Here is a 144,179-nt window from a genome sequence, read left to right on the forward strand (position 1 = left end):
CTCTGTTTGTTTAGGATAGCAGCTGCCATATTAGCTTGGTGTGACATCACTTCCTGTCTGAGTCGCTCCCTGCTCACTCACAGCTCTGGGGTCAGATTACACCAGGGAGCGGAGGAGGGAGGAGGAAAAGGGAGGAGGAGAGGGAGAGAGTAGCAAACTGAGCATGCTTAAGCCCTAGCCCTGGTGGTTTAAGATGAAAACAGGAAGTCTGATACAGAAGCCCATGAGTACACAATAGAAGGGAAGAAGTGCTGTGTTTCTTTTGACAGAAGACTCAGAGCAGCATTACTTTGAGGGTTTACTGGTGTATTTATATAGACCTTTCTGATAAAGCTTACTTAGTTTTAGCCTTTCCTTCTCCTTTAAAGATATCTAATCTATCAGTCTGTACCACTGATTCAGGGAGAGAATTGTTTGCTTCTTACTGGCATATTTTAAATCAATCACCACCTGGTGAGAAAAGGCGCAAGAGCACTCGGGATTGCAATTTAAAGTGTATAGGGGGTCAGTATTAAGCATTTTGTCCCATATAGATACAAAGCCTTTTAAATAACCCCATGTGCTATTTACAGTTGCCACCTGTTCAGTTTTGACTGGAGCAGGTTGATTTTTCTTAGGGCTGTTTGAACTGCCTGTAAGGGTTTCAGCGTTGTTAAACTCAAACAATAATCTGGCCAATAACCACCTCTGATGTCAAAACCGTACCCACGTGAGGCACAAATAAACCCCTAAATGTCATAACCCCACCCCATATGTCACCACTCCACCCCTGATGCCATCATCCTCCCTTGTTCGGTTTTTGCGGAAGTCGAAGGTGGCAACCCTAGTACACAACAGGGTACAGAGCCCTGACCTGAACCCCTGTAGGATAAATTGGAACACCAAACTGAGAGCCAGCCCTGATCCCCCAACATCGGTGTCCAACCTCCTCATAATTGGCCCAAGCTCCTCATAATTGACACTGTTACACATAATTCAACTTGAACACAGAATCAGTTTTGTAAAATAAAAATGTATTCACACCTTTAACATTTATTAATAATTATTTAACATTTATGGCTGTGTATTACCTTCAAACAATGTGTAAAGTTTTGTACTATTTGTGTGTATTTGGGGGGAAAATACTGATATACTTAAATAAAAAAAGGTATAATTACAGTTGCGTTGTTAGCATAATTATATGCATTCCTTCCTATCTGATCCCCATTGGAAGCAGCACTCCTGTCCTGCTTTATGGCAGCTGAGATTCTAGCTATCTGTATAACAGAACATTCTGTCCCAGTGGCTGCACAGATCCTATCTGATCCCCATTGGAAGCAGCAGTCCTGCCCTGCTTTATGGCAACTGAGATTCTAGATATCTGTATAACAGAGCATTCTGTTTTGGTTCACTGGTCTGAATGCTCTGTTATAAAGATAGCTAGAATCTCAGCCATAAAGCAGGGCAGGACTGCTATTTTGTGAGAGATCTACTTTTTTGCATCACTGCTGGATATTTTTATGTTATCAAGCTGAATTTATAGTGTAACGGAAAACCCCACCGCATTAGATATCCATAAAAACAAAACAGAAATATTAGGAAATACATATTTCAGACGATGGTATCCCTTTACTAAAGAGAAATATGATGTTCTGACCACGATTCATAATTCTATGTGTCTTGATCAGCTAGGGAAATAAATGCAAGGTTTGGGATTCAATATGAATGACAAATGAATCACCAGGGGGAATCGGATCTGCTTTGTGACTTGAATTTCAGGATACAGGAACTGCAAATTAAAAAGAAAAGATTGGGTTAAGAATAGTAAAATGGCTGGATGTTACATGGACTTGGCCAGAGACTTATCATAACGTTGCTACTCAATACCCACCAAAACTGTATGACAGCAGAAAGCCGGTCACTTGTACCGATTTATCACTGATGAACCTGAGGAACATGTTGGGACCAGTGGAGGTGGCCGACAGAGAGAAGAGGGGTCCGCAGAATGTGTTCAGGAGGGGATTCTTACTGGAATTCCCATCATATACAGACAGGTAATCATATTTGCATGTGGAGCTAAATTCTGTATAGAAGCTGGTCATGCTCAGTGAGACCTAGAAGTAAGAAGGAGTAGTAGAAGTCAGTCTGAGCAGAGGCTGCTGCTTTTACATTGTGTGACCAAGGAGAGATCTGAAGTAACTGGTTGAGAGGTGCTCTTATGAGCATTTTTGCACTATTGTGTTATTTGCTTATATTTCATAATATTAACACTAATTATAATGTGAATTAATATCTTGAGTGAATGGTTAAAGCCTTTGTAACTAAGTAGGATGTATCTCCTGATGTTTCTCTGCTCATTTCAATCTCTCCTGTCACCACAAAACTAGCCCCTACTGGGATCTTGCCCTCCCTCTCCCAACAGCCCTGCCAACTTGTGGCTGATGATCGGATGATTACATTTACATGCATGTTTGATGCAAAGAGAATTCACGGATATATGGCGTGAGTGTGTAACTCCTTACCTTATGGGAAGGCGGAGCAGTGATGATGTAAGAACAGTTGCTATTAGGAGGGTAGGCGTTGGGGTATCCAGGGGAAGTGATGCGCCTTGATGGGGTGAAATAAGTTCCGCCACATTTCACTGGTAGAAATAAAAAGGGAGAACATTAGTGTGACCCCTCGATTATGACCTTCTCACATATAAGGGATATACGACTGACCAGTAACAGAAATCATAGCGTGCAACTTGCAAATATATAAAACCACAATCACCCCCAGGAGCCCATTCCCAAAATAGAGTTTTGGGGAGTGTGCTTCTTACAGAGTTTTACGTTGCAACCAATAGGAAGGGATCATAGGAATCAATGGATGGGACATCAGGAAAAAACCTGGTGGGCCCCACTCAGGCCCGGACTGACAATCTGTGGGTTCTGGCAAATGCCAGAGGGGCTGCTGCAAGTTGCCATAGACAGTCACTATTTATTGGGCTGGTGTGGGGCTGTTTGGGCCTCTAAGGCCTTCCAGGCCTAGCCCCTCTGACCAAGACCCATTCCCTGGCATCCCCGTAGGAAACTGTGGGCGCTCATCATGCTCCCCCTGACCTCCCCCTGATCACGGCTGCAAAAGGGCAACAGTGAAATGGTACACGCGGCGGGGGAGGAGGGTTGAACCCTCTGGACTAGTCTAGACTGGGGTGGGGGCCCTGAGTTTGGCAGCCCCAGTGGGCACCGGACTCGCCCCATTCCGACCTTGAGTTTGCTCTTTGGTAGTACAGAGTAATATCACTGCCGCATAGTTAATTTTGGTATAGTGACCCTTTAAGAAGCCACCGGCTTATACACTATCCCCTCAGTATAATATGTAATTTAATACAATATCGGCACTGTATGCCAACCCACCTGTACTGTACGAGGCCTTGAAACCAGTTGCTTCTATGTTATTGCCACTGACAAACTCCACTAGCATCAGGCTCGATGAGGCGATCAGAGCAGGAACAGGTTCAGACCCACAAGTTCTGTCTAGCAGTAGTAGGGAATTTCTGCTGCGCCCATCATAAACTCTTACGTAGTCAGAGGTACAGTTTGGGGAAGATTGGAGATCAAAGGCATCAAACTTCAGGGTTACCTGCAGGTGCAACATTGTTTTCAGTTGGTCTTTATTTGTTATATTGTTCTTAATCATTTGCCTGACAATATTGCCTCTTGGAAATGGCCGGGTCACTGACACTGGCAACCAAAAAACTGTTGCCCTTTGAGGCTGTGGTTTGTTTCCTGGTTACATCTGTTTCGGTCCCTCTTCTGTTCATTTCCCAGTCTCTCATTCAGACCATTGCCTGGTTGCTGGGGCTCAGTTATACCCTAGAAACCAGATGGCTGCCGAAAATTCAAACTGGAGAACTGCTCCACCTTAGAATATGACTATAATGCATTTACACTAAACTAACATTTAATGGGGAACTGACACTTTTAAATGTTCAACTGATACCCAAGTAGGGTCTTTTAGAGTCCCTGACATATGTTTTGTCTACAATAAAAGACCATGATTTAGGCTGAACCAAGACAGGAATATAAGATAACAAATATATGGAGTAATAGATTAATTACCAAATCGTACGGCGTCTGGATGACCCACACACAATTGACATTATTGGGGTAAGTGGATGGATAATTGGTTGAGTTGATCGTTCCACTGGCATCATTGAGGAAAGAACTACAGACATCTGAAAGGGAAAATAACTATTAGTAATCATCAGATTGGTCCATAAAATATCTCTGTCCAATAAAACAGACAAAACCCACATGGCTGGACCACGTGTGACCTGACAGATACACGGATGGGTATAAGTCATAAGCAGAGAACATGTTCCAGCCCTTGGTTTAGTGCTTACCACATTTATAAAGTCGATTTATCTTAATAATATCCAAGCTGGTCATTGAGTTTCCCTGTCCCATTGTTACATTGGGATTAGGCTTGGCCACGATAGTGTTTTCTCCACTTGTGTTACTGAAAGCCCACCTGCAATAAAGGCAAGAAGTAAATCATATAGACACCAGGCTGGAGGAGGTATTGTATTATCTTTAATATTATCTTTAAAGGGTTTGTTCACCTTAGTATGATGTAGAGAGGGATATTCTGAGACAATTTGCAGTTGAGTTAATTTTTTTTATTATTTTTGTTTTTTTAAATTATTTAGCTTTTTATTCAGCAGCTCTCCTATTTGCAAATTCAGCAATCTGGTTGCTAGCGTCCAAATGACCCTAGCGACCATGAATTGATTTGAATCAGAGACTGGAATATGAATAGGAGAGGGACTGAATAGAAAGAAGAGTAATAAAAAGTATCAATAACAATTAATGTGTAGCTTTACAGAGCATTTGTTTTTAGATGATGTCCTATTTGAAAGCTGGAAAGAGTCAGAAGAAAAAAAGTTAATAATTCTAAAACTATTTAAAATAAACAATGAAGACCAATTGAACAGATGCTTAGAATTGGCCTTCCAGTGACAAACTAAACGTTAACTTAAAGGTGAACCACCCCTTTAATATATATTCATATATGGATGGCACCCCAAGAAAGTATCACTAGTAACACTGGGCAAAATTACCCATGAGCAGTTACCCATGGCAACCCATTAAATTGTTGCATTCTACCTGCACCTGCCTGATTGGTTGTTATGGGTTACTGCCAACAGCAAATGTGCCCAGTGTTGATAAATGAGACCTATTATCTATTATGTCCTGTAGCCCTTCTATAATCTTATATATATATGTGTATGAATAATTCAAATACTCACGGTGGGTAGTGCATGACAGATTGGTAGTCGTATGGTGTGCCAAGGTTGTTGGTATCCATTTTGTTAAAGTTGACAATGTCACCTATAATAAATATCACCTTTTATATAAAATCAGCAACCTCCATCAGTGGTGTAACTAGATATTACTGGGCCCTACAGCAAATAATTTTTCAGGCCCACAAAATGTCTAGAGGTTGATCTGTTTTACCAATATTTATTTAACTTCTATATGAATTAAAGCCTCATGGTGCCCCTATACCTTCTGGGCTTCCCCCGCAGCTACAGGGTCTGCTTCCTCTGTAGTTACACCCCTGACCTCCATATATCAAGCTATACAAACTATACAACCCTCACTTGCCCATGGTTTTTATCACATTATTTGTATCACGCCCAGAGCCACCACCAGTCATGCCATCACCCTATTTGGGGAGAGTTGGGCCTATGCACATATTATAACACACAGCGGCATAACTAGATGCTACGGGGCCCCACAGCAGATTCAATTTAGGGCCCCAAAATATTGAGAATCTGGCCTAACCTACCAAGATACTGTATATTAAAATTGCTCATTAATTAGGGCCTCACTGGGGCCCCCTACACTCCTGGCCCCCCTGCAACCACAGGGTCTGCTTCCTCTGTAGTTACGCCCCTGATAACACAGTCCAACATATGTGTTTGTTTTCATTCATTTAACTGGTACTAGACCAGCAAAAGCTGCCTACTGATTGGTTGCTATAAATTACTGGATGAACTCTGGCCAACATTTCTTTCAAAGAGTCACTGTACCTTCTTTTATTAAATTTTATAAGGGTTTCCTTTGCTGCTTGATTGTCCCTGATTGTACAAAGTCCATTGGCCATAATTCTTCTTATAGCCTTTCATAGATATTCCCATGTACTAATTATCATACCACAGGAACAACCCCCTATGTCTATACCAAGAAATACCATAAAACTATGGCAGTGTATGTATTCCCCTGTCCTAAGCACAACTCAACTGGAACATTATAGAACATGGTGGCCCTTTAGTTTCTGGTGGAGATGTCACACCATACCTGGTGAGATGTACTGATACTTGATGTTAACATGGTCATCCCGGTCGCTCCTGGAGTGTTCATGGACAAAGCCCAGGGCATGGTTGAGTTCGTGCATGGTCGTTCCTTCGGAGGTACAGTAACCTTTCTGTACAGACACCATTTGGCCACCTCCTTGCCGGCCCATGAAGGACCAACAGCTGGAATCCAAACATAGGAAATGGGGTAAATAAACTGATCTTCAAAGCAATTTCACACCAGTATATACCATAGTAAGCATTCTAATTGGATAAAGAGGGCATTCTAAATCTCTGATTGGCTGCAGGTTGATCTACCACTGTGAGCATTTAATGCAGCGGCTAAAAGTTGGTTTAAAACTCTAAGCATTCTAATGCTCAAGTTGGCTACAAGCTGGTCTAAAACGAAATGCTTTCTAATGCTCCGGTTAGCTAAAGGTTGATGATCTACCACTGCTGGTTATCAGCATTCTCATTGGTCAATTCTCTTGCATCAGTAATTACATTTTTGGTTGCAGTAATCCTACTGGTGAATTGTCTTGTATCTATAACTCCATTTTTGATCAACATCTGTAAAGAACGAAGAATGCATTAAGCCTATCCAGGTGGTCACCCAGAGCCCATAGGAACTTATTCCTTGGTGTCGGTGAAGGGGAAGCGAGGCTTGGCAGAACTTGAATGTGTCGGGGCTGATCCCAAGGCCCACCAGCCATTAAATCTGCCCCTGGGTAACTAGTTTATAGAAGGTTTAGATCACCTTTAAAGCAACACTAAACCCATCCTTAAAGAAGTTCCACTGCACCACCTAGTTCTCTATAGAGGTTGATAAAAACCAGAATGTTCACCAATAGGAAACATAAACTTAATTATAGATGCAAGCGAATTCACCAATGAGAATCCCCAGCACTTTTTTAGGTATCTTACTGCTTTCTTACATACAGAGTCTAATGTGTCATTTTGGCTTCATGATATTACCCTGGAATCCGACATGGGGATAGAGGACAGATTTGTTCAGTGTTCGTTTGGTCACTGTTGTCTATAAACAACAAGACAATGTTGCCCTCTTCTCACAGACTTACCCGTCGGCAGATGTTATAGAGACATAATCATCTTCAGTCGTGTAAGGGATGAACTGCACGCAGGTCAAGGTGGAGTACACTTGCATAGCTGACGTGATTGTGTTGACTTCATCTTTACCTGTAGGAAGAAAATGGAAAAACAAGAACTGACTCTTTTGTACCACCCAGCTCTCCTAAGTACCAATACAAAGGTATATCTAGTGTTAAGTAGCCAGTGCTACAATGAAAAGTTTATGTCCTCTTTAAAGTAAATGTGCAGAAACGCCTACCCCATGCCACGCCATCCCTGCAGTGACCTGAACTACTAGGGTCTACTGAATCTACTAGGGCCCACCAGAGAACCTGACACCCAGGACCTATTCTCGATTTTGGTAGTGTCAGATAGAAGAGGTTTTTTATAGGCCCATGGTGAAAACATGAATGGGCTAATGGGAATACTCCTAGGCTGGGACCCACCAAGAGATCCTCTGGTAGGTCTTCAACCCTGGTCCCAAGGGAACCCTACTCAGGAGATTTAAGATTGGAAAGGTCTCCTGAATATTGAAGTGACACCATTGTCATTGTCCTGTTGGCAATAAAAAACAGGCTTCTGCATTACCTTTTAGTACGGCTGTCATCTGAAATTTTGGGGCTCCATCAGGGCCAGAACTAGGGGAAGGCAGAAAAGGCTCATTCCTAGGGTATAATGGCGTGTGTGGGGGTGTGTACTAGGCACATACTTCTGCCTACCCCTAGTCCAGACCCTTGTCCCTAGCAGTCCTAGATATATTTCATTACCCAAATGAACCCCCTGGGTAGATTAGCCGGCCAGCTAAGTAGAACTGTACCAGTCAGGTCCCTTATGTCCGAGACATTGATTGTGAACATTTGCATTTCTGTGGCCCCCTCTGCTATAGTTTCCCTGACTGGACATTACCCCCCAGTAGGGATGTCGCGGACTGTTCGCCCGCGAACTAATTCGTGCGAACATCGGCTGTTCGCGTCCGCCGAATGTTCACGAACGTCGCGCGACGTTCGCCAATTTGGGTTCACCTTAGCTGGCGCTTATTTTTGACCTCTCACCCCAAACCAGCAGATACATGGCAGCCAATCAGGAAGCTCTCCCTCCTGGACCACCCCCACACCCCCTGGACCACTCCCCTTCCATATATAAACTGAAGCCCTGCAGCGTTTTTTCATTCTGCCTGTGTGTGCTTGGAAGAGCTAGTGTAGGGAGAGAGCTGTTTAGTGATTTGAGGGACAGTTGATAGTAACTTTGCTGGCTAGTAATCTACTTGATACTGCTCTGTATTGTAGGGACAGAACTCTGCAGGGATTTGAGGGACAGTGAGTTTAGGTTAGTTAGCTTTGCTGGCTAGTAATCTACCTTCTACTGCAGTGCTCTGTATGTAGCTGCTGTGGGCACTGCTTCTGATCTCATCTGCTGACTGCTGTAATAACCCAATAGTCCTTGTAAGGACTGCTTTTATTTTCTTTTTTCTTTTTTTTACTTTGCTACTGTAAGAGCCCAGTGCTATTAGTCTAGCTGTGTTGGGGAGTGGGACTGGTGTGCTGCTCCTCCTAGTAGTTCACCACTACCAGCACCAACCAGAGTCAAAATTGTTACAAAGTATCTTATTTGCACCTGTTAGCTGTTCTGAGCTCTCTGCCAAAAGCTAATTAAGTTAGAAACTGTTTTTTTTCTGGCTGTTCAGTGCAGAGAAAAGAGGGACTGGTGTGCTGCTCCTCCTAGTAGTTCACCACTACCAGCACCAACCAGAGTCAAAATTGTTACAAAGTATCTTATTTGCACCTGTTAGCTGTTCTGAGCTCTCTGCCAAAAGCCAATTAAGTTAGAAACTGGTTTTTTTCTGGCTGTTCAGTGCAGAGAAAAGAGGGACTTTCCAGTACAAAAGAGGGACAGGGGGTTGAGTGGTCAAAAGAGGGACAGTTGGGAGGTATGCAAGTGCCACCTAGCTGTGTGAGCTTTTTCACATTCTGTCTAAATAACAATAATAATTCCGTGTCCGTAAACATCACCTGAGTGATGTTTTTACAGCAGCAATAATATATTCTGTATCCACTACTGTATACGTTGCCCTTGCAGGCATTGTTTGCCCAGTCTTTAACCAAGTGCCACCTAGCTGTGTGAGCTTTTTCACATTCCGTGTCCAGAAACATCACCTGAGTGACGTAGTGTGATTTCTGCCCTTTACAGCACAAAACGCAGCGCTGTGTCAACAATGTATTTTTCAGATACATTTTTGCCCTTGATCCCCCTCTGGCATGCCACTGTCCAGGTCGTTGCACCCTTTAAACAACTTTAAAATCATTTTTCTGGCCAGAAATGTCTTTTCTAGCTTTTAAAATTCGCCTTCCCATTGAAGTCTATGGGGTTTGCGACGTTCGCGAACCGTTCGCATTTTTGGACGCAAGTTCGCGAATATGTTCGCGAACATTTTTTCCGCCGTTCGCTACATCCCTACCCCCCAGCCAAAAACTGGAAGTTCTGCCTTTAGTATGGGTCTGTACTCAACCTTATCTACATTGTGCTCAGAATTGATCCACTTTGACAATAGCACTGGGGGATACGAAGGGAAAAAACTTACTGTACTGTTCATCCAGTGTGTACGGCACATACACTGTCCCGTTTGTTTTCTGCCATAAGCAATCTGTGCAGCTGATGGCGCTGCGTGAGACCCCAACAGCGATGTCCCCATAAATCCGCCGCATTCTGCTTCCTGATTCAAAAACAAACATATGATGGCACATGACTCCCTGGTTCCTTCCAGTAAAAAGGTAACAGTCCTATTCTGCTTTATCTTTTAGAGCAAAACATTGAGTCACATATATTTTTACTGCCAGGGTTGCCACAAGATACCAACCAGTTTGCAACCCTAATGGCAATGGCTGACCATGTGAGATTTCCTTTAGGTCAAAGACACGTGAAAGGCAAAGACAATGCTCTTCAATGAAAAGGTGTTTTGGGTGATTAAATGCCCAATTGCCATTGCCCTAATTATATCAATACAGATAAGGTTTATAACCACAGTTAACAAGGTTCTATTATCCAGAATGCTGGGCACTTGAGGTTTTATCCAGAATGCTGGGGACTTGGGGTTTTATCCAGAATACTGGGAACCTGGGGTTTATCCACAATGCTGGGGACCTGGGGTTTTATCCAGAATGCTGGGGACTTGGGGTTTTATCCAGAATACTGGGAACCTGGGGTTTATCCACAATGCTGGGGACCTGGGGTTTTATCCAGAATGCTGGGGACTTGGGGTTTTATCCAGAATGCTGGGAACCTGGGGTTTATCCACAATGCTGGGGACCTGGGGTTTTATCTTGAATGCTGGGAACCTGGGGGTTTATCCACAATGCTGGGGACCTGGGGTTTATCCACAATGCTGGGGACCTGGGGTTTATCCACAATGCTGGGGACCTGGGGTTTTATCTTGAATGCTGGGAACCTGGGGGTTTATCCACAATGCTGGGGACCTGGGGTTTAATTCTGAATGCTGGGGACTTTGGGTTTTATCCAGAATGCTGGAAACCTGGGGGTTTCTCCACAATGCTGGGGGCCTGGGGTTTATCCAGAATGCTGTGGACTTGGGGTTTTATCCACAATGCCGGGTACTTGGGGTTTTATCCACAATGCTGGGAACCTGGGGTTTATCCACAATGCTGGGGACCTGGGGTTTTATCCAGAATGCTGGGGACTTGGGGTTTTATCCAGAATGCTGGGAACCTGGTGTTTATCCACAATGCTGGGGACCTGGGGTTTTATCTTGAATGCTGGGAACCTGGGGGTTTGTCCACAATGCTGGGGACCTGGGGTTTATCCACAATGCTGGGGACCTGGGGTTTTATCCTGAATGCTGGGAACCTGGGGGTTTATCCACAATGCTGGGGACCTGGGGTTTAATTCTGAATGCTGGGAACCTGGGGGTTTCTCCACAATGCTGCGGGCCTGGGGTTTATCCAGAATGCTGGGGACTTGGGGTTTTATCTAGAATGCTGGGAACCTGGGGTTTATCCACAATGCTGTGGACCTGGGGTTTATTCACAATGTTGGGGACCTGAGATTTTATGCAGAATGCTGGGAAGCTGTGGTTTTCCAGATAAGGTATTTTTTTTTTTTAGTTTTCTTTTCTGGATTTATGCAGCTTGGTTCCCATCAAATACAATGTACTGTCTTATTATTACAGAGAAAAGGGAAAACAAAGAAAAAGTCAAAAATGAAGAATTGTTTGCTTAAATAGAACTCTATGGGAGATGACCTTCTTGTTTCTGTTCTGACTCTTGCAACAATGTAGTTCCCTTTACCTGTTGTTGCCCCATCAGATATTTGTGATCCCCTAAACCACAGTTTACCTTGGTTGGCTTTTGTGATCCTGCTGAAGATATCGCCCTGGCCAAAGAGATCCTTCTGTTCTGTGGTGGGAGGGAAAAATTCTGTTTTAATTTGAACACAATTATGAGCAACGGCTGGGATTTATTATTATAATTATTGTTGTTATTATTATTGTTATTATTATTGTTTTCATTATTATTCTTTTAATTTTAGTATGCTATATGAATACATACAGATATAATACTATTACAAAGAATGCATATATTCTGTCTTACGTACAAACAAAATAACTTAAATATAAAACAAAATATGCTCAATAAACCTAAACTTTCTTTAAAAATAAAATTAAAAGGGGGGCGGCAGAACTAACTAAAATGTGTACTCAACTTAAACCCCTGTTGATGCCTGAATGCTCTACTGCGGTCGACAAATCTCCCTGAAATGCCTTTCCACCAGCAAGAATGCGAAACGCTGGCGGATGGCATACAAAATATATATTCAGAATGGTGGGGACCAGGGGTTTTATCCAGAAATGCTAAGAACCTGGGATTTTATCAATGAATGATGGGTTTTCCATATAAGGGATTTTTCTATTATGTTCTGGATGTATGCACCTTTGTTCCCTTCAAATACAAGGTACTGTCTTGTTATTACAGAGAAAAAGGAAAAGTCAAAAATGAAGAATAGTTTGCTTAAAGGGATACTGTCATGGGAAACAAATTTTTTTTCAAAATGAATCAGTTAATAGTGCTGCTTCAGCAGAATTCTGCACTGAAATCCATTTCTCAAAAGAGCAAACAGATTTTTTTATATTCAATTTTGAAATCTGACATGGGGCTAGACATATTGTCAATTTCCCTGCTGCCCCAAGTCATGTGACTTGTGCTCTGATAAACTTCAATCACTCTTTACTGCTGTACTGCAAGTTAGGGTAGGGACACACTGGGCGATTTGGGGAGATTTAGTCGCCTGGCGACTAATCGCAGCGACTTTTCTTCCCGAATGTCTCCCCTCACTCTGCGCCTGGATAAAATGAAAAGTCGCCGGCGCTAATCACACACGGCGATTCGTTTTCCAAAATCGCCCGAAGTTGCCTCACGAGGAAACTTCGGGCGACTTCGGAAAACGAATCGCCGCGTGTGATTAGCGCAGGCGATTTTTCATTTTAGCCAGGCGCAGAGCGAGGGGAGGCATTCGGGGAAGATTGGTCGTGGAAAGTCGCAGCGATTAGTCGCCAGGCGACTAAATCTCCCCAAATCGCCCAGTGTGTCCCTACCCTTAGAGTGATATCACCCCCTCCCTTTTCCCCCCCAGCAGCCAAACAAAAGAACAACGGGAAGGTAACAAGATAACAGCTCCCTAACACAAGATAACAGCTGCCTGGTAGATCTAAGAACAACACTCAATAGTAAAAACCCATGTCTCACTGAGACACATTCAGTTACATTGAGAAGGAAAAACAGCAGCCTGCCAGAAAGCATTTCTTTCCTAAAGTGCAGGCACAAGTCACATGACCAGGGGCAGCTGGGAAATTGACAAAATGTCTAGCCCCATGTCAGATTTCAAAATTGAATATAAAAAAATCTGTTTGCTCTTTTGAGAAATGGATTTCAGTGCAGAATTCTGCTGGAGTAGCACTATTAACTGATGCGTTTTGAAAAAAACTTGTTTTCCCATGACAGTATCCCTTTAAATAGAACTCTATAGATAGAGACAGACTTCCTGCTTCTGTTCTCTTGTTCTGACTTTTGCAACGTAGATGCAATAAGCCCCGTTTAGGTGTTGTTGCCCTATCAACTTTCATTCTTTTTTTACAGATATAAAAGACACACGCCTACATACAACCAACTATTAATTTACATTCCCTTGATCCCCTGACTCACTGCCCCAAAGAGGGCGGGAGAAAAAAACAAATTCTGTTTTACTATCAACACAATTGTGAACCATGACTGAGATTTAAAGCTCAGTTGTGCCATAGGCAAACAATGTCATATAGACAAAATACAAATACACTTTGTCTAAACTGCAGATAAGTTACAAGTGGCCTTTGGGTTTATATAGTGAATAAAGTACCCCCTCTTGTAATCATGGAACTCCGAGGTAACTTCTAATATCCTCATATTTTGCAACAGGGGGTGCTTTATTTATTATAATACACAAGTTTCAGTGAGTCATGTGACAGAAATGACATCACTAAGCTTCGATTATAACCGATGACATCACTAAGCACCATTTATAAGGATATAATTTACAGGATATTCATGGCTCTTGTGTATTAAATATGTGTTCAGAGTGATCATATCCAATGTTCTGTCAATGTAGCGTGTGTGAAGTCCAAGCTATATCAAAACATTTCTGTTTACTGATATATAATTATTGAAAGCACTTACCATTATTATTATTGTCTGACAAGATGTCCTGAAATCAGATAAGCAGCTTTAAATATTCTGAGAATCGCCAGTAAGCATTGTATCAGTATAAGGCAAAGGGAGTAGTAAGAAGCAAGGCATGGGTATGAGGCAAAGGGAATAGGAAGAAGCAAAACATGGGTATGAGGCAAAGGGAATAGTAAGAAGCAAAACATGGGTATGAGGCAAAGGGAATAGTAAGAAGCAAATCATGGGTATGAGGCAAAGGGAATAGTAAGAAGCAAAACATGGGTATGAGGCAAAGGGAATAGTAAGAAGCAAATCATGGGTATGAGGCAAAGGGAATAGTAAGAAGCAAAACATGGGTATGAGGCAAAGGGAATAGGAAGAAGCAAAACATGGGTATGAGGCAAAGGGAATAGTAAGAAGCAAATCATGGGTATAAGGCAAAGGGAATAGTAAGAAGCACAGCATGGGTATGAGGCAAAGGGAATAGTAAGAAGCAAAACATGGGTATGAGGCAAAGGGAATAGTAAGAAGCAAGGCATGGGTATGAGGCAAAGGGAATAGGAAGAAGCAAATCATGGGTATGAGGCAAAGGGAATAGGAAGAAGCAAATCATGGGTATGAGGCAAAGGGAATAGTAAGAAACGAAACATGGGTATGGGGCAAAGAGAATAGTAAGAAGCAATGCATGGGTATGAGGCAAAGGGAATAGTAAGAAGCAAGGCATGGGTATGAGGCAAAGAGAATAGTAAGAAGCAAGGCATGGGTATGAGGCAAAGGGAATAGTAAGAAGCAAGGCATGGGTATGAGGCATAGAGAATAGTAAGAAGCAAATCATGGGTATGAGGCAAAGGGAATAGTAAGAAGCGAAATATGGGTATGAGGCAAAGGGAATAGTAAGAAGCAAATCATGGGTATGAGGCAAAGGGAATAGTAAGAAGCAAGGCATGGGTATGAGGCAAAGGGAATAGTAAGAAGCGAAATATGGGTATGAGGCAAAGGTAATAGTAAGAAGCAAATCATGGGTATGAGGCAAAGGGAATAGTAAGAAGCAAATCATGGGTATGAGGCAAAGGGAATAGTAAGAAGCAAGGCATGGGTATGAGGCAAAGGGAATAGTAAGAAGCAAATCATGGGTATGAGGCAAGGGGAATAGTAAGAAGTGAAATATGGGTATGAGGCAAAGGGAATAGTAAGAAGCAAATCATGGGTATGAGGCAAAGGGAATAGTAAGAAGCGAAATATGGGTATGAGGCAAAGGGAATAGGAAGAAGCAAATCATGGGTGTGAGGCAAAGGGAATAGTAAGAAGTAAATCATGGGTATGAGGCAAAGGGAATAGTAAGAAGCAAGGAATGGGTATGAGGCAAAGGGAATAGTAAGAAGCAAGGAATGGGTATGAGGCAAAGGGAATAGTAAGAAGCAAGGAATGGGTATGAGGCAAAGGGAATAGTAAGAAGCGAAATATGGGTATGAGGCAAAGGGAATAGGAAGAAGCAAATCATGGGTGTGAGGCAAAGGGAATAGTAAGAAGTAAATCATGGGTATGAGGCAAAGGGAATAGTAAGAAGCAAGGAATGGGTATGAGACAGTGGAGATGAACCAATAGTAGAGTTCAGCAAAACGTTCATTTCACTTACCTGAAGAGGGGCACTAAGTACTTGGCTGACAAGACATGAAAAAAGTATAATACAAGTGGAGGAATCCATGTTGAATCATATGAGTAGAGAATTCTACTGTACATCTCGTACTGTAATTCCCCAGTTCTTATATTTACAGCCCAGCAGCAGTGATTTGAGAAGAGAGGCAGCCGATTGGCCACCAAATGACACCGTGCAAAAATCTGCCCTGTTGTCTATAATCAGACACATGATAATTAATTTCAGCCTCTTTGGCTGAACTGATCTCTCCTGTTTGGTTGGACATTCCTCATCAGTAGTTAGATTAATAATCCTTTGTTCTGGGCCTTTATGTAATGCTTTCTGTTAATCCTTCCAAACCCTTTCCCACCATCCCCTGAAGAAAATTCCACAATCTGGCCAAGCAGATAAAGCGAGGGAAATACCATAAAATTATTACCAGCACTTTACTTCTTAAACTATGTTCAACCCCCCAATTATGTCTATTTGATTTATGAAATCATAAGGTTGAACCAAAATATTACAAAGCTGGAGGGTGGTTCAACGAGGGTGGAGACTGGAACGTCCATCTACCCAATAACCAATATAATTAGTGATGAGGGAAATTTTTCGCCAAGTTTGGCATCTAAAACGACGCCCATAGACTCCAATAGGTGAATAAAAATGGAATTCTGTTTTTCAGAATTGTTTGCTTTGATAAATCAACATTCCCAAGGAACCATAATGCTAATGGGAGACTTTAATTTAGTCATTAACCCTATTATAGATGAAAAGGCCCTCTACTACAAATGCTGCTGCCAAAATAGTTGAATGACTTTTTTTTCAATGAAACCCATTTAACTGATGCTTGGCGCTATCAACACCCAGCTGAATTAGAATACACTTTCTATTCGACACCCCATAATTCCTACTCTAGAATAGATCTTTTTATAGTCCCCCAGCATATTCTTCCGTTAGTTACTAGAACACAAATCTGCCCTATTTCCATGTGGAAATGATACTAAGCTTCACCCCTACCTAGGGTTGCCACCTTTTAAAAAAAATTACCGGCCATGGTGGGGGGCGGAAAAGAAAGGGCTGGGGCTTGATGCAAAAAGGGGTGGGGCCTATGAGGGCACCACAAAAGGGGCGGAGCCATTGGGAGTCGCGTCACAAAGGGGGTGGCAACCCTACCCCTACCTCGTATACAACTACCTGCCAAATATGGCGCTTGAATGAATCACTTTTGGTAGACTCTACGATTTAATCTAGTATAGTGGATGCCCTAGAAGAAATTTGGGTTTATAACTTGGACACAGGTCTCCCTATGTCTACAATATGGGCGGCACATAAGGCCAGTGTCGGACTGGCCCACTGGGTTACCAGGAAAAGTCCCGGTGGGCCCAGGTGTCAGTGGTCCCTCATGCTGCTAAACAGTTTGCCTATTCCATGGTCATTCCCTATTTCTATGAGAAAAAGAGGTTAAAAAGATGGAATAATGGATAATAGTATGTAAAGAAAAGAAACTAGGAGAATAGAGGTTGAGTGAGGAAAAGAAGAATAATAGTACTGAGAGTGGGCCCCTAGTCTAAGATTTTTGGGTTGGCCCCTGGTGTTCCAGTCCGACACTGCATAAGACTACTCTTAGGGGAGAAATTATAAAACTAGCAACCAATAAGCAAAAACAGTCTCTAGAAAATGTAAAAAAAACTGGATCGAGAAATTGGCAACCTAGAGAGACTGCATAGATGTCTGCCCACTCCACAAATTCTCACCCGTTTGATGGAAGTCAGGCATAAACTCCAGGGACAGCAACGTTTCTGTTGGGCATCAAGCTATTTAGTAACCATCTGGCATTCATATTTATATCATTTCAGATTAGTGCCTAATAACACATGAGAAAAGAGATGCTGTAAAGCACAAGCTGTGAGGTGATTTGGGGAGTTTTGTAAAACAATTTGGAGAAGAAAGAGATATTTACCCAATTTTAATTTGTTAGAATGTTTTTTTTTCTATTGAATATTGTCTTCTGGGGTCAACTTACCCTTAAGGGCTTTTTTACTTTTGGAATTTAAAATATGGTTATTTCTGGAGCAGCTCTTTGAAAATTTGCTGTTGGATGTATACAAGAATCCCTGTGCTATATGTACTTTAATTTAATTGACATTTTCAGGGGACAAAGGGCTTTCCGTATTGGTTGTTCAATATGTACTAATATTACATAAGTAAAAGTTTTTCTGCATTTTTTGTATCATTGTTGGCAACATTTTAAAAGCAAATTCCACCCTCAACCAATAGATTTTTGGCACTGTGCCATGGAGGATTCAGGCCACCTATGTATCACCTCTTGCCCCAATATCACTAAAATTGGGCTTTATATAATGACATGTACATCTCACACAGTCATGGGCTGGTTTTAAGGCATAAATGGCAATTCATTTTAGCAGACCCTGTAACCACAGAGTGGCCCTGTGTGATCATTTATCCCTCTGCAACATACCTCCTGCCTGCACCCATAGAGAGGGGTGGTGGTGCCTCGAAAATTATTTTGCATATAAGGATGGGGGAGTTATACAACCAAAACATTGTTTCTGTTAGTACAGTATATTGCTACAATTTGGTTAAGTAGGTTAGATATTTCCAATATAGGCATGAACAATATCTAGTCTGTTGGTAGTTGCAGATTGGGCATCCATGAATCACATCTCTTTTAAATTGTGGGCAGCGTTGGACTGGGGGCCCACCAGGGCTGCTGCCTCAGGGGCCCATACACCCCCCGGGCCCCCCATCCCAGACGCAAAGCTTCCTCCAGCCCCCTTGTCCGAGCCGCAACCCTGTTTCAGCCTCCTGCATCTACCTTTGTCCTCTGGCGGGCATGCTGGGGCCCAGGGAGGGAGGTCAGAAGCAGTTGAAAAAGCTTTACACAGGGAACTGGTCTGGGACCCCACAAGGGCCCAGTCCGACCCTGATTGTGGGCCGAGGATTCTCGCAATGTCACATCTCTATCTCCAGCCATGTCAGTAAGAGGAAATGGAACTGGGTGCAAAAGGGTGTGGAACCTGGTGTTAAAGTGTGTAAACAGGTGTAAGTGGACTAATGGGATTGTCTGGAACTGGGTGTGAAAAGAATTGAATGGATTAGTGTCTGTGTAATGTGATGAGACCAAATGTGTGACAATGTTTGACAGGAGATTGTGGTGTTTTGTGATACCGTCTGTCCCTAATCAATGTGTGCCCAGTCCTCATATGGTTGAACTGGCCAAATCAAAGCTTTTCAAAAGCAAATGACTATGTTTTTTCCCCACTCAGTGCAGCATTTTCCCCCCACAATTCTAATTTCACTCTGGCCATGAGCTACGCTGGACCGATGGGACTCCAGGAGACCTCCGATGCCCGGGCCCACTGCCTGCCTGGGATCTGCAGGGCTGGAGGAGTGGTTTGCTGGTGGCCAGAAGTTTGCAGTGCCGAGCGGTGGTGGCAAGAGGAGGTGCAAAGTCTGGGGGTTGCAATGGGGGTGTGGGTCCTCTGTGGCTGGGGTGGTGGGCCCTTGAGGTGACAGCCCCTGGTATGTTCCAAGTAGTCCAGTACAATTGGTCAATGATGTATAATTATGCATGAATCAGGCACAATAAGAGAGTTATATAACAAATAAACCTTAGGATGTACCATGTCACATTAAAACCCTGGCATCAAGGAGCTCATTGCTCAAATGTATCTGTTAGAAGGGCTGTCATTTTCCCAGTTACATGGCAGAAATGGTGGCAATCTGCTATGTGTCTTTGCACTTTGCACTCTAACTTAAACACAGATGTATATTAAGGTGTCCCAAATTAATACAGAGCTGTCTATGTTTGGCAGTGGTGTATTCACAATTGTTGGCACTGTGTTCTTTACCCACAACACAGCATTTCCCCCAGATTACCTTAATTATTGGAGTGCAATAAGTAAACAATCCATGGTGGAAGCCCAGGGTCTGACTGACACACTGGGATTCCAGGAAAAATCCAGGGCCCTGCCACCTGCCTCAAGCCATCACTGCTCCTGCTCCACGGCCATATTTAACTTTTAACAGAGAAGTAAGTGATCCAGCAGATCAGGAGCGGCAGTGGCTAAGTGTGAAGCGGGTAGCTTGGGTGGCTTGGTGGTCGGCCCTTGAATCAGATACCCTGTGAGCCCCAGGTACCCTAGTCTCACTTGCCCCACCCCAGTTACAATTTCTCTAGCTCAGCTCAATACAAACACTTTTTTTTTAAAAAAAATACACTTTTCTGCATTTTTCTAAAAGGACTAACTACAAGAGCTTTGATATCTGATAAACAGCAGATGTTTACACAGTCCCCCTTAATGACACTCTCTCTGGGTTAATCCTGAGGATTTAGGCTAGGGCCACACGGAGTCCAAAATCCGCTAGCTAAAATCTGTGGACTATTATCGGCCCAACCGTGGGCAGTAGTCTTCTCACGTATCTGCACTTTGAAATATTGAATCAGAAGCAGTGCGAACAGACTTTGGTGGAATCACAAATGCAGAAAAGAGAGGAGACTACTGCCTGCGGTAGGGTTGATATCAGCCAGTGGATTTTGGCCAGTGGATTTCGGCCCCTGTGTGGCCCTAGCCTACCTCGGTCATTATGCAAACGGGTTACACTAAGTCAGTACATTTATACATTTAAAATAAACATTGTTAATTGTGGTTTGTTTGGCTTCCTTCCCTAATGAGGGATTGAATGAAAGTCAAATACACGCTATTGACTCATGTATTATAAGGGATAATGTACCCCTTACTGTTAATAATAAGGATATTAGAAGTCGCTGAGGGGTTCTGTGACCATATAAAGGCACAAGCAGGGCTGATCCTATCAAATGTGGGGCCCAATTGGGACCATGTTGGCGGGGCCCCTAGACAAAGTGTTGCTGGCTACTGACACACCAAGTATTTAGGAAAATAAGGGTATACAGGCACAAAATAGAAAGGAAAGGGGCAGACAAGGTAAGAGAGTGAGAGGGATGAAATAGGGGCACATAATAGGGGCACACAGGGTAAGAGAGAGAGAGGGAGGAAATAGGAGAGTGGACTGGGCCAATAAGTTTGGGGCAAGCTGGGCCGATTCAGCTTGGGAGCAGGCTTGGTTGGATTGGGGGCAGGCAGGGCCTATCAAGGTTGGAGGAAAGCTGGGCCTATGAGAGTTGGGGGCAGGCTAGACCTATGGAGTTGGGGGATAGGCTGGCTTATCAGAGTTGGGGGTGGGCTGGACCTATGGATTTGGGGATGGGCTGGACTCTCAAAGTTGGGGGCAGGCCAGGCAGCATCATGTGCTGAGGGAAATATTATCTGTGCTGCCCTGTGGTGCGGGGCCCCCAGAGGTGCGGGGCCCTATTGGGCCCAATTGGTCCAATAGGCCTAAGGCCAGCCCTGGGCACAAGGCTGCAGGCTGAGTTATACAGGGAACTCTGAGTATCACTCATGTATTATAAGGAGACAAAAAGGAACACCATGAGCCCCAATAGTGTAATATGTTTTTACAAGGAGTAATGGTAGAGTAAACAAGTTAATACTCACAAACCAGGGTTACCGATAGGCAACCACTGTATAGGCAGGTGGGGAGGATATTAGAAGTCACTAAATGGTTCTGTGACCATATAAAAACACAAGGCTGCAGGCTGAGTTATACAGGGAACTCTGAGTATCACTCATGTATTATAAGGGATAATGTACCCCCTACTGTAAATGATAAGGATATTAGAAGTCATTGAGGGGTTGTTCTGTGACCATATAAAGGCACAAGGCTGCAGGCTGAGTTATACAGGGAACTCTCAGTATCACTCATGTATTATAAGGGATAGTGTACCCCCTACTGTAAATGATAAGGATATTAGAAGTCACTGAGGGGTTGTTCTGTGACCATATAAAGGCACAAGGCTGCAGGCTGAGTTATACAGGGAACTCTGAGTATCACTCATGTATTATAAGGGATAATGTACCCCCTACTGTAAATGATAAGGATATTAGAAGTCACTGAGGGGTTGTTCTGTGACCATATAAAGGCACAAGGCTGCAGGCTGAGTTATACAGGGAACTCTTGAGTATCACTCATGTATTATAAGGGATAATGTACCCCCTACTGTAAATGATAAGGATATTAGAAGTCACTGAGGGGTTGTTCTGTGACCATATAAAGGCACAAGGCTGCAGGCTGAGTTATACAGGGAACTCTTGAGTATCACTCATGTATTATAAGGGATAATGTACCCCCTACTGTAAATGATAAGGATATTAGAAGTCACTGAGGGGTTGTTCTGTGACCATATAAAGGCACAAGACTGCAGGCTGAGTTATACAGGGAACTCTGAGTATCACTCATGTATTATAAGGGATAATGTACCCCCTACTGTAAATGATAAGGATATTAGAAGTCATTGAGGGGTTGTTCTGTGACCATATAAAGGCACAAGGCTGCAGGCTGAGTTATACAGGGAACTCTCAGTATCACTCATGTATTATAAGGGATAGTGTACCCCCTACTGTAAATGATAAGGATATTAGAAGTCACTGAGAGGTTGTTCTGTGACCATATAAAGGCACAAGGCTGCAGGCTGAGTTATACAGGGAACTCTGAGTGTCACTCATGTATTATAAGGGATAATGTATCCCCCACCATCCATTTCCATAAATGCATTTTGCAACCCTGCCAGGCCCAATGGGAAATTCCCAGAATTGGATTAAGGAACATCACTAGTTTCAAGCTAAAATGTGTAATGGTCCAATTCCATATGTGGCTGTTTTTCCAAGGGGGCCTGGAGCTGCACTTCTATGCACCCAACTGGAAATTCCACCCATTCAAGATTACATGTCATGCAAGCTAGCTGCAGCCGGATCCTTCCAATGTTGCTGAACAGCAAGAGAGAATGCAGATTTGTCCAGTTCTTTCTCTAGCCCCGAGTTTTTATTAAAGCAGATTTAATAAATAGATTCCGTTTTTCGTATGTGTGGAAAGTGTAGTGTCTGAATGGTTTACTCTCGGCTCCCAAATCTTGTATATTTCAGCTGTAGAGCCAACAAGTTAATCACGTTTAAAGGAAATGTAGAATTCATATTGAACAAAGTATTCACTTGGGAAAAATTTACAATATTATATATGATATATAATAAAACTTAGGCAACTGGCAGTTATTGTAGAAAATTAGAACTTTCAGAGCAGAAAGACAAAGTCAGATTGGTCATGGAAGGCTCAGAAATCGAAGGCATTCTACCAGTGCTGGGCCAGGAATGTATAGGCAACCTTGCCGGTCACAACGCCCAATAGGCGCCCGCACACACACGTCAAAAAGGACACACTCGCTGGCCAGAGCGGCTATTCCACAGCGACAGTTCCTTCCCAGAGACTATTATCCACTGTTACTATAGGCACCATCTCTCCCTACTATACCTGCTATCCCACAGTCACACTCCCTTCCCAGAGTCTATTATCCACTGTTACTATAGGCACCATCTCTCCCAACTATACCTGCTATCCCACAGTCACACTCCCTTCCCAGAGACTATTATCCACTGTTACTATAGACACCATCTCTCCCTACTATACCTGCTATCCCACAGTCACACTCTCTTCCCAGAGACTATTATCCACTGTTACTATAGGCACCATCTCTCCCTACTATACCTGCTATCCCACAGTCACACTCCCTTCCCAGAGACTATTATCCACTGTTACTATAGGCACCATCTCTCCCTACTATACCTGCTATCCCACAGTCACACTCCCTTCCCAGAGTCTATTATCCACTGTTACTATAGGCACCATCTCTCCCAACTATACCTGTTATCCCACAGTCACACTCCCTTCCCAGAGACTATTATCCACTGTTACTATAGGCACCATCTCTCCCTACTATACCTGCTATCCCACAGTCACACTCCCTTCCCAGAGACTATTATCCACTGTTACTATAGGCACCATCTCTCCCAACTATACCTGCTATCCCACAGTCACACTCCCTTCCCAGAGACTATTATCCACTGTTACTATAGACACCATCTCTCCCTACTATACCTGCTATCCCACAGTCACACTCCCTCCCCAGAGACTATTATCCACTGTTACTATAGGCACCATCTCTCCCTACTATACCTGCTATCCCACAGTCACACTCCCTTCCCAGAGACTATTATCCACTGTTACTATAGACACCATCTCTCCCTACTATACCTGCTATCCCACAGTCCCTTCCCAGAAACTATTATCCACTGTTACTATAGGCACCATCTCTCCCTACTATACCTGCTATCCCACAGTCCCTTCCCAGAGACTATTATCCACTGTTACTATAGGCACCATCTCTCCCTACTATACCTGCTATCCCACAGTCACACTCCCTTCCCAGAGACTATTATCCACTGTTACTATAGGCACCATCTCTCCCTACTATACCTGCTATCCCACAGTCACACTCCCTTCCCAGAGACTATTATCCACTGTTACTATAGACACCATCTCTCCCTACTATACCTGCTATCCCACAGTCCCTTCCCAGAAACTATTATCCACTGTTACTATAGGCACCATCTCTCCCTACTATACCTGCTATCCCACAGTCCCTTCCCAGAGACTATTATCCACTGTTACTATAGGCACCATCTCTCCCTACTATACCTGCTATCCCACAGTCACACTCCCTTCCCAGAGACTATTATCCACTGTTACTATAGGCACCATCTCTCCCTACTATACCTGCTATCCCACAGTCACACTCCCTTCCCAGAGACTATTATCCACTGTTACTATAGGCACCATCTCTCCCTACTATACCTGCTATCCCACAGTCACACTCCCTTCCCAGAGACTATTATCCACTGTTACTATAGGCACCATCTCTCCCTACTATACCTGCTATCCCACAGTCACACTCCCTTCCCAGAGACTATTATCCACTGTTACTATAGGCACCATCTCTCCCTACTATACCTGTTATCCCACAGTCACACTCCCTTCCCAGAGACTATTATCCACTGTTACTATAGGCACCATCTCTCCCTACTATACCTGCTATCCCACAGTCACACTCCCTTCCCAGAGACTATTATCCCACTGATACTATAGGCACCATTGTCACACAACACAAATATTACATGATCATTGTCTTAATTTTTTCAACAATACCTTTAGTAAATGTATAATTAACAGGTGATGAAAAGCAAATGACAGAGGACAAAATCCAGAAATAATCTGAAATGTGTATAAGTGAGGTGCGGCTTCTGCTGGAAGGGAGATCTTTGATTGGCGGAACAGTTTTACTTTGTGATAGACAACAGGTTTCCATTATATTGCCATATGATTAGCTGAACTAATTTCGCTTTTACTTCAAGATAAATATAAAGGGTTTTCACTGGCTCCTTAAACTCATGTTCAGTTGGAGGATATTACTAGACCATTAGCACATAGACACTGAGACTTTGCCATGGAGACTGCATTGTATCTGATTCTTCTTTTCTGTTTGCTGGGACCATCTCTAACTCTACCACTGTTGGTGAGTATATTCAGCAGAACTAGAGCCCAGTTCTAATATTACTATTTGATACCTGTTATTTGAGACCTTTATTATACAGAGACCCTTAAATAGCATTTTCATTATTTTATTTCTAAATATATATAGATTAATGTTTATGTGTTTATTTTAGGACACCTCACTGAAAGCTAATATCAAAGGTAAGTGTCAGCTTGTTCTCTTGTTACTATTGTAGCTCTTTTTCAATCAATAATTGGGAAACTGAAAACGATGAATGAATTCTTATCTTGTACTTTTTATAAAGCACCAACATAAAGGGCAGCACAGTAAAAGGTTACAATAAATTCAGAATCTAATACTCGGGGGGACTTTGTGTTAAGTAATCAGGAAAAAAGTGTGAGATGAGGGGTCTGAGCATTGCATGAAGGTGTGGGCCGTAACTGATGTAAAATAAATGATATAATCTAGGGTGTCTAACCTGTGACCCACCACCTGTGAACCAAAACATCCAGGCATCACCCAACAACTTTCATATATAGACTAATAAATGCTGCCAGCTATGAAATAATATATTATATCCTATATGGTTTTCTGCATATTTACCCTCCAAAGGTCCACTGACATGCTGGGGACTAAGGTGCAAATAACTTCTTGTCCTAAAACTAGCCTTCTTCTCTGCTGGTTGATGCACCATACAGTATGAGATGTACTATGTGCTCCTAGAAAACTAGGTCCTACTAATAACTTTTTAAACAAGAACGTTTGTGATACTTGCTTGGTTTGATACTCAATAAACACCACATATTCATATCATAATTGTGCAGCAAAGTAGCATCTATAATAATAGAAATAATGACCTCTGGGAAGGGAGTGTGACTGTGGGATAGCAGGTATAGTAGGGACAGATAGTGCCTATAGTAACAGTGGATAATAGTCTCTGGGAAGGGAGTGTGACTGTGGGATAGCAGGTATAGTAGGGAGAGATGGTGCCTATAGTAACAGTGGGATAATAGTCTCTGGGAAGGGAGTGTGACTGTGGGATAGCAGGTATAGTAGGGAGAGATGGTGTCTATAGTAACAGTGGATAATAGTCTCTGGGAAGGGAGTGTGACTGTGGGATAGCAGGTATAGTAGGGAGAGATGGTGCCTATAGTAACAGTGGATAATAGTCTCTGGGAAGGGAGTGTGACTGTGGGATAGCAGGTATAGTAGGGAGAGATGGTGTCTATAGTAACAGTGGATAATAGTCTCTGGGAAGGGAGTGTGACTGTGGGATAGCAGGTATAGTAGGGAGAGATAGTTAGATCAGGTGTAGGTAAAAGGCCCTCTTTTTGTCCTTATTGTGTTAGGTTCCTCCAACAGAGTATAGGAGCCGCCACTTCTCCTTATCTTCATAAATCAAAATCACCACTCTGGAGAACCAGTATCATCAGTCAAGTGATTCTTTATTTGGTAGCACTACATGTTTCGGATCTATCTGATCCTTCCTCAGGTGCCAGTGTTCACAGTAGGGAGAGATGTTGTCTATAGTAACAGTGGATAATAGTCTCTGGGAAGGGAGTGTGACTGTGGGATAGCAGGTATAGTAGGGAGAGATGGTGCCTATAGTAACAGTGGATAATAGTCTCTGGGAAGGGAGTGTGACTGTGGGATAGCAGGTATAGTAGGGAGAGATGGTGTCTATAGTAACAGTGGATAATAGTCTCTGGGAAGGGAGTGTGACTGTGGGATAGCAGGTATAGTAGGGAGAGATGGTGCCTATAGTAACAGTGGGATAATAGTCTCTGGGAAGGGAGTGTGACTGTGGGATAACAGGTATAGTAGGGAGAGATGGTGCCTATAGTAACAGTGGGATAATAGTCTCTGGGAAGGGAGTGTGACTGTGGGATAGCAGGTATAGTAGGGAGAGATGGGGCCTATAGTAACAGTGAGATAATAGTCTCTGGGAAGGGAGTGTGACTGTGGGATAGCAGGTATAGTAGGGAGAGATGGTGCCTATAGTAACAGTGAGATAATAGTCTCTGGGAAGGGAGTGTGACTGTGGGATAGCAGGTATAGTAGGGAGAGATGGTGCCTATAGTAACAGTGGGATAATAGTCTCTGGGAAGGGAGTGTGACTGTGGGATAGCAGGTATAGTAGGGAGAGATGGTGTCTATAGTAACAGTGGATAATAGTCTCTGGGAAGGGAGTGTGACTGTGGGATAGCAGGTATAGTAGGGAGAGATGGGGCCTATAGTAACAGTGGATAATAGTCTCTGGGAAGGGAGTGTGACTGTGGGATAGCAGGTATAGTAGGGAGAGATGGGGCCTATAGTAACAGTGGGATAATAGTCTCTGGGAAGGGAGTGTGACTGTGGGATAACAGGTATAGTAGGGAGAGATGGGGCCTATAGAAGCAGTGGGATAATAGTCTTTGGGAAGGGAGTGTGACTGTGGGATAGCAGCACACCTACTTAAAAATATCACTTAGTTCATTATTATATGGCTGGGAAATTAATTGTTTTCCCCCAACAATGTCCTTATGTACATTAAATTTACTTCTCCTCACAGATGACGAACACCCTGGGGACAATAATATCTTCAGTAACATTATGAAAGCCAATCAAGGTAAATATTGTCCTGTTATTCAGAAGTGAATTGAATTATTGTAGAATGACTTGTGCCTATCAGAGTGCTCTCTGGCTCCAGGGGTAGGGTTGCTGGCTTATATCATGCCAGAAGTTAATTGTAAGTTGAATACACCTTTATATGTTTCAAAATACCAATAAAGACGTAAATTCTACTAATAAACTGAACCTGCCACAGGTTGAGCAGTTTTTGGGACCTTAACCCCAATGTGTTTTTGTGTTGCTAGGGAGCAGGAGATTGCGCAAACAAGGAGACATCGCCATTAAAACCAGACGCAATGCTATCGACTGCCCAGAATGTTTGTGGCCCAAATCCAGTGATGGGATTGTGTATGTGCCTTACACTGTGTCTTCTCAATACAGTGAGTATCTTCCTCTGTGATATTTAAATCAAACGTAGTTTGTACTAAATCATGTCTGACAACACTGTGTGACCCAATACAGAGCTGTTTATTATAATATAATTACATTCTGAATATTATATGTTCCAGTCATTTTTTCCTAAAAGTAAATAGACTTCCTGACATGTGACTTCCGCCACTTCCTGTTTCTAATACTAAGCAAAATAATGCAGTTGCCAGTAACTCACCAGGGCCAGAGACGGTATTCCAAAGACATACCTACCAACTGACCCATTTTTCTCGGGACAGTCCCAATTTTTTTTTTTGAATTTACAGGTTAATTGTGTAATAAAGTTGTTCATAATACAGACATGTTGATCTCGTAATTTATACAAGTAAAACACTTGTGGGTACTATTTATAAAACCCGTTAACCAGAGAAAGAGCAAAAGAAAAATTCAAGAAAATAAGAACAAAAAGGAAATTAAATAAGATAGAATCAAGGTAGTACATGGTCTATGCGTTAACTGGTTAGCACTGTAGTCAGGACTTATCTAGTATCAACAATTTTTTTAATAATGAGATAAAATAAATCTTGAGGTATGGTCTCATATTTCTTGTATAGGGTGCCAGGGATCCCATATCTGGGCACATTTCGTTTTAGCTTCTGGCGAACCAATTTTGACAGCTAAAAAGATACAAAGTTTCTAAAACTTAATTAAACAGAGCATCCAGAATATGTGGCAGCTGCCCTTAGATACTTTAGTAACAATTTAAGATTTAGATACTTTAGTGACAATTTAAGATAAGCAAAGACACAAGTGTAAGAATTTAAGATAAAGCAGGTCTCTTGGGACAACTGTGACTTGAAGCTTAAAGGGCAATTCACCTTCATTAGCAAAACTGTAATAACAAATAAAACCTAAACCTCCCAGAAATGGGTTTAAACTTTCCATAGCTTGCCAAAATTCTGTAAAATGGATGTGGTATTTAGGGGGTGTGCCAATAAGATGTGCGTGCTCAAACATAGTCGCCGCACTGTGAACATCAAATCTTTTTGGCCCTTTTTCTATTATCCAAATGTTGGGAGATATGCAAATATGCCAGTGAAGTAACAATCGATAAATTACTCATTGCGACTGTTTCTTAAATGTTCCCCCTGTGTCACTTTCATTCTTACTGCTCCAACCCGCTCTCCAGCACCTCCCCATGGACCCGACATGCAATTTTCCTTGCTCCGACATGCCTGTTCCCTGCCCCCAAAATGCCCCATTTCCAGTCCCCATGGCGTCACCACTACCCTCCCTTGACACTGGCTGTCATGTTTGGGGGTAAAAAGTGGTAACTCTATTTATGCCATTTTTTCACCCCAATACTGACATTTGGGTTGGGGCGTGATGTTATACAAGGGCTGCATTATGAAGTATCAGGGCGGGAAGGGTGGAAGTGGTCGGAAGGTTGGCATAAAAATGGGGGGTCTGGGCGCAGAAATGGGTGGTCTAGGTGGGAGAAATGGGCAGGTCTGCAGCTAAGAAAGGGGTAAGGAAAGGGAGGAATTTATAGTTTTAACAGCAATTATATAGTCGGTATATTTGTAATGCTAATGCCAGAAATAGCTGGTGATTTATCGGCTGGAGGTGGGTGGGGATTTGTCTGGACAAGCCATTTTGAAGATAACAGTCCGTGTAAAAAACTGTCTGTCCAGATCAACATGAGACAGGTTGCAACTCTGTACAGGTTGGTCAGGACCCATCGGATCTCGGACTGCATCTGTTCGGTCCCGCAATTCAACTGCCAGTTATGATCCAATAGTTGGGTCTTAGGGCCATTGATTGGATCGGCCCGATATCGCTGGGCGTATCGGGGAGAGATCCTTTTGTTTGACGAAAACGCCAAATGAGCGGATCTCGATGTGTATGGCCACCTTTAGAGTAATATTCCTCCATGCTGCAACTGTTCTCAGAGGAACCCAAGCAGATTATTAAAACACCTCAAGGCAATTACTGCACCATTTTTATTGTTTTAACCTAAAGCAGTGACACTAAGGGGAAGTTTTCACTCCCTGGTAAATCCGTCAATAGAGTCCAAGGCAAACTGGTACCATTGTCCCTCCCATCCAGCAATCATCTCCTATTTGGAAATATGGAAACTGCACTACCCTATAGTGCCATTAACCAAGTATCACCCTCAGCAGAAGTCCCTGTTTCTATGCAACACTTTGGCTACAACTGGGAAGCGTGGGAAGTGTGATTTGTTTGCTGGGGTTCTACTTGAGAAATGGTGGTAATGAAATTGCCCATGTGTTGATTGCAGGAACTATATCCCAGTGGCTTAATGTGACCTTGATATAAGTTGGGGGCAAGCAGGCCTGTAGGCATTAGGAGCTGAGAGAGGGAAAAAGTGCAAATTCAGAGTAACTGACACAATTTCCATTCCAAAAACATTACAAGCATAACTGCAAAAAGTTTTGTCTAGTTCAACATTATCTTTTGCCTTAGGTGACGATGAAGTCAGTGTGATAACTAAAGCCATGGAGGAATATAATGGCCTGACCTGTCTCCAGTTCACCCCTCGTACCAACGAAGATAATTATGTTTCCATTCAGTCTCTGGACGGGTAGGTATATTCATCTTTAAGTCACACCAGCAACTACAATTTAATCTCAATAAAGTGGAATTGGAATTGAATTTACATTATTACCAATTTTCATGCTTTGTACATATACCCCAAAGTGTCGGACAAAGGGCTGTCACGTCTGCTTGGACGTCCTTAAGGAGCTTGGAATTCCCAACAAACAGACGTGTATCCTGCTGAAACATCTGAAAAATGTTAAAAAGTACTAATTTCTTTTGTCTTCTTTTTACTCCAGTTGTTGGTCCTTTATTGGCCTTTATGGGGGATCTCAGGCGGTGTCATTGATGAAAGGGTTCTGCGTGTATAATGGAGCGGTCCAACATGAACTGACCCACGCCTTGGGATTTTACCATGAGCAGTGCCGTAGTGACCGAGATGACTATGTCACCATAATGTATCAGTACATATCACCAGGTACGTTGTGCTGTTGGGTGCTACCTGTGGCAGTCATAGTATCCTCACTTTATGGTTTTGGAAATAAGTACAGTACTTAGTGAGCAGTTGTATTTTCTCTTTGTTGTCCCTGTATTGATGTGGTCCTCTTCTAACAGGTCTTTATTGACCTGCATGTATGATCAGATCATTGACCCAGCTCATTGGTGGCCAAATGGAACAAAAATCCACTTGTTGGACAACCTTTCCATGTATATCTGCATTTAGTAATGTTTTTTTTAAAGAAGCTTGCACTATGTGAATTTTTGCTCTTTTATTCAGAGGATAAAGTAAACTTTGACAAAGCTGACACAAACAACCTGGGTGTAGTGTATGACTACTCATCTATAATGCACTATGGAAGGTAAGTTCTCCCAGTGTGGGACATTTATGAACATTCTTTATCTCACCAGAATCCCAGTGTAATCCTCCCTGTGTTCTCCTAGTAATGCATTCAGTAACACATCTGGAGAGAACACCATTGTGCCCCACCCTAATCCCAACGTCACCCTTGGCCAGAGCTATGGACTCAGCAACTTGGATGTCCTTAAGATAAACCGACTCTATGGCTGTGGTAAGGATGTTTGTCTGTAACTAGATTGTAAGCTCAGCAATACAAGGATGGGGATGGATAACATTTTGAGGAAGCAGTAAAACAACCTTCCTCAATCCCTTTGTTTCTTTTTTCAGATGTATGCAGCACATTGCTCTCTGCTTCCAATGGGACTTTGACATCAGTTAATTACCCCTCTAACTACCAAAATAATGCAAATTGTGTTTGGCTCATCAGGACTCCTTCTGACCAGGTAAAACATTTGTACAACCTGCTTGTCTAGAACAAAGGCCCATTGAATCACAGTCCCAAAAGTCCTACATGTATGCCTTCTTTAAGGGGTTTTGGCCATTATATTCTCTGTACTTCACTGTTTTCTGTAATGGTCTTTTTCTTGTGGCTCCTCAGCTGTTACAGAACTATAGCTTCCAGCATTAGCTGTTGTTGGGATGCAGATATTTGTAGTCTGGTGAGATACATGTTGAAGACCAGTGGCCTACCAAATCTTAATTTGTTGATGTTTCAAAATGTGTTTATCAGCAATAGGTGATCTCTGCCCTAACTAACTTGTCTTATGTACATATGCAGGTAACCTTGAAATTTGATGCCTTTAAAGTCCAGCAGTCTACAGGTTGCATTAAAGATTACATTAGAGTGTATGATGGAGCCACCAGATCTGCACCAATGATTTTGGATAAAACATGCGGAACAGGACGGGTCCCTGTAATGATTGCTTCCACTAATCACATGCTGGTGGAATTCGTCACTGATAATGCAATCACTGCCACTGGCTTCAAAGCTTCCTACAGCACAGGTTGGTTATTCTGAAGTTAGGTAGAGGGATTACAGACTCTATACTCAACAGCGCCCCCCATATTTATTGGTTATGTTAGTTATGTACCCAATAATCAACTCAGGTATGGGTGGGCAGGTGGAAGGAGGCTGGGGGAAGGGAGGATTATTACAAAATGATAATGTCATACAAAGAAGTCAGCGTGTAACCCTTGGGCAGCCTGTAGGTTCTTAAAGTCACTTGGAGGGCCAGATCTTACACATGGGCCTTCAACTCAACCCATGGCCCAAAGTCACTGTGATAGAATAATTTTTTTTTACTACACTAATATTGGTTCAATAAAATGTTACTAATAATACTTATTCCTACATTTTTTTCAGTTAAATGTGGAGGTACCTTTTACACCCCATCAAGAAACATTACCACTCCGAATTACCCCAACAGCTACCCCCCAAACTTGGACTGCCAGTTCCTCATTACTGCCCCACCATTCTACAAGGTAAGAAAAGATACAGAATCCAAATGTTCCGCAATATCTCATTCTTATTTATGTGCCCCCAGTTGGTTATTACCCTGTAAATGTTTTGGGATATAATGTGTGTCAATGAGGGTATGTTCTCTGAATGAGCTCCCCCATTCATACATTTTAATAGATTTCCTGTGTTTCTTCTACTTTCTGCTTTCACTTTGGATCTTGGTTGAAATGTTCAGAAGAAAAAAAGAAGGGGTCAGTGCTGCCATTAGTTGTGTAGGGCTTTCAAGCAGAACCCACCTTCAGGGTTAAATTGAAAGTAGAAAAGTAAAAACTATAAATGTCCACCCTGTCCTACTTTTTCCATCTTGTTATACTGTCAAAATGTTGCCACGCTTGGCTTGTAGTCACAATCTTGTCCTGCTTTTACCCTCTTCCCCAACTGTTTCTTTTTTGCCTCCTGTCTCCATCTTGCCTTGTTGTGCTCTATTGTTCTCTTGTTATCTACAACTTCTGTGGGGCTCTACTATGGGTCAAGGAATTCACTTATACTTGCACCCTTCTGGCAAAGGTATAACTACAGTTAAAAGTTGCAACTAAACCTCGATCCCTGGGAACTGATAGTGCCTTAAAAGAATCTCACACGTAGCAATTGAGGAATATCAAGAGAAATTAAAATTACGAAGCTGGCAGAGATGGGGCATTGGTGTTGGACAGAATGTTGGAGCAATGCCCATGGTCTTCTAGATACACGACTAAGTGAGGACATTGCCAATAAGTAGAGCGATGATGCAATTTCCCAACAGAAGAAGTTCCCAGTAGATGTAGAACCTCAAGATGTTCATTCTTAGTGTTGCCTTCCGGAAGTATGTGTTTTTTCTTAAGTATACAAAACCCCTAAACTATATCTACTTATGGTCATGTTTCCATTTCTCTTCCAGGTGGCATTAAACATTAGTGACTTCTTCTTGGAGATGAGCTCCACCTGCAAATACGATTACCTAGAAATATACAATGGAGATTCAATGAATGCCCCCAAAATGGGCAGCAGTAAATACTGTGGCTATCAAATATTCAATGTTATGGTCTCTGATGGCCGTTCCATGCTCCTCAGATTCTACAGTGATGATGCAGTGCAGATGTACGGGTTCAAAGCTTCATACACCTTCGGTGAGTAACCTCAAGCTATATCATTCTTTCACAACTATAGTCTTCAGAATATTTTTAGTTATGGGTCTCAAGCTCTTTGGTGCCAAACCTCTTTTTGTTGCACAACATTTTGTCAGCCCCCTAATGAGGTTTAAACAAATCCCATTTTGGTCACCAAAGTTACAAACCAGTTTGGCTTGAAGTAGTCTTTAGGAGAGCAAATAAGATTTCCTCCAAAAAATACCCCTAATTGAACTTAAGACTGCCCCACACTCACTGCTTTGTGCCCCATTAGATGATAGGAGTTCAGAAACTTATGGTTTGGGTACACTTCGTATGGTATAGAATGCAGTATTCCTAAAATTATTTTCTCTAAACATATAAAAATAATGAAGGTTTTCTGGGTACAATAGCCTTGTAAGTTTTATAGAACTTCAAATGGACACATAAACTTCACCTTTATCAATATATTTTTCTGCTTCCTTTTATAGTTCCTTCTGTTTAAAGAGCTAAGAAGAAATGGGAGTCCATTCTCTGTAGTCAAGATTCCCAAGTGCCATGGAGTCAAACATTAAAATCAACAAAATATATAACAATGTTGACTGAAGAAGTTACACAGTCCAATATTATAATGAGCATGAACTATTGTCATAAATTATTATCCTTTATTTATAAAGTGTGTAACACATACACATACACACACCACTTTACAGAGATTATTTATCTTTATCATCAGTTGCTGCCCCCAAAAGAAAGAAGCCTGTTTTAAAAATAATCACAATATAACATCTCAATGTTCTTCCGCTGTTTGTGCATTTGTATAATAAAACTTTTAGTCACCAAACTGTCTTAATTCAATATGTATGTGTGTATAATGCCATTAGTTCTGTGACTGTACAACAAGACTGATCTTTTGGTCTCAGTATGCCCGAGCTCAAAGGATTCATTTAGATCCAAATCCAGCAAAGAGTGCTTAGGATTCCACAAAATCCCATATAACACACAGGGTGTTTTGTTGCTACAACTTTTTGCCAGGAAAATTCTCAGCATCACAACATCAAGAATTGTGGTGGAACCCTGTCCATTACTGTGTCAGTTCAATATATAATGCCCCAGAACACATGGCAGGATAAATACAGTGCCAATTCCATATATAATGCCCCAGAACACATGGCAGGATAAATACAGTGCCAATTCCATATATAATACCCCAGAACACAAGGAAGAATAAATACAGTGCCAATTCCATATATAATACCCCAGAACACATGGCAGGATAAATACAGTGCCAATTCCATATATTATGCCCCCAGAACACACGGCAGGATAAATACAGTGCCAATTCCATATATAATACCCCAGAACACAAGGAAGAATAAATACAGTGCCAATTCCATATATAATACCCCAGAACACATGGCAGTATAAATACAGTGCCAATTCCATATATAATACCCCAGAACACATGGCAGGATAAATACAGTGCCAATTCCATATATAATACCCCAGAACACATGGCAGGATAAATACAGTGCCAATTCCATATATAATGCCCCCAGAAAACACGGCAGGATAAATACAGTGCCAATTCCATATATAATACCCCAGAACACAAGGAAGAATAAATACAGTGCCAATTCCATATATGATACCCCAGAACACATGGTAGTGTGAATAGTATGTTTGTTTCATGTTTATTACCCCAGAACACAAGGCATGATAAAAGCAGTTCCAACCTCATGTAGAGGGAACTTCACTAAAGATGGCTGAGAGGGCTAATTCTCTTTGAGCCTTCATTAAAATCCATCCATGCATGCATTCAGAAGACTTTTTTCATCTGAGCTAACTCCATATTGGTAAAAAGAAAGAAAAGTACCCCGCATTTACCAAGTCTTTACTTCGAACTGGTCACTTACAAATTATTGTGATTGTACTTTATTGTAATACCAAGTGAAAATACCTAACAAGTTAGTAGTCTCTGTATAACATCCCACCAATGACCGCAACTTTATTGGTTAATAGTCTGTTGGGTTCAATACTTTAAATTGTTACTAAAGTGCAGTGCAATTAATAGAAATTCATTCAACTCCAATTCATTATAACTCCAATTAAGAAGAACTTAATAATAAGTAATTATTAAATACACCACTTAATTCGTCTCTATATAAAGTGCAACCCGTTATCACAACTTAATTAGTTATTAAATTATTTAGCTTCAATTAACTAAAGTGCAGTGCAATAAATAGAAAATTCATTTAGCTACCAATTAATTAAAAAAATTCATACTTTTGTTTATAAATTGATCAGCCAGAATTAATTGTGACCACTTTTAACATGGATAAATGAATTAAACACTGCACTCATAATTCATGATATAATAGAGAGGAAAATGAAATAATAAGAGGTGGAGTTGTCCTGTTGTCTACTGCCTCAACAAAAAAAGAAGAGGTTATATTGAATTAATTAGCACCTAATCACTCTAGACGCCACCCCAAAACTCTCAAATCTAGACTAATACGTTATTAAACTGCTGTAGATCCAAATTAGACCTTTTCGCATTACTTGGATTAAAACCAAATAAAAATTGGAACTTTCACCGACGCACATTTCGCAAAAACGCTTTATCAAGACGAATGTTCCATATTTTGTATTGACCCTCCCAGTGAAGTCATTTACTACCTAGTTTGGCACCAGCAGGCACCTCCAATGCTGACACTGACTCTGAAATGAGCTTTATTACCATCTAGAAGGGTTGACCAAACATGGCTCACCCACAAGGTATGAGATTCTATTGCAAGCAATATGCAATGCTATGGACAAAAGTTATTGCTATAGCTTTGGTTATGGTTCCCGAAGTAAACATAGAGGGGGAAATATGATTGTGCAAAACTGAACTTTGGAGGGTTTGAAGGAAAGGGGCTCCAACAATTTGGAGGCTGGAGATGAAAGGGCAGCCCCGTTGCAGGCAACACAAACACATTTTCATGATCTTTCACAAAATTATAGCAAAGGACCCTGTACCCCAAATATACACACAGTCTGATGCCTGCAGGTGAATTGATATTGGGGCATTTGCAATAATATAATATGGCCTAAAGTGAAGCTAAGAGCTGGTAAAGTAAACTCACTAACAGCTTTGTCATGTAAATGTGCCTAAACCCTTAAAGGGATACTGTCATGGGAAAAAAACATTTTTTTCAAAATGAATCGTTTAATAGTGCTGCTCCAGCAGAATCCATTTCTCAAAAGAGCAATCAGATATTTTTATATTCAATTTTGAAATCTGACATGGGGCTAGACATTTTGTCAATTTCCCAGCTGCCCCAAGTCATGTGACTTGTGCTCTGATAAACTTCAATCACTCTTTACTGCTGTACTGCAAGTTGGAGTGGTATCACCCACTGCCTTTTCCCCCCCAGCAGCCAAACAAAAGAACAATGGGAAGGTAACCAGATAACAGCTGCCTGGTAGATCTAAGAACAACACTCAATAGTAAAAACCCATGTCCCACTGAGACACATTCAGTTACATTGAGAAGGAAAAACAGCAGCCTGCCAGAAAGCATTTCTCTCCTAAAGTGCAGGCACAAGTCACATGACCAGGGGCAGCTGGGAATTTATTGGGTAGTACACAGACATTTGTGCGAGTCTCTTCTTACAGGAGCAGGTATAGTCTCTGTGTACCCTACTCGGGCAGGGGTGTCATGGGGCAGACAAATGTGAATCCATTCAGGGGACTTGGACAGACATAATGGCCCATTTTGTGCCACAAAAAAGACCTGGGTAGGTTGCACCAGGCATTTTATATGCATTGGTGTGTCTAAGTAGTTTGGGGTTCGATGATTTCTGATGGTGTGAGGTTATAGAGGCAGGGGTGTAACAATTGTAAGTTTTGTAAAGCGGCATAGGCACACAGTAATGTTATTAATATAATATCCCAACTGCTAAATATTTATGATGTATTAATAATAGTAATACAATTTTTGTTTTTAATGTACTTTTTTGGGGGACCTATGTTTTTTTCCTATCCCATGCTTTGATACAAACATGGATTTCCACTCTCTTTGCTGAGGGTCTGCTGAACCTTGAACACACTCTACATTTTGGTGAGTTATTGTCCTCCTTTAAAGGAGAACTAAAGCCTAACTAAAGAAGTAGTTAGAAATGTTGTACATGATGTTTTGTGCTTCTGTACCAGCCCAAGGCAACCACAGCCCTTTAGCAGTAAAGATCTGTGTCTCCAAAGATGCCCCAGTAGCTCCCCATCTTCTTTTCTGCTGATTCACTGCACATGCTCTGTGCTGCTGTCACTTACTGAGCTTAGGGACCCACTCACAATATACAGTACAGTACAGTCGGATTGCTTCGGCTTTCCGAAGTCGCCCTAAGTTTCCTCATGAGGAAACTTCGGAAAAGCGTTCCAAGTCCCATCCTGCCGGCGATTCACATTCTAGCCGGCGGGAAGGCAGTTCGGGGAGATCTGTCGCCCGAAAAAGAAGCGATTTGTTGCTGGGCAACTAATCTCACGAAATAGCAGCGTGTGCCCTTACCCTTAGGGTTTAGTTCTCCTTTAATTAACTGTGAAATACATATTATTGTATAGGGATGTGACAATCTATAGATTTCAGATGCAGATTTCCAAAAAGGTTTCTCTTTTATGACAATTTTTTTTTGTTAAATAGCCGCTGGAGAGCTAAGAAAATAATTTTATTGTCATTTGTCACAAAAGGGCACAAACATGACGTTGCTTCTATAACTGCCAAGGTCTTAAGTCCTCTGTTTATTTGGCTACGGAAACCTGTAGTGATTTCTGCTGAAAAAGAGAATTTCCACGACATCTGAGCTCAGTCGATCTCTTCCAATATATCTGTGTTTCGGTTTCCTTCCAAATGTGACACCTGCAACCAAAGAGAATGCCAGCGAGTGAGAAGCAAATCCATATTGTACAGGTATGGGATCTGTTATCCAGAATGCATGGGACCTGGCATTTTCCAGATAAGGGATCTTTCCTTAAGTCATAGCTTTCTGGATAAGGGCCCCATGCCTGTACTTTTTTGTTTGTTTCCTTTGGGGTTTAAGCTGGTAAAGCCCACTATTTTTCATCTTAAATATAGGTCCAGCAAGAGGGCAGGAAAACATCAGCAGAGGAAGGGATTCCTTTATTATAAGGGCAATTAACTTCTAGAATCACAAGGGTCCAAATTCCCCTAGCAACCATACACTGATGTGAATAAGAGACTGAAATATGAATAGGAGAGGACTGGATAGAAAGATGAGTGATAAAAAGTAACAATTACGGGCAGATTTATCAAGGAAATTATTAGGTGCAAGTCAGTTGCAACTCAAAAAGGGAGCCCTAGAAGTAATTCCTCCTCCAGGCAGTTATTAATGTACGGCTTCCTTGCTCCTTTTTGCACAATGTCATAACTAAAGTCTAATAACCCCATGGGCAAAATTTGCTCTAGAGCCCTAATTTCCACTGGATCCACCACCAGCACCATTGTTAGGATAACTGGGCTTTAATGGATTCTATCTACAATAGGGATGCACCGAATTCAGGATATGGTTCGGGATTTGGCCTTTTTTTTAGCAAGATTCGGCCGAAACCTTCTGCCCAGCCGAACCCAATCCGAATCCTAATTTGCTTAAACTAGTCCTGCGCCAGCTCCAACAGACTCAGACCAGCCCCTTAACACTGTCATTTTATATATTTATACTCTTATTTTATTTGTCATATATTAAAAAAGGGGTCAAACCCCTTTAAAATATTATATTTTTACAGGTTCCCAGTGTGCACTTAGCTTTTTCTAAGAGTATTTTTGTACGCAGTTTTGCTTAGTAGCACCTGGGTCATATCTGTATAGGAGTGCTGAAATCTTTTTGAGTAATAAATAAAGATTATTTTTATTTTATAAGCCCAGTGAGTGCGAATCCTTTTGGACATGTATGGAGAATCGTTGATGTTTCTGCGCCCAGGCAATACATTTGGTATATATTCAAAGTTCACAAAGTATTTATATATATAGTGCCGTAAATAGCCATATTAAGGGGCAGATTTATTAAGGGTCGAATTGAAAATTCGAATTTTCACTTTTTTTTATGGTCAAACTGTCAAATTCGAGTAGAGAATTATCCAAACTCGATTAGATTTTTGAGATTTGTCATACTCTGGCCCTTTAAGAATTCAAATTCGACTTTTCACCACCTAAAACCAGTTGAATTCACGTATAAGTCAATGGGAGAAGTCCAGTGACCAATTTGGAGATGTTTGTAGCCTTCGGAGAAAAAACTCGTCGTGTCAAATTCGATTCAAGTTTTCGAGTCGGTAAAATTCGTCCGAGTTTTAGATATTCATTTATTTTTTATCTAATACCCCCCAGTTGAATTTCAAATATATTTGAATTTAAGGGAGTTAAAAAAGAAAAAGCTCACATGAATTCGAAAATTCGACCTTTGATAAATGTGCCTCTAAATGTACCGTGTGTAAGGTATCGATACAGCGCTTACCTCATTATCAATGCAACGAAACTGCCAGTTCCAAGCCACGTTGTACAGAAAGGGCCGCAGATCAAAGCGGTTATCATCTGGGCTATAGCTCTCAGCGTGATAAGAGGGCGTGAGGGTGGTCATTTTGTGCCGATTGATAGAATACGTCCTGAAGAAATGCTTGACTTTATCCGACACCTTTTGAGGCAAAAGTAAAATTATTTTCTGCAAGAATGGGTTTCTGGTTGTACCCGCTACATTAATAAAAGGGACACTGTCCCTTCGTGCTATTAAGAGGGCAGATGAGAAAAGGAGGGATCAGTTACCTGTTTTGGGGTGCATCTGTTTTTCCACATGAGCAGAAGTTTGCAGAACATGCTGTAGGGTCCGGCTTTCAGAACTTTTCTGAGTTTCCCATAAACAGAGAGCTCGGCGTAGGTCATCCCCATGTCATCCTGAAGACATTTATATATATATAATAATAATAATATACGGTATATAATAATAGTAAGGGGTGGTTCACCGTTAACTTTTAGTATGTTATACAATGGCTAATTCTAAGCAACTTGTCCATTGGTCTTCATTTTTTCTTTCTTATAGTTTTTGAATGATTTGTCTTCTTCTTTTGACTCTGTGCAGCTTTTAAATGGGGGTCACTGACCCCATTTAAAAGCAAAAGCTCCGTAAGGCTACAAATCTATTGTTATTGCTACTTTGTATTACTTGTGTTTCTATTCAGGCCTCTCCTATTCTTATTCCAGTCTCTTATTCAAATCAATGCGTGGTTGCTAGGGTCATTTGGACCCTAGAAACCGTAGTGCTGAAATTGCAAACAGGAGAGCTGCTGAATAAAAAGATGAATAACTCAAAAACCTTGATAACCAATAGCAAATTGTCTCAGAATATCAGTCTCTACATCATACAAAAGGTTAATTTAAAGGTGAACAACCCCTTTAAGCAGAATGCCAGCCTGAATCCCAAAATCCCATCTAGAATTACTCTAATGGGGCAGATCCAGACTGATATTCAAAATAGGATCTGGCATTACAGGTACACAGATGCCCAAACATCCCCGCCCCCACATTCCCAATAAATAGTAACCGTCTATAGCATCTCACAGCAGCCCCTCTTGCATTTGCCACAACCTACAGATGTGAATGCAAGTTTATGGGGCGCAGTTTTGGGTGCATCAGAAAAAATGTTTTCCCCTTCCCACCCCTAATTTGCATATGCAATTTAGGGTTCGGTATTCGGCCGAATCTTTCACGAAGAATCCGGGGGTTCGGCCGAATCCATAAAAGTGGATTCGGTGCATCCCTAGAATTAAAATATATTTTTTATATATTTAAGAGAGTGCAAATTGGCCATCGAAGAGTGATTGGCACGTCGGCTGTAGTGATAACGAGAGCCAATGAGATGATTAAGTCAACCCCACCATATTAAACCAAGATCTACAGAAGACTCATCTAATGCATTCAGTTAAATGGAAATGCTTATGACGCAATGCATTATGGGACGAACGATTTTCACCTCGTCAGTCTGAGACACTTTCCCATCAGTGAGGGGCTCCAGTTCAGCCGTAGGGGGAGCGGACATTATTCTGTAAATGAAATATACAAACATTCATAGAATATAAATCGCCTCCCTTTATTTAAATAATTATAAAATAGAAAAGTCAAAGGATAAGTCACCCTTTAAAATAAGTGAATGTAAAATTGATGAGGGTGTTATTCTAAGCACTTTTGCAATGTACATTCATTGTTTATTTTTCTTTAATTCCAAGATATTAAGAGATACATGTACTGTTAATAGGAATGAATTTTGTTACAACAGCGCCACCTGCTGGTTATTTTCTGACCAGTCTGACCACCAAGTAGTCAAGGAATTTGTCAGGAGAAAGAAAGAGGCTGCTCTGATGTTCTTCTGCTTAGGAAAAACATTAGCAACCTTTCTCAAATCTTTCCTAAGCAGAAGAACATCAGAGCAGCCTCTTTCTTTCTCCTGACAACTTCCTTGACTACTTGGTGGTCAGACTGGTCAGAAACTGACCAGCAGGTGGCGCTGTTGTAACAAAATTCATTCATATTAACAGTACATGTATCCCTTAATATCTTGGAAAATAAACAATGAATGTACATTGCAAAAGGGCTTAGAATAACACCCTCATCAATTTTACATTCACTTATTTTAAAGATTTACTTATCCTTTAAGAAAAGGAGCAATTTACCCTTGCAGTGCGTGTAACCGGAATTTGTCGATAGAATACTGGATGAAACCTCTCAGGTCAGTCTTACTGATTCCACCAATCGGATTGAGGTCTGCACTGGAGCAGTCGTACTTGGTCAGATAGCCACGGAGACTTGGAAAGAGGAAACAAGCTGCTCACTAGCCGAGCCACAACAGACACCATCCTGCCGCATTCCATCTGCTGACTCAATATTTTGCAGTCGATGAAATGAGCGGTTGCCATACTGCTGATCTAGCAAAAGGGAAATCCTGCCCAACCTAAAGTATTTCGCAACACTTACAGGAAGTCAAAAGTGACCAATATATGTGCCCCTTATATTTAACAACAGGGATGTCTAAAGTAAGTGCAATATAATATAAATAATGCATCCCGCTATTTTTATACAGAATCTAAATAGAGAACCTATTCTGATAATCTATACTTTAGCAATCTGTGCAATAAAACCTGCTGCAATCTGAAAATGAAACTTTCATTGAAAAGAACCCAAAGTCCAAAAACCTTTCATCCACATTAGCAGATCCAAGTACCAGCAGCCCACCTTCCAAGCCCCGTGCCCAGAGGCTTAACTGTGCAAACAAGTACGCAATAACCATACGGATCCGAGCCTGTAAAAGAGGGAAAATAGATCAGAAGTAGGTTTTTGACAGAATCTTAGTTAGATTCTGCTATAGTTCCAGGGGTACCCAGGGCACAAATAAGCACTCACCCCAAATCTCCCCCTAACTGACCTTCAGGCTGGGCCCCCTTAGCTCATAACAAGGTTACAGATATATAGAAACATTGGGGTAACAGTCACCCTGCTATAGTTCCAGGGGTACCCCGTGTACAAATAAGCACTCACCCCAAATCTCCCCCTAACTGACCCTCAGACTGGGCCCCCTTAGCTCATAACAAGGTTACAGATATATAGAAACATTGGGGTAACAGTCACTCTATAGTTCCAGGGGTACCCAGGGCACAAATAAGCACTCACCCCAAATCTCCCCCTAACTGACCTTCAGACTGGGCCCCCTTAGCTCATAACAAGGTTACAGATATATAGAAACATTGGGGTAACAGTCACCCTGCTATAGTTCCAGGGGAACCCAGGGCACAAATAAACACTCACCCCAAATCTCCCCCTAACTGACCTTCAGACTGGGCCCCCTTAGCTCATAACAAGGTTACAGATATATAGAAACATTGGGGTAACAGTCACCCTGCTATAGTTCCAGGGGTACCCAGGGCACAAATAAGCACTCACCCCAAATCTCCCCCTAACTGACCCTCAGACTGGGCCCCCTTAGCTCATAACAAGGTTACAGATATATAGAAACATTGGGGTGTCACCCTGCTATAGTTCCAGGGGTACCCAGGACACTAATAAGCCCTCACCCTAACTGTTCCCCAAAATACTAAGTGTGGCACTAATCTGCACTTGAGTATACCTGCACATTCTGTAGTGCTAAATTCTCTCTTCCGCTTCCTCCGTGGGCTCGGAACTTTGGAACTTTTCCAGTCACCACCTGAAATATGCTCATGATCGCTTTCACTGCCCCATCTATTTTAGGAGTCAAATGATAGCTAAAGATATGGAGGAAAGAAAGAGACAGTTAGCAAAGGGGACACTGTCCCTCTGTTTGGGGATCCCCAATCCTGACCCTCAGCTGCCATGTACCTGCCTATTTGCTGTGCCAGATACTTGGCTCTGTCGTGTGTGTCTTGGGAGGAGTTTTCACTGGCCATGTAGCAAGTGGTTAATATACGTCTGCACAAATCCTGGGGGCTTGTCGGCAGGTAAGTGTCATCTTGAACTATGCCCCGAACTTCTGTTAAGACGTCACCGTCTATAATAGTAAATATGGTTATTTATTAGAGAGAGAAAATGCCATAGTGCTGCTAGAAATGTGCTTATCCTTACAGATATAAGGGTGTAAGCTCCTATGCTCAGTGTCGGACTGGCCCACCGGGATACCAGGAAAACTCCCGGTTGGCCCGGGTGTCAGTCTTGATTCTAACCAATTGCCCTATTTTGGTCATTCCCTACTTCTTTATGGGAAAAAAAGGCTTAATAATGGAAGAATAGAGTATAGTAAGTAGGTATAAAAGAGAAGGAAAAATCTGTAGGCCCATGGTCTAAGGTTTTCTGGTGGGCCTCTAGCATCCCAGTCCAACACTGCCTATACTGAAAGTACTTACTGTCTGCGGCCACTGCCCTGCACACCAGGGTACACATGGAGTACACAACGCACGCTACTGCTGAACTATCAACCCCACCGCTGAGAGGAAGGAGGAATCCGGACTGAAAAACAGACACACAGATGGGTTCCTTGGCTCTATAATGTGGACTGATAAAAAAATACTTTATTTTATCTTACCTGCTTGCTGCGTCGTAAATAGTCCCAAAGCCAGCACGCCGGTCCTAGGCTAAAATAAGCAATATTTATCAAAGTCCGATTTTATCACAATATATTCTGCTACAAACTCCGTTCAAATCCGCTCTTTTTTAACGCTTATTTATTATTACATTTTCCCGAAAATTTGCATTGCGTGGAAGAATCATATTGTCACGATTTTTTTCAAATTTTTCACCCGAAAACTCAAATTCTTATGCTTTTTTGCCTGAAAATTTTGGGGTATTGCACGAAACCCAGCGCACATCAAAACATCATTGGGACTTCTCCCATTGACTTATATGCAACCTCAACACGTCAGATTTTCTAATTTAGACTTTTCCATCCTTGGGGTTTAATAAATTCAGAAAAATGTGTGATTTTTTTAAAAGTCCGATTTTATTAAAAAAAAAAAAAAAATCACAATTTTTTTTGGGGGATTTTTGCATTCGGACTTAAGTAAATAACCCCCTAGATGTTAAAAAGGTTGTTCATCTTTAAATTAACTTTTAGTATGAGAGTGATATTGTGAGACAATTTGCAATTGGTTGTCATTTTTTATTATTTGTGGTTTTGGAGTTATTTAGCTCTTTATTCAGCAGCAATTTCAGTAATCTGGTTGCTAGGGTCCACATTCCCCTAGCAACCATGCACTTCTTTGAATAAGAGACTGGAATATGAATAGGAGAGGCCTGAATAGAAAAATAAGTAATAAAAAAAGTAGCAATAACAATACATGTGTAGCCTTACAGAGCATTTGTTTTTTAGATGGGGTCAGTGACCCCCATTTGAAAGCTGGAAAGAGTCACAAGAAGGCAAATAATTCAAAAACTATAAACTATGATGCATGCTGGGATTGATATAACTGTGGCCCTATACTGCAGGCATGTGATGGGGAGAAGCAATTTAGCATATGGGCCTTATCCTGAGATTATCTCTCTCTTCTCTCACTCATACAGAATTTGAACAAGATTTCAGTATTAAATTCCAGTTAAAATACCTTATCTCCTCCTCTGGGGTGTGGTATTTCCACTGAATGGGATCACTAGTGGGCAAATCTAAATCATCAAACGATGACAGGGAGAAATCCACGCGCACTCTGTGGAACGGTCTCACTCGGCTTGCCTATGAAAAATACAAAAAATCATCATTAACCAGCATTCAAGTCAATGGAGGGGCAATTCCAAGCATTTTGGCAATGGCACACAGGGAAGGTCATTTATTAACACTGGGCAAATTTGCCCATGGGCAGTAACCCATGGCAACCAATAAAAATTGCTGCATTCATTGTTTTTCTTACAGATGGCTTTAAAAAGCTAATCACTGATTGGGTGCAATAGGTAACTGCCCATGGGCAAATTTGCCCAGTGTTGATAAATGAGCCCCAGGGTGTTTTTCTATTGTAAGTTTGGGGAGGGGTAAAACACTGGGAATAGTCCTGTGTTAGTTATGTGTGGGTGCCTAACCCGCCCGAGACCGACTGCCATTTATAGACCCGCCCCGTCCCGCCAATGACGTCGCAAAAGGGGCGGGGCAATTAGGTGCGCGTCTATAAAAAAGGAAGCCGGCAGTGCAAGCCGCAAAAAGGGGTGCAAGGTCGGTCCGAACCTGCGGGTATAGGGCTGGCCCGCACATCACTATCCTGTGTAACGTTGCCCTTTGAGGATGGATAGGACTGGACACATGGGTAAATATCATTGGGGGTGGTAGGTCGACTGTATGGGAATAAAGAAAATTATCCCTATTCCACACATATGCTGCCCATCTGATGCATACCATAAAGGACACCCAAAGCAGGAACAGGTGATGCAGCTGTAGGGATCCCAGTCATTGCTGGGGCCCAGAGAAAGGCCGTACAGTGCCCTAGTGAAATATGGGTTGCTAATGGTGGCCCTGCTTTCTCCCAAGCTGTCCCTGAGGCTCCATATTCTTAAAGGAGAAGGAAAGGCTAAAATTAAGTAAGCTTTATCAGAAAGATCTATATAAATACACCAGTAAACCCTCAAAGTAATGCTGCTCTGAGTCCTCTGTCAAAACAAACACAGCATTTCTTTCCTTCTATTGTGTACTCATGGGCTTCTGTATCAGACTTCCTGTTTTCATCTTAAACCTCCTTGCCCCGGGCTTGAGCATGCTCAGTTTGCTCCTCTCCCCCTCCCTCCTCCCCTCCCTACTGTAATCTGAGCCCAGAGCTATGAGTGAGCAGGGAGAGACTCAGGCAGGAAGTGAGGTCACACTAAACTAATATGGGAGCTGCTATCCTAAACAAACAGAGAGAGCTTCCAAAGCTGTTTACACAGGTATGGTAAAGCATTCTGCAGATAGCTTGCACTATTGCAGCTTATCTATTGGACATAATCTGTCTCAGTAGCTTTCCTTCTTCTTTAAGGAGTCCTTGCCTGTAAGTGATAACACCTTGTATGCAAAGATCAGCCCTGAGCGTGCCCAGTAAGCACCCACAGCATCCCAGATTGGACTGAGCATGTGCAGAGCCTGCAACACCAGGGAGAGAGCCAATCAAGATCCAGATACATCTCGGGTCCAGTTGCAGCACTTGTACAGCAATCCCTATGTAAAAGGTAAATAATGTGTGTGTCCTGTAACAGCACCGTATGGATAGAAGTGAGGGGCATCCAGAAGTGAGGTACATCCAGAATCTTAAATTAATCAACCTTTTCGGTGTACACCTCTAAAGACTTATGGGTAAATTGAATGGCACCGGAATACACAGCTCTGTATTCTATTATTATACATTATAATAATATATATATATAATTCTGAAGGTCCTTACCGAAATGCACCGTGATGAAATCTGAGCTCGATAACTCCGGACATCTTCCAAATCCAGCGTTGCCGTTAGAACTTCCTATGGGAAGATTAACATATACAGGATTAGTTTGAACAGTGCAAAGAGCCCGTCCTCAAAGCAAATCACATAAGATATTATCCAGAGTATTCTACCTCTCCCGGCTGGAAGCCCCAAAAGCTATCAGAATTGAACCTCCTATAACACAGGTATGTGTACGTTTGTTATTATATAAAAGTTTGCCTTAAGCCAATGACCCTACCACGTCTGTTAGTGAAAACTGGGAACCCTGGGCCACAATATCACCATTGACGGACACCATCGCGCAGCCATCGAAGTACAGTCTGTCGCCGTCACATCCTTTCATGTTGGAGAGGAGATAAATTCCACCGTTCTGGAACACAGATGTGAACACATTTTGTATAGGCAGCTTAAATGTATTGGATTAATTCTGCACTCAAAAAAAAAAAAAAGAAAATGTTATTACAGTACAATTTAAAACATATACGCCCCAAAGTCTAAGGCCTTATATATTCTTCAGTCTGCCATCAGGTGACTCTCAGCTGTACTTGTGCCTTTAGCTCCTCCTCCTAAACCTGTCAGTTTGCCATCAGGTGACTCTCAGTTGTACCTGTGCCGTTAGCTCCTCCTCCTAAACCTGTCAGTTTACCATCAGGTGACTCTCAGCTGTACTTCTGCCTTTAGCTCCTCCTCCTAAACCTGTCAGTCTGCCATCAGGTGACTCTCAGCTGTACTTCTGCCTTTAGCTCCTCCTCCTAAACCTGTCAGTCTGCCATCAGGTGACTCTCAGTTGTACCTGTGCCGTTAGCTCCTCCTCCTAAACCTGTCAGTTTACCATCAGGTGACTCTCAGCTGTACTTCTGCCTTTAGCTCCTCCTCCTAAACCTGTCAGTCTGCCATCAGGTGACTCTCAGCTGTACCTGTGCTTTTAGCTCCTCCTACTAAACCTGTCAGTCTGCTATCAGCTGAGTCTCAGCTATACGTGTACCTTGTAAGAGAATGGATTCCCTGCCTCCTTTAAAGGCCAATATTGGAGAACAAATTCTTTATCACCTACAATTTTAGCTAATTTCTCAACTCTTCATTGATGAATGCAGCACCACATGAGTTATATCCATCAGGTGTCCTTTTAAAGGGGAAGTAACCTGCAAGGGGGCAGCCTCTGGGAGATCGAGTTGAGTAGCTGGGAAGGGGCAGAACAATAGTAAAACTGTCTGTTACAGTACAAGATCGGCTCTGTCTAAAGGACTCCAAGATGCAGATACATTAGGTCCTCAGACTCTCCTTAAAGGAACAGTTCAGTGTGAAAATAAAAACTGGGTAAATAGATAGGCTGTGCAAAATAAAAAATGTTTCTAATATAGTAAGTTAGCCAAAAATTTAATGTATAAAGGCTGGAGTGACTGGATGTGTAACATAATAGCCAGAACACTACTTCCTGCTTTTCAGCTCTCTAACTCTGAGTTAGTCAGTGACTATAAGGGGGGGCCACGTGGTCCATATCTGTTCAGTGAGTTTGCAATTGATCCTCAGCATTCAGCTCAGATTCAAACAGAATGACCCATGTGCCCCCCTCAAGCCTCTGATCGGTTACTGGCTGGTAACCAATCAGTGGAAACCAAGAGAGCTGCAAAAAAGGAAGTAGTGTTCTGGCTATTATGTTACACATCCAGTCACTCCAGTCTTTATACATTACATGTATATATATTAGAAAGATTTTTTATTTTACACAGTCTATTTACCCAGTTTTTATTTTTACACTGAACAATTCCTTTAAGTCGTTTACTGCCATTATAACAATTCACAGGTGGGTACACAGGTGACGTACCTTTGCTGTTGTAGACTTGATTAGATCTACCCGTAGGTAAGCCTTCCTCAGTTCATGGTGACTGGCTGAGCCATTGGTAATTATCTCCACTCCATCCAGCCCCATGTCGATGTGGGGGCTGTGATAAGGAGAAAACAATAGGGCTTCAGAGAAAATGACAGTTAGGAGCAATACAGCATCACTAGCCTCAAAACAAAGGGCCTCATTTATCAAAACCCAACAAAAACCAATGAAGGAACCAGGAAGCAGCTTTCTACGTTACCTACAAATCAAGTTACCTATTTGGTGCCCACAGTTCTTCACAGATTTCAGTGCCCAAGCAGGTGTCCTTGGTTGCTAATACCGCATCACCAAATGGTACGGTAACCTACATTAGGGGCAAGAAGAGTCATAGAGTAGACACTCGGAAATATTGCCATGGATTATAATAAAAACTGATATGGCACCGAATCCCAATCAAGAATATCATCAAGATAGCAGGTACACTAGAGCAGTGATCCCCAACCAGAAGCTCATCAGTTGCTCTTCAACCCCTTGGATGTTGTTCCCAGTGGCCTCAAATCAATAGCTTATTTTTTAATTCCAGGCTTGGAGGCAAGTTCTGGTTGCTTAAAAACCAGGTGCACAGCCAAACAGAGCCTCAATGTAGGTTGACAAACCCCATAGGGGCTGCCAAATGGCCAATCACAGACCTTATGTATATGGCACCCCAAGAAAATTTTTCATGCTTGTGTTGCTCCCCAACTCTTACTTCTGAATGTTGCTCACGGGTTTAAAAGGTTGGGGATCCCTGCTGTAGAGCCACCAGTTATATAATCCAAGCTCTACCCAAACCTAAGTAACATAATGACTTACCTGCCCAGTTATTGATTGAATTGTCCTTGGAAGGAAAAAGTCCTCCACCTCTCTTAAGAAAAAGGGAAAAAGATTAGCATGACATTCCCTTTACCAAATAATCATAATAAAACTGAGAATTCTAATTGTTTCAAAGGTAATGTTCCTTTATACAAGCAGATTCATGCAAGCTCCTCTTGCTGCCAGGGAGGGGGGATTTCTCTCAAGCTACAGAGAAAGTAGACTCCACCTCTCGGGCCCCCCTACAACCGTGGGGGTCTTCTTCCTCTATAGTTACACAACTGCTTACCGTATTCTACTCCATGGTGTGAACCAGCGCAGTTCCCGGTAGTTCCCTTCATTGGCCATAACCATTTTTGGCCGTATAAGAAGTATTTTCCTTAAAAGAAAGTGAAATTGTTACCGAATGGCTGCCCCCATGGCTACACAGCAGCTTGTTTGTATAAACTATAGTAGTACTTATCTGTGATCTACTGTGTATCCTGTGCTTGAATGTCCGCCCCCATGGCTACACAGCAGCTTGTTTATATAAACTATAATAGTACTTATCTGTTATCTACTGTGTATCCTGTGCTTGAATGGCCGCCCCCATGGCTACACAGCAGCTTGTTTATATAAACTATAGTAGTACTTATCTGTTATCTACTGTGTATCCTGTGCTTGAATGGCCGCCCCCATGGCTACATAGCAGATTGTTTATATAAACTATAGTAGTAGTTATCTGTTATCTACTGTGTATCCTGTGCTTGAATGGCTGCCCCCATGGCTACACAGCAGCTTGTTTATATAAACTATAGTAGTACTTATCTGTTATCTACTGTGTATCCTGTGCTTGAATGGCTGCCCCCATGGCTACACGGCAGCATGTTTAGATAAACTATAGTAGTAATTCTGATACAAACACATCAGTTTTACCAGTACAGGGCAACAGTACATAATATTGTCCTTCCTTTAAAACACTTTCATTCTTTGGTGTTACTGTTCCTTTAACCTGCAGCGGGCTGAAAAAAAACTAACCACTGATTGGTTGCTATGGGCTACTGCCCAGAGGCAAATTTGCCCACTGTTTATAAATGTGCCCCAGTATGTTCTTTATGTATCACTTACCTGTTGAGAAATATCACCCGACAATTATAGCGGACATTTTTGTGCATCACGGGCCTGCAAATAAAAGGAAATTAGGAAAAACATATATTTTTTTTAAATTATAGATTTCTTTGTAGACCCACTAGTGAATATCAGGATAGAAACACCCAGTAGTCTACAATGCAAACACTATAGAAACTACGTCTTTCAGGCCCCACCCACTTATCCAACATTTAATCAACACTAACAGTTAATTTAAAGGTGAACAACCCCTTTAATGAAACCCAATAGGCTGGTTTTGCTTCCAATAAGGATTAATTATATCTTAGTTGGGATCAAGTACAAGCGACTGTTTTATTATTACAGAGAAAAGTGAATCATTATTAATATATGAATTATTTGGATAAAATGGAGTCTATAAGAGACGGCCTTCCCGTAATTTGGAGCTTTCTGGATAACAGGTTTCCATATAATGGACCTGTGCAGAGAAAAAGGAAATCATGTTTACATTTTGGACTATTTGGATAAAATGGAGTCTACAAGGGACAAGCTTTCTATAATTGTGAGCTTTCTGTATAATGGATTCCATATAAAATTCCAGATTAGAAAAAAGTGTATTGAGCAGAAATGAGAAAAAGAGGAGACTCACATGCCCACGTCGCATACGATATCGGTTGTTTCGGGAGATTCCAGCAGCTTGGCCAGAACTTGGAATGAATGAAGTATGGTGTCAGACTCATAGAAGTGATCGGAGCAGCCATAACCACTGAAGAAAAAGAAAAAATTCCCATTAATGATATCGTATTAATAGCTCAGGGTGTAAGTACCTTTATATCAGTTCCTAGCGTTCATTACACAGAACCAACCTGTGTATAAGGATAATGCACTATATTTATATTTTTATATAAGGGGTAAATTATTGTTCTAGTACGATGTAGACAGATATTCTGAGACAAATTACAATTGGTCATTATTTATGGTTTTTTTAATGGTTGCTAGGGTCCAATTTACCCTAGAAACCTTGCACTGGTGTGAATGAGATACAGGAAGATGAATAGGAGAGATCTTGAATAGCAAGACAATAGTGATGTGCGGGCCGACCCGATACCCGCGGGTTTACCTAGGGGTCAGGCAGGTTCGGGCTCACCTCGCATGCTCTTTTCCAACCTTCCGAATGCCTGCTTCCGGGTTGAATTTTTATAGACGTGCGCCTTTCGCCCCTTCTGTGACATCATTGGTGGTGCGGACGGCGCAGGTCTATAAAAGGGACCCGGAAGTCGGGTGCGGGTGGTCGGTTTGCGGGCGGGTGCGGGTCAGGATAAGAACGACCCGCACATCACTACAAGACAAGAAATAAAGGATAAATAAAAAAACCTATTGTAGCCTCACAGAGCAATAGTTTTTAGCCTGCGGGGTCAATGACCCCCATTTGATAGCTTTGAGGAGCTGGAAAGAGAATGCAAATAATTCAAAGACTATAAAAAATGAATACCAGTTGACTGGGAGCTTTTATATCACTGTAAGGTGAACTACTCCTGGTAGTATCTATGTAATAATGATATAATTGTATCTAACTAGCACATGGTAATTTTAATAGGGTTGACAATTATACCAGGCCGATAAGCTGCCGACACAGTAGGACCCATACACAATAACACGGGGTTGGCCCTGGTGCAGTCACAACTCCATCTCACCATGTTAGCCCTTTGGCAAGTTGGTTGGGACTGCATAGGCCTGCATAATATTGTGAATATTGGCCCAAGCAGAGCTTTAGCCTAAAAAAGAGAATTCTAATTCTGTAAAACATTTCTCACCAGATTTCGAGTTCTGGGCCGAGTCTGTAACGGGCCTTTTTCTCCTTAGCAATACGGATGCCTAAAAAATAAAACCAAATAGTGTAATGCCGTGCAGCGGATAAACTGAGCCTAGGAAAATGCTGAACTTGTCTATGAAACTAAAGCTGGTCATAGACGTACAAATTATAGTTTAAAGTCGGACGAATAATCGCATGCCTCCCAACATATTGGAAACAGAAGGAGTGTGACTGTGGGATAGCAGGTATAGTAGGGAGAGATGGTGTCTATAGTAACAGTGGATAATAGTCTCTGGGAAGGGAGTGTGACTGTGGGATAGCAGGTATAGTAGGGAGAGATGGTGCCTATAGTAACCGTGGATAATAGTCTCTGGGAAGGGAGTGTGACTGTGGGATAGGAGGTATAGTAGGGAGAGATGGTGTCTATAGTAACAGTAGATAATAGTCTCTGGGAAGGGAGTGTGACTGTGGGATAGCAGGTATAGTAGGGAGAGATGGTGCCTATAGTAACAGTGGGATAATAGTCTCTGGGAAGGGAGTATGACTGTGGGATAGCAGGTATAGTAGGGAGAGATGGTGCCTATAGTAACAGTGGATAATAGTCTCTGGGAAGGGAGTGTGACTGTGGGATAGCAGGTATAGTAGGGAGAGATGGGGCCTATAGTAACAGTGGATAATAGTCTCTGGGAAGGGAGTGTGACTGTGGGATAACAGGTATAGTAGGGAGAGATGGGGCCTATAGTAACAGTGGATAATAGTCTCTGGGAAGGGAGTGTGACTGTGGGATAGCAGGTATAGTAGGGAGAGATGGTGCCTATAGTAACAGTGGATAATACTCTCTGGGAAGGGAGTGTGACTGTGGGATAGCAGGTATAGTAGGGAGAGATGGTGCCTATAGTAACAGTGGATAATAGTCTCTGGGAAGGGAGTGTGACTGTGGGATAGCAGGTATAGTAGGGAGAGATGGTGCCTATAGTAACAGTGGATAATAGTCTCTGGGAAGGGAGTGTGACTGTGGGATAGCAGGTATAGTAGGGAGAGATGGTGTCTATAGTAACAGTGGGTAATAGTCTCTGGGTAGGGAGTGTGACTGTGGGATAGCAGGTATAGTAGGGAGAGATAGTGTCTATAGTAACAGTGGATAATAGTCTCTGGGAAGGGAGTGTGACTGTGGGATAGCAGGTATAGTAGGGAGAGATAGTGTCTATAGTAACAGTGGATAATAGTCTCTGGGAAGGGAGTGTGACTGTGGGATAGCAGGTATAGTAGGGAGAGATGGGGCCTATAGTAACAGTGGATAATAGTCTCTGGGAAGGGAGTGTGACTGTGGGATAGCAGGTATAGTAGGGAGAGATAGTGTCTATAGTAACAGTGGATAATAGTCTCTGGGAAGGGAGTGTGACTGTGGGATAGCAGGTATAGTAGGGAGAGATGGGGCCTATAGTAACAGTGGATAATAGTCTCTGGGAAGGGAGTGTGACTGTGGGATAGCAGGTATAGTAGGGAGAGATGGTGCCTATTGTAACAAATCACTTGGCGCGAAACATTTCTCTGTTTTTTTTTTTTGCTTTATATTATAGTGGGGGAGAAAGGTTCCCTTCCCAAGGTGAGCAAACATCATCCACTTGTGCCTGGAGGGTTTGCAGGCCTGGAAAGCTGATAGCCAATCAGAGTCAAAGTAGCTAATCTTAAAACAAATTAAATTAAATTGGAAACAAACTCAAACTTTTTGCAATTAAAGGAGATCTGGACCTGCAGTGGTTGACTGGCCATAAAAGATGGAGTTGTGCCGCTGCAGGGATATTAGAATACAGAGAATCAGCAGTCGATATCTTATTAAAGTAAACATAATGCATCTATATTTGCACAGTACAATTTACATACACACCTAGAGGAACACAAGCAATGGGCACGAGTAGATTATATTTATAGACATAGGGCTGGCCCCGTCCTATGCCTGATAATATTGATTAAAGAACTGCAACTTGGAGCTGCAGCTCCACCTGTGCCATTTTTCATAGGCTCCAATGAGTATTTCCCATGACAACCGCTCCCCTTTGCACTTGGTGGGTCCTGCCCAAATTAAATTGCCGATGGGGTCCAAATAAAGAAGTTGCCCACCCGCTCCCAACTGGCCAGTCTGGCTGGCAGAAGATCCAAATACAGTACATGCCCAACATTAGTTTGCTCAGCACTATCATATACTCCAACAGCAATGGCACCCCCTAGTGGTAATAAATCATTCTGCTGTTCTGTGCAGTTATTATAACTGTTACTCTGCAGCAAAATCTGCAGAAATCAGAAGCAGAATGTGCATGCTCCTCTACAGAATAAACTGCAGCCAAAGCCTTTATAGTTGTTAATGAACTACAAACCCCAGCATGCTCAGCACAAGTAGTATTAATTGGGGTTACATTGCAAACCCAGCAGCAGCTGCAGAGCCAGCAAGCAGCTCAGACTAAGGAGAGAGTTCTACTTACTTTGCAAGATCCGATTTAAATTGCCTTCAAAATCCAGAGCCCACTGGTTTAATGCACAGGTGGCCACAGTCACTTTTCTGCCCATGGTCTCAGCAAGATCAGGGGGCAAAGTGTAAACCTTCCCGGCAGTAAAAGCTGCAGAGAGGAGTGTGCAGAGGAATTACTTCCTCCAACTACAAGCACCTCCCTCAACTCACTTTCCTCTTCCTGATGGGCTGGCGAAGCCTCTGTGTGTGACTGCCGCCTGAACTGACAGTTTAGCTAGAATGTCATCTCATTCAGATCAGCCAGTACTACAGCTACACACTTACTGTATAGTGATAGGCAGTGTATATGCACATATTAATTCAGTATAATGATCTGCTACTCCGTTACCAGTTCATCAGTCAGTAACTCTGTGACTAGCAGATCTTTATAAACATTGAATTAACATTCTGCTTTGCTAATCACCGTTCTTACTTGCACCATCTCTCCCTACTATACCTGCTATCCCACAGCCACACTCCCTTCCCAGAGACTATTATCCACTGTTACTATAGGCACCATCTCTCCCTACTATACCTGCTATCCCACAGTCACACTCCCTTCCCAGAGACTATTATCCACTGTTACTATAGACACCATCTCTCCCTACTATACCTGCTATCCCACAGTCACACTCCCTTCCCAGAGACTATTATCCACTGTTACTATAGGCACCATCTCTCCCTACTATACCTGCTATTCCACAGTCACACTCCCTTCCCAGAGACTATTATCCCACTGTTACTATAGACACCATCTCTCCCTACTATACCTGCTATTCCACAGTCACACTCCCTTCCCAGAGACTATTATCCACTGTTACTATAGACACCATCTCTCCCTACTATACCTGCTATCCCACAGTCACACTCCCTTCCCATAGACTATTATCCCACTGTTACTATAGGCACCATCTCTCCCTACTATACCTGCTATCCCACAGTCACACTCCCTTCCCAGAGACTATTATCCACTGTTACTATAGGCACCATCTCTCACTACTATACCTGCTATCCCACAGTTACACTCCCTTCCCAGAGACTATTATCCACTGTTACTATAGGCACCATCTCTCCCTACTATACCTGCTATCCCACAGTCACACTCCCTTCCCAGAAACTATTATCCACTGTTACTATAGGCACCATCTCTCCCTACTATACCTGCTATCCCACACTCACACTCCCTTCCCAGAGACCATTATCCACTGTTACTATAGGCACCATCTCTCCCTACTATACCTGCTATCCCACAGTCACACTCCCTTCCCAGAGACTATTATCCACTGTTACTATAGACACCATCTCTCCCTACTATACCTGCTATCCCACAGTCACACTCCCTTCCCAGAGACTATTATCCACTGTTACTATAGACACCATCTCTCCCTACTATACCTGCTATCCCACAGTCACACTCCCTTCCCAGAGACTATTATCCACTGTTACTATAGGCACCATCTCTCACTACTATACCTGCTATCCCACAGTCACACTCCCTTCCCAGAGACTATTATCCACTGTTACTATAGGCAATATCTCTCCCTTCTATACCCTCTGTCTTAAAACCCCACACCATTCTCAGAGTCTGTTATCTTCACATTAATTCTAACTGCAGCTAACTACTTCTCTGCAGAAATGCATTTTGTGCAGGAACTTCTAAAAAAAAAATCTGTGGTTGTTAAATATAAAACTTTATTGTGTGTTTAATGTTAATTGTAAGTTGTGCAAACTCTCTCTCTTGTTCTTCAGATAAAGATCAGTCGTAGAGGATCTGTCCTGCTGACTGAAATGGGAATTATACCTTTTCTCTCTGCATTACGCTTGTACTACAGTAACAATAAAAAGAGAAGTATAATGATAAAATGGAATTTCCATTGATCACTTTTGGATATTGAAAGCAATTAATATTTGATGTGACTTTTCTTGATGAGTAAGACAGTGCTTGTCAGTAGAAGAACCTCCCCATGTATTTGCCATAAACTCCCCCTAAGTCCCTTTTTTTTTTAACAGTAAGAATGGTAAAAATGACCTGTCTCCTCCAAGTAAGAAAACCCTCCACCACTGGGGGCCAAAAGGAAAACACCCGTGTAAAAAAAGGCTCATTTCAGCGTGTAGTCATGGATGAAAAGGGTGACCAATGTTAACATAATAATAACCGCCATTATGTTGTGCCGGTCCAATTGCAAGGGAGGTGCCTGGGAATATCCAGCATTAGATTTATACTTCTTCTGTGTCCTCCTGTCCCAAGTATGAGGCAAACATAATAGCAAAGAAGGCACCAAAAATCACAGATAGAGAGCTCTGTGGCTCATTCATGGCCCCCTGGGTATATTTTCCCAGGACACCAAGCAGAAGCAGGTTATATTGAAATTGGGTTTACATTGAATAAGTAAGTGTCCCACAAACGCAGGGCTGTAGTGGGAGTCCTGTCTGGAGTTTGGTCTTAGTGGCCAAAAATTCACAATAGACCTTTGTTATTGACCCACTGGCTTCTTGGCTTGGGTTCCCTGTTTCTCGGCTGGAATGGGCTTCTTGTTGCTTAGATAGTAATTGGTCTGGGTGGGCAGTGGGCTTATTGCTTAATTGGTGTGAGTTGGACCACATTACTGGTAAGTCAGAGAGACACTTCATCCCTGAATGGAGATAGCAACCCAAGCATTGCAAACGTGGGGCGCCTGATTTCAGTCTGAGACTTTTGCACTTTTGTGCACTTGGACACGTTTCTTTGCACCGTGCTCTTTTATCCATGCTCTTTTATTTTCTATATTCCGGTCAATGTGCTGGGGCTGCGCACAGCCACATTTTTATGAGCTTATTTATTTATTTATTTTTTTACTAATTATGGAGCCATCCACAGTTTTTAAGCACTTTTTGGAGAAGGTCTATTAAACTCCCTGGGCTATTCACAGATCTAGGGGAGATGTATGGCCTTTAGGCTCCTTCTCCCCCTGAACCCGGCCCGCAAATATATTTGGGACCTCTTCAGTGGTCCATTTATGAATTGGGCCCAGTTGCACCTGTTGCACTGTCTCTGCCTGCAGGCTGGGCTGAAAGGAGTCCCATTATCCACCTTCGGTGTGTCCCTGATATGATTAGTTCTGCTTGGCTTGTACAAGGGGAGTCAGGATTATACAGGATCATGGCAGGTGTATGTGGATTCCTCCAGTCACAATAACACAAATAATCTTTTCTATAACTTTATTACCTAAATGTCTTTGTAATAATTTCGACTTATATAGTTAGTAGAAAGCTACTAAAGTGCACCACGATGTGCTCATTTTAAAGGCATTTTTAGTGCTGGACCAAAACTAAAGAAAACCCTAGGCAAGCCTTCTGCCCCCAATTCCACACCCCATACTACAGAGAGGTGACGTGGGGGGAATTAGGTGATGAGTTGATGATGGAGTGATGAACAGTAGCAGCAATGTATGATGGTGATGAGCAGGACCCCCGCTGAGCAGGACCCCACCACTGTTTTATTTTGCCGGCTAGGGAGTGGAAATTATAGAAAGCCAAATTAGAGGTAGGTTAGGCAGGGGTCAGACCCTTTGGCTGCAGGGGGCACCAGGAGCTATAGGAGCACCATGAGGCTCTAATTCATATACAATTTCAATATTTATTGGTAAAACACGGCCTGAAAAAAATGTTGCCGTGGGGCCCAATAATATCTAGTTATACCACTGAGATTAGGGTTGCTACCTTTTCTGGAAAAAAAAAATCTTTCTTCCCTATTATTAACAGGGTGGTTCACCCTGAGCTAACTTTTAGTATATTATAGAATGGCAAATTCTAAGCCACATTTCAATTGGTCATCGTTATTTCTTTTTTACATTTCATTAATCATTTGCCTTTTTCTTCTGACTCTCTCCAGCTTTCAAAGTTGGGGTCACTGACCCCATCTAAAAAAAACAAATGCTCTGTAAGGCTACAAACATATTGTTATTGCTACTTTTATTACTCCTCTTTCTATTCAGGCCTCTCCTATTCATATATCAGTCTATTATTTAAATCAATGCATGGTTGCTAGGGGCATTTGGACCCTCGTAACTGGATTGATGAAATTGAAAACTGCAGAGCTGCTGAATAAAAAGCTAAATAACTCAAAAACCACAAATAATAATAAAATGAAAACCCAATTGCAAATGATCTCAGAATATCCCTTTCTACGTCATACTAAAAGCCTTTGGAGATGGGAACAGGTGAGATTCAGCATGAATACATCACTGCTGAATGCAGGTGGCACTGTATTCATGGGTGGGGAGTAGTGATGGGCGAATTTATTAGCCAGGCGCGAATTCGCGGCGTATTCCTGCGATTTGCCGCTGGAGAATAAATTTGCGAAACCGCCGGCGTCCGTTTTTTATCTAATGACCTCTTGGATACATAAAGGGGCAGATTTACTAAGGGTCGAATATCGAGGGTTAATTAACCCTCGATATTCGACTTGGAACTAAAATCGTTCGACTTCCAATATCGAAGTCGAACGATTTAGCGCTAATCCTACGATCGAACGATCGAACGATTAAATCCTTCGAATCGAACGATTCAAAGGATTTTAATCCAACGATCGAAGGAATATCCTTCGATCAAAAAAACTCAGGCAAGCCTATGGGGACCTTCCCCATAGGCTAACATTGACTTCGGTAGCTTTTAGCTGCCGAAGTAGGGGGTCGAAGTTTTTCTTAAAGAGACAGTACTTCGATCATCGAATGGTCGAATAGTCGAACGATTTTTAGTTTGAATCGTTCGATAGTCGTAGTCGAAGGTCGAAGTAGCCCATTCGATGGTCGAAGTAGCCCAAAAAACACTTCGAAATTCGAAGTTTTTTTAATTCGAATCCTTCACTCGAGCTTTGTAAATGTGCCCCATAGTGTTGAGTAATGAATGTTATATTTTGTTTTATATAAATGAATGTTTAGTTGGTAAGAAACTTCTGTTCTGAAAAGGATGTTTTCTCAGACTCCTAACACAGGTGTATAGCCTTTGTGCTTAAAGCAAATCTCAAAGGTTGTATAATCCTTGGGGGCACATTTAAAAAAACTTCGAATTTCGAAGTGTTTTTTGGGCTACTTCGACCATCGAATGGGCTACTTCGACCTTCGACTACGACTTCGACTACGAATCGAATGATTCGAACTACAAATCGTTCGACTATTCGACCATTCGATAGTCGAAGTACTGTCTCTTTAAGAAAAACTTCGACCCCCTAGTTCGGCAGCTAAAAGCTACCGAACTCAATGTTAGCCTATGGGGAAGGTCCCCATAGGCTTGCCTGCGTTTTTTTGATCGAACGAATAATCCTTCGATCGTTCGATCGCAGGATTTGCGCTAAATCGTTCGACTTCGATATTCGAAGTCGAACGATTTTAGTTCCTGGTCGAATGTCGAGGGTTAATTAACCCTCGATATTCGACCCTTAGTAAATCTGCCCCTTGGTGTCTGTGTGAATAAGATGAGAACACCTTGAAGGATTTTACAAACTATCCACAGTATAGAGCACACCTGTTTGAGAGGGTAATAATTAATGAAGGACAGACCAATTTTGAATGGTTAGTGTGTTCACAAGTATATTGTATGTGTACTGAAGGTATTAAGGAATCATAAAGTATTGTTTCAGTTTCAGACAATGTCAACAGTAATGTTTAACACCAGACTAAGGAGGTCAAAGGCTATTATGTATTTTTTAGATATTTTTAGGTCACGATGTTTGAGGCAATAGTGCCATCTACAGGTAGTGTAGGACATCACGCCCAGGGGTCAATGATTGACATTTTACAAAATATTTAGATTAAATGGTGATAGTTTAACTTTTTGGAGACTACCCTTCAATTCCAATTGGTTAATTGATTAATCCCAGGGGTTGAGTTTTAGACAGAAAGGAGGGATAAATTAGGAGACACTGGGATACTAAGAAGAAGATGGAGGAAAAGAATTAAAGAAAGGAACTAAGAACAGGAGAGGAACTAAGAACTGGAAAAGAAAAGAATTGGGGAAGAACTCTCAAGAATTTTAGAAGATAGGATTCAGATCCCACACACGCAATCTCATACTTAAAGCTATTGCTAGGCACTTTGCCAGATCAGACAACTGCAAGGATAGAAAGGATAACACCGTAGGCCAACAGAATCCTATACTTGGTAATTATAAATTTCAATTATATTAAAGCACATTGAGCTATACGCTTGGATATTTGTTGATTCTATATATATATATATCATATAGTCAGACTCTAATAGACACTAAGGGGCACATTTACAAAGCTCGAGTGAAGGATTCGAATTAAAAAAACTTCGAATTTCGAAGTGTTTTTTGGGCTACTTCGACCATCGAATGGGCTACTTCGACCTTCGACTACTACTTCGACTTTGAATCGAACGATTCGAACTAAAAATCGTTCGACTATTCGACCATTCGATAGTCGAAGTACTGTCTCTTTAAGAAAAACTTCGACCCCCTACTTCGGCAGCTAAAAGCTACCGAAGTCAATGTTAGCCTATGGGGAAGGTCCCCATAGGCTTGCCTGAGATTTTTTGATCGAAGGATATTCCTTCGATCGTTGTATTAAAATCCTTCGAATCGTTCGATCGCAGGATTTGCGCTAAATCGTTCGACTTCGATATTCGAAGTCGAACGATTTTAGTTCCTAGTCGAATATCGAGGGTTGATTAACCCTCGATATTCGACCCTTCATATATCTGCCCCTAACTTCAATGGAGTTGCAAACCATTGACACATGTTTATTGTGGGTCCATACTTTTCCCAAGATATTATTAATATATGTTTTCCGATGTCCAAGCGTATAACTTAATAAGGAAAGAAATTGGTTAATATAAAAGTTTCATTAATAGATCAGGCCCAATTTTCGTATTCCTTCCTTTGTTTTCCAATGGTGTAGTTGTTATAGTCAAATATAATGTGGGCTATTCTTGTAATTATCCATTGGAGAGGCTAGACAAATTCGATCATTTTTTATATCCGCTTTGTTTATAAAATAGCCTGTGTATTATAACTAAGCCTCGCTGAAAGTAAATGTATGCCATGTAGATGTTGCACAACTTATTGCAATTAATAGTTTTCAATTGTGTTCAATTTTGCTCCGAATTTATATAGTCAGCTTATATCAAGAAGTTTTTTGTGATTTTATTCTTATAACGTTATATATTTATAATAAATTCATTATTTTAATTTGTTGCCATGATTTTTCACTCTTTGTATCAGTAGCTTGGAGAAGACTCGATAATACTGAACTTAATCGGGCATATTATAATAAGATTTCCTCCTATTACAATTTTTCAGAAAATTTTAATTTTGATTTTTATATTTCGGTTACTGTTTATGTGACTGTAATTATCTATCATAAATAGCCCGACAGTTCAATCCTATTCCTCTGAGATAATTCATCCACTCTATATCTAATGACCTCTTGGATACATAAAGGGGCAGATTTACTAAGGGTCGAATATCGAGGGTTAATTAACCCTCGATATTCGACTTGGAACTAAAATCGTTCGACTTCGAATATCGAAGTCGAACGATTTAGCGCTAATCCTACGATCGAACGATCGAACGATTAAATCCTTCGAATCGAACGATTCGAAGGATTTTAATACAACGATCGAAGGAATATCCTTCGATCAAAAAAACACAGGCAAGCCTATGGGGACCTTCCCCATAGGCTAACATTGAGTTCGGTAGCTTTTAGCTGCCGAACTAGGGGGTCGAAGTTTTTCTTAAAGAGACAGTACTTCGATTATCGAATGGTCGAATAGTCAAACGATTTTTAGTTCGAACCGTTCGATTCGTAGTCGAAGTCGTAGTCGAAGGTCGAAGTAGCCCATTCGATGGTCGAAGTAGCCAAAAAAACACTTCGAAATTCGAATCCTTCACTCGAGCTTTGTAAATGTGCCCCAAATTGTATAAATATGAAAGTACATCTTTCAACTTTGGAGAATCATCCCTAATCCAACATAAGAAAATAGATTTCCGGGAAGCTGCCAGGACTAACCTGCAATAATCAAATATTTCAGTTGGAAAATTTGTTGATTAAATATTATTTGCCTCCAAAAAGGAGTCTTTCACACCCAATAAAGCAAAATGTGGATTTAATACAATATCTAATAGACTTTTTAATAAAGCAGGTAACATAGTCCCAAAACTGTTTAATAAATGGGCACGACCATATATAATGAAAAAAATCAACATTTTGCTCTCTACACTTAGGAAAATAGGAAACCTTTTGAGAGTCCATAGAGCTCTGGAATAGTATTCCATATCCAAGATGAGTAAACCGATAATGTTGATCTCTCCATCCCTCAGAATTTACATGTTTCCTAAAATTCTGGAAGGAGCTCAAAAGGTCTCCAGACGTTATACTAGTCTAGAAAGGAAGTCCATTTGGCTGATGAATTAACAAATGGATCATTAATAGTGATGGGCGAATTTATTCGCCAGGCGCGAATTCGCTGCGAATTTGTGCGATTCGCCGCTGGCGAATAAATTCGCGAAACGCCCTCGAAAACTCGCGCAAAAAGTGGGCGCCGGCGTGGAAAAAACAGGCGCCGGCGTCAAAAACAGGTGCCGGCGTCAAAAACGAGACGCCGGCGCCGTTTCGAGAATTTTTCGCCGTTTCGCGAATTTTTCGCCATTTTGCGAATTTCGCGAATTTTTCGGCGAAGCGAAACGACGCAAATTCGCCCATCACTAATCATTAACCTTGGAAAGTTTACTAAGTAAATGCGATGATATCAAAGGAATACTATTAAGGCCAGGGTCATCAGATAATTGCAATATTGAATCGTAGAACGGATTATTTTTCAATTGTGACCTAGTTCTGCTTCCAATTAATGAAAACCCTTGTCTAATTTGTGAATAGATTAATCTGTCTCTTTCTGAAAAGTTATATAACCTGTTAACTACTTCCCAAGAAAAAGGATTGCCCGTATCTGGATCTACAATATGCCTAATTTGGGATATACCAAATTTTCTCCATTTATAAGAAAACTGATTTCTTTGTTTTTTAGGAAAACCTTTTAAAAAAAAAGGGGGAAAGAAAAGGCGAGATGTTATACGTTTAAGTTATTCTGTTTAAACAAAATCTTCCATGTAATAACCGTATCTCTGTAGATATATTAATATCAATATGTTGTTCAGACCAGATTTTATGAAGAGAGGCTGTTATATGTTCTTTGGAATCTAAGAATAATTCAAGATCAAGATTAGTAAATTTCTCCTTACCAGATAACCACTCCAAGATGTATCTAGTATTTGATGCTAAATTAAATTTCCTAAAATTAGGAACATTAAGTCCTCCTGAACATTTAGAATTTCTCATAGATATTTTTGGTTTTTTATCCTGCCAAAGAAAATTACTCAAAATACGGTCTAACTTTTGAATATCAGAATGTTTTAACAATAAGGGGCAGATTTACTAAGGGTCGAATATCGAGGGTTAATTAACCCTCGATATTCGACTAGGAACTAAAATCGTTCGACTTCGAATATCGAAGTCGAACGATTTAGCGCTAATCCTACGATCGAACGATCGAAGGATTATTCGTTCGATCGAACAATTAAATCCTTCGAATCGAACAATTTTAATACAACGATCGAAGGAATATCCTTCGATCAAAAAATCTCAGGCAAGCCTATGGGGACCTTCCCCATAGGCTAACATTGACTTCGGTAGCTTTTAGCTTCCGAAGTAGGGGGTCGAAGTTTTTCTTAAAGAGACAGTACTTCGACTATCGAATGGTCGAATAGTCGAACGATTTTTAGTTCGAATCGTTCGATACGAAGTCGAAGTAGTAGTCGAAGGTCGAAGTAGCCCATTCGATGGTCGAAGTAGCCCAAAAAACACTTCGAAATTCGAAGTTTTTTTAATTCGAATCCTTCACTCGAGCTTCATGAATCGGCCCCTAAGTCCTCCTGAACATTTAGAATTTCTCATAGATATTTTTGGTTTTTTATCCTGCCAAAGAAAATTACTCAAAATACGGTCTAACTTTTGAATATCAGAATGTTTTAACAATAAGGGTAAGTTAAGGATGGGATATATAATCTTTGGAAAAATTAGCATTTTAAATAATGCCACTCTTCCCATTAAATTTTGTGGACTATTAATCCATTTCTTGCAAAGGACATTCATATTCTGAATTAAAGGAGTGTAATTTAGATCTACATTTTTGTAAGTGAGACTTTTCAGTATAATGCAGCAAGGAGATGGGTCTCCCATAATTTGGTTTTAGAGGCACCTGTCCCTTCCCCGTGTAACTTAATTTTACATTAAATGTAATGTGTCTTCTATGTGTGTTACATGCCTATTTGCTATGAGTGTATCACTTCATTCAGACTCTACCTAATAATAACTCTGATTCTATTAGTTCCCCCATATACACCCTGAGGGCTCGCTACAATGTGCCTTGAAGCTGATTGGCTCTCAGACTGACCAAATTCACAATATAAACTCTGTCTGTCTGGACTGAGCACAAAGATCCAAATAAAAAGAAAAGGTAGTAAACAAATCCACTGAGAGCGTTGAGCTGTGATTCCTGCAGGATGAATATTGTGACGTCATGTCTAATTGTGACATCGCTCGTACAATGCAGCTTTGGAGCTTCTTTGGAGGTAAGTAGCATTTAAAGACAATGCTCCTGGGGGATATTATCTGATATTGTAGGTGAATTCCAATACAACCTAAAAATGGGACACTATATAAAACCAAAACTGCCCCCACATGTAAATCGCTCGCTAGCAATTCACCTGCAGATTGGGGGCAGTGTTGGGTGCTTTGGCGCAGCTCTTCTGAGCTCTCTAAACTGTGTTTGAAAACACACCAAATCCTTCCCAACTGGCCCTGTTTTGGCAGGATTGTCCTATATCATGCAGCAGCCAATGGGCCATGCCAGATATTGGGTGAGAATTAGCTTTCTTTTCACTGGGTAGATTGGGGGCAGTTTGGCAACAGGGAGGGTTGCACGGAATATTTCCAACTGTTTTTCAGTTTCTAAAAAGTATTTTTCTTCTTCTATTTTCAGATTTATTTTGAAAATATGAATAAAAACGGTTGGTATAGATCTACTTTTTGTTTTTATTTTTTTAAATAGATCTGATGCAGCCGACACCTGCTTGTGCTCCCTTAATGGCAAGTCTGAATGATGTGCAAGTTTGGGGAGGGTCGGGGGTGAGAGAGAGAACACTTATGTGCCTTTCCCTACCTCTCATGAATACAGGGCTGCTGAACACTGGCAGCAATGTATTCATTTGGCACCCTTTCCCTTATCACTCTGCATTGACCTCCCATTGTGTTATAATCTCATTGTAAGGAGCCAAAGTTGGAGCACAGGCTCACAGTCAAGTGATGTGTCCCCACATCATTGGGGTTTAACCAGCCAAATACGACTGTAAATTACTTGTCTATAGATAGGACCCTGAGGTTTATCTTAACTTAAATGCCATACGACTATGCAACATAGGTATTCCCCTGTACTAAGCACAATTCAGCAGGAACAGTCCCCTAAGTTTGCTCATAGTCTGTACAGAGAGATCCCATAAAACTATGGCAGTATAGGTATTCCCCTGTACTAAGCACAATTCAGCAGGAACAGTCCCCTAAGTTTGCTCATAGTCTGTACAGAGAGATCCCATAAAACTATGGCAGTATAGGTATTCCTCTGTACTAAGCACAATTCAGCAGGAACAGTCCCCTAAGTTTGCTCATAGTCTGTACAGAGAGATCCCATAAAACTATGGCAGTATAGGTATTCCCCTGTACTAAGCACAATTCAGCAGGAACAGCCCCTAAGTTTGCTCATAGTCTGTACAGAGAGATCCCATAAAACTATGGCAGCATAGGTATTCCCTGTACTAAGCACAATTCAGCAGGAACAGCCCCTAAGTTTGCTCATAGTCTGTACAGAGAGATCCCATAAAACTATGGCAGCATAGGTATTCCCCTGTACTAAGCACAATTCAGCAGAAACAGCCCCCTAACTTTGCTCATAGCCTGTTTAAAGAGATAACATAAAACTTTGGCAGCATATGTATTCCCCTGTACTGAATATAATTCAGCAGATAAGTATGAGAGCACAGTTACCCTTTAATCAAATGCAATAGATGGAAATTAACTGAACTCTTGTTTTATTTTCCCTCTAGCTGTTAATACAGAAGAAGCCAAGCCAGAACCTAAAGATGTTTTCAGTTTCATCGCAGAGTCCAACAAAGGTACAGGGTTTATTGAGACACCCCCAGAAACAACCAATATCAAGAAATATCTGTTATAGCTTAGTCATAATTTACTGATACCTTCTTGCAGGCCTGGACCAGGGGCGTTGTGCAAATGTGATTGAGAAACTCGCCTCAGGCAGCAGCACCCCACTGGTGCCACTCTTGGTAATTCTAATAGTTTTGGATTAGGACAAACCCCCGAATCCTTCGCGAAAGATTCGGCCGAAAACCGAACCGAATTTGAATCCTAATTTGCACATGCAAATTAGGGGTGGGAAGGGGAAAAATTTTTTACTCCCTTGTTATGTGACAAAGGTGACGTGATTACCCTCCCCGCCCCTAATTTGCATAAGCAAATAAGGATTCGGATTCGATTCGGCCGAATCCGAATCCTGCTGAAAAAGGCCGAATCCTTGCCGAGTCCCGAACAGAATCCTGGATTCGGTGCATCCCTATTTAAAAGCCTAATTTTTGGTTTTCAGGCCTAGATCCTATCTGATCACCATTGGAAGCAGCAGTCCTGCCCTGCTTTATGGCAGCTGAGATTCTAGCTATCTGTATAACAGAACATTCTGTCCCAGTGGCTGCACAGATCCTATCTGATCCCCATTGTAAGCAGCAGTCCTGTCCTGCTTTATGGCAGCTGAGATTCTAGCTATCTGTATAACAGAACATTCTGTCCCAGTGGCTGCACAGATCCTATCTGATCCCCATTGTAAGCAGCAGTCCTGCCCTGCTTTATGGCTGAGGTTCTAGCTATCTGTATAACAGAGCATTCTGTCCCAGTGGCTGCACAGATCCTATCTGATCCCCATTGTAAGCAGCAGTCCTGCCCTGCTTTATGGCAGCTGAGATTCTAGCTATCTGTATAACAGAGCATTCTGTCCCAGTGGCTGCACAGATCCTATCTGATCCCCATTGTAAGCAGCAGTCCTGTCCTGCTTTATGGCAGCTGAGATTCTAGCTATCTGTATAACAGAACATTCTGTCCCAGTGGCTGCACAGATCATATCTGATCCCCATTGTAAGCAGCAGTCCTGTCCTGCTTTATGGCAGCTGAGATTCTAGCTATCTGTATAACAGAACATTCTGTCCCAGTGGCTGCACAGATCCTATCTGATCCCCATTGTAAGCAGCAGTCCTGCCCTGCTTTATGGCTGAGGTTCTAGCTATCTGTATAACAGAGCATTCTGTCCCAGTGGCTGCACAGATCCTATCTGATCCCCATTGTAAGCAGCAGTCCTGCCCTGCTTTATGGCTGAGGTTCTAGATATCTGTATAACAGAACATTCTGTCCCAGTGGCTGCACAGATCCTATCTGATCCCCATTGTAAGCAGCAGTCCTGCCCTGCTTTATGGCTGAGGTTCTAGCTATCTGTATAACAGAGCATTCTGTCCCAGTGGCTGCACAGATCCTATCTGATCCCCATTGTAAGCAGCAGTCCTGCCCTGCTTTATGGCTGAGGTTCTAGCTATCTTTATCATTTATATGTATGAGTCTAATTGTTGGTTTCTTTCTGGCATATATAGATGTGAAGATGTTACTGCGTGAAGGTGACATAGTTATAGGTGTTGGTCGAAATGCCAAAATTTGCGAGGGGAACACCTGCAGGTGGAAGGCGAATAGTGATGGAATAGTCAATGTGCCATACACCATCTCTACCAACTTCAGTGAGTATTCCCAGCACCACCTTTCATATTAGAACTTGACATTGGTCTACTCCTTCTAACTTCTGCCAGTATCTATTAGAATTTAAAGGTGAAATAACCTATATACTGTATAATACACAAAAACCATGAATATCTAAGTAAATTATATCCTTACAAACGGTGACTGGTGATGTCATCAGGTATAAATGGTGAGTTCTGATGTCATTTTTGTCACATGACTCACTAAAACTTGTGCATTTCAATAAATAAAGTACCCCTTGTTGGAAAATATGAGGATATTAGAAGTTACCTCGGAGTTCCATGACCTGTATAAAAACACTCGGCCTTTGGCCTCGTACTTTTATATGGTCATGAAACTCCTCGTGACTTATAATATCCTTATATTTTACATTAGGGGTACTTTATTCACTATATTACCCTAAAGATGATGGATTTCATGATTGGTTCTTGCCCGGTTCTTGCCCGCAGGTGCCGCAGAAGTGTCGGTTATTGTTGATGCCATGCAGGATTTCGCTTTGCTCACCTGTGTACGCTTTGTGCCGCGCACTGTGGAACCTGACTATGTGAAGATTATAAATGGTCCTGGGTAATATATTAAAGACTGTCAATGATTAGCTCTGTACCTTGAGCTCTGGTTTTCTAGTTGGTATTGGTAGTGGTGATGCCAAGGCATTTGGGCTTTAATGACACTAATGTTAATAGTGTTAATAAAATAATAGCAAGATGAATGACATGACACTCATTTTAGCAAGCACTGTTACTTTAAGAATAGGTATGGTTCCAGTGTCATGCCATGAAGCCAACATAACTCAACAATCTCTTTATGTAAGATAATGGCAAGAGCCTGACGTAGAGCTTGGACCCTTTAACATATCGTCTCCCTGTCATCATCCTCCATTGCTCTTCCACTGTCTCCCTTGGTCTCCAGCAACTCTCTGACTCCATCTTACTTCTCTCCAGCTGCTGGTCCTCTGTGGGGAAGACCGTTGGAGCCCAAGAACTTTCACTGGACAGCAACGGTTGTGTTACAAAAGGGACAGCCCAGCATGAATTGAACCACGCTCTCGGGTTCTACCATGAGCAGAGTAGGATTGACCGAGATAATTATGTCAAAATAATAACAGAAAACATCCTACCAGGTATCAGACTGACCAAGATCTTGAATGCACCCCATAAACTGCATAAGGCAGATCAAACTATGAATAACTGATATATGTATCTATGAGATTTAAGACTCACGTGTGATTTTGTGCTTCCCAGGGGCTATCGGAAACTTTGATAAACGCAACACAGATAACCTTGGCCAGGAATATGACTACGCCTCTATTATGCACTATGGAAGGTGAGTACAGACCTGTCAAGCCTACTGGATTTTTGGACGTCAGCTATATTTATGGCCTGGCAAAGTAGGAGCAGGGGGCATGGTCTGGGCAGGATAGAGGTGTGTGGTCAGAAATTGCCCCAATTAACCTATGGGAAGGCTGATGTCTTTGTGAATATATGGTAGCATGTAATTTCAGTGTTGCAGAATATATTATGTGGAAGAATGGAATCAATAGATTTAGACTGCCACTAAGAGGCAGCAATGCCCAGGGTCAGGCTCTAGGGGTAGGCAGAAGAGGCCTGTGCTTGAGGACCCCCCTAGTGTCATGATTGTGTGATGGCAAAGCTACTGCTACTCTATAACAACCACTTCTTCTTTCTAGGAATGCTTTTGCTAAGCAAAGCAACCTAAATACAATTGTGCCGAAACCTGACCCGACAGTGGCCATTGGGCAGAGATACGGACTCAGCAACTTGGATATTTCTAAAATTAACAAGCTTTATGAGTGTGGTAAGGTTCTACATCATAAACACAGAACCGCAAATATTTCATCATAGGATGGTAGAACCCTGCTTATCATATGCTTCCTTCTTTTGTTTCTATTCTACTTCCCTCTTCTCTATTGATCCTATTGGAAGTCATTTGATTTCCACTGAGCCCAGTCAATACTGAGTCTGCCCTCACCTACTCAGAGTCACCCTCCACTTGGCTCAGTCTAGTTGGAGGCAAGTACCAGGGGCGGATTAATGCCTAGGCTACCCTAGTGGTAGGGGCCCATGGGTTTTTTAAAAAAAATTTTAAACATTTTTTTTTCAATTTCATTTAAAAAAAATTCACCGGGGTCCGGGCCCCCCCCCCCACCAGGCTTGCTGGCTGGGACTCTGGCTCCCAGCGTCTCTCTGCGTCACAGTGTGCAAGTGCACAGACTCGCCGGGTTGACAATCTTCATGTGGAAGAGCCGGTGCTCACCAGTGACGTCATTGGTGTGCGATGACGAAAACCCGCAGCTACTTAAGTGGGTTGAGCGCGGCACGCTCTCGCACACCAGACGCAGGCAGAGCAGACAAGCAGTCTGACTGTCTGTCTTCTTCGTGACTCCACTGTCACTCTCACTCACCATCATCACTCCTCTGAGTCTTGCCTTTTTTTTTACCAAGAACCTGCAGCCCAAGTTCAAGTTGCCTATTACTGGCTGCACTGTGCTGGAACTTGTCTAGCCTAGCTAGAAAGCAAGACACGGGGTTGGGGGGCCCAACGGGCCACATGGCCAGCCAGAGTGGTGATAGCAGTACCCAGGTCAAGGGTCCTGCAGGCTGCAGCAGTCAGTGCCAGTGGGCACCGGGCAGAGATTTTTTTTTTAAATTAAAAGCTACCGTGAGGCGGGGGTCAGCCAGCAGCAGGGGGCACCCGCCGGGCCCAGCAACAGCTCTAGAGGCACAGCCAACCTGCGCCTAAAACAGTCTCTGTCTGTGAAGTCATTTTTGCTGTACTGCAGCCAGAGAAAATTTGCAGCATGCAGACAATAATTTTTGTTGCCTGCAGACAGTGAAATCATTTCTGCAGACAGTGAAATCATTTTTGTAGCCTGCAGAGAGTGAAATCATTTCTGCAGACAGTGAAATCATTTTTGTAGCCTGCAAGCAGTGAAATAATTTCTGCAGACAGCGAAATCATTTCTGCAGACAGTGAGAAAATTTGCAGCATGCAGACAATAATTTTTGTAGCCTGCAGACAGTTAAATAATTTCTGCAGACAGTGAAATCATTTTTGTAGCCTGCAGACATGTGAAATCATTTCTGCAGACAGTGAAATCATTTTTGTAGCCTGCAGACAGTGAAAAAATTTCTGAAGACAGTGAAATAATTTTTTTTTTTTTCGCCGCATAAATATGCTAGCGTCATGTGCCATTGCCTAAGCTTGAAACCGCTAGCATATTTACACACGGTCAGGTTTTTTTAAAAAAACGCTGCGTGTACCGCGCCAAAATAAAGTCCAACCCTAGAAGGGGGCCCAGTGGAAAGTGTAGCCTAGGGGCCTCACATGTCCTTTATCCGCCACTAGCAAGTACTCTCTAGGTAGTGATGGGTCACCTCTACCTCACTAAGGGAGATCATGGTCAACTGAAGGTCCTCCTAGAATTGTCACTGTATTTAGCCAGCCATGTGCTCTGGAGTATTATACATTGAGTTGGCCTTGGAATACAATGACGGAACCAGTGTAGAAAATGTCTTCACAACCACAAAATCACCCTCCTCCTATGGGTTTCTTGAACCACATGATGGAGATGGTCAACAATTTCTCAAACCAAGTAAAGAGACCACAGTGCAGACTAGCAGATGTGGGTGCATGTATCAATAGATCTGCTTTATACTCTAGGTGCTTGCAGTAACGTCCTGTCTGATACTACTGGATCATTAAAGTCATCGAACTACCCTGGCATTTACCCCAATAATGGAACATGTTTATGGCTTATACGGGTCCCAGATGGTCAGGTAGAGTATTTCCAGCAACACTATTTTCTGCAAAGAGTTGTGGGTCTGATATCTACACACAATAGCACAACTATTGGTTTGACTAATTTTTGTTTCGTATTTTTCCAGGTTTTCATGCAGTTCATGGCATTTGATTTGCAGAGCTCCACAGGCTGTGCCTCTGATTACCTGAAAGTCTATGATGGAGGCACTCCATCAGCTCCGGTGTTATTGGCCAAAGCATGTGGCACAAGTCAATTGCCTTCCATAGTGTCAACTGGTAATCTAATGCTGCTGGAATTTGTCAGTGATGGGAGCATTGCGGCCACTGGATTCAAAGCTTCCTATAGTACAGGTAATACCGCTGTGGAACGGGGCCATCATCAGAGGGAGCCCTAAGAGTTTAGAAGGTACGATTAAAGGAAAAGGTCCAATCTATGGTCCAATTAGGGCACCCCCCAAGGATTGTAATCACTTACCTGATACTCGGGGCTAGTGCTCCTGTTAGCAGAAAACTGCACCAGCCAGGGGTACTTGCGAGCCAGATAGATTGGACTTTTCCAGATAGATTGGACAAGTTTTGTAATATATGGCTGATGAATCAGGCGTGTGACCATGTATTCATGAGCCCACCATCAAGGGAGCCCAGGTGGCCTAATTGTCTAATAAGTGTCACCCTTTGGGCAGAGAACCCTGCTAAATTAGTATTATGGGGCCCTGTGATTACTGGGGTCTCACTGTCATGGTTTTTTACCCATAATGCAACATTCCATCCAAGAACTTCAGCAAAATTGTGCCCGGTGTAATTTAGAGTGCAAATGTGGTCATACACTCGCTCAACCCATATTGGTCCATGTATAAGCCCCCCTAACTGCATGCCCAACCAATATCTGTCCAAAAAACTTCCAGGTATCTCAGGCTGGTAAGAAAGTCTGGTTGGATGAAGACCACATTCTACACTGATGCAACCCTCTCCCATAGGCCCCAATATGATCCAATTGAGGGGCGTGTGCCCAAATGAACCCAGTTTCCTTTTAACACCCATGCTTTTTGTATCTCAGTGCAATGCGGATCAGCATTCTACAGCCCCTCAGGAGAATTCTCCACTCCAAACTACCCCTCTGATTATCCCCCAAACACCAACTGTTCCTGGATAATCTGGGCACCAGCTGGATATCAGGTACGTTTGATAACAGATCGTTGATAAAAAAAAAAAAAGAATATATTATTATTATGTTGTAACCCAGCACGATAAAGAGATTTGGTCGTAATGGACCAAAGGAACTCTGTTTGCCGATACTCATGGGAGTTTATCCTGTAATTAAGAGTTTACATTCCCTATAATATGTAATAGCCAACACCCCTTGCTGCACCCAGTACCAGGCACTGATCCTCTGTCCATGTCTCCTAGGTGTCATTAAACATGGCAGACTTTTACCTGGAATATCATCGGAGCTGTTCATATGACTCCTTGCAAGTGTTTGATGGCCCAAAGTCTACGTCGCCTCTCATTGGAAGGTACTGCACCAGCATCCCCAATATTGTCTCCACTGGCAACTCCCTGCTCCTTCAGTTCCGCAGCGACCGTCAAGTGCAGAACCGAGGTTTCAAGGCAAACTATTCTTTCGGTGAGTCTGTATTTAAAGCAATTATAAAGGGGACATAAACCTTCCATAGCAGGGATTCTCAACCTATTGCTGGACTGCAACTCCCAGCATTCTTCCACTGAACTCGTGAAACCTATTCTGCTGCCACATACCTATTGCCAACATCTGCCTGTGGACAAACTGCTCCAACCACCCATCAGGTTCTGGGCGAGCAAGTGCAGTAAGGCCCACCAAGTCGGAGCCTACTGGAATTACTTCCAAGATCTTATCAGTACTATGGGTCACTAGACCCTTTACTACAATAGCCCATCTATTTATGCTGCCAGGACATGTATATTTAAAAATGGATACCACTGGGTATTTATAGGGGGAAAGTTTTCTAGGAAAAGCCATAGCGAGACCCTCATTTTTTTCTTACATCTCATTTCTCTGCAGTGCCAAAGAAGAACTAAAAGGTCAACGGAGAAGAGTCGTGGATCCCTCAAAAATATTTAATTACATTTATTCAGTTGGTTTGTGTATTGATTTATATGTAAAAACCTGATCCTGTATTTAGAGATTCTACTCCCAGCTTTAATTATGTGTAATAATAATAAAACCACTTTTTTTGGTTGGATTAATTTGCTGTATTTATATGAATAAGGAAGGGGACTTGATCCTTGAACATCCCCCATTAGGGCTCAAATCTACTTTCCTCCCGTCCCCCCGATATCACACTGTAGCCTACTGGTAAACACACAAAGAGGTCTATGTAGATATTGGGCCTTAAAAATGTCTTGGAGGGCCACATCCAGTCATTGAGCCTCCATTTGGGCATCCCTGTATTAGGGAATTTATTGGGAATGGTAGGAAGATCCTATGAGTCTTACCTAGAGCGATAGTCATATATTTAAAATGATATAAGAAAAGGCAAGGTGGGCTAGACTAGTAGCCTTTGTGATAGTTGGCAGGGGAAATCCATTTGGTTTGGGTGTAACGTTAAGATTGAAACTAGAACCAGATTAAGTTCCTATACTTTTACAATGTGATTAGGTGCTGAGTGCATTTAAAGCTACAGCCAATCACTTGGCTGTTAGTACAGATCTCTGGCTCCTGGGATAGATGCACTTATGGGATCATATCTCAAAATGACCACTAGAGGGAGACAAAACTGCACTGTCCCCATCAATACTTCCACTGTCCAAGGGGCAAATAATGTGATATTGGAACAACATAAGCCAACCGCAATTAAATATAAGTCTCTTGCAATTGGCGCATATAATTCAGTTCTTTAAATGAATATAAATGACTCACTGTCTGAAGATGTTATGCCCCAAATGTATAAAGAATTATATGGAAATAATTCAAGGTAAACTTTAGGGGGTCTAAACAGTGGAAACAGGGCCCTATACATAGTGAGGATACTTATGTCTATAACTTACTGACCGCCCTCAAATCAACCCTGCCTAATAATACCCCCAGCAAGATATGAGGACACTGAGATTTATTATTTTGTACAGGCCTGTTCTTGCTTAGCTATGAATATATTCATAGTATATATAAATTATATATTGTTCATATATTATTCTATTTTGGATTGTGCACCTCTGGCTTCATTCTTCGGATTGAGTGCAGGCACTGTGGGATATATATATATATATAATATTATAAGTTTCCGAGGAGTTCCATGACCATATAAAGAGGCTTATACAGGTCATGGAACTCTGAGGTGACTTCTAATATCCTCATATTTTGCAACAGGGGGTACTTTATTTATTATAATACACAAGTTTCAGTGAGTCATGAGACAGCAATGACATCACTAAGCTCCGATTGTAACCGATGACATCGCTAAGCACCATTTATAAGCATGTCATAGCTCTTGTGTATTAAAAGGATATACTGCAGGGGTATATAATAAATATACAGCGGGGGTAAATAATAAGGCTATGCAGGAGGGGAAAATAATATGGATATAGAACAGGGGTATATAGTAAGGTTATACAAGAGCAGGGGTATATAATAAGGATATACAGCAGGGGTATATAATAAGTAGTAATGCACAGAATCCAGGATTCAGTTCGGGATTCGGCCAGGATTCGGCCTTTTTCAGTGGGATTCAGATTCAGCCAAATCCTGCCTGGCCAAACTGAATCCAAATCCTAATTTGCATATGGAAATTAGGGGCAGGCAGGGAAAGCAAAAAGAGGAAGTAAAAAATGTTTTCCCCTTTCCACCCCTAATTTGCTTATGCAAATTATGATTCGGATTCAGTTCGATATTCGGCCGAATCTTTTGCAAGGGATTTGGGGGGTTTGGCCGAATCGAAAATAGTGGATTCATTGCATCCCTAATAATAAGGATATACAGTAGGGTTGTATAATAAGAATATGCAGCAGGGGTATAATAAGGCTATACAGTAGGGGTATATACTATGGATATGGAGCAGGGGTATATAATAAAGCTATACAGTAGGAGTATATACTATGGATGTGCAGCAAGGGTATATAATAAGGCTATACAGTAGGGGTATATACTATGGATATGGAGCAGGGGTATATAATAAAGCTATACAGTAGGGCTATATACTATGGATATGGAGCAGGGGTATATAATAAGGCTATACAGTAGGGGTATATACTATGGATATGGAACAGGGGTATAATAAAGCTATACAGTAGGGGTATATACTATGGCTATGGAGCAGGGGTATATTAGAAGGCTATACAGTAATGCAATATACTGTAATAAGTAGTGATTGGTGAATTTGTCCCATTTCGCTTTGCCACGGATTTCGCAAAGTTGATGCCGGTAGCGATTAAAGGCAATGGGCGTTCGATTATTGTCGCCAGTGTCTGAATTGTCTCCGTTGCCGTCGTCCGGCGAATTGTCAGGGCAAATTTGCAAATTTATTCGCTGGCGCTGAAACGCGGAAATTCACCGCAAATTTGTACCTGGCGAATAAATTCACAATCACTAGTAATAAGGATATACAATAGCAGGGCTATATAATAAGGATTGATAGAGTTTGTAGGAAGGAACCCACACACCTGCCCTGGGAGCTTTATCTCTGCTATTCACTCTCTCTCTCTCCCCACCTGCTGTTTATGTACAAGTGAAGGCAGCTGTACTCTGGGCAGAACTCGCTCTAACCTCGCCCAACCTTACCCCCTTATCAGCTCACAGGCCTCCACGCCCCACCACCTGCCCATTCAGCCTTACAAAACTTTGGTCAGGGGTGTAAACGTCTTCATTCCATAATAAAAGCATTACGTTTGTAGAAACAAGAAATTTGCATTTTCCTGTTATTAAATGGTTTTCACACGTGAGCTGTAACTGGGTGTTTTTTTAAGAATGTGGCCCAGGTTTTATAACACAGACTGGGCACTAGTGCAAATCAGGGGCACCTCTAACTGACCCAACGTCACCTTTCATACAACTTCTTTAATACTTTCCATAGACCTCCTATTGTGTTATAATCCCCAGAGTTTTGTGTGATGTGACTGGGGGAAGGCTAGCCATACAGAACCAATCAATGGAGCTTTAAAGGTTTTGTAGGTTTGCTCATAGCCTGTGCCAGGTATCCCCAAATTGTCAGGGCACCCCCCCACCCCAGATCCCGCCCACACCACAGTTAAAAGACCACAAAGACATTAGTGCTAAATACGGTAAACTCCCCACACAAGTTATAAAAGGCCATTAATGGTCAGGGCCCTCCTATAAGTTGGAAAAAAACCTGTTGCGCTAGGGCCCCCCATAAAAGTTTTTTTTAAAGAAATTGGTGGTCAAGGCTTCAGATCTTTTCGCGACTTCAGGACTTCAAGTTCTGCTCTTTTCGTGGCTTCGGGTCTTTTTGCAGCTTCAGGACTTCAAGTTCGGCTCTTTTCGTGGCTTCAGATCTTTTCGCGGCTTCAGGACTTCACGTTTGGCTCTTTACGTGGCTTCGGGTGTTTTCGTGGCTTCAGGACTTCAAGTTCGGCTCTTTTCGTGGCTTCAGATCTTTTCGCGGCTTCAGGACATTGAGTTTGGCTCTTTTCATGGCTTCGGGTCATTTTGCGGCTTCAGAACTTCAAGTTCAGCTCTTTTTGTGACTTCAGCAGGGCCGGAACTAGGGGTAGGCAGAGTAGGCATGTGCCTAGGGCGCAAAGGTGGAGGGGCGCCAGGCACGTACTTACTTCTACCCCTAGTCCGGTCCCTTCTCTCCTGACCGCCCATCTGTGCGCATACGCGAACGCATGCGTCAATTCACGCATGCGCAGAAGCGTCTCTGCGCTGAAGCGTCTCTGCGCTGAAGCATCTTTTCGTGCATGCGTAGAAGCGCGCAACTAGCCGGCGCAGCAACTGCCTAGGGCGCCTGCCCGGCTTGGCCCGGCTCTGGACTTCAGGCCTTTTCGCGGCTTCGGGACTTCAAGTTCGGCTCGTTTTGTGGCTTCGGATCTCTTCGCGGCTTCGGGACTTCAACTTCGGCTCGTTTTGTGGCTTCGGTCTTTTCGTGGCTTCAGGACTTCGGAGGTTCAGGACTTCTATCCAGGCCCCTCTCGATTCACATTCCAGCCTCTGGTTATTTAGTAATATAGTAATAGTAATAATATAGTAATTACAGGGCTAGACCAGCCTGTAACCAATCAGAGCATTGCAATGTCAACCTCTATAGAAGTTCATTTTCTTCTTTGTCACTTTTTCATAGTGAAGGGGCAATTCGGCTGTTCAAAGCCACCAGCCAGCTCCGCCTTGGTGCCCAAATGGTTAAAACCTCACTGCTCTCGTGTTACATTAAAGGAACAAACCCCTCAGGTATTTGGTTTCCTGCATCTCAGATAATTGGCGGTTTCCCAGTGAAAAGGAAGGGAACAATCAGGGCCCCCGGAGAACGGGGAGATCAATTTATAACACAGAATGAAGGTGTTAAAGCCGCACAATGAGAGATCAAAGTGGCCAACAGAAGGTGCCGGAGGGGAAGCAGATTGTCCTTTACATTTTGCTACGGCGGCCTGTATCTTTGTAACAGCAGATTAACCCCCAAAATGAAAAGGTAACTATTCTCTTTTGTCATTTAATCAAAGCTGCTCCAGCAGGAACCGCACCTGGTCTTCTGCAACATCAGGGAGGGATAGCCATGTAGTTAATGTTTAGCCGCTGGAATTATGGCAGCACCTGTCTTCATTCGGGAAGCCGTGACCCATGGCACGATTTTTCAATTTAGTGGCTATTTATGTCATGAGTGATTGAGTAGAAACCTACACGGGACTAAGTGACTGGACCTGAACCCTACCTGGATCTGTCACCCACACTTAGATCCACAACCCACACCAGCCCCATAACCGCATAACCTGTAACCTGACCCACTACCTGTTACCCACCATGAAACACAAGAGTGACATCATCATAAACACAGAACAGGCACCGTCCAAGGGTGGGCAGAAGTCAGGAAAGCCAGGGATGAGATGCAGAATTCTCTCCAGTAGGCGAATGTCTCCAAGAGGTTTTTTACGGCTGCAGTCACAGGGGCGCTTTTGCAAACCCTTGGGTATAAAGGGTAGAGTTATCAAAAAGCTGTACACAATGATAACATTTCTAAGCAGAGGCTGTTATGTAGCAAATCAAAGTTGGATTTAGGGCTTGGAGATGTACATCATAATGAAACAGTACAGTGATGCACAGTGACCCCAGCATTAACCAGCACAGTGACCCCAGCATTAACCAGCGTAGTGACCAAGCATTAACCAGCGTAGTGAACCCAGCATTAATCAGCACAGCAACCCCAGCATTAACCAGCACAGTGGCCCCAGCATTAACCAGCACAGTGACCCTCAGCACAGTGACCCCCAATTAACCAGCACAGTGACCCAGCATTAATCAGTGTAGTGAACCCAGCATTAAACAGCACAGTGACCCTCAGCACAGTGACCCCCAATTAACCAGCACAGTGACCCAGCATTAATCAGTGTAGTGAACCCAGCATTAAACAGCACAGTGACCCCAGCATTAACCAGCAACATGACCCAGCATTAACCAGCACAGCAACCCCAGCATTAATCAATGTAGTGAACCCAGCATTAACCAGCACAGTGACCCCAGCATTAACCGGAGTAGTGAACCCAGCATTAACCAGCAGAGTAACCCCAGCATTAATCAGCGTAGTGAACCCAGCATTAACCTGCACAGTGACCCCAGCATTAACCAGTACAATGACCACAGCATTTACCAGCACACTGACACCCAGTATTAATCAGCACAGTGACCCCAGCATTAACCAGCACAGTGATCACTAGCATAAACCAGTACAGCAACCCCAGCATTAATCAGCATAGTGACCCCAGCATTGAACAGCGCAGTAACCCCAGCATTAACTAGTACAATGACCACAGCATTAACCAGCACAGTGGCACCTAGCATTAACCCGCATAATGACCCAGCATTGAACAGCACAGTAACTCCAGCATTAACCAGTACAGCAATGCCAGCATTAACCAGAACAGTGACCCTAACATTAACCAGCATAGTGACCCAGCATTAAACAGTATAGTGACCCCCAGCATTATACTGAACAGTGACCCCCAGGGTTTACCAACATAGTGACTCCAGCATTAAGAAGTAGAAGCTACATCTGCCTCTGCATTTATATCTCCCCAGAGCCATCTGCAATAACAGCCATACAATTGAGAGCTAGGGGATGCAGGAGAATCAATTTTATTTAATGTTTACATCCCCTTTAACTTTTTTTTACCATTCACCTTATGTTTAATGCTGGAGAATACAATACCCCTATTTAATTTGCATACCTAAAATAAAGGTCCGGTATATAAAAATGAATAATAATGCAGTTATACACCTTGCCACTGGGCGGCAGTCAAGGATTTATCAATTAAGGGTCTAGAAGACATTGTGATCCTATAGATGTGATAATATAGAGGCACTGTATGATCTCTCTATGTAGATTGTACTTTTTCCAGACATCGGCCTCATGTGTGCCGCCCCCTCTGAACATCAGAGCGGCGGAATTGTACGGCTCATTAGCCCTCTTTACGTAGAAATCCCTGGGAATTTAGGTTGAATTCAATCATAAAAGGGAACAGCTCCATATTCCAAATCTCTACTGTATATTGTATGTTGTTTCCTTTTATTTGTTGACTTTAAAGGGAACCCCATCTTTAAATTTGGTTTGACTGAAGGTGCCTGTAGATATTGCCTGTGTCTCTGTGTGTTGGTCCAAAACCATAATTTCCCCATCAGTTTCTCATTGGGATTTAATTAAGTATTATGAGACCAGGTGGGGCCAAGGTACATGGATACGGTCTGCATCGAGTCCTCATGTGCAACAATGGGTCATCATACAGCATTTATGTCCCAGGCACCTTTACAAAACCAGGTGCATGAAAGGGATAAAACATCATGTGCTTAACTAAAGCTTTCCAGAGACAGTGGCCTAATTAAAGGAGACTAACTAAAGAAGTAGCTAGAAATGTTGTACATTATGTTTTGTGCTCCTGTACCAGCCCAAGGCAACCACAGCCCTTTAGCAGTAAAGATCTGTGTCTCCAAAGATGCCCCAGTAGCTCCCTATCTTCTTTTCTGCTGATTCACTGCCCATGCTCTGTGCTGCTGTCACTTACTGAGCTTAGGGACCCACTCACAATATACAGTACACATAGAATAGAAATGTCACAATATAAGGCTGATTAGTAATTAATACAGATAATTACTACATGGCAGCACAGAAACCAGTGCAATTAGCATCAGAATTTAATAATCAGCAAACCTGTAGCATCATCTTATATTACAGCCAGGGAAGCTCATTTTCTGCTGGATAATTAGTGACGAGCCCTAAGCTTAGCTTCTCAACAGCCAATCAGAGCCCACTGAGCATGTGAGTGTCACAGACACTTTCCAAGATGGTGACCCCCTGTGACAAGTTTGAAGTCCTGGATCATTGCGGCTATTGACAAGCTCAAACTTTAGCCTCGTGCAATGAGTTCACTATATGAAATATTGCATTTTTAACCAAGTTTTTTTAGGTTTTAGTTCTCCTTTAATATGCAAGGAATCCTCCAATAACAATCCAAGCTGGTCTGTGTCAGTCTGGCTTCATGTTCTGTGTTCCTGCAACTAGAGTTGGAACTAGGGATGCATCAAATCCACTATTTTGGATTCAGCAGAACCCCCGAATCCTTCGCGAAAGATTTGGCTGAATACCGAACCAAATCAGAATCCTAATTTGCATATGCAAATCAGGGGTGGGAAGGGAAAAACATTTTTTACTTCCTTGTATTGTGACAAAAAGTCACGTGATTTCCCTCCCTGTCCCTGAATTTGCATATTCAATTTAGGATTCTGATTTGGTTCGGCTGAATCCGAATCCTGCTGAAAAAGACTTAATCCTGCCCGTATCCCGAACAGAATCCTGGATTCGGTGCATCAACCCAGATTGAAATATGAAATATGATTCCATTGTCATCATGTACCAAAAATAATTGAATAATTAATTAATAGTGCTGCTCCAGCAGAATTCTGCACTGAAATCCATTTCTCAAAAGAGCAAACAGATTTTTTTTATATTCAATTTTGAAATCTGACATGGGGCTAGACATTTTGTCAATTTCCCAGCTGCCCTGGGTCATGCGACTTGTGCCTGCACTTTAGGAGAGAAATGCTTTCTGGCAGGCTGCTGTTTTTCCTTCTCAATGTAACTGAATGTGTCTCAGAGGGACCTGGATTTTACTATTGAGTGTTGTTCTTAGATCTACCAGGCAGCTGTTATCTTGTGTTAGGGAGCTGCTATCTGGTTACCTTCCCATTGTTCTTTTGTTTGGCTGCTGGGGGGGAAAAGGGAGGGGAGTGATATCACTCCAACTTGTAGTACAGCAGTAAAGAGTGATTGAAGTTTATCAGAGCACAAGTCACATGACTTGGGGCAGCTGGGAAATTGACAATATGTCTAGCCCCATGTCAGATTTTAAAATTGAATATAAAAAAATCTGTTTGCTCTTTTGAGAAATGGATTTCAGTGCGGAATTCTGCTGGTGCAGCACTATTAACTGATTCATTTTGAAAAAATGTTTTTTCCCATGACAGTATCCCTTTAAGGTTTTGCTTGACAGCATTCGTATTGGTTATTCTTTTGAATTTGACTTTCTGGTCCTCTGCTGTAGAAAGTTGTCGGGTGCAGTGGGACAGTTGTGTGGAGGGTTTACAAGATCTGAAAAATCATGGGCAAAAACGATTTGTTCGTGTTTTCTCAAGGTGTGGAAAGGGTGTCATTGGTGCATCCAAAAAAATTGTTGTGGGGAGGGAGGGGGTTTATTGCTGTGCCCCTTTCCTTGCCTAATATTTTGATAGCTAGGGTTCATTAAGCACCGGCAAACCAAAGACATAAAGGTGATATTTGCACAGCGCTACCCTCAATCCTCAAGTGCAAATATGGATCCTGTATTCTCTGGCATGGAATGAAAATGCTTCTTCATAACGGCCTCTTTTTCACCCAAGGGCAAATATCTTGGTCTTTCCTTAAAGGTACAGTCTTTCTTCCTCTTTGCGCAGCATTTGTAAGGCCCCGTCTAGAATTTGATGCGCAGCTACGGGTTCCAGTACTGAAACGAGATATTACTGAATTAGAGAGAGAGGCGACTAAGTTGGTATCAAGGTTGGACTGGGCTGGCAGGACACCAGGTAAACCCCTGCTGGGCAAAATCCATTCCCACCTGCTGACACTCTGCGCTCCCTGATATCTCCCCATCCAGACCCATAGAAGAAAAGCCAAAGGTTGTGGGTGGCTGGCTAGGGGGGTGGGTGGCTGGCTAGGGGGGCCCCAAAGTTGGGGGAGGGGTTGGTGGACTGGAGCTGGTGTGTGAGGACCTCCCAACATTTTGGAAATAAAAAGAGGGACAAAAAAATTGCAGCGTGTAGCGTGGCAATTTTTTGACCACACCCATTTTTGTGGCCACACTCCCTAATTACCATGTTAATTTTACAAAATGTGGCAGGTTATGAAAGTTTGAACATATTTCTGTGGTTTTTTTTTCCAGTTATTTCAGTTTTGCTAATGAAGGTGAATTGCCCTTTAAGCTGTGAGTCCAACTTCTCCCAAGAGATCTGTTATCTTATATTGTTACAATTACTTATTTGCTCATCTCAAAATTGTTATAAAAGTGTCTTATTTGCAGCTGTGGCTGTTCTGGGCTCTCTGCCAAAAGCCAATTAAGTTAGAAACTTTGTATCTTTTTCTGCCTATTCAGTGCAGAGAAAAACAGGACTTTCCAGTACAAATGAGGGACTGCAGGTTGAGCTGTCAAAAGAGGGACTGTCCCCAGGCCCGGATTTGCGGCAAGGCCGCATAGGCCCGGGCCTAGGGCGGCAAAAAAATAGGGGCGGCATGCCGCCCAGCCGCATTATGGGGACGCGTGCGTCCCCATTCATTTACAGCAGCTGCGCCAGCGTTTTTTCGCCGGCGCGCTGGGAAGGTGAGGTGAGGTGGGCACTAGGACCGCCTAGGGCCTAGGGGCGCGCCTCAGTGAAATCCGGCGCTGACTGTCCCTCTAAAAACGGGACAGTTGGGAGGTATGTAATGTGGCAGCCATGGTGCACCTGGACCCAGGGCCCGATTAAGATTGTGGTGCCCGTGCAAGCACAGACACCAGAGTGCTGGGAGCTGCACGTCCCCAGTGCTTCTCATAAGCGGGAAGGCAGGGTGCCGCCCCTAATAGTTGACCCTAGACTTGGGTCTTTATGGCCTTGCCACAAATCCGGGCCTGCCTTGACCCCCCACCCCAAGTCCCACACTCAAGGGTATCGAAAATCACTATATGAATAGTGTTGCCACCCGGCTGGTATTTTAACGGCCTAGCCGGTAGGACATCTGCCAAGGCCGGGGCCAGTATAACAAATTTACCAGAAATGTAGTTGCCGGTAAATTTGTAATACCTTTAAAAAAAAGCCCTTGGCCAGCCCCCAATTCGCTCAGAACTTACCTTTTTTTCAGCCTTCTCGCCATTGCGAGATGTTGCTCCGCCCCTTTTGTGGCTTGGTACATGGCTCCACCCCATTTTGTTCCTGCGCCCCACTGGCCGGTAAAATTTTTCAGAAAAGGTGGCAACCCTATGTATGAAGCAAGGCTGGACAAGTTGGGGTCGTTTACACAATTTTACGTTTTTTGTACAATTTTTGTACAGGTATAGGATCTATTATCTGTAATGCTCAGGACCTAGGTTTTTCCCAGATAAAGAATGTTTCTATATTTTGGATCTTCATACTTTAAGTCTACCAAAAAAAATCATTTAAATATTAAATAAATTAATAGGATTGATTATATCTCAGTTGGGATCAAGTACAAGGTAATGTTTTATTATTACAGAGAAAAGGGAAAACATTTTTAAAAGTGTGAAATATTTGCTTAAAGGGGTTTTTCATCTTTAAGTGAACTTTTAGTATAATGTAGATCAGTGATCCCCAACCAGTAGCTCATGAGCCACATGTTGCTCCCCAACCCCTTGGATGTTGCTCTCAGTGGAGCAGGAGCTTATTTTTGAATTCCAGGCTTGGAGGCAAGTTTTGGTTGTATAAAAACCAGGTGTTCTGCCAAATAGAGTCTCCTGTAGGCTGCCAGTCCATATAGGGGCTACCAAACAGCCAGGGACTGTGTTGCTCTCCAACTCTTTTTTACACTCAAATGTGGCTCACGAGTAAAAAAAGTTGGGGACCCCTGATGTAGAGAGTGATATTCGAAGACAATTTACAATTGGTTTTCATTTTTTATTATTTGTGTTTTTTGAGTTATTTAGCTTTATATTCAGCAGCTCTCCAGTTTGCAATTTCAGCCATCTGGTTGCTAGGGTCCAAATTACACTAGTAACCATACGCTGATTTGAATAAGAGACTGGAATATGATTAGGAGAGCATTGTTTTTTAGATGGGGTCACCCCCCCCATTAGAAAGTTGGAAATAGTCAGAATAATTAAAAAAAACTATAAAAAAAAGAATAATCAAGACCCATTGAAAAGTTGTTTAGTATTGACCATTCTATATCATAATAAAAGTTAACTTAAAGCTGAACCACCCTTTAATATGGAGTCTATGGGAAATGGCCTCCCTGTAATTTTAAGCAGTCTGGATAATGGGATTCTGGATAAAGGATCCCATGCCGTTACTGGCAGATACATTCGATCGCTTCAAGAAGGGGTTGCATGGCTTTTTAGTGAAGAAATACTGGGTTACTGAAATTAACCCTTAGTACCAGTTGATCCAGTAACTGAGCTGATTGCTTCTCGGAGTCTGGAAGGAGGTCTTACCCCATCCAGTGTTGGACTGGGCTGGCGGGACACCGGGATAAAACTTGGTACGCCCCGGACCAGCCCAGACCTGTTCCCCCCACTGCCCTATAAAGAAATAATCCTGCGCGGCTCGACCTTGCATGCGCGTGCAGTGTCCCATGCATGCAGCATGCAGAGTCCGCGCATGTAGCGTGGTGCACGCACCAGCCCTGGGAGTCGGAGGTCTGAAGGGGGTCCCTGGGCACTGCCAGGAGGGCCCTTCCTTTGCAGCCCCGTTGGGGCCCCCAAGGCTCCAGTCCGACCCTGACCCCGGCTGAGGCAAATTGGAGAGACTTCAGATGGGGAATTTGTCCTCCTCTGGATCAACTGGCAGTTTGACTTGATGTTTCTTTCATCAACCTAAGTTGCAATGTTACCGAGATTCTACATCATTCGCCTCTGCACCAGTGGAGCTAACAATCTAGAGGCCATATCACATTCACACACATGTTCTGATCAATATTATTAAGACCCGCCTGTATGTTTTGGAAGGAAACTGCAGTTCCCAGGCGGACACGGGGAGAACATACAAACGAAGATCTGTCTCAAGCAGTATCTGTGCCCGAGGCAGCGCCACTTGGGTAAGCGCCAACCTTAGATTGTAAACTCCGCTGGGCGACTGATGTGAATAATGTATAAAAGCGTCGCTGCTCTATAAATAAAGGATAATTAGTTATTTTCATTTTGGGGAGCTGGGTAAACCCCCACAGGCTCATCTTGCTGCATTGAAGGGTTAACCGGCTGCAGGGAAGTCTCTCCCCGTGACATTAATTGTGTTTGCCAAATATTAAAGAGGAAATGTAAGATAAAGAGTGATGCACAATGCAATGTTTGCTCGCATTCCTCCATTAACTCTGTGTAGTTATACGTCGCTGCAAACACCCGGGGGAAGCCATCTGTTGATCAGTGAGAATTCAACTTTATTACGACTCATCCAAGCCTGAAGTCCTCCTCATTCACTCGCTGCTGTCGCTTCATTCTTAAGCCATGGCTGCCACTTTCAACTCAATTCATTAAAAACACACACACAGTTTCATTACTGCTGCCAATAAAGAGAGAAAGCTCAGCAAGAAACCCCCAGTGCACTGTGCCAGATGGCTGCTGTAAAGCTACCAGAATTAATAGTGTATAAACCATACTTTATATGGTTAGAGACCTCCTCAGTGACTTCTAATATCCTTATCATTTGCAGTAGGGGGTACATTATCCCTTATAATACATGAGTGATACTCCGAGTTCCCTGTATAACTCAGCCTGCAGCCTTGTGCCTTTATATGGTCACAGAACAACCCCTCAGTGACTTCTAATATCCTTATCATTTACAGTAGGGGGTACATTATCCCTTATAATACATGAGTGACACTCAGAGTTCCCTGTATAACTCAGCCTGCAGCCTTGTGCCTTTATATGGTCACAGAACAACCCCTCAGTGACTTCTAATATCCTTATCATTTACAGTAGGGGGTACATTATCCCTTATAATACATGAGTGACACTCAGAGTTCCCTGTATAACTCAGCCTGCAGCCTTGTGTCTTTATATGGTCACAGAACAACCCCTCAGTGACTTCTAATATCCTTATCATTTACAGTAGGGGGTACATTATCCCTTATAATACATGAGTGATACTCAGAGTTCCCTGTATAACTCAGCCTGCAGCCTTGTACCTTTATATGGTCACCAAACCCCTCAGTGACTTCTAATATCCTTATCATTTACAGTAGGGGGTACATTATCCCTTATAATACATGAGTGATACTCAGAGATTCCTGTATAACTCAGCCTGCAGCCTTGTGCCTTTATATGGTCACAGAAAAACCCCTCAGTGACTGCGAAATATCCTTATCATTTATAGTAGGGGGTACATTATCCCTTATAATACACAAGTGATACTCAGAGTTCCCTGTATAACTCAGCCTGCAGCCTTGTGCCTTTATATGGTCACAGAACCCCTCAGTGACTTCTAATATCCTTATCAATTATAGTAGGGGGTACATTATCCCTTATAATACATGAGTGATACTCAGAGTTCCCTGATTAACTCAGCCTGTAGCCTTGTGCCTTTATATGGTCACAGAACAACCCCTCAGTGACTTCTAACATCCTTATCATTTACAGTAGGGGGTACACTATCCCTTATAATACATGAGTGATACTCAGAGTTCCCTGTATAACTCAGCCTGCAGCCTTGTGCCTTTATATGGTCACAGAACAACCCCTCAGTGACTTCTAATATCCTTATCAATTACAGTAGGGGGTACATTATCCCTTATAATACATGAGTGATACTCAGAGTTCCCTGTATAACTCAGCCTGCAGCCTTGTGCCTTTATATGGTCACAGAACAACCCCTCAGTGACTTCTAATATCCTTATCAATTATAGTAGGGGTACATTATCCCTTATAATACATGAGTGATATTCAGTTCAGTATAACGCTGAGACAATATTGTTCCTTTTTTTTGCTAAAATAAAAATACACAGCCACTGTTCATGTTAGACGTCTCCTTGCAATGTCCCAGTACATGTGAGAAGAAATAAAGGAAGGTGTTGGCCAGGTTCTACTGATTGCTATGGAGTTGTGTACAGTATATGGGAAGCTGCTGATGTATGTGGAACACTCTGTCAGTGCACATGGCTGAGAGCTGTTTGTACATAAGGAGAAGCATGCAGTAAAATGCAAATCCTATTGTTAATGGAAAGACAAGACAGTCATCATTTTCCTTCACTTTATAGCACTGACGTTATTGAGCACATTACATGTTTCCCATCAGTCACTGACCCAGTGGAGCTTACAGTCTAATGGCCCTATCTCATTCACACAAAAACACTCGGCACAGTTTTAACAGGAGTAAATTAACCTGATTGTATGTTTTTGTAGTGTTGGAGGAACCTTTTGGTGGGGACCAAAAATTATTCCCTTCTGGGTCTACTATCCTTAAGCCCCATAAGTAATGAGACATTTCTTCTGGTTTTGGGGTTATAAAGTTAATTCTGCAACATGATTTGGGTCCCCAGAGATACACAAAGAGGTTAAGAACCATGGAATGGCAGGTTATCTGAAATGCTGAGTTTTCCAAAAAGGGGTCTATAATGTAAAGCCAGTTAGGGTGAGATTTGGGAAGAATGGGTATTTGGTCTCCTAGATACACCTGGAAGTCCATTAGGATGAGATTTGTGATGAATATTTGCTGCTTTAGATATTTTGAAAAACTATGGCTTAATGGCTGCTCTTCCCCCTATATCCATACTCATGAAATTTCATGACCTAACAAAGGGTCCTGGCCAAAGGTTGGACCTTCACTGGAGACCCTGGACAAAGATGGGACCTTCAAGAAGGACTCAAACTGAATACATCAGACAACTCCTAAAAACATGTACTCTGCACTGAATTATACTATAAATAAAGTGAAGGGGGACATACCTAATCCAAACCTGACTTAGAGGCACAGGGTTCAGCCCAAACCTGCCCAAACGCACAGTTACCATGGATATTGGGACGGACCGCTCATCACTTGAAGGGAAATGGTACTGCAGTATTATGGGGAGAATTATGGGTTCCCAGATATTAGGTCCCATACCTGTATATATTTATATTAATGTTTTGTCAAAGAATAGAACCAGCTCCGATTAAAACAATTACCGGCTGTGACCCGGCCTTTGCTTTGTTGATGCCTCATGCCAAAGATATGAATAGTGTTTCCTTTTATCTAATTATATATATGAAACTGGTGTGTAGCTCCAATGCCTGGGAGCACAGAGGGCAAGTCTCTCCCTAAACACACAGATTATCATACACAAAGACTCACATTAGATGGAACCTTCAGGTTCAAGATGCCACCCTCTCCCTTTAAAGCCTTTTGGCTGTAGGGATTGGGACAAAGGGACCTTCCAACCCCTGCAGGGAAGAAGGTCTGAAATGGATCTCCATAAGCCTTGCAGCAAAGGGAGATCCAAAGACCTTTGCCCTTCATGGCCTGAGGGTCAGGGATTTTTGTTGGCTCTTCCTTTTTTAAGGAGGGATATTTTCAGGCACCTTTTCGATTTTTTCACTTTGTGCTTCGAGTGTTTTGTTTTGAAGCAAAGTAAACTTTATATAAATCCAGGACTATATGAAAGGGTCAACGAACTGATCAGAGTGTTGGCTTTCGTACATAGGTGATAAACTAAACAGGTGCAGTTGGCAGTAGCAACCAATCAGGTGTAAAGATGGGCTAATAAATTTGCCTGGCACGAATTCGCAGCGAATTTCCGCGTTTTCGCAATTGAAAATTCGCCCGTGTCAATTTCCAATTTTCATGATTTTTTGTGAAAATGTCAGATTTTCACGATTTTTTAGTGAAAACCTTCAAATTTAAAGATTTTTTAGTGAAATCCTTCAAATTTCAAGATTTTTTAGTGAAAACCTTCAAATTTCACGATTTTTTTTAGTGAAAACGTCCGAATTTCAGGATTTTCCGTGAACTTTTCGTAGTTTTGCGAATTTTGCAGGAAATTCGGGAATTTTTCGGCTAAGCAAAACCGGAAGAAATTCGTCCATCACTAATCAGGTGTTTGCAGTCATTTTTTTGATTGGCAGTAGACTGTTTAAAAACAAGATGCTGATTGGTTCCTACTTTACTGGAAGTGCCATGGTGCTGACCTGTGCAGTATGGGAGGGAAGTGTCCTGGTTAGTCCATATGTATTGTAGATATTTCTTGGTTTCCTAGTTTCTAAAACAGCAGGGAGCCCATAGAGACTTACCCTCTGTGCTCCAGGCTCTTCCTGGAATAGCTGGTGGAAGGTGGGCCTGAGGAAAGGTTGGCCTTGGAACTGAATGAGTATCCCTTAGGTGACCCCTTACTTTAGAGATGTTGGAGGGACATTAACAGCATGAGTGAAGATTGTGATAGACTATATAGCCTTTCATAAAGTCTTTTCAGTTGGGGGTTGCTTTGAGAAATATTTCCTGTAGTTACATGACTTTCCACTGGTTCTGGTCAAGGCAGAGGTTCCCAAACATTCAGGGCCAGAAGTAGTGGTAGACAGGTTAAATGCATGCCCAGGGAACAAATAACAAGGTTACAGATATATAGAAACATTGGGGTAACAGTCACCCTGCTATAGTTCCAGGGGTACCCAGGTCACAAATAAACACTCACCCCAAATCTCACCCTAACTGGCCTTCAGACTGGGCCCCCTTAGCTCATAACAAGGTTACAGATATATAGAAACATTGGGGTAACAGTCACCCTGCTATAGTTCCAGGGGTACCCAGGGCACAAATAAGCACTCACCCCAAATCTCCTCCTAACTGACCTTCAGACTGGGCCCCCTTAGCTCATAACAAGGTTACAGATATATAGAAACATTGGGGTAACAGTCACCCTGCTATAGTTCCAGGGGTACCCAGGGCACAAATAAACACTCACCCCAAATCTCCCCCTAACTGACCTTCAGGCTGGGCCCCCTTAGCTCATAACAAGTTTATAGATATATAGAAACATTGGGGTAACAGTCACCCTGATATTGTTCCAGGGGTACCCAGGACACAAATAGTTCATGTAGAACCATTGCTAGAGAATGACACATACCCAAATAAAACAAGTACATTTGGTGACAGTGCTGGAGACCTCAGATACAAAGGAATCTCTTCAGCTGAGTTGAGGCCCAAGGGCACATGTCATTAATCCTATTAGAATGCTTCCGGATTATGACTTCCAAAACTTCCCATCCATGTCCATCACAACAAAGGATCTGGGAAGAGGTTCCTGAACTTTGACTGGTTAAACCCTGACCAGATGAGTCACATGACTCATGACCTAGGTTCTTCCTAAGATTAATATTTTGTAGCTTGCACGGTTAAGACCAATAATAAAAATGCTAATGACCATAACATATCAGTGGGGGTTTTGGGTAAAGAGTTATGTGGAATGGAGCCTCATTCTTACACAGGTCCTTTTGTCAAAAATGTCCTATGGCAACAATGCATATTGAAGTATTGTGTATCAGTATTGAGTAGCTGCTGTTGAACTATAGTACCAAGGCAGTGACATCATGGAGAACGATTGGGCAGATGTTTGTGCAGGTTTCAGATAGTTTGAGGTGCTATTGAACCAGATAACCCAAAGAAAAAAATTTTCTTCCAACAGCGCAACCTGCTGGTCATTTTCCCACCAGTCTGACCACTAAGTAGTCAAGGAAGTTGTCAGGAGAAAGAAAGAGGCTGCTCTGATGTTCTTCTTGTTCTTCTGTTTAGGAATAAAACTAGAAACCTTTTTCAAATCTTTCCTAAGCAGAAGAACATCAGAGCAGCCTCTTTCTTTCTCCTGACAACTTCCTTGACTACTTGGTGGTCAGACTGGTGGGAAAATGACCAGCAGGTGGCGCTGTTGTAACAAAATTCATTCATATTAACAGTACATGTATCCCTTAATATCTTGGAATAAAAATTAAATAAATAATGACTGTAAATTGCAAAAGATCTTAGAATAGCACTCTCATCAATTTTACATTCATTTATTTTAAAGGTTTACTTATCCTTTAAAAGTACATGGCCTGTAAATGTATCATTTTTGGGCTGTGAAGCTGGATTCTAATTTGGGGGTCCATGGGGACAAAAGTTTGCAGTTCACACCCCCTTGGAAAGGTGGAAATCCATAAAATATCATGTTTCTCTCTTTAAATGAAAGCCATGGTAGAAATTCCTTTTCATGTTCCCGTTCCCTGAGCCTTGTTCTAATCCATTCTCATTGGGAGCATCGCTCAGGCGAAGGAGCTGACAGCAAGCTGTCATTTGTGACTTTGTTTTAGCATTACATTGAGCCTCGCTTCTTTGTTTCACTGGGCGACGCAGGCCGTGCAGCTGTTGAGAGTCTCCCAGTGGCCTGTGATCTTTCAGCTGTGAAAATCCAAACTGAACAGGGCTGGGGCCGCCACTGCCAGAATCAGTTTTCTCTCGCAGTAAAGGTTAATCATGTGGTTTGGGCCTGCCAGCGTAATGTGCCACCTCCAGATTGTACACCCTGCCCTCCTTCCAGCCCACGCTTTGCTGCGCCACGGAAACCACGTGTTAAAACCACAATCGGTGACCTGACTCAGCTAGCAGGGAGTTAGTATTCCCGGAATCCTGGAAATTCATTTCTGAAAAATTGCAGACACTGCTTTAAATAAACAGGATTTGATTTTTTCCCTGGAAAGATTGTTCCAGCACAATTAAAGGGTCACTAAAGGCTCTTCCTGCTGGAAAGGGCTTAGTACAGGGATATACGCATAGGCGCAGGAAGGATGAGTAAAGATATTTTATATACAGATTCCTTCATAGTATCCCTGGACCGGTTTCATGTTTCATATATAATTTCCCCAGAACACAAGGCAGGATAAATACAGTGCCAATCCCATATATAATACCCCAGAACACATAACCATATAAATACTGTGTCAATTCCATATATAATACCCCAGAACACATAACCATATAAATACTGTGTCAATTCCATATATAATACCCCAGAACACATGGCAGAATAAATACAGTGCCAATCCCATAAATAATGTGCCCAGAACACATAGCCATATAAATACTGTGTCAATTCCATATAAATTGCCCCAGAACACATGGCAGGATAAATACAGTGGAAATTTCATATATAATTTCCCCAGAACACATGGCAGGATAAATACAGTGGCAATTCCATATATAATACCCCAGAGCACATGGCAGGATAAATACAGTGCCAATTCCATATATAATGCCCCAGAACACATGGCAGGATAAATACAGTGCCAATTCCATATATAATACCCCAGAACACATGGCAGGATAAATACAGAGCCAATTCCATATATAATACCCCAGAACACATGGCAGGATAAATACAGTGCCAATTCCATATATAATTTCCCCAGAGCACATGGCAGGATAAATACAGGGCCAATTTCATATATCATTTTCCCAGAACACATGGTAGGTTAAATACAGTGGCAATTAGATATATAATACCCCAGAACACAGAATATAAATACTGAGTCAATTCCATATATAACTACCCCAGAACACATAGTGGTGTAAATATAGTGCCAGTTCTATAAATAATGCCCCCAGAACACATAGTAGTATAAATATTGTGGCAATTCCATATATAATGCCCCCAGGACACATAATAGTATAACTATTGTGCCAAACTCCCCACCACTACCTCCTGCTCACCGGCATACCTTGTACCTCATCCCTCCTCCTGAAAACTTGTGGCCATACCACAATGATCAGGGGGTGATCAAGGGGTGGTCTTTGGACAGCAGGGTCCATGAGGGCAAGGGCCCACCACGATTTCTCCCAGTGCCCTGCCAGCCCAGTCTGACCCTCCCTGCCCAAGGGCAGTAGGTAAGTTCTGGTTTCTGTTGTGGCCTGAGCCTGCCAGCACTCCCATATGGGGCTTTATGATGTGCAAGTTAGAAGCCGGGTAGAGGACTGGAGAGAGGATGGCTATGTGCCTCCCCTGCTCCTCATCAATATAGCACTGTATCATGGGCCAAGACTGAATTTTCTATATAGGCACCCAAGGTTTATATCCAGGTCAGCATCTTAAGGCTAGGGCCGCACAGGGGCCGAAATCAGCTAGCTCTCTCTTCTCAACACTTCTGAATACAAAAGAGAGAGAGAGGAGCCTATAAGCCGCAGTAGGGTTCAAATCAGACAGCATATTTCAGCTATCTGATTTGGCCCCCTGTGTGGCCCCAGCCTTAGGGGGATGTGGTCCTCAAGTGCCTATATAGGAATGGAAAGGATTACATTCACCTTCAAAATCTTTCAGGGTGACCTACCTTGCCATATTCACGTGCCGTAGTGACTGTTTGTTCCCGTTGTTTGTTGATTAGATTTCCTTATCATTGGGCCGAGAGGAGGTGCTGCTACTGGAATGACTTTCATCTTTCGGAACATTTCTAAACTATTCTGTTGGACAACTCCCGTATGGAAGGCGCTCACTTGTCCCAAGAAATATCTGTAAGTAAGACTTATTTTAATTATGGTCATTTGAATTCCAGTTGATTGTTAGAGAATTTATTAAATGATTAATCATGAAACCAGGGGCCGATTCAGCTTTGCCTGATTAGAAGAACCCTTGTGTAACCTTATGAAGCAGAAATAGATGTTTGGGCAGAAATCACAGGTTTAAATCCCATTTCGGATGGTATATGCGTACAAGGTTTCTTGTTTTTTTAATGAATGCTTGGGACCTGGAATTTTCTGGATAAGGGATCTTTGCCATTGTCAGTCAGAAAGAGGGTATTTGGGCTTTCCCAACAACCAACCCATGTGCTGGAGGAAATATGGGTCCCATGACCTCCAACCCATATATTCTGGGACTCTCCCAGCTTTCAAACCATTTGGGACAAAGTGGTCCTCGTCAAAGTGGTATCCTCATCTTCTTCATAGGCAAACCCCAAGACATGGTTACTGACTTCATGGATATAAGATGGCCACTGGGAGAGACCAGAGACAAACAGCTGAAACTACTTCAAGTTTGGTCATCTGGAGTTAAATAATTACTAGTGCACATATAATATCCCTGCATGATGGCGAACAAAACAGCCTCAACAAAGAGAGAAGTGAGGAGGATATACAGTATAATGGTGATTTAACTATCTACCTCACAAGGACCAAACATGGAGTAGGTTCCATGTAATACATAATATTTATCTTATGCATAGGTCTTCAGGCTTTTCAACGGTATGGGTCCATGATCATTGAAATTGTCTACATCCATCTTATTGCTAGATGCCCTCTTCTTTTATTTCCTAGAATGAGCCCAAATGACTATGATGAGTAGGGTCCCATGTGGTCTTCATCCAGCTTTGACTGCAACTGCATTTGAAATGGTCAAAATAATGATCAGCCAATTGCTTTCTTTACATATTCCTTTTCTACAGCTCACAACAAAATACATTGCCCTTGTCCAAACATCTGGAGGCTGCGCATCTTCTCCAATGGATCACAATGAATCTGTGATAGTTTTGATTGGGGGACGAATGATTTAACTGCCTACAAACCTACTTCTCGGAATCAGCAAAGAGATTCTTTTGGAATACATTACTGACTGTCTGATATAACCTTGGATTGTTAAAGGTTACATCTACTATCATTTTGTTTATGTAAATATGGAGTCCGGCATTTTGATGATCTTACTTGTAATCATTATCCTGTCAAGGTTCATTTTATGGTCATGCCTTAGTTCCTACATTGATTATAAACTTTCCAAAAGATTTCCTGATGCAATGAAGAATGACTAAATGGTTTGATGAAGAACTGGACAATGGGCACATATATATATATGTATAACTTCAGTTTACTGTTTTATGGAAGTTAAGGCAATCTTATGTGGGTCAGTATATCCAACCAGTCAGCAATGGCCTTAACATAAACAAGATGTTGTCTGACATGGTCATATGATATTAAACTCTTCATTCATCCAACAGCCTAAAATAGTTGTTCTATTGTCCCTCCTGTTTCTCTATCTGTCATTGCTCTATACAACAAGAAGAAGAACCAGCCAGATTGGATTGCTTTTCATGACAGAGCATCTGTAGGAGAATTGGTGCTTGTGATGGAATAGAAAGTCATCCAGAAGAATGACTAGATATCTCAAGTGACTCATCAACATGGCTGTCATCTAGTAGATCCAGCAAGACTCAATCACATGAATTGCATTACTGATACTAGCATGTACAGTATGTCCATAGACAATGATTTTGGGTGTAAGGCTCTGCTGGGATTTTGCTGCTACCACATCAGTAGATTAACCAACAAGTTTATTCATCATGATCCCTTTACCTGGCTTTCCCATCACATCCCAACAGTCTTATTGTTCATGTAAGGTCAGCTAATCAGAGCCAGGTGGGCCCTATTTAAATCATTGTTCTACCACATCATTTTATGGTCTGAGCATTAGGTTGAGCACTGTGATTTTCCCCTACTTTGCTCCTGCCTCACTCCTTTCTCTAAGCCCTTTCAACCTTGCTTCGACCTTAAGGTGGCCATACATGGGCAGATTAAAGCTGCCGATATTGGTCCTTTAGACTGATTCTGCAGCTTATCTGCCAGTGTATAGGGGCTTCTGATGGGTCTCCCCAATCGATATCTGGCCAAGATCGGGAGATTTGATTTTTCTGGCGATCAAGGGCCACATTGGCTAGTTGATTCAGTCCTCATCAGCACCCATTCTCTTAGTTGAAATGTGTTCTTTCGGTCTAACCCGATTTCACCCTACCGTTGGTGGGTCATCGGGACCTCTCCAAATGAGTGGATCTTATCTTGAATGGCCACCTTTAGTCATGTCTCTACATCCTGCTTCTGTTTCTGATTTTCTGCTTCACCCCTTGCAGAGTTCCTATTTGGTCTAGATAACTGCCTGTTGCTTGAAGGGCTCTTTACCTCCCCTTGGGATTCTGATTAGCAGTTAGCAGAACTTTCTAGTAAATTCATTTACTGGACAGTTGTGTTGCCTACAAAGCTGAACCCAGAATGTCCCAGGGAAAGAGCAAATTCTCATTCGTGCAGGAACCTCACACCATAGGCAGCAACCTACTTCATTTTGAAAGTCTACTTCAATATGGGAAAGACACCAAGTGTGGGGGTAGCCTGAAGGCTTTTGTTTGTAATAATTCTTTACTTATAATATATGTACAATTGAGTCACGGAAATCCTCATGCCCTGAGTCATTGACTCTGCAAACAAAAAAACCTGCTCTCCGTTCCTTCTACTTCTTCTTCTTTTTAACTTAAAATTCAGTGAGAACATATTTATAGATGTATGTTAATATATTGTGGCATGATGAAAGCTATAATAAACTCTAGGTTGCAGACAGTAATGTAATTAAATAATTCTAGGGAGGGAATTTTGCCTTGGAGCCTTCATTTCTCGTGCCTTCATTTTGATCACATGTAGCCCTCAGCTTGATGACATGAATAACTCAGTAGCTAAATAAGGAGTAGAATTAAAGTAGAAGTCGAGTGGATAATAATACAATCGGCACATTTACTATGGGTCGAATATCGAGGGTTAATTAACCCTCGATATTCGACCATCGAAGTTAAATCCTTCTACTTCAAATATCGAAGTCGAAGGATTTACCGCAATTCGTTCGATGGAACGAGCGAAGGAAAAATCGTTCGATGGAACGATTAAATCCTTCAAATCAAACGATTCGAAGGATTTTAATTCATCGATCGAGCGATTTTCCTTCAATCCCAAATTGCTAGGAAAGCCTATGGGGACCTTCCCCATAGGCTAACATTGTACCTCGGTAGGTTTTAGGTGGCGAAGTAGGTTATCGAAGTTTTTTTTAAAGAGACAGTACTTCGACTATCGAATGGTCAAATAGTCAAACGATTTTTAGTTCGAATCGTTCGATTCGAAGTTGAAGTCGTAGTCGAGGGTCGAAGTAGCCAAAAAAAACCTTCGAAATTCAAAGTATTTTTTATTCTATTCCTTCACTTGAGCTTTGTAAATGTGCCCCTAAAAGTGAAAGAAGAGAAGAAGTCGAAGAAGAAGAAATAGAAGTCGATGTAGAATAAGATGTAGAAGACAAAGTAGAAGTAGGATAAGAAGTAGAAGATGACAATAACATAGAAGAAGTAGAAGACAATAACATAGAAGAAGAGTGTGTAGAAGAAACTCCCCAGCTGCTGCCACACAGTTGTTTACCAATTCTTTCACCAACTGAATGTCCATTCTGGTTTATATAAAAGATAAGGGGTGACCTTACAGACGTTGGCTGTCACGTTCGGCACCCTATATCCAGAACCCAAGCTAAGCTCCCTGGTCTCGAATCGGATGCCGCCAGGTCTTAATTGAGAGAGGAGCAAAGCTAACGGTTCTGGACGAGCAAAGGGGCATGATCGTCTTACCAGGATACTGGAAGGAAAAACACCACCAGGGACAGGCAGGCCGGGCCACCACAAACAGAGAATCGTCAGACAGGCCAGAATCGGATTGGAGAGCATAGAATAGTCGGAGAACAGGCAAAGGATCAGGATTGGAGAGATCAGAGTAGTCACAGACAGGCAGGGTCAGGATTGGAGAAGTCAGAGTAGTAAAGCAGGCAGGCAAGGGTCAATACACAAAGGATCAATCGTATTCACTAAGAATAACACACCCAGGAACACGGCTAATTGAACCTAACAATGGGCAGTGAGAAATTCAAAAAGGTCCCTTTAAATAGTTTAAATTTCTAAGGGAGCGTGCAGCCGCGCGTGCCATAAAGGAACCGGCACTGCAAGAGAGAGGACGCATGCGGCGGGCATCCCCGTCGATGGCATGGCTGGCGCCTCCGCATGCAAGGGGAAACACTGCTAGACCACCAGAGTAAGTGGAGGACATTACATTGGCTTCCATCTCATTCACTGTTGGTCTATCTATTGACCCCTTCTCTGAACAATATCTGATTATGGCTCATTAAGATATTGATCTGGCAAGATATAAAATGTAGGCCAGGGACCAAGCTGGGCTGTGGAAGCAGTCTGTTGGCAACAGGTCTACACATACCTCCATGTTCATAGGTCCAAGTGTTCAGTTTGGACCACCACTTAGCTAGACAGGTAGACTATTTACATGTAGACCCAGCTTAACAGGGACGTAAACTGCAAATACCATGAATTCAATGCAACAAAAATCAGTTGCCCTCTAGCCAAGACTCCACACCCCACTTCTTCTTCCATGCAGATCTGTTAATTGTACATCATGCAAGGCATTGTGGGAAGTGATGTCTTGAGTTGAGTTTAGCTAATCACTACTACTCGGTTTCAATGGTATATGAAGTCAGAACCAGCAGTTATAGAGAATAGCAAGGGATATTGCTTTTACTAACCATCACATTTATAAATAACGTTAAAATCACTGCAACATTTTAATTCCTACCGAATTGCCTAGAATGAAATTTGGTTTTTAAATTTGGAAGCGCTTTTGCTGGGGTTTCCAGGGTCATTGTAAATGACCCTTCATAGCCCTATATAAACTGCTGTGGCAAAACTAGATATTACTGGGCCCAGAACAAATTCTTTTTTTGCACCAAATCCACTTTTTGGGATTCGGCCGAATACCTCGAATCCTTTGTGAAAGATTTTACAAATTAGGGGTTGGGAAGGTGGGAAAAAATGTTTTTTATTTCCTTGTTTTGTGACAAAAAGTCACGTGATTTCCCTTCCCACACCTAATTTACATATGCAAATTAGGATTCGGATTTGGTTCGGGCATGCACAAGGATTCAACCTAATCCAAATTCTGATAAAAAGGCAGAATCCTGGCCGAATCCTGGATTCATCCCTATTTTTTAGGCCCCCAAAATATCTAGAGGTTGACCAATATTTATTGAAATTGGATCTGAATTAGGCTCTTATAGGGCCCCTGTAACTACTGGGCCCCCTGCAGTCGCAGGGTCTGCTTCCCCTGCAGTTCCACCCATGATAACCCGCAATATTTTGCAGAACCAGCAACCAGAAGAAAGGGGTGAGGTTGATGCAGTGCGGCAAAAACATTCCAAATATTTAAAGAAGAACTTGTGACGTAACGGAAGAATTCTCAGATTGGGGGAAAAAATGAATGTTATTCTTTTATAGTCTTTATGCAATTAATAAACCACAAACCCAATATACCTGCCGTGGGCAAAAAACCCATTAAGGTGACATGTCTCTGTTCTTCCTAGCCTTATTAGTGGTGACAGGCAGGCAGCCAACCTTAGAATTAAGTATCTGAGGGAACTTTCTCACACGTCTGTTATTGTTACCCTGGGCTTATTAAAAGGTAAATCCTTTGTAAGCAATTAACCCTCAGCCTAATTTATAAGCTGGGAGGGCTCCACTCCACCAAGACCCAAGAAGGAGAATGGCATGAAGGCCCAAGGAACATCAAGCATGTCATGTTATGGATGGTTGGAAGCCTCTCCAGGCTGTTAAGAAGATAATGAGGATCCAGATTTCCTAGAATTATCTTAAATTTAGATTGTAACAATAATAATAATGTTAATGATGGCTGTTTGTTTTGGGAGTCGCCCAGAATCCGCTCCAGAACAGTAGCAGAGACTTGACACAAGCTATTCATTTCTTGCCTTTGGGTGCGGCTGTCGCAGTGCTGTAACGTGGGCAGTTGGACTTGGCTTCTCTCCCTGTCGCCACATGTCCCAGGGAATTTCCTGCCTTACCTCAGTCTCCACTGCCGATGAAAGCTGAATAAATAAAAGAGCCTCTTCCATTTAATCTTCCATGAGATATAAAGCAAAATAAGAGGCGCGGGAGGCTGGCTATCCCACAGTTGCATAATATTTCCCTTGGTTCGGTTGTGTATAGAAATATTTTCCACAGGTCCGAGCTGTATTGTTATGCAAGAAGAGCAAAGTCTCCTGGGGCCAATTCTGTCTTCATATGATGGTAAAGGGGTAGTTTACTTTAAAGGTAGTATGATGTAGATAACAGTGTTGGAGCCATGGCTCTCTTGCCTTACCCAAGTCCACAGCAGGAGTTTCAAATATGGGCTCCATCAGAACTCCATTAAGAATTCTAGGTACTTGTACAATGGACCTGAAGCTGTCCATACAACTAAAGAGCTGCTTGTTTGGTGAGGTTTCCAGATGAAACACATGATACACATGTGATGGACCATATCAGGTAGATTAGATGAAGTTCTCACCTGAAGGAACTTTCTAAAGGTGGCCATATACATTCTGATAAAAGCTGCTGACTTGGTCCCTCTAGACCAGGGGTCCCCAGCCTTTTTAACCCCAGAGCCACTTTCAAATGTAAAACTAGTAGGAGAGCAATGTAAGCATGAACATACTTCCACGTGGGTGCTAAAAAAGTAAGTAACATGTTGCTCATGAACCACTGGTTGGGGATCACTGCTCTAGACCAAGTTGGCAGCTTAGTGGCCCTCTAAAAATCAGCCATATCTCTAACAGGTAGGTTAGAAAATCCCATCAGATAAGAACCACATTGAAGCAAGCATTTCCTGGTGGGTCTCTCTGTGATCCAACCATTGGCATGGAGTTGTTACAATTGAACCGTCCCAATTTGGCCAAGCGTGCTGATGACCAGATTCAGGTCTGGCTATAGTGAACACCCAGCTTAACCTGCCCAATATATTTCTGTTGAGCTAGATATCAATCTGACAAGTCATCGCCCAGTAAGCTGTTGACTCACTGGGGTCAAGTTGACACTATTATCAGATTGTGTCTGGCCTCCAAAATGTACCGTACAGATAAAGTAGCACTAAGTCTAACCTTGCTTCAGAGGGAGCTTAATAACAAAGGGATGGAGGAAAAAGTGATGGCAAGACATAAAAAGAAATATAAAAAACAGAAGGAAAAGGGAGAATGGGTGGAGAGTGGTTCTGAAATTTTGAGATTGGCTCCCTTAGTGCAGAGGGGGGGGGGGGTTTGCAAAAACTTGGGGACCTGATCTAAAAACCCATTATAGGGATACAATATACCCTCATAGATACTTCTGGAAGTCCAGCATAAAGGTGCAATAGGGTCTTGCAACTACAGCCAAAGGGTGGCTACAGCAAAGCATTCATGGATCTATAACTTTGTTATGAACAAAGGGCCCCGACCAAATGTTTATTCTTAAAGTTGGTTTGAACCAAAACACGTGCCCTGTGATTATATAGGGAAGGTCTCTTATTGCACTTGCAGGTAACGGAGAGCTCTCTGTTGGCACAGCCTCTTTACTGCGTTATAGGGAATGGCAATTGGATTTTTAGCAGCTCTGCATTATTTTGCAATCTGATTAGCCCAGGGAATGAGCAAAATATCACACTGAAGGGAAGAGGAAAATACTCTTTGCTGTTTGCCCAGCTGCTGTTATGGCTGCCTGCACCTGCCACCCGGGGAGATATAGGAGCTGTGGGATGTTGGAGGTGGAGGTTACTATCTGCCAGTTTATCAGTTTTTCTACTCCGCAGGCTGTCTGCTAATCCGGCAATTCTAGGGCAATAGATCGTTCCTTTGTTTGGCCTGACAGCTATTATGCCATGATATGCTTAATAGCTCCATTTCCTACACAGCAGATAACGTATGTTTTATGGCAGGTCGATTAGAAATAATGCACGTGGGCTGATGCCAATGAGACTTGTGGGAGATTGTTGGGTACACCCTAACTTTAGTAAAAGCCAAAGTATATCAGGGTCAATCCTGAAACTATACCAAGTGACTGCAGTATAGTCATCCCTGAGCTACATATGTTTTTTTTCTTATTAAGTAGGGGTTAGTGGACCTGACCTGAGTAAACTGGGACCTGTGGACCACAAGTGACCTCAATCCTCTTCAGGAGGGAGTGGGGGCAAATTATCCTAGATCAGAGTCTATACTTGACCTGGGTTCTAGGGTTGCCAACTTTTATAACATTAAAACCAGTGGGGGCAGACCAATGATGGGTTGATGATGTAAGGGGATGAGCCAATAACTCAAAGGGGCAGGCCAGGGTCTGATGGGGCAATCAGTGGTGCATTTAAAATGAAACTGGGGTGGGCCAGGATAGAAAGGAGAGGGTGTTACTAATTTACCAGCAAGTAAAGGGATTTTCAACCAGAAACCCAGCCACATGTATTCTATGGGTGCTCATTGGTACCAGTCCTAATACATCTTTTGATGTTTGGTGTATGATTAAGAGCCTAAAGATGAAGAAAACCCCAAAGGATACCTCTGACACATGGCCACACCCCTTTCCTCATTTAAATGAACATTGAGCTGTGTACATTGTGTGCCAGATGCATCAGTAAAGTGTGTATCACTTTTGCATCTCTGCTATTCTAGAGTGTTTTTTTCGTTTAAGAACTAGGATGTTCCAACTTCCAAGGTCAGATCTAGGTTTTCGTGTCCTACTGAGTTACCTTTCACTTTCGCACTAGTGGAGTAGGTGATGCTCTTTGCACACAGACTCGTTGGAAAACCTCTCCAAGCTCAGGGTTCCCATAATTTCTTGATATCTGACCTGGAATCTTTCTCATTCCTCTGCTCAGGTTTCAGGTTCCTTAAGGAAAATGAATGATGAGCAGTTGAGGAAAAGTAGCCAGGAGCACCATGAATAACCCGACTGTGCCATGAGCCCATCACATTTAACCCAATGAACCGGGGAAATTCTTTCTCCTCTGAGTATAACACAAGACAGCAGATGAGTTGAGCGTTGTGTAAATGTTGGGAGGTTGCTGTGAGCCAGGGCCGTATCTTTTCAATTGGGTTGTGATGTCTTTACATGTCATGCACGGCGCATTATTAAATAGGGCTGTAGCACTATATTTTATTTTCCCGGTATTACATGTCAGTTCAGGAATGGAGAGGTATGTAATGCGAGGTGACCTGGGAAACATGGGGGCAGGATCAAATATTCAGGATTTCATCATTTTAATTACTCAGATACCTACTGACTGCCAGATTAGGTGTCATATCTGGCAGTCAGTATGTATTTGAGTTATTGAGCGATTTCTCTTAGGCCCAAAGTGGCAGTCTTGTATCTGTTGGGAACTACATCTACCAGCATTCCACAACAAATTCTAGAAGTTGAGGAATGCTGGGAATTGTAGTTTACAAGCTGGAAGGCCGTTAGTGCTCTCTTGTTCTTATGCCCCAGATCGACATAAATGACCCCGACCGAATATCATTGGGTGGAAAACGATTAAGTACAAGAAGGACATCTCTATAAGGGTCATGATTTGCTACTGTTTCTCAAGTCAGCAACACGTTACATGTGTAAGACCCTCAAAAAACGAGTAGGTATGTGAACAGTTCTCATCTGCAACCTCTTGGGACACTATATAACCAGCTAGTCTGGGTAAAAGTGTGGGTGCAATTGTATTCTGTAATAGAGAACAGTATTGGATCACACGGAAGACGTCAGGGTGCAAAGGCTAATGCCATGAACTAATTGCCTGGAAGCTGGTGGTTGTGATTGGCTTCCAGGATCTTCAGACCAACATAATGAATGACTATCTGAATGTATCAGGCAGACACTTTAATTGACTGATGTGGCCTATGGTAGGGGCCCTTCACGAGGCAGCTGTCCCAGAAGATCCTGTCTGCTGATGCCTCTAGCCTGGAGGGCTCCTGTATACAGCATTTTATTGCTGCAAATGTATTTAATTTTTTCTTGCTGCGTATCTGGAAATGTAGCTATTTGATCTATTTATAATACAGAACAAATACAAAGAAAATTATTACTGTTTACCAGGTAAATTGTGTCTCATGTGCTGATGTTTCATCCTGTGAAATTATACCTGTCACGCATTGTCAGGTATGTCCCAGGGGGTAATAATTTAAAATAAAGATGTGTTCTGCCATAAAAAAATACAAAAGTCGGTGCAAGTATACATGGAGTGTGGTGGAGGGGGGATGGGGACAGTGGGCATAAGTAGGTGGATCAACTGCAATACAGGTATGGGACTGACGAATGCTCAGAACCTGTGGTTTTTTTAGATCTTTCCATAATTACAAGGATCTTTCCATAATCTGGATCTTCATGCTTTAAGTCTACTAGAAAATTATCTAAATATTAAATAAACCCAATAGGCTGGTTTTGCTTCAAGTAAGAATTAATTATATCTTAGTTGGGATCAAGTACAAGCTACTGTTTTATTATTACAGAGAAAAAGGAAATATTTTTTTTAAAGATTTGGATAAAATGGAGTCCATGGGAGATGACCTTTCCATAATTTCTGGATAATGAGTTTCAAGATAACAGATCCTATGCCTGAGTACAATATCATATAGAATATGCAAAATAGGCAGCATAGTGCACCCTAATGAGCTTACAAATTGGCCTTTACCCATGTAACGTATGTTAAGGAAGCAGTAAAAGGAACATTCCAGAAGTTACTGTCTAGGAGACTAAAGTAGAGACTTTGGCAAGATAACGAAGGCAAGAAAAAGCTGATTTATTAAAACTACTATAAGCTGGTGCTAAAAATCAACTGCGCTGATGAAACTAAGGATGAATCTAGGATTCTGTCCAAGATTTGGCCAAATTCCAGATCTTTTTTTCAAGACTGGACCTAGTCCTTGGTGCTCAGCGAAATGAAACTCTTAAATTCATGGGCTTTTTGCCAAGGATTCACTATTCAACCAACCAAACATTACTCGTACCTAGATGAATCTGTGGACCAGGAACCAGAGCAGCAGTTATTAGATATCTATGGGGGGAATCAATATTCTCCCCCAAATCTCACCCTAAGTGACCTTCAAGCTGGGCTTTCAGGTGTATCTAGGAGAGCCAAAAGGAATTTCCCCCAAATTTCACTCTAACTGACCTTCAGGCTGGGCGTACAGGTACATCTAGGAAAGCTAATCACACAAGTCTTCAAGTCACCTCTGGGGATGGGGGAGCAGCCCCATGGTTTGGGAACCAGTCATCTAGAGTAGTGATCTCCAACCAGTGGCTCTTGAGCAAAATGTTGCTCACCAACCCCTTGGATGTTGCTCCCAGTGGCCTCAAAGCAGGTGCTTATTTTTTTATTTTAGACTTGGAGGCAAGTTTTGGTTGCATAAAAACCAAATTGAACCTCATGTAGGCTTCCCATCCCTACAGAGGCTGCCAAATAGCCAATCACAGCCCTTATTTGGCATTTTTTCATGCTTGTGTTGCTCCCCAAGTATTTCTACATTTGAATGTGCCTCATTGGTAAAATGGGAGCAAGATGCTAGAAGCAGAAAGAGGAGAGCTGTGTGATATGAGAGAGGATAACTAGTGAGAAAGGGAAAAGAGGATCTAGAAATAGCAGAGAGAAGAAAGGAGTTAAGTTGGAGAAGCATAGCATTATCCAGGGCTCTAGTGCTTGATACATTAGCAATAAGGAACATACTCTTGTGCCCTTTAGCTCTCTAGCACTTACACCTGGGGAAATGACCCCTTTATTGTTTTCTGTCTCTCTCCAATGTACTCCCTAACCCTTTCCAATACAAAGTCTGTTAGCTGTACCAATATCCATTCATCCCCAAAAATGCTGTATGAATTCATACCCCAGCACACAGCAGATTGGGATAACAACTGTCCTTTGCCGCTAAAAAGGAGTCCTATAACAGCACAAGATTTTATATTTTCTTTGAAAAAGAAATGTTGATGCAACTAATAGCACTGCTGGGTCCTGTCTTGGTTCTGTTTATTAGCATCTCTGAAACAAGGTTGTCCAAGTCCCTGTTTCTGTGATCTGATATTTATACTTACTTTGCAGCAGTGCTGAGTTCTATTCCTCCCCCTCCACTAGTTTTCTTAGCCAAATGCTTCAACCATAATTCCCCTATTGTGCATATATTTGTTTATCCTGTATGTAAACACGTCCGTCAGAAATTGTTCCCAATTAAACAGTATCTATCTCTCTATCTTATTGAACTCGGGAACAATGTGGAACGTTGCTTTGATCTTCTGAGATATTCGCTATGGTCCAAAAGGTCAGAATGCAAATCGCCCCCTTTTATTTTCGTTTGGGCATGGACAGGACAATGGCTGCGGGGCAGATGGAGGCTTCAAATAATCTGCAGCCAGTAGTCAGGAAGTATATGGAACCTGTCCAATATTACTTTTACGGTTGCTCTTCTATATTTGGGTTGACCTGTTTAAAGCAAAAGTCCTTCTCTTAATAATGACACAGCAACTTAGATATTCAAGGACCAGTAACACCATAACAAGAAAGTGTCTTGTATGGTTCATATATAGTCTAGAGGTAAATCATCTGCTGATAAGTCATAGGGGTAGTCAATCGAGCTGAAAGAAGTCAACAGTAGAGTCCAAAGCAGGTCCATTTTTTTAAACCCTGACCCATACCCACAACCTGCAATTTGACCAGCATGTTCTCGCTACCCGACCGACAATAGGACAACTAACCTTCCAACCTGGGGGACACGTGAAACCAGAAGTGACGTCACATTTGCCTGGAAGTGACGTCACTCTGGTGCTGAATCTTCCCCCAAAAAATTAAAAACAGGAAAAACCACAAGGGTGTGGGGGAGGGATCAAGCCCGCATCTTTGTTGGTTAGCCAGCCGGATTACCCATGAACTGCCCACATGGCCAAGGAATCAGGGATTTTTTGCCAGAAACCCAACCACTTTAAGGGTATTCTGCGGGTACCCACGTGTACCCGACCCGATACAGGACTCTAGTCAACAGAACCAAAGCTTCTCTTCAATTCCTACTGTTCCATGAATTTGTGAGCTTTGCACCACTGATCAGAACTATACAAAGGCATCAATACTGAGCATGGTCCTGGTGGATTGGTCTGTGGGCTGACTGGTCCAAGAGTATATAAGACCAGTCCACGTATGGTCACCTTCATGTGAACTGCATAATTAGATACAGTGGTCCTCAAAAATCAGCAGATCTCAGGACCTGTTGTCCATTGCTATCTATGGAGACATACAACCACCTGGTGTGCACCATGCTAGACATGAGTGAGGATCTAGGAACTAGACCTGCACTTCTACCCACATAAGTTTTCTCTCTTGTGTTTCTCACTTTGAAGGTATCTTCATTTTCCTGGAATATTGGGATATCATTTTCAAAGGTCCATTAGCCAGTGGCCCTCTGTCTGGATTGACCTTGGCAAAACCCTGTGCTCTCCCCTACTCTTTCAACCCAATAATTTTGCTCCTGCTGCCCTCTTCTCATTGATTCAACCCTTTCTGTCCTAATTCTCCTCTCTGTCTCACTTGAGAACCCTTTCGATCTTCTTCTTTTTCCCCATAGTCTTCCTCTTATTGTGAGTAGCTGAGCGTGAGGGACACAGGGCAGGCACAAGTCAAGAAATGCATAACATTTTAGTATCCTCTTGGTCAGCTGCTAACAAGAAGTCACAAAGTAGAACAAGTATCCTGATGGCAATGGCTGATAGTGGAGCATAGAGAACTAGGGAGATGACAGGGCTAGGTTGTGTCACCCCTTTCTTTTCCCCTCTTTGGCTGTTTGGTCAGGCAGAGAACCTAAGTTCCTGCTGTGAAAGATGGCTCTTTGGATCCTCTATAGAACACTACAGACACTGCAGAATGCCTCCAACACATGAAATCCATGCAGCGGCACATGCAGAGGAGAACACAATGTTTACAGCCTAACAGACCTACTAATCAGTCGCTCACAGATAAATTAGCCACATGACTGCCCTAAGGCTGCAACGTCCCAGCACAATCAGACTCAGAAGTGCATGCGGCAGAGGAATACATTGGGGGGAAAAATCACTTTCAGTCTGCATCTATTATTCTTTCCCTAATCGAGTTGCACTATGAAGTCATAGTCTATATGTCAGTATTTATTTGGATTTATGACTTGCTAGTGGCCGCCTGGTCACCATTCTAAACGTATTATGTGCTACTTTTATGATTCTATTGGATTATTGCACACCCCAAAGAACCCAAGGGAGGACTACTGACTGCAGGTGGCCATAGGGTCACTAATTGGCTGTATAATATTTAATGGGAAGTATTTATTGAAAGAAATTAAACATTGTTCAAATGCTACATTCACAGCTTTTTGGAGAGCAGAGCTCAGTGGAGCATAAGGGGTTTGGAGTATGTCAAGGCTAGAAAGTTTCTTCATCCCCTTCTTTTTTCCCTTATTGTTCTGATTGGCTGTTTTTGGATGTATGCTCCCCATACCAATGCCCCTGACCTGCTCCTTCTTGGACGTCACTATTGAGCAGGATGGGGCACACTGAAGTAAGACTACAATCACATTGACAGAGGCAAAATTTGGCCCACCTGCACCTTCTCCCTTTTTCATTTTAGGCAGCCCACTGTAGTGTCCTTCTATCAGTGTAGCTAGGTATTTGGTACAGTTAGAACAAGGCAAGTTGGTGAGGGACCCAATGGATATCCATTTAATCCATTCTTAAAATATCCATTCATCCTGCCCCACTATACCTCCTGTGCCACATGAATCCTTGTTCTGGGGGGTCCAAATCTAATGAAGCTTCCCCCTTGTTTGGAGCCTCTAAAGACACCTGTGAGCCTAAGAATTTGGGCCAGTTGTAACAAACTCTTCCCCATTGTGTGATCCAACTGTCTCCGAGTTGCAACATAAACGTAAAACTGCCGATGGGCACACCTCTCTGTCACACTGAACATCTCTACAATGATTTAAGCTGAGCTTTTTAATTTACTCGATGGGATTAATAAATACACCCTGCCTGCTTCATGCCTGGAGAATAGGTCTTTAGTTTGATGTCTTCATCAAAGGAAAGTCTTTCCTCCCCAAATAGCACCCAAACACCCACAAAAGGCAAGAAGAACAGAGGCATCTTTCAAACACAAATCAATATTTTGTTTGTGTTCATATTCAGCATGTTGCACGGGCGGGTGCCATAGAATGAAATCACACAAGTCAGGATTCTTTGAGGGTTCCTAAGGCATTCCTTTCGGCACAGTCACATTTGGGGTGGGCTTTGAAATGTTAAACACTTTTTGTTAGCCCAAAGGTGTATTGGAAAGGATCATAGAGGGGAAGAGAGGAAACTTTTGTATTCACATTTGTATTTCTTCTATTATCTTTTGTGTTTTATCCCAAGGTGCGTTGCCAGGTGTAGACAAAGATGTCTTTTGAGGGAGGTCCAAACAGGGGTAAATGCCCAGGGCACCACAAAATAGCAGTTGTTGGTAAAAATAGTATGGGAAGCTCTTAGTAATATACCACAAGCTTACCTTTTGACTTTATATTCAGGGTCTGTAGCAATAAGAAGGGACTGTAGCTGTTGGATAGCAGGTATAGTAGGGAGAGATGGTGCCTATAGTAACAGTGGATAATAGTCTCTGGGAAGGGAGTGTGACTGTGGGATAGCAGGTATAGTAGGGAGAGATGGTGTCTATAGTAACAGTGGATAATAGTCTCTGGGAAGGGAGTGTGACTGTGGGATAGCAGGTATAGTAGGGAGAGATGGTGCCTATAGTAACAGTGGATAATAGTCTCTGGGAAGGGAGTGTGACTGTGGGATAGCAGGTATAGTAGGGAGAGATGGTGTCTATAGTAACAGTGGGATAATAGTCTCTGGGAAGGGAGTGTGACTGTGGGATAGCAGGTATAGTAGGGAGAGATGGTGCCTATAGTAACAGTGGATAATAGTCTCTGGGAAGGGAGTGTGACTGTGGGATAGCAGGTATAGTAGGGAGAGATGGTGCCTATAGTAACAGTGGATAATAGTCTCTGGGAAGGGAGTGTGACTGTGGGATAGCAGGTATAGTAGGGAGAGATGGTGTCTATAGTAACAGTGGATAATAGTCTCTGGGAAGGGAGTGTGACTGTGGGATAGCAGGTATAGTAGGGAGAGATGGTGTCTATAGTAACAGTGGATAATAGTCTCTGGGAAGGGAGTGTGACTGTGGGATAGCAGGTATAGTAGGGAGAGATGGTGTCTATAGTAACAGTGGATAATAGTCTCTGGGAAGGGAGTGTGACTGTGGGATAGCAGGTATAGTAGGGAGAGATGGTGTCTATAGTAGCAGTGGGATAATAGTCTCTGGGAAGGGCTTATTGCCTATTGTAGTATCACTTAGGGTCTCACTTGGCTCAACAACCCCTGGACCTCTCCTGTAATAGCAGGGTCTGGTGGCAGCTATAGAGTCATTGGAGTGTAGGGACTAGGTATGCAGGAAGCGACACTCACCCCTGCTGTTCAGTTAAATGTGAATTATATACGATGCATCGAGTCAGTAGGAGAGCAGAAAATCCCTTTACCTTAGGTTAGATTTTGATCCAAATGACTAGGGGCTAGAGGTCAGTGGCTACCCAATGTATTTGGTTGGATACTATGAACTTCAAAGTTCTTCAACTGACTTAACTCCATTGAGAAATGTATTGATTATTGAAGTATTTGGCACAAGTGGCCACATTCCTCCATTGAAATGAATGGTGCGCCATGCGTTCCAAATGCATCTCAGATGCATCACATTGTAGTAGAAATTATCAATGACAAAAAATAACAAATGTGTAACACCCTAAGCAACTCCTTGGCTCTAATGTACTTTCTTCTCATGTTAATGTGGCCTTAAATAAGTATCAAAGCAATTAAGGGAATTTAGTCATCTCTTTGCTTGTGTTGGGTGTTTTTCTCTTTCGCTCTCATGCTTGAAATGTTTTTCCTTTGGCTTTGAGATGAGTTGGATGCCTAGGAAAGTGCTATTGTTTCTTTGCCTTCCCATGGGAAAGAGAAGCAGCACTGGACGTCTTTCAACAAAGGCACGGCAGGCAGAGGAGAATGTTTATGTTTGGCAAACCCATTGTTTGACTCCTTCAGTACCATAAGGGAAGAGTAAACAATGATCAAATGGTGACTATCAAGCGGTGTTGGGTTAATACGGTGAAAGTGATGAAACGGGGGCACGGAAACTGTTAGAATAAGTGGTCTGGGGGCTGTTGTTTGGAATTTACTTTCTCAGGTTCTGGGATTTCATTGAAGCTTAAAGGGACATATAACCATTAACTACCCAAAAGTCTGTATTTTTGCTATGGGAGAAATGGATTTGCCTAGCAGTCGCCATGTCTCTCTTATCTTCACTCCTCTTCCATAGACTTTTTCTTCTGTGTGGAAATCAAACCTTTTCAGATGCCTCCAGGGCTTGATCGGGTGGACTCCTAACCTCAACCCACCCACATTTGTACCAGCTCAGGCTCATTCTACCCAACTTGCAACTTTAATCCAAGCCACTACCTGCCCTGAAATATAGAAGTGATATCATCATGCAACCAGAATTGACATCATCCACAGAGATGTCAACTTTCTGGTGGTATATTGTTGCGCAGGCCCCCTCGCAACAATACCCAATACCCTGTTATTTTCCACTTGTGTCCTGCCAGACCCACTAGATAGCCCTTTATGTTGAGTGGGTGGAGAACAGAAGGAGAGGCACTAAGCCTATTTTGCAGGAACCTCCAGCTACCCAAATTTGTGTGGGGGAGCTACCCTACCTGCTGCAGGACTATACCCTAATGTATTGTTGTGTACATAGAGAGGAGTAACAAGACATTTTCTAGGATTTCAGTAATGTATCTTCTGATGATGAAAGACGATTGCATCAGTTCTAGCAACCCTGATCAACCAATGAGGCAACCACTAAATGCAACCTGCCATTGATTGGTAGGGGTTTCTAGACCTGTCACAAACTTTGCAACCTTTATTGCATTACCCTTTTTAACTACTGTAGGGAGTTTTTAGTATATTTAACAGGGAGACCTTGGCATTAATTTCCCCTCATATTGGGATCATATGCTTCCTTCATATTTATCAAGATCACGTCTTTTCCATATCTGTCGTAATAGCATGGATTGGTGGTTCCATTGAGAGCAGTAGTAGAACTGAAGAAGAAAAACACAGATTAATCTTCTCTTCCCCTTGGCCAACACGTGCTCTGATACATGCACAAGAACAAGCAGCAATGGGGAGCAACATTATTTTTTTGTTGGGGGTCTATGCCCCTGTGCAGGCACCTGCAAATGCTATGTATGTATATGCATGGTCACATATGAACCTAGTCTGCATGTGAATCGTCCATATTCTAAAGGGCCATCATCAAGGATGTAGGGTCTAGGCTTAGGTTCCCAGCATCAGTCAACCGTGGGAAGAAAAAACCCAGGAGAAGTGCACATTGTTATATCTCTATCACGAATACCTGAGTGAATTCAGCTAAGGCTGATCTGGAGGATAAAGTTTGGCAGGCAGTCATACAATGTTCTAGTAAATGTTCAGTAAACATGGCGGCATGAGGTGTCATTTATCTCCAGCCAAACCCTACCGGCCCATGGCTTCTGAAGCACTTACAGTGCTGGCAATGTTTCCCACTGTGGGAATGGGAAAAGTCCTACAGAAATACAATGTACTAAAACCTGTGGTGCAAAACAGTAGTATTACATGCTAGTTCTGTAATATGTTATATAGTGCTGAGCCATAGCCCTTTACACAGACCCATCATTCCCATTTGTCCCTTTCCCATTTGTCCCTCTCACAGTCACACATGCAGGAGGGGCAGTTTTATCAGGTGCTAATTAACCTGCCTTTATGTTTTTGGAGGGTGGGAGGAAACTGGAGAACCCAGAGGAACCACAGCAGAACATACATAGAGTGATAATAGATAAGATAACCGAAATGATGTTTCCGTGATAATAGATAAAATAATAGAGAGCTGATGACTCAACAGACACATGGAGATAACAGAGACACAACGGCTGATAAGATAACAGATGATGGTTCAATTGATACTTGTATAGATAATAAATATACAGTATAGACATCTATGGATAGATATTGTATAAAGATTCTAATTACATAGAGAAGTTGATCAACATATATTAGATACAGATCATTAAATATATGGAACAATTTACAAGATAACATGTAAATAGATAATTACTCAAGGATAGATAGAGATAGATAGATAGATATAGATAATTGATAGCTGGATTATGATAGACAGGTAGATAAATAGAAAGATATAGATAGACAGTGAGACAGACTGCAAATTGCTGAAGGCTGTCAGTCCTTATAATAATAACATGGTTCATTCTTCTCACCTTCTACAGCTCTATTTAACCTTCATTGTTTCCCTGAGTGGAGGCTATCACATGTCTCCTACTCTAATTTCCCAGAGACAAATACATAACAGGGATCAGCTATGGCTCCTCTGGAGCAGAAGAAGTAGGCAACTACATATGATACAGGGAGGTACCAGTAGGCTCAGTCTTGGTGCCTCCCCTCCTCCCTCCATCTGCCACAGGTATCCGATGCTAAGGTGCCATATTGGAACTGGAATCATATGACTTAAGCCTGGTGGGGCGGAGAGGATTCTAATTGAGCTGATTGCCTGGTTCAAATATTAAACAGCCCCTTGGCTGAATGGGAGAGTATTTAGGAATGATCCCCTGGGCTGAAATAGATTTCCTGTATCAGTCATATAATATCCCATAATACCAGGCCTGTATGCCATGTTTAACTAGGGGTGTGTTTCAACCCCAACAAAAACCAATAACTAACCTGTCAAGTGTTGGGGATGGCAAAGGGTATATAACGAGAAATAGTAACCAGCTGGAGGAGAAATGATAGAGTAACGGGGCACAAAGATATCACCCGTGGAGAGGTCAACCTCCATCACAGGGGTTTCCACCTGGTTGGTTTTTCACCAGTCAAGACTGGGGCTGGTATTACAAATTTACCTCCCTTTACCTCTTCTTCATCTCCAGAATCAATGGCAAGTCTCACCCCTTTACCTCAAGTGCCTTCCATTTGCATCATTGTCCAACCCATCTACATCATAGTTTCACCCCCTATTTCATTGTCCTGCCCCATACGCCGCTGTGTGTCCACCAAGCACCCAGTTGCAATCCTACGCACCAGCTGCCCACAACCTGCTTGAAAAGAGTTGTGCCACCCTGAACCCACCCTACCTATTGGTAAGCCATCAGGTCCAACTATGTCAGCCTACACATGAACATAAATGGGGTTCCAAGGGTAGGACAGAAAGGATCCTTATGGGAGAGTCCTCTTGCATTAAGTTGGCTCTGGAGATGAAGCTGCCCATATGAGAACTCAGAATCCCTTAACTTTTAATAATATATTGGAGCAGGCTGGGAATGGGTTGGGCTCATCCCACAAGCAGATAGCAGAACAGGCACTGAAGGTGAAATCCAGTATTTGAATAAGAAAAGAGTTAAAATAACATTTCCATTCTTTTTTTTTTCGGCACCAGCCCATGAATCCGCAGCCCTGCTCAATGTAAAGGTCATGCTGTGAGATAGAACAATTTCCCACATTTCTCTGCCTTGGCATATAACAATTTGAACATGATACACAGGGAAGCACAATGCTCCTCTCTGTATAGCGGGGATTATCAGTAATAGCTTGGACAGGAAATGTTCTAAGTAACAGAGCAATGAGCTATGAAGAAATGAGGCTTCTTATCAGAAACGCAAGCAAATATTAACAATACCAGCTGCTGTGCCCCTGGGAAGGGCAGATGTAATAACAAATCATCTCTGATGCCATGCCTGTAACACTCTCAGACATGTATATTGCGTGTGAAGTATAGGGACTGGGATTTTATTGGTCAATTGGTCCATTAGGATATCATTGGGGCATAATTTACTATATGATATATGATGAGGGGCCACCGAAAGTCCATGTATAGTGCCCTTGAAAGGTACTGCCCAAGAAAAATCCTCCCAAAAATCAGGCACATATCGATTGGGCAGGTTTGACAATCTTGACAAGTGAGGAAACCATCAACACGTTGACGCAATACTCCCTCGACACTTTTTTTGTAATTCATTGGCATGGGGGAACAATCGGTTGACATGGCTTAGTCCACCAGAGTGGTGGCCAAATCTGATAACGATTTTGTCCACCTGACTGAGAATGTACAAGTGATATTACCGCAGGTCTTCATCTGGTGCAGTTCCTTCTTCATAGGTTACTGTATATCTTTGGCCCAGGAACAAACAACTGGACATCTTGGTTTGGTCTATGTTGGTGGGAAGATCTGGCAAAGATCCTTTCTTTGGCGACCTTATCCACCTCGACTGACAGGGAAGGTCCATGCAGTATCATCGTAGGTCTTTATCTGATGCCGTCTCCTCTTTAAAGGTTACTGTTAATCGTTGGCCCAGGGAAAGAAACAATTGGTCATCTTGGTTTGGTCTAACATGTTGGTGGCAAGATTTGGTAAAGATCCTCTCACTTGGTGACCCTGTCAAACAAGCAAATCTAAATATGTATATCCACCAAGACTGACTGAGAAAGTCCATACAGTATCACAGTAGGTCTTTATCTGATACTATCCCCTCCATGCCTGGGTTTGTGGAAAGGCCACAAAGGCCCGGGCCTATGGTGGCAGAATTTTAGGGGGGTGGCATGATGCCCAACCACACCAGAATTGGTTTGGAATTCACAGGAGATACAATATTTTTTAAAATTTCCTGTGCACAAATCCCCAGTACTCCGAACCCGATGCTGAAAATTTGTGCATGTACACAAAGGAAGGGAAGGGGGCAATGAACGGCAGCGGGCCTAGGGGCACCTGCTATGTAAATCCGACCCAGGACCCCTCTTCACAAGTTACCATGGATCGTTGGCCCAGGGAACCAAAAAATCAGTCATCTTGGTTTGGTCTACCATGTTGGTGGCAAGATCTGGTAAATGTCCTTTTGTTTGGCTACCTAGCTCGCTGAGGGCAGAGACACACGGGCAGATTTGGGGAGATTAGTCGCACAGCGACTAATATCCCCAAAATTCCTTCCCTGCCTTCCCGCCGGCTAGAATGAAAATCGCCAGCGGGATGGCACTCAGAGCGCTTCCTTTTCTGATGTCACCCGAAGTTTCCTCGTGATGCAACTTCGGAAAACGAAGTGCACCGAGTGACATCCCACTAGAGATTTCCGGGGAGTTCGGAGAGATTGGTCGCCCCGAAGAAGAGGAGATATGTCGCCGGGCGACTAATCTCCCCGAATCTGCCCGTGTGTCTTTGCACTTAGACAGTCCATGCAATATCATTGTAGGTCTTTATCTGATGCAGTCCCCTCTTCACAGGTTACCGTAACTCGTTGGCCCAGGGAACGAAAAAAATCATTCATCTTAATTTGGTCTACCATGTTGGTGGCCAGATCTGGTAAAGATCTTCTCGATTGGCGACCTTATCCACCTCAACTGACTGAAAAGGTCCATACAGTATCTCGGACCTTGGCCTGGTAGCAGCTGTACTTTGCTTAGTATTTGCTGGCCACTATGAGTTATCCCTAGCTTATCCCATACCTGACCAATGACATTACCACTCTCTATGGTGTGGGTGGCATTAGCTCCCAATTTGCTTGGTGCAAGTCTGTAGAGGCCATGGGCACAACCCTCTGGAATTCCTGCCATGGTTCCCTGTTGTCAATAGGGGGATTGCATCACACACAACTTTGTGAGCCTCCAAGACCTATTTCCATAATGGAACCTAATGTGTGCTTATGTTAAACTTGTGGTTTTTTGTAATATCATATATAACAGTGTCCCCCTTGGCTTAACCCTGCAGGGAGCGATGCAACAATGGTCGTTACCTGATCATTCATTTTCTTTATTTGTGTGTAATTCCTTATATATCATTTATTCCACATATTCTTCTAATTGTCATAATGGAAACAGTGTTGCGTATATAAATGGCAGCTTCTGATTGACTTCCCAAGCCTTCATTTACTCAAACGTTCATGGGAATGACTTCATTATCCGGCCATAAAGATAAGTGACCTCCGTTGGTATGAAAGCCATGCCCTAATATCCATATCGTAAAAGACAAGTGGTTACTGGAACAGATGTTAAATAAATGAATCCCAACATGGTTATGTCATTTCGGCCGAACAACGATTCTAATAACCAGCGGGAAATTGCAATTATGGGCTTTGGGGGTCTGTTTTTTTTTTGAGCAGAGTTCTGTGGGACGGCAATAAATCACAGAAGGAAACCCAATGAGAGGGGGGAAAAAACAATTTGAGCAAAATAGTTCTCTTGGGCCGTGCCCTTGTTACAAGGATTGAGCTCTGCAAGAGATAAGATTCCGTTTCATTGTTTATAGAGATTCAACATTATTATAAACAGTAGTCGTTGTAAGTGCCTCCAAGAAATCAAACAAATATAATATAAATACAAAAAGTTTTATTAGGATATATTGGGTGAAAGCCTGACGCGTTTCGTGCCTGTTGGGAAACGTACTCATAGGCCCCAACAGGCGTCAGGCTTACACTGAATATGTCCTAATAAATACTTTTTGTGTATTTTATTTTTATTTGTTTGATTTTTTGGAGGCACTTACAACACTATTGTTTTCATATATAAATATATATGCACCCTTGGACTGGGGTGAACTGTGAGTATATCTTCCTTTTTGTATTATTTGCCTCAATTATTGATATTCGCTGTAGTAGTGCTTATAATTGGCTTTGTGCACCAACTTATTATTGTAGTCGTTTATTATAAACAGGACAATTGTGCGACCAACACACCAGGAAAGGCACGGAATGAAAAAGCCACATACAGAGCAACAGTTGATGGTTTGTTTTGCAGGTTAACATTGATATGGACACTTCTCGTTATAAGAGATGGGATGCTGCTGATTTAGGTGTAGGTGCACAGTTGCCTAAGGAATAGTAGGGCTAAAAGTACATCGGCATTGCCCATTAAATCTTTGTGGGAGGTTTCACCACCTTGACCTTCAATAGAAGAAGTCTTGCCTTGATGACATCCCATTTTTGGGGGTGGATTACAAATTAGCCAGACAAAAAATGGTATGTTTTGGCCAAATCGAGTTTGGATTAGTTTTCTGGATTGATCACTGAAGTGTAGCCTCAAGCAGTTCTAGCCAAGGGGGATGCCAAGGAAGCATTGGTAACTGGTGACCCCAAGTTGGAAGTGTGCTACGATGGCCAGAGATGCAGTGGTGTCAGGATTGAAACTAGGGGTGGGCAAAAGAGGCACATGCCTAGGGTCATGGGTGGTGGTGGTGCTAGAACCCTAGGCATGTACCTTTCCTTCAACAGTGGTCAGTTTCCATAGGGGTGGAAAGAGGAGAGTGGTGAGCACCAGTGGCAATGGAGGGGTGGAAGGGACAGAGAGGAGTTGCCAGTTGAGGAAAGGAGGATGAGGCCAGGGGCTTTCCCTGGACGCCCAACAGTGTTGGCCCAGCTCTCAGGGTCAAGGCAGAGGGGGCCTGGTGAGGACTGCTGAGGTGGCTTCCCAGAAAAGGCATGTACGACACTGCAAACATGTAATTATTTCTATAGGTATATATGGGGCAGATGATGCCCCATTAACATGGTGGTGTGGGGAGGCTGAGCAGGCATAGCTTGATGGCAAGTGGGGGACCAAGCATTTTTAAACATCTTTTCCCCCTTGATGATGTCTCTATACAAGTCCCAACCTCCAGTATCTGGTGACTCCTTTTATACCCTGCCTATCTTTGATGCCATTGGAGAGGGAGGTATAGATATTAAGGGTCTAATTGCACAGTGGGCCTAAGTGGGGGCAAGGTGATTGCATCTAGTTTCCTCTTGCCAACATGGGCTACCTCCAGTTTGCACCATATATATAATATATCATACAAAATACTACATATTAAATCATATGTAAATATATTTTCACGCATTGGCCACCTTTAGTTTTCATTTAAACACAGGTTATAAAAGAAACGTGATAAATCCATAATGTGGAGATAGTTTCCCTTTTAGATGAGATCTTTACAAGTGGTTGGGAGCGTGCCGGGACTAGAGCTCACGCGGTTCGGGAGCAGGAGAAAAATGAAGGGATAGAGGATTTATTGACAAGCGGAGTGAAAAATCTCTGGAGTCATTGGCACATTAGTCAGTAGCAGCAGTGAATAATATAATATTATTCTGAATCAGTTGGCTCCATCTACATTCAGTCATCACCACTATAACCATTCACCAGTTTCCCCAAGCAGTTTTCATTATAAGCCAATAATGTCCTGATAATGTTGGGTTTCTAAATCGCTAAATAAGGTTGTGAGTCTGAACAGCATATGAATCTGCCAGGACCTTAGATTGTAAGAGCGACCTTAGATTGTAAGCTCTGCTGGGGCAGAAACCGATGTAGATGATGTGTAATCTCTGTACAGCACTACGGCTTATGTCAGCACTATATAAATAAAGTATAATAATTATATGTAACTTGCTGGCAGTGTATAAATAAGTGATGATGATGATAATAGGTGGCTGAGAGACATGCAGTATATTGGTATGCTTTGAGAGCCCTGTAGGTGGCGCTGTTGTTTCTGTAAGTGCATGCAATCAAAATGATGAAAGAATCTGTTATTCTCTCCCTGGGATATTGTGGACAGAACCGAGATGCACTGTTATATAATGAATGACACAAGAACAGTCATTCAGTTGAGTTTTACAATCTCATTATTTCCGTGCCTTAATTATTAACCACTACCAGAATATTTTTTAGGGTCCCAGCTATGATCCTGTCATTGGGGCTCCCCCACTGGCTAAACTATGGGTCGCATGGCACATGGGGTTTATCACCTCGGATCTACATGCAACGGGCCACATCAATCCATCAGCGGGCATTGTTTGGCCTGCAACAGTGTGTGTGCATTGCTAAATATTCTCACACTCTTCTTGACCATCACCTGTGTTCCAGGATTCAGCCGAGCTTTTCCGTTGCTTTCGCATGGTCTGTGGCCATTTAAACGGATTGTCTGCATTGTTTCCTGAATTCCTTGGAGTTACTGCCTGCTCTGCACTGTCAGCAGCCTTTTGTCACTGTGTGGGGGGGAGGCAGATGTGTTGCTTAGAGAATGATCCTTATGGCCTATAAAGAAGGATAAGGGCGGCCTATAAACAGGGTTTGGGATATTGGGAGGAAACCCGGTGGGCCTTTGACCTAGTGAGTCAGCACAGGTTGGAAAGGTTTCTGTGTTCGGTAGGGGGGCTTTGTTAAGGTTATCAGTGATGGGGCCCTTGAGCTCAGGTCCTCCAGTGGACTCAAGGGTCCCAGTCCGACATTGCATATAAAGAAGATCAATGTTTCCTTGATATATATTGATTTATAAGTCATAGCTGTCCTTGCCATGCCCACCTGACACATTTTACAGCATCTACAATTGGTATTTAAACCAAGGTGGAAGTAGTAGGAAGTAGGAAGTCCTCCCTACTCTTAAATAACCTCAGCCTGTCTAAGGCTGCCATCTTTGCTGGTGGTTAAAATCAGGAAAAGGCCAATGATGTCAGGTTTGGGACAGGGTGTGGGGGGCCCATCGTGGCTCCTACCCAAGGCCCACACCCCCTCTGAGACCCCCTACACCCGCCTGCTCACGCAAAGCCAACCACCCCCACACACATTAACTTACTCTTCCCCTGAATAAGGTAGGGCAACTGGGGAGCAAAGGTAGAGTACAGATACGGTTTAGGTCTGGGTTGGTCGGGTCCAGGTCTTGGTCTACAGGATCAATGAGGGCCATGGCCCACTGGGTTTTTTTCCCGCTGGCCCAGTCAAACCCTGGGTGGGGCAGTGACTTCGGGCAGCCATGATGACATTGGAGACTGGCGTGATGGTGTCAGGAATGGAGTTACTGTATAGGGAGAGGATAATTTAGATACAATTGGGTAAATTCCAGTCCACTTTGTACAATGTTTTAAACCAAGCAGAAGCTTTTGAATTAGATAAATCTTGAGAAACCGGCCAAGAACAAGGGGAGCCCATACCCAGGTCTCCATAGTTCTCTCTCCAATCCCGTCATTAACCCATTCCCTGCAGGGTCTCCCATCTCTGCTCCATCCTCGGAGGCTTGTACATAGGTACCAGATGTTGCTAATCTGCTCCAAACAAATCTCTGTTTATTCAATTAATCACAGTAGCTTCTAAGTAAATTCTGGCATACCTGTACAATTCAGCAATGCATATTTCCAAGATTTAGTCAACGTACCCTACAGGGAACACAGTGTCCCGACTATACACAGCCCCTCACGGTAGACGCCTAACATCATCCCATATATATAATGAGCAAAGCGTCCTGATGTCTGTCGCCCGTGGAACATGGCTACTAAAAGCCTGCTGATAGGCCGAGCTGTCCTCCAATCAGGAGCTCTGCATTCTGAAAAGAAACACTACACACAAAGTGGCACGGCATGATAAACACGCTCGAGGGTGAGCGCAGGAAAAATAAATATGTGTAAAAATCATGTGATCGATTTTGGAATGGAGTGATGCAAAACATGGAAAGGAGGGAAGAATGTACAGTCCAGAAGTTGATATTAGAGAAGTCGGGCCCAATGCAATAGCAAAATTACACCCATTAGTACCCATGGAAAGAGCACTTGCATCCAGGACAATGACTACTACACTCTGAGACTTGTGCCAGATTGTGCAGAGTGGGCACAAGTCAGACCTGAAATTAATTTTGGCACCAAATTGATCTGGAAGCTATGAGAGTGCCAACTTTTTGCCAACCATCTGCCCCTTCTGAATACAGCATCGCCCAATGGAGGTGGCCTTGGATTTAGAACAAAGACCCTTTTTTTGCACTATGCTTGCAGTGGACAGCCTTTGGGGTCTGATTGGACACCAGATTGTGGGTCCCGCCCAGGCCCAGACTGGCAATCTGTGGGTTCTGGCAAATGCCAGAGGGGCTGCTGTAAGATGCCATAGATAAACACTATTTAGTGGGCTGTTTGGGCCTCTGTATATTTGAAATGCCAGGGCCTATTTTTGCTCTAAGTCCAGACCTGGCCCCGCCAAACTAGACCTGCTCCCCTCCTGAAATCTTGTGCACTGCCCCATGGCCCCTGCCTGGTAGGGGGTGGTGGGGGGTTGCGGTTGTACCAGTGAAGCGTGGAGGGGGGTTGCAGGTGGGCCGGAGGGGGTTTGCAGTTGGGCTGGAGGGGCTTGCGTCTGGGGCTGGTGGGTTGTGGGGACCCCTGAAGTGGTAGCCTCTGTGGGCCCCGGACCCCCAGTCCAACACTGAGAGTCTTCAAGCTCCATCAACAAATATTACAGCGAAGAGCCCAAACTGCAGACTTTATACATAGTGTATCCTTATCTGACATCACTGAATGGCAAATATAAGGATACAATTTCACAGTATATTGTGTAATTTGTATATATGTAAATATCTCTCTCTCTCTCTCTCTCTCTCTCTCTCTCTCTCTCTCTCTCTCTCTCTATAGAGAGAGAGAGAGAGAGAGCAAGAGAGTGAGAGAGAGAGAGAGAATGACATACAGACAGATTGTTATGCATCAATATATAAGAAGGGGCCCCTGGTAATGCAAAATCAGGGACCCCGTGCAAAGTCCTCTCTGCTCTGTAAGCTCATAGGATCAATGCAGATGTGTATACAAGCAGCTAAAGTGAGTTGGGGGCCCCTCGTACAGCAAAATGTTCTTTTCAGTCTCTCCATATTTACTCGAGTGTTTATTGAATCATACTTGATTTCCATTACTGCATCTACGTGCTGGAGGCACAAACATTGGGAAAGAGACGGGCACATAGAGGCCTCTTTGATACTCGCAGATATTCCCGAAGTATTAGGGTGAGATTAACGTACTTGGATTGACCACGCAGCCTAAATGATTTATATCTTTCTGCCCAAACCGATTTTCTGTACTTTCGAACCGCTTCTTACAAAAATTACTTTATTTAATCGGGGATCGCTCACAAAAGCCCCTCTGATAGTCCGTCCTTTCAAAGCCCCGCAGAGCGACGACGAGAAATGGGAAGCGGCATAAAGGACGGCACAGTGCAACCTATTGATGACCTGGGAAAAGGCTGCTCTCTTTCATTCCTTCTTTCCATAAACTGAACGCAAAAAGGAATCAAATGGAAATTCTGCTTCAAGGGCACCCTCTGTCTGACTCTCCGAACATCTCCCTTACCTCTCCCTTAAGTCAATGAAAAAAGGACATAATGACCAAGAATTCTGTAGTACGTTGCCTGGGCTGGTACAGTTAGCACAACCTGTGATATCTTTCCTATTTGTACCAAGCATGGCATGTCCTTGTGCCTCCTGATAAGCACCCAAAATACACTATGTGCAAATATAAACTTGGACATAAATAACCATAACGTCTGGTCTACTATGTGCCTCACTGTCCTACATTGGGTAAAATTACTTAATTAGCAGTGGGGATAATAATTTATGGGAAGGGAGTGTGACTGTGGGATAGCAGGTATAGTAGGGAGAGATGGTGTCTATAGTAACAGTGGGATAGTAGTCTCTGGGAAGGGAGTGTGGCTGTGGGATAGCAGGTATAGTAGGGAGAGATGGTGCCTATAGTAACAGTGGGATAATAGTCTCTGGGAAGGGAGTGTGACTGTGGGATAGCAGGTATAGTAGGGAGAGATGGTGCCTATAGTAACAGTGGGATAATAGTCTCTGGGAAGGGAGTGTGGCTGTGGGATAGCAGGTATAGTAGGGAGAGATGGTGTCTATAGTAACAGTGGATAATAGTCTCTGGGAAGGGAGTGTGACTGTGGGATAGCAGGTATAGTAGGGAGAGATGGTGTCTATAGTAACAGTGTATAATAGTCTCTGGGAAGGGAGTGTGACTGTGGGATAGCAGGTATAGTAGGGAGAGATGGTGCCTATAGTAACAGTGGATAATAGTCTCTGGAAGGGAGTGTGACTGTGGGATAGCAGGTATAGTAGGGAGAGATGGTGCCTATAGTAACTGTGGATAATAGTCTCTGGGAAGGGAGTGTGACTGTGGGATAGCAGGTATAGTAGGGAGAGATGGTGCCTATAGTAACAGTGGGGATAATAGTCTCTGGGAAGGGAGTGTGACTGTGGGATAGCAGGTATAGTAGGGAGAGATGGTGTCTATAGTAACAGTGGATAATAGTCTCTGGGAAGGGAGTGTGACTGTGGGATAGCAGGTATAGTAGGGAGAGGTGGTGCCTATAGTAACAGTGGATAATAGTCTCTGGGAAGGGAGTGTGACTGTGGGATAGCAGGTATAGTAGGCAGAGATGGTGCCTATAGTAACAGTGGATAATAGTCTCTGGGAAGGGAGTGTGACTGTGGGATAGCAGGTATAGTAGGGAGAGATGGTGCCTATAGTAACAGTGGATAATAGTCTCTGGAAGGGAGTGTGACTGTGGGATAGCAGGTATAGTAGGGAGAGATGGTGTCTATAGTAACAGTGGGATAATAGTCTCTGGGAAGGGAGTGTGACTGTGGGATAGCAGGTATAGTAGGGAGAGATGGTGCCTATAGTAACAGTGGAATAATAGTCTCTGGGAAGGGAGTGTGACTGTGGGATAGCAGGTATAGTAGGGAGAGATGTGTCTATAGTAACAGTGGATAATAGTCTCTGGGAAGGGAGTGTGACTGTGGGATAGCAGGTATAGTAGGGAGAGATGGTGCCTATAGTAACAGTGGATAATAGTCTCTGGGAAGGGAGTGTGACTGTGGGATAGCAGGTATAGTAGGGAGAGATGGTGCCTCTAGTAACAGTGGGATAATAGTCTCTGGGAAGGGGCTGTGGGATAGCAGGTATAGTAGGGAGACATGTTGACTATAGTATTAGTAGGATAACAGACTGATAGTACACTGAAGGACCATAAGTTGAACTGCCCTTCTGTTCATTAAATTTACCCATCCCTGTTCAACAGCATTATAATAAAATTCATACAGGAGCTACTTCTGTGCCAGAACCATTTGCACCTAAGTAAGTGGCCTTTCCATAATGTCCTTAATGCATTATTCCATATCTTTGGAAAGTGATGGTTAGGATAAAAGTGCTTTGGTTGTTTCACCATCTGTTTCCATGCTACAGTCCTAATTTAGGTATCAGAACACTACGGGAGTTCCTGAGGCAAGGTGAGGTGAATTATTTGCTTTCAAAAATCAGGCCAGTGCATATCACCTGCTGATTGGCTACTATGGGTTTCTACAACTGAAGGGAATGTTGCACCTGTTATAACAAGAAGTACGCAAGAGTTCTTGAATATTTTGCAACCTAGCTGGGTTCCAGGAATGCTTTTGCTCCCTTCCTTTGCTAATCCAGTTCCTCATGATGTTTTATTTGTTTGTTCTTTTGACCTGGACCTTGGCCTGCTCTGCAGATTCCTGGTCTTGCTTGCTGTCTATCCTGAAGCATCAGTCTGATTTATTGTCTTGTTGTGGTGACATGTCTACATGCTTTGTTGAATAATGTGTGAGCTGCCCTAGTTGGTCTATCTCACAGATCCTGCTACTTTCCCTTATTATTGGAATAACTGTGACCACATGGACAACACTGCTGTACATCTTCTTCAATATCCTTCTCTTCTCCCTCCTCAGGGGCAATAGTAGTAGAGTTTGCTCCATCTCTCCAACCAAATGACCCCAAACTGAGGAGCTCATCCAATTATGGTTCCCAAATTGTGGGGTTGGCTTCTTTTTGAGCATTCCAAAATGGGAGGAGAAAATACCTATTTACTCTTCTAGTTAGTTTTGGAATTGAAGCTTGAAGGTCAATCAGAGTGAGATTTTGGGTAAACACTGAATGGTTGTCATAAGGATGACTCTGACCAAATTTAGATCTTCACTTATAGGTTATGTTCTAGTTGGGATCCAAAGCAGAAGATGGGAGCCCTGCATGAAGATCAGTTGGGATGATGTTTGAAGGTATCTTGGATATTACTGGAACCAGTGTCATCTCTTTTCCTCTCTTTTCCTTATTGTGAGATTAGCACCCAAACTAAAAAACTCTGAAGATCTCTGCAAGTTATCATCATTTATTTATATAGCGCCGACAAGATACGCAGTGCTTTACCTTAGTTATAACAACAGGGAATACATGATGGATAACAAACAAGGGTTACAGAGTACAATAGGATTAGAGGGTCCTACAAATTAGAGTTTACAAAGTAAAGGTTAGGGTACAATTGAGACATTAGGTTCCACGGAAATCAATAAACTACATGAACACCTTCAAACCACGGTGACAAATTCCCATCCCGAGAAGAGTGTAATGCTCTAAGACGACGTTTCCCCACCCACGGACATGAGAAGTCATTGAATGGTTGGATAAGCAAGATAATTGGCTGCCTGAAATAACATTATCCAACATTAACGAAGAGCTAATGAAATGTATCATGGAAGGATGGGTCCAATCTATACTGAGGGGTGCTGAAGCTGCCCTGCTTACTCATGGTGGTCCAAACCCCAATGGAAGCCTATGTATTAGAAGGCAAATAATGAAGTATCTAGTTTCGCTCCCCCCTACCAAAAGAAAATCCTATGCAAGTGAACTGAGTTCTTCAGAGACGTTCCCGTAGGATTTTCCCTTCATCTATTTACCGTGTAGGTACATTGTGCACTTTGTGACATCTGGGAGCAATTACATGCTTAGCGAAAATAAACATTACATAGGGAAACGTTTAGTGAGAGCAAGAGGGGGCTTGAGGCATGTATGATGGCAGTTGAATTGTGTGTACTTGGCCCAAAGCAGACATCAACATTTTGTAGAATTTTGTGAATGAAAGCCCTGCTGTAAACGGATCTTCACTGCGGTTTTGTGGTATTGTAACATACAGATATATATAAATAATGTGGTTTGTGCTCATCCTTCCCTATGAAACTTGCAATATGAATCTGCTGCAGGCTGAGTTATACAGGGAACTCTGAGTATCGCTCCAGTATTATAAAGTCCAATGTACCCCCTATTGTAAATTGTAAGAATATTACAAGTCATTGAGGGGTTCTGTGACCATATAAAGGCACAAGGCTGCAGGCTGAGTTATACAGGGAACTCTGAGTATCACTCATGTATTATAAGGGATAATGTACCCCCTACTGTAAATGATAAGGATATTAGAAGTCACTGAGAGGTTCTGTGACCATATAAAGGCACAAAACTGCAGGCTGAGTTATACAGGGAACTCTGAGTATTGCTCCTGTATTATAAAGTCAAATGTACCCCCTATTGTAAATTGTAAGAATATTACACATCATTGAGGGGTTCTGTGACCATATAAAGGCACAAGGCTGAGTTATACAGGGAACTCTGAGTATCACTCATGTATTATAAGGGATAATGTACCCCCTACAGTAAATGATAAGGATATTAGAAGTCACTGAGGGGTTGTTCTGTGACAATATAAAGGCACAAGGCTGCAGGCTGAGTTATACAGGGAACTCTGAGTATCACTCATGTATTATAAGGGATAATGTACCCCCTACTGTAAATGATAAGGATATTAGAAGTCACTGAGGGGTTGTTCTGTGACCATATAAAGACACAAGGCTGCAGGCTGAGTTATACAGGGAACTCTGAGTATCACTCATGTATTATAAGGGATAATGTACCCCCTACTGTAAATGATAAGGATATTAGAAGTCACTGAGGGGTTGTTCTGTGACCATATAAAGGCACAAGGCTACAGGCTGAGTTATACAGGGAACTCTGAGTATCACTCATGTATTATAAGGGAAATTGTACCCCCTAAAAAAATCCTGTGTTTTTGGTCCTTGTTGAATATGGAACTGACTGAGGGGAACAAGCTTTGTTTTGCTTCTCCGGTGCCTCTTTTTTGCAAGCTCATATAAGTCTAAACAAATTGATATAAAATGAAAGTGAGTTATACAGGCACAGCCACAAGTAAATGATCGGTTTCCTGAGAAAGAGCCCTGTTGCCTATTTGCACAGTGCTGGCTAATTTGACACCAGGAGGTTCAGGAGTAAACAAAAACCAGTATTTATTGGGAGCTGACAGCACTATAAAATATGCGTTTGGAATTCACACATAATCCTTTCTTTGAAAAATCTTTAATACACGTTGAAAGAAGTGTGTGTTTGGCCAGCTCACCAAACAAGAAGATGTTTAGGGAAGTGGCCACCCATGAATCTGGCTTGTGTTTTGGCACTTGGGTCAATGGTGTGATCATAGGGGGGTCTGGTGAAATATATAAATAGGCCACCTTCAGAAACAAATTGAGCCTTCATCCAGTTGCTGCACCTCCACTTCTGGTTATGCCAACGTCTTACCCAAGTTCTGAACGTGGAGTCTTAACAAGGGTGGGTGTCACCTCTCTAGTGATGGACACATGGGAAACCCTTACCTGATTGGCCAAATGCCATTAGCCTAAGGACTTCTTCTAAGATATAATAACTAGACCTCATGGGCTTTAAAAGCCAACGGATGAAGAAGATTAAAACCCCCTGAACCATGAGGAACCGTATGACGGTCACAGACGCCACCAATGAATTCACCCGAGGAAACGTTATGGTGGTAGGGAACCTGAGGAACGGAATGCCAGGTGTATTTAACCTTCATTAAGATGTAATGTGTCATTCAAGGAAAACAAATAGGATTCATCCGCCGTGCTAATCTCTTGTGCTTGCTTATGCTCAGCTGACTCTTATTCCCGGCCTGAGAGATAACATATACCTACACACATATATATATATATATATCTAGGGAATATTAAAGGAGAATCAAAGCCTAAAACAAGAAAATGCTGTATTTTAAATACTGAACTCACTATACCAACCCAGAGGTTCAGCAGCCCAGGCTTCACCAAAATGAAACACTATCTGAACTTCCAATAATAACTGTATCAGACCTGCATGACTCCATTGGTTGAGAAGAAACCACTTCCCAAGCTCCTTTAGGCTCACAGAGTCATCCAACCCTTCCCTCACCTTGCCCCACTGCAAAAATGATGGATTCTGGGACTTGAGGTTGATGTTCCTTTGCTTTCCGTAGTAGGTGATCGTCTGATTCTCTCGGTAGTTCTGTGCTGGACTACAATTCCCAGCATTCTTTAATATAATACATATAAGACAGTATAAAGAGTTTATTGTTGGACGTTCCTACACTATTTCCATCAGGGACATTGGACCCACGAGGCTGAAATGGTTCCTGATGATTCCCAAACATTATGTTGGATATCATTGATTTGTCTATGGTCACAACTGTTAAATATTTTACATACAATTTAATCCACCACCCCCCCCCCTTTTCCGGCACATTACTGCAGAACAAAGCCGGTCACGCAATAGAACGTTTGGAGAAGTGTGAAAACCTCTTGCCGCACATCTGCAAATGTCACAACATCCTCTTTCGGGGAAGGAAAGAAATTGATATGTTTGTAGCTGCACTTATTTTCCACTTATTCTCCCATTTACAGGGGGAAGGGTTATGGTGTGCGCACACACAGCTCCAGCTCTGCACATTTGCCTTCTGCGTAAACTGTAAGCGCAATGGAGTCATTTGGTGGTCCCAATCCATTGTGCTCTTCTTTATAGAGAAAATCACAGCCAATGCAAGCAATATGGCAGTTCACCCTGTTTGGTAGTTGGGTTGGGAGCAAGAGGGCTCTGTGTAGGGGGCTAAACTTTGAAAAGTTCCCCATTTTCATCAGGAGGTATTTGCAGAGGGACCCAATCAAAATGGGAATGTGATGCACTACTCTTTGTTGCCATTAGGTGGTGTTATGAGATGAAGTTTACAGTAACCTTTCATTTTCATGATTGTTCTCCTTTAAGAAATAAAGCTCTAATTATTGCTGCATCGTTTTTCATAGCTTTCAGGGGTGGTTGACGTTGCTTGCACATTCTTCCTTGTAGTGATTCTCCATTGTTCTTCCAGCTGCAGAATTCCTGATCTCATCCCAAAGCTCAGAAGAAGTCAACAATGGAGCAGTCTCCAAACCAAGAGGGACTCATGACTGCTCCTCTGATATCTGGCAGCTGAGGCAACAAGCCCACTGGCGCCACCGTGTGGCAAGTAGAGTTGCAGCTGCTGCTGGTTCTGATGAGGGAAGTCCCATTCTCACCCTACTGTTTTATTTTCTCACGTCAAGGCTTTCTCTGTAGTGAAGCGTTCAAGATAAACATGTGAGGAAGTCAATAGATGTGGCCGCCTCTCACAGTCATGGTGACCTGCGCTCACGTCAAGCCCATGGGAAATGAGAGATTGGGATTCACTTTCCAGTTCACATGGTTCTGGATCCACAACTCAGACTTAAAGGCAAAGTATCCCTAGAAAGTGCAACTGCAAGCCATTGGGGGTACCTATGCCTGATTATCAACTGGCTAAACTATCCAAAAACCAGACAGAATACAAGAAAATACAGGAGATATCAGCCAGTATCTGTGTGTAGCTTGATTATCTACCCTTTTATTGTACAATGCTGTGGAACACGTTGGCGTTATAGGTGTTAATTGTAATAATAATGAAGCATTTCCTTAAAGGAGAAGTAAAGCTACAGAGGCAGTTTACTGCCAATAGATAAGCCACAATAGTACAAGCTATAACACTATATTTATTCTGCAGAATGCTTAACCATACTTGAGTAAACAGCTCTAGAAGCTCTCTCTGTTTGTTTAGGATAGCAGCTGCCATATTAGCTTGGTGTGACATCACGTCCTGCCTGAGTCTCTCCCTGCTCACTCATAGTTCTGGGTTCAGATTACAGCAGGGAGGGGGAGAGGAGCAAACTGAGCATGCTCAAGCCCTAGCCCTGGAGGTTTAAGCTGAAAACACGAAGTCTGATACAGAAGCCCATGAGTACACAATAGAAGGAAAGAAATGCTGTATTTCTTTTGACAGAGGACTCAGAGCAGCATTTACTGGTGTATTTATAAAGACCTTTCTGATAAAACTTGCTTAATTTTACCCTTTCCTGGTCCTTTAATGCTTATTAAATCTCAGCAGGGCTCCAGTAGGAAGGGTTCTATTTGCACCTACTTAAGAGATGCTCAAGTACACTGTGTGCAAAATAGGAAAATTAAGTCAATTGTTCCATACTTTCCAGTCCAATATTATAAGTAATGTGACCATACACAATGCCAGTTCATTGGTCTATTTATGAAGCCAAAAGAATGGCCTCCCAAACTAATACCTTATCAGTAGGGCTGTATTTATCCAGGGGCAGAGCTGAGGGGGAGATGATGGGCAGTGAAGGGAGCTTACTGAGGTCAGGCCTAGATTTTCTGCACGGGCGTCCCTATGCCACGTGGTCCTAGCACCCGCCCATATAACCTTCAAACACGCAATCGGCTGGGCCCCATGCCGTCCCTAAAATTTTGCTGCCCTAGGCCCGGCCTTTGTGGCCTTGTCACAAATCCAAGCATGACTGAGGTCTATTAACACAATACAGCCCTACTCATTGGGACTTGATCAAATATCAGTCAAGAAGGTTTGAAAGCATGGGCACCATTAGGCAGTTAATGCATTCTTCTCCTAATTATTGTTGGTCTGGGATGCACTAGTTGGATTTGCCCCATTAGCTAAGATCCACTTGTTCATGGCCAACTTAACTTTAGCAATACAAAGATGTGGTGTCCAATCTGATGATGGCTAGTCCCTAAAGCAAGGGTCCCCATCCGTTTTTACCCATAAGCCACAGTCAAATTCAAAAAGAATTGAGGAGAAACACAAGCATGCAAAAAGTTCCTAGGTAGTACTTAAATATGTGATTGGCTATTTGGTAGGCCCTATGTTAACTGGTAGCCTACAGGAGGTTCTGTTTGGCAGTATACATGGTTTTTATGCAACCAAAACTTGCTTCCAAGCCAGAATGAAAAAATAAGCATCTGCTTTGAGGCCATTGGGAACAACGTCCAATGCCATTGTGTTGCTCTTAAGTAGGGATGCACCGAATCCACAATTTTGGATTCGGCCTAACCCCGAATCCTTTGCGAAAGATTTGGCCGAATACTGAACCGAATCCAAACCCTAATTTGCATATGCAAATTAGGGGTCGAAAGGGGTAAACATTTTTTATTTCCTTGTTTTCTGACAAAAAGTCACGCGATTTCCCTCCCCGCCCCTAATTTGCATATGTAAATTAGGATTCGGATTCGGTTCAGCCAGGCAGAAGGATTCGGCTGAATCCTGCTGAAAAAGGCTGAATCTTGGCCGAATCCTGGATTCGGTGCATCCCTACGCTTAAGCCACTTGTTGGGTATCAGTGCCTAGAGTCTTCTGGATCTGTTATTAGAAGAGATCAACTTGGTGAGATTTTGGGAGGCTCTGCTAGTTACTGCCTTATGGCAGTAGAAAAATATATACCATAACATCAAGAGGACAGATCCAAACCAAGGCAGAACTATATTCCTGACTAGGGTTGGGCTATCTTGGCCGAGTACCAGATGGATTCCTTGTAGGGCCCAAGTCATAGCGGACCATGTATGCAAATCCGAACTTTTTTTCCAACGTAAGCCTATATAACATGTATACGATTTTGCATTGTCTCCATCTAACTGTTGTTACAGTGGGTCCTTGATGTAAGGTTCTACAGTGGGCCCAAGAGGTCCAGTCCATAAAATGATAACTCTGTTGTACAGAGTTTGTACAGATCTGTTGCTTTTGCTTGAACATTGTGTTCCAGAAGGTGGGGCCTGTAGGCAGTGCTGAGCTCCAGCAGGCAGGAGGCATTGCTCTAGTCCAAGGGCAATTCCTCCTGCCTGCATTTAATCAAATGCAACTAAAGAAGGGGTAAAGGGGTGACTGCTCCAGGCCAGCATTTACATCCCTTGAAACTTTATATATATTATATATCCTGCCTAATTGCTTGCTCCGGCCTGCCACAGAGACATATAGTGGGTACCATGCCCTTGTGCTGAGGATAATCCTAAAGAGTGCAGATAATAGCTGACTAACCCAGATACGCGCCCGTCCAAACATGATTTATTTGAGCACATTGGATGATATCATCCCTTGGCCGCTTCATTCATAAAACTGGCAGACCTTGGCACAGACGCGGGCATTGCTTCAGGATGAGTCTGCCGAGTCCCATTCATATCACCCAGCTACCACCCAAGCGGGCAGCTGCCCACTTGGCTAAGAGCGTGGCATCCAATAATAAGGGAAACCGATTGTTTCATCTGGCAGCGCCTTATCCAACAGTCAGAGCTTTGTCAGGACGGACAGCTGCAGTGGCACCAATTGGCTGTATCTATATCATTCGGATTTGTCAACTCATTCAATAGGACATGAGGCAGCTTCACAAGATTTCCTGTTGGAATTAGCAACTGGAATCTATGGCAGCGGGAGCAGAATGGCAGATTTTGTTCTAAGCGCTTTAGAAAAAAAAAAAGATCATAAAATAAAGGGCGCAGTTGAAGCCGGCCACGGGAACAAACTCATTAGCTAGGCCATAAAATATAGGATGCCTACAGATTTCTCTCTCATGGAAACAGGTGACGGAATATAATCGCTCTGTAGAATGTGCAGCTAAATTTAAGACGCCTGGTGCTCCCTGGGGGAAACAGGGAGAGGGGATAGGCTTTGCATATACTAAATTAACCCACTGGGATCAAAACATAGGCCTCCGACTGAGCAGAAGGGCTCCCATACACTGGTCATTAATTCAAAGAGTTAGGACAAGAATTTGGTTCTGTAGATTGACAGATAGAAGGTTCATTCTCTGTTTTAGGGAGGGCCCCCTTAATAAAAACCAAGCCTGAATTCTGAACTCATGGGACTTTAAAGCTCTGGAGAACTGAACTTGACATTTTTTTTGTCCTACTTGATGGAATTTGGATGAATGTTCCTAAATAAGGTTTCAAGTTGGGTTTGGTATTTGGCCAAGAATCTGGTATATAGTATTTGGCCAAATCCAAAAAGGAATAGGTTTAGAGCAAAACTAATAAAATGGGGGGCACAATACATAAGGGGGAAAAGTATGCTTTGCAGGGGTGTAGCTTGGAATCCCCAGACCACATATCCACCACCCCACCCTAGCCCTCAACTCTTAATCCATTTTAAGACACTGGAAGGGGAACAGCGAATCGTGAGTCAAGTGATTGTATTTGCGATGCAATGGCTGGTGCCATAGTTGTGCCTAAGCAGCCATTTTCAACAGTCCGTCAAAAATTTGGTATTGTGTTTGTAATCCCTTTGCAAGAAGTCGGATGGGGTGTGACCAGCTGAATAAAGTCATATATGGTAGTCCCCATTATAAAGGGCAGCTCATCTAAGCTGAAGAATGATAACATAAGTCAATGCAGCTTAGGTACTCCCTTTACTAATTTATTTGTATCTTTATCCCTTGCTCCCCCCACCCCATTCCTTTTTACTATCGGTTTGGAGTTTTTTTCCACCTCTGATGAAGCCTTCATGTTGGTCTTGGGCTGGACTTTGTATATTGTGGCTGATATGGTGCATTGGTAACCGGTCAAGGAACCAACCAATATCCATGGTACACTGACATTACTTAGAATAGCCTGGCCAGCACATACTCATTGCTCATTGGGGGTAGGAGACCCCAGCAGTGGTCAATCATGTTGAGGTCTTGTCCTGGTTTTCTGCTGATAAATATCATCCCCTGATTGCTACTGCATGTTATATAGCTGCCTCTAATTCCTATGGGATGTTTCTAGGAAGGGGGTTGGGAGCAGAGGACACAGTTATGTTCTACCATATAAATTGTAACCCAAGAGTGGGAATCCTTTAAGGAGGACACTAGTAAATACCATACATGCCTTTAGTGAGACTATGCATGGTGTTGGGCCTGGGAGGTGTAGAGAGTAAAGAAATGTCAGGAAGGAGATGATCTGGAATTTTTTTATGGAGACCCCAACCCCCTTCCAGAAACACATCAAACATGTGTAGGTCTAATCATGAGCCTGTACAGTGGCCAAAAGGCCAGTGGTTTCTGATATGTGTCCAAAGTTAGGTTAAGACACCAAATCTACAATATATATAATTTCTCCCCTACCTCACATAGGGGCCCTGGCCTTCCTATACTGTCAGGGGCCCCACTCATCACCCTGCACAATACCATGAACAAGGCTCAGCTATGTTGCATTCCACGCCTGTTGTCTGAACTTCCACATTCCACAAATCCCTGTGGTGGTGAATAGACTTCACATCTCTGCAAGAAGTGTCATAAATCTGCAGTGTGTGTGGGCAACGTAAGAAAATTCCCCTTTCCCTTGGAAACTACAAAGGCCATGTAAGAAAGCAAGAAGTCATCACAATGTGCCGTAATTAGGCATAAAATGACCGATGTCCTCTTTAAGGCTGCCATTCTCCTCAATGTGCAATGAAAACATCCCACCCCGGTGTCATACTGAGACATCAGGAAGGGAACATATATGAGGTTGGGAATGGATACCCTTTGTAAACCGCTACTGCACAGAGAGCGTCTTCCTTAAGCAGCGCCAGAGTAACAGCTGGAAGGACCTGGAGGTGAGAACTTCAATGGGCCTCCTAACCCGAAAGGATTCATTAAACAGAATAAGAAACTGAATTGAAAGTGTTTGGGAATTGGGAACTGAGCCATCTAAATAAAGTCCCTTGGCTTGCTAGGGCCACAGCAGAACCCATCTACATTTACAAACATTGCTAAAGGCACAGTGTGTATGCACACACACACACATTTTCACAAAGGAACTTACAATCTAAGATCCCCATCACATTCACACACGCAACAGGGCCAGTTAAACTTGTAACATGGTGTACCATGGGTTCTAACAACTGAGGTTGAATATTTAGAAGAAGATAAACTGGAGGTCCATGCAATCTTGCAAATGAACACAGTCACTAGCATAGCTGTTCACCCAAGGCCCAACAATAATAACATCAAATAAAGTATAGGGATTACCTTGACCCTCTCCTGATGACTACCTTTTTGATTCTCTTTCTTCAGATCAGGTGGCTCTACAGCTCTGAAGCTTTTGGCACAGCTTGCCCTCTATGTGACTATAGGACCTACCTAGTCTTAGATCCCTATATAATGGGTCCAAAGTACTGCTGGGGTGCTGATTCTTTCCTTACTCTTCGGGCTGTTCAGGCTAACCAACCTCTACAACATCCACACAGAAGAACCTGCTCTAGAACCTCCTCAAGAGGACTCCCCAGCCAGCAACGCTATCTAGTGACTCACCTAAAATGATATTATTTGGATAACATGCACAACTCCTTAGGGTACAAAATATTCCACAGTTATACTGATGGAGAAGACATTTGGCATCAAACCATGCACTATGGTGCACCATAGAACACTTGTCTTGCTATCTCTATTATCATTCCATCTAAATGTGACATTGATATACCCCCATACTAAGCACTATTCTGTAGCAGGAGTTGACGGTATCGTAACCTCTAACCCTTCTTACCTATCGAACCAGATAATATTTAGTTAATTACATGTTGATGTGTCAGGGTTTTTATCTTGAGCATTGCTATTGGGGGGTCATATAAATATCTGGTTGGGAAATGTGCAAGAAAAGGCAATGTTAATTATCCTGCCATTCTCTTACACAAACATTAACCCCATTCTTCCTGTTTCAGAAGCAATAAACCCTAAGAGATATAGGAGGTAACATTTATTGTCAACTTTATCCCATTTCTATCAACATTTTCCAACCTCACCCCAGCATGCTCGATACAGGAATGCAGCTACATTATTTGAACACGTATGTATATTGGTGGAAAAATAAATCTTAACCAGACAGTGTATAAAGTCAGCCTCTTCCTTGTTGATCCAAGCAAATCTGGAATTTCATAGCTGTCTTAAGGAGGCCCAAACTGTCCACAGGGTACCACAGGGGGCCTTTAGGACAGCATTTGTAGGTGTAGATAGGAGGTATAGCAGAACAACGTGGTAACATTAGGCAAGAACCCAAGAGTTGTAGGTTAACAGCTGAAGGGGTTTTGTTTCACAATCACACACCTCTCCAGCACCAAAGGTGGCCCTGGCTGATTTGATGCAATTGGGTCATTGTCATTGATATCAGATGTGACCACCTGTAGCTCTGTATCAATCCCCCTAGACCTTATTCCGCCATGTCTATGCGACCCTACAATTGCAATAGAGGTCCCTGTTCTCCCACATCTTACAATCTAGGATATATGGAAAGGTCAAACAAGTTTGCAGAGTTTTAAAGTGCTTTGAATGTTAGGGTCATTTATTTGAATTTTATTCTGAAAGGTAGCAAAAGCCAGTGTAGGGATTGGCAGAGTGACATGGCAGAGGATATGAGGAGTGAAGGACAGGGCAGAATCTAGGATAACTCCAAGGCACCAGGGCTCGGGAGATGGGGTGATAGCGGAATTGTTAGCTATGATGGATACTTCCGGGATGTTAATGGTGTTAGTGGGAGGAAAGAGAACCATTTCTGTTTTAGAGAGGTTTAATTTAAAGTAACGTTGCGACATCCAAGTAGAGATAGCGGACAGGCAGGAGGAGACCCGAGTTAGGAGTTTTGGGTTGAGATCAGGAGAGGAGAGATAGATCTGATTCCTCCCACCAACATGGAAAACCCCATGCAGACAAAGGACTATACTAGCAACTTGGTTCCAAGGTCAAATTCAAACCAAGGACCCCAACTCTGCTAACCACTGAGCAAGCATTTTGCTACCCATGGATTATGACCCTTCCTAACCCATAGTTGAGCAACTCCAAGCAGATAATGATCAGGTAATTTTGGCCAGTATTGTTCAAGATGAGTCATGAAAGGCCAAAATGCCATCAATAGGGATAATTTACAAAGACCCCCCTTGTGTGCTCTCACAAGACAACCATGTCCTCTAATGTCTTCCTATGTGTTAGAGACCTTGTAGTATTACAACTAATACTAGACTTGCATTGGGAAGCAGAAGTAACAGAGGAGGAGCCAAAGAAAGGAAGGGACTTCCACCTGTTACTGGGGGTCACAAGAGTTTACAATCTATGAGGCATTGTATAGATCAATCCTAGTGGGAAAAGCCAGAAGTCCCAGGGAGAGAGTTAATGAAACCATATGAAGAATGCTATGGGCTGCTTGTTATGTCAGATCATTAGGGAGCAGTTTGCTGGAACAACAAGAAATACTGAACTGTTGGTTAACTGAATTAATAAAAAAGCTTTAATAAGGGAAAAATCTCAATATGTTTCTAGAATACAGGATGTATATAATTTCCAAAAGCTTCATGTTCTGCCAAACAATCCTTTTTTTTTTTAATGATGTTTGTGGACTGAACGCATGCCATGAACCCAGAGATGCGCTGAATGAGCCATAAAACGCCGTCGCATATTTGTTCATAACTGTGTAGCTTGCACTTTGGTTCAGATTCCACCCCAGAGCTCCCTTAACACAAACCATCTTTGGAATCTCTGAAATGGACAGAAATCACTGGGAAACCAATGTGAGCCTTGAATGAAGTCAGATATAGTAATATCCAGTCTTCACCGCTGCCGCTGCTGCCAAGAATATAAGAAGCCTATTCTTTCTAACAATGTCTTTTTTTCTTTGACTTTGATACTAAAAATAAAGGGGACGTTTGATGGGCATCCAAGCAACCGTAGGTGAAAACACCAATTTCCTGCTTTTCTAATGCCTGTAAACCATACATATTTATAGTACATACTTACTAGAACAAGAAGGATTACAGCTTCCTGTCCCATGCAGCTCTGCTTCCTTCAGTTGTGTTGCGTCTCTGCTGAAAAATGTACAGACAGCATGCAACCACTAGTCCCTACCCTGCTCATGCCTGTCCTGCAGCAATTTATATACCATGGGTTTACCTGCAAAAAATGAGGGTATTTTGCAGGTAGCATGTGGGTACAGGTGTGGGTTTGCAGATCACTGGGTCACGACTCCAGTAGCAGGATTCCCTGCTCTCCAATTTTATGAAGATGGCACTGCTGGTCTATCATAACCTCACTTCCAGTATTATGAAGATGGCATTGTTGGTCTATGATGAGCTCACTTCCAGTTTTATGAAGATGGCACTGTTGGTCTATGATGAGCTCACTTCCAGTTTTATGAAGATGGCACTGTTGGTCTATGATGAGCTCACTTCCAGTTTTATGAAGATAGCATTGCCGGTCTATGATGACCTCACTTCCAGTCTTATGAAGATGTTACTGCTAGTCTATGATGCCCTTACTTCTAGTTTTCTGAAGATGGTTCTGCTGATCTATGATGCGCTCACTTCCTGTTTTATGTAGATGCCACTGTTGGTCTATGATGACGTCACTTCCAGTTTTATGAAGATGGCACTGCCGGTCTATGATGAGCTCACTTCCAGTTTTATGAAGATGGCACTGCTGGTCTATGATGCCCTTACTTCTAGTTTTATGAAGATGATGAGCTCACTTCCAGTTTTATGAAGATGGTACTGCTGGTCTATGATGAGCTCACTTCCAGTTTTATGAAGATGGCACTGTTGGTCTATGATGAGCTCACTTCCAGTTTTATGAACATGGCACTGCCAGTCTATGATGAGCTCACTTCCAGTTTTATGAAGATGGCACTGTTGGTCTATGATGAGCTCACTTCCAGTTTTATGAAGATAGCATTGCCGGTCTATGATGACCTCACTTCCAGTCTTATGAAGATGTTACTGCTAGTCTATGATGCCCTTACTTCTAGTTTTCTGAAGATGGTTCTGCTGATCTATGATGCGCTCATTTCCTGTTTTATGTAGATGCCACTGTTGGTCTATGATGACCTCACTTCCAGTTTTATGAAGATGGCACTGCCGGTCTATGATGCCCTTACTTCTAGTTTTATGAAGATGGCACTGCCGGTCCATGATGAGCTCACTTCCAGTTTTATGAAGATGGTACTGCTGGTCTATGATGAGCTCACTTCCAGTTTTATGAAGATGGCACTGTTGGTCTATGATGAGCTCACTTCCAGTTTTATGAAGATGGCACTGTTGGTCTATGATGAGCTCACTTCCAGTTTTATGAAGATAGCATTGCCGGTCTATGGTGACCTCACTTCCAGTCTTATGAAGATGGCACTGCTAGTCTATGATGCCCTTACTTCTAGTTTTATGAAGATGGCACTGCCGGTCCATGATGAGCTCACTTCCAGTTTTATGAAGATGGCACTGCCGGTCTATGATGAGCTCACTTCCAGTTTTATGAAGATGGTACTGCTGGTCTATGATGAGCTCACTTCCAGTTTTATGAACATGGCACTGCCAGTCTATGATGAGCTCACTTCCAGTTTTATGAAGATGGTACTGCTGGTCTATGATGAGCTCACTTCCAGTTTTATGAACATGGCACTGCCAGTCTATGATGAGCTCACTTTCAGTTTTATGAAGATGGTACTGCTGGTCTATGATGACCTCACTTCCAGTTTTATGAAGTTGGCACTGCCGGTCTATGATGAGCTCATTTCCAGTTTTATGAAGATGGCACTGCCAGTCTATGATGAGCTCACTTCCAGTTTTATGAAGATGGCACTGCCGGTCTATGATGAGCTCACTTCCAGTTTTATGAAGATGGCACTGTTGGTCAATGATGACCTCACTTCCAGTTTTATGAAGATGCCACTGTTGGTCTATAATGAGCTCACTTCCAGTTTTATGAAGATGCCACTGTTGGTCTATGATGAGCTCACTTCCAGTTTTATGAAGATGGCACTGCTGGTCAATGATGACCTCACTTCCAGTTTTATGAAGATGCCACTGTTGGTCTATGATGAGCTCACTTCCAGTTTTATGAAGATGGCACTGCCGGTCTATGATGAGCTCACTACCAGTTTTATGTAGATGGCACTGGTGGTTTATAATGACCTCACTTCCAGTTTTATGCAAATAGCATTGCCGGCCTATGATGACCTCACTTCCAGTTTTATGAAGATGCCACTGTTGGTCTATGATGAGCTCACTTCCAGTTTTATGAAGATGGCACTGCTGGTTTATAATGACCTCACTTTCAGTTTTATGCAAATTGCATTGCCGGTCTATGATGACATCACTTTCAGTTTTATGAACATGGCACTGCTGGTCTCTGATGACCTGCCATTCACTCTTATGGTGGCCCTTTTAAGTGGCTCCTCAATCATGTAAGGTTCTTTGGTAGGCCCTAGGAGACCCAATCCTCACACATTAGACTGGTGGTGGTCTCTGCCACAGCAAGATAAGGCTTGTGTATACCAAGGGTAGTCCAAATCACTCACAATAGGAATCACAGATCTAGATGAAGAATCCCAGCATTTTT

At 42.6% G+C, this 144,179-nt stretch overlaps 5 protein-coding genes across 6 annotated transcripts; 3 read left to right on the plus strand and 2 right to left on the minus strand.

Annotated features, from left to right (window-relative positions):
* Positions 1-998: 998 nt before the first annotated feature.
* On the minus strand, positions 999-16,157 carry astl2d.3.L (astacin-like metallo-endopeptidase 2 gene d3 L homeolog). The gene is made up of 13 exons (XM_018257354.2): positions 15,752-16,157; positions 14,128-14,155; positions 11,758-11,817; positions 9,990-10,121; positions 7,402-7,519; positions 6,327-6,505; positions 5,273-5,354; positions 4,367-4,494; positions 4,083-4,198; positions 3,378-3,603; positions 2,502-2,620; positions 1,871-2,093; positions 999-1,768 (listed from the first exon to the last, which is right to left on the minus strand). Exons 1-13 carry the CDS (start codon positions 15,818-15,820, stop codon positions 1,755-1,757), a joined length of 1,494 nt encoding a protein of 497 aa, XP_018112843.1. The 5' UTR covers positions 15,821-16,157; the 3' UTR covers positions 999-1,754.
* Positions 16,158-25,141: 8,984 nt separating this feature from the next.
* astl2e.2.L (astacin-like metallo-endopeptidase 2 gene e2 L homeolog) lies at positions 25,142-34,882 on the plus strand (the record flags this gene model as incomplete). Its single annotated transcript, NM_001094643.1, is given in 13 exon segments — positions 25,142-25,253; positions 25,405-25,432; positions 27,784-27,840; positions 28,088-28,222; positions 30,699-30,816; positions 31,070-31,248; positions 31,549-31,630; positions 31,713-31,840; positions 31,957-32,072; positions 32,408-32,633; positions 32,993-33,111; positions 34,026-34,254; positions 34,725-34,882. Coding segments are annotated over 13 exon segments (1,500 nt in total).
* Positions 34,883-38,926: 4,044 nt separating this feature from the next.
* Positions 38,927-56,433, minus strand: nadsyn1.L (NAD synthetase 1 L homeolog). Its single transcript, XM_018257355.2, has 21 exons — positions 56,228-56,433; positions 53,749-53,809; positions 52,584-52,700; positions 51,956-52,009; positions 51,138-51,227; positions 50,849-50,900; positions 50,272-50,360; positions 49,994-50,111; positions 48,407-48,538; positions 48,130-48,204; positions 46,339-46,463; positions 45,324-45,372; positions 45,145-45,247; positions 44,624-44,792; positions 44,394-44,529; positions 43,465-43,571; positions 42,946-43,077; positions 42,249-42,318; positions 41,045-41,173; positions 40,740-40,916; positions 38,927-39,130 (listed from the first exon to the last, which is right to left on the minus strand). The coding sequence occupies exons 1-21, from the start codon at positions 56,310-56,312 to the stop codon at positions 39,077-39,079; spliced, it is 2,124 nt and encodes a 707-aa protein (XP_018112844.1). The 5' UTR covers positions 56,313-56,433; the 3' UTR covers positions 38,927-39,076.
* A 5,399-nt stretch (positions 56,434-61,832) lies between these two features.
* Positions 61,833-76,232, plus strand: astl2g.L (astacin-like metallo-endopeptidase 2 gene g L homeolog). Of its 2 annotated transcripts, XM_018257357.2 has the most exons (14): positions 61,833-62,390; positions 66,633-66,876; positions 67,287-67,314; positions 68,404-68,472; positions 70,006-70,146; positions 70,615-70,732; positions 71,107-71,285; positions 71,407-71,488; positions 71,853-71,980; positions 73,847-73,962; positions 74,071-74,296; positions 75,003-75,121; positions 75,353-75,569; positions 75,984-76,232. In XM_018257357.2, the coding sequence occupies exons 2-14, from the start codon at positions 66,808-66,810 to the stop codon at positions 75,998-76,000; spliced, it is 1,509 nt and encodes a 502-aa protein (XP_018112846.1). In that variant the 5' UTR covers positions 61,833-62,390; positions 66,633-66,807; the 3' UTR covers positions 76,001-76,232. The 2 variants fall into 2 exon arrangements, with proteins under 2 accessions (XP_018112846.1, XP_041445755.1); XM_041589821.1 differs by lacking the exon at positions 66,633-66,876.
* A 4,122-nt stretch (positions 76,233-80,354) lies between these two features.
* LOC121402925 (small integral membrane protein 38-like) lies at positions 80,355-98,281 on the plus strand. Its single transcript, XM_041589822.1, has 3 exons — positions 80,355-80,559; positions 96,686-96,812; positions 97,739-98,281. The coding sequence occupies exon 3, from the start codon at positions 97,967-97,969 to the stop codon at positions 98,096-98,098; it is 132 nt and encodes a 43-aa protein (XP_041445756.1). The 5' UTR covers positions 80,355-80,559; positions 96,686-96,812; positions 97,739-97,966; the 3' UTR covers positions 98,099-98,281.
* Positions 98,282-144,179: the final 45,898 nt, after the last annotated feature.

The sequence above is a fragment of the Xenopus laevis genome, chromosome 4L (assembly GCF_017654675.1).
Source record: "Xenopus laevis strain J_2021 chromosome 4L, Xenopus_laevis_v10.1, whole genome shotgun sequence".
NCBI classification, from domain to species: domain Eukaryota; kingdom Metazoa; phylum Chordata; class Amphibia; order Anura; family Pipidae; genus Xenopus; species Xenopus laevis.

Coding starts and splice junctions, on each gene's coding strand:
- astl2d.3.L (XM_018257354.2), bottom strand. CDS start 15,820: ATGGATTCCTCCACTTGTATTATACTTTTTTCATGTCTTGTCAGCCAA. Junction 4,495..5,272: donor TCTGTCATGCACTACCCACC/GTGAGTATTTGA, acceptor CCTTTATTGCAG/GTGGGCTTTCAGTAACACAA. Junction 3,604..4,082: donor TCCAGACGCCGTACGATTTG/GTAATTAATCTA, acceptor TTGCACCTGCAG/GTAACCCTGAAGTTTGATGC.
- astl2g.L (XM_018257357.2), top strand. CDS start 66,808: ATGAATATTGTGACGTCATGTCTAATTGTGACATCGCTCGTACAATGC. Junction 66,877..67,286: donor GCTTTGGAGCTTCTTTGGAG/GTAAGTAGCATT, acceptor TTCTATTTTCAG/ATTTATTTTGAAAATATGAA. Junction 68,473..70,005: donor CATCGCAGAGTCCAACAAAG/GTACAGGGTTTA, acceptor TGGCATATATAG/ATGTGAAGATGTTACTGCGT.
- LOC121402925 (XM_041589822.1), top strand. CDS start 97,967: ATGGAGTCCGGCATTTTGATGATCTTACTTGTAATCATTATCCTGTCA.
- nadsyn1.L (XM_018257355.2), bottom strand. CDS start 56,312: ATGGGCAGAAAAGTGACTGTGGCCACCTGTGCATTAAACCAGTGGGCT. Junction 41,174..42,248: donor AAGTGTCTCAGACTGACGAG/GTGAAAATCGTT, acceptor AAATGTCTTCAG/GATGACATGGGGATGACCTA. Junction 39,131..40,739: donor TTCGTTGCATTGATAATGAG/GTAAGCGCTGTA, acceptor CTTTGGTTGCAG/GTGTCACATTTGGAAGGAAA.